The sequence below is a fragment of the Heloderma suspectum genome, chromosome 6 (assembly GCF_057233095.1).
Source record: "Heloderma suspectum isolate Gila_16-S chromosome 6, 16-S_ref, whole genome shotgun sequence".
In the NCBI taxonomy this organism is placed as follows: Eukaryota; Metazoa; Chordata; class Lepidosauria; order Squamata; family Helodermatidae; genus Heloderma; species Heloderma suspectum.
Genome location: NC_139463.1, coordinates 118,074,215 through 118,218,393, shown reverse-complemented (window position 1 = coordinate 118,218,393; position 144,179 = coordinate 118,074,215). Strand labels below are relative to the sequence as shown.

Here is a 144,179-nt window from a genome sequence, read left to right as displayed (position 1 = left end):
ACCAGTTATTTGAGCAAAGGGAGTACTGGATGCGGACTAACTTAGGACCTATCTAGTCATAGAAATAATGCATTTCGTGGTGGATATTTTACCTGCCAAGGCTGCAGATCTTGAAGTTCACCTTTTTTGCCACTCACCATTGTTCTGTGATCAGATCTAGATGAGTACAAGGCATGTAAAGCATGTGCTACCGCATAGACTGCATTATAGATACTGTAGCTGTGGCCAGTCATGCTCATTTCAAAAAAGGGCCCAGGAAGGTTCTCCAGCCTCTCATCCCCAGTGCACATTCCAGAGACCTTGTATGGCAACTTGGGGATTGAACATTTGAATGCTTGCACCCAGAACTCCTTCAGAAAATCATCTGCTTGTGTCCAATCTGGTTTTATGATCTGAAGAAATTTTTGGAACCCTCGAAGTTTGTTTGAGTGAACCATGAAGGAAATGGCACTTTGGAAAATTTGCAAATCTTCCTCCTGGCTTATATCTTCTAGTAAAAAATCTACATGAGCTGTGATAATCCATACTTTCCCAACAAATGTATTTTCTTTATGTCTAGGTATTCCTATATCATTCATAAAAAAACTCAAATACATAATGGTATAGGTGTCACCACTGATGATAAATATTTTGGATTTCCTAAAATTGAAAAAATGATACATACGATAGGCTATAGCATTCATTTCTTTTGGATAATGGATATGGTTTCGGGCTTGCATTCGTTCTGTGAAGTCTGTACAGATTCCATTCTGAGAAAGCAATGGCTGCATGGCCTTCAAGAAACATTCTCCATGATCATCATCCACCACAAAGAGCCCAATCCACGTCCATCCAAAATGCTTAAGCAGGCTAATAATTCCCATATACAGCTGGAACTCACTTGGGACCATGTGGTAAAGGGAAGGGGAATGCATCATCTCACTCTCCACTGGGGGAATTGAGCCATATGCAAGCTGAAAGTTTTTTTTTTTTTTTTTAAGGAAAACTGATTAAAAAATGTATTTGAACAGAATGCAAAGCATAATCAAAATGATACTTTATGTAGCAATCACATTGGGAGATACGATAGAATCACAACTCCACAATATTAGGAGATTATATATGTATGTATGTATGCATGCATATACGTATGTGTGTGTGTGTATATATATATATATATATATACACACTCACACACACACACACACACACACACATACAGTATATATATGCACACACACATACATATTCACACACACACACACACATATAATGGGATTACATACAATTTCATAACGTTTATATAACACTTGTCACACATAATGGCGCATACAAGCAATGCTGCCCAGAATGTTGGTGGTAGCAAGGTGCCAGTTGGAGGCCAATCGTCCTTTGGAGTTCTTTATCCTTTGAACGATGAATACATCAACAGCATTAGGTAATATTCTAAACACATTTTGGATTGGTTCATTCATTTGACAACATGTATTAACCACTTCTCACCCATAGTAGTTCAGAAAGTGGCTCACATTAATAAAACCCAATTTAGAGGCAATAACATGCCAGCAATGCTTTGACACAGCTCCTGGTTTTACCCTCCTGAATTATGCCGGCAGCAGATAGTGAGTTGTTCTTTGGAGTCTGAGCCCCTGCCCACCATGTGTCTCTGCTGCCACACGTACTACTCTTGCTGGTGAGGACAGATATTCTTCTGTCACACATGTTTCATAATTTGACTGATAATTAACAGCTATTTCAAGGAAGCGGTTAAGAAATTAATTTGAAAGAAAATGTGCCATCGCTGCAGAGATGGGTTAAGAGGACCGCCTGAGGGTTTCTGTGTAAAGTCATGCAACTTGATACTTTCCAAGGTAAACCCTGGTTTTTATTTTCAGTTTTAGCAAGTGTTACAGATTCATTTGCACAAAATGTGGAAGACTCTTCTCTGCTCCTTACCACATGCCTGCTTCCTTCAGTTAATGTTATTCATCAGGTAAGATTTTGCTTTTCTGTCTCCCATTTTCTTAACTTCAAAAATATTTCCAGGTAAATATTCTCAGAGGTAAGAAAAACAGTGTGTTACACAGAAGATGAGATGAAGTCCCAGAATGCCCATGCTTAGATCCTACCTGTGGTATCTTGTAGAGATTTAAGATTTGTGCCATTCGGAATGAAGTATCAGGGGAAAGGGCCCCGATGACAGCTATTACTTTTTTGTGGGCATCACACTCATAGTTGGGGACCAATCTATCAGATTTGAAAAGAAGATCCAGGGTGGTGTGATAGGTCATCTGCACATTATTGTAGCTATCATAGATGTGAAATCCAAGTGTGACATTCAATAAGATTTTGGGTTTCTCATTGATCTCTTTTACCGCAAAATTCAGTGCCAAGATGTGCTGGTAGAAATTTGTCACCACCCTGCAGATAATGATAGGCATTCTTTCATCAGAAAAAAATTACGACCCACAAAGGTGTTTTATCATAGGACTGCTTTGTTCTGCTCTGGTTCGTTTGCTAGCTGCGCAAATGTGTTTTTATTTATTACTACTGTCTCTGAAGTAATCTATCGCTCTCTTTTTAAAGCTCAAATGGGATATCTGACACATTTTCCTAACTTCTGCAGCTGGAGGCAAGTGCCACACTCTGCTTAATAGTAGTGCTGGCCCTGGCCAGAACCTGACCACTTTTATAGATCATGATCGATCATGATGCTGTTGGCAAACTAAGCCGCATCACAGTATTTTGGTGCAGTTGCAGAAATAATTTCCCCCTTTTGTTCTTTTTGAAAGTACTTCTGCATCATATGCCACCTATATATCTTTAGGACTGGCTGGGGATGATGGGAACTGCAATCTAACCACATTTGAACTGTCACTGGTCTTTTACCCATTCTTCGGTATCTATGCATCACACTCATGCAGCTGGATGGAAGGGTACATGAAAATGATGTCTGGTGCCTTCATGCTTACTTGTTCATGCCATGGCATCAAATTGTGCTGGTTAAGGGGGGAAAAATCAGTGTCAATAGTGAGTACATGTAAAATGGGAAAAATGCAGTGTGAAGAAATGCCCTGTATATTGCGTTGTTGTTCTGTAATGTTCAGGATACAGAAGGCAACCTGAAGGGGGAAAGGGGAGGAATTGTGCACACAATTTAAAAGAAAATAATGGGCAAACCTGGCAGTAAATGGGGGTTTCATCTAAAGCAAGTTTCACATGAAAGGCATAGTTACAGACAGCCTAAATGCCTTGTAGGAGCTCTATTTTTTTTAATCCTAAAAACCTGCATTCTATAAGTGTGTGTGTGTACTCATATGTTATAGAAGTGTGTCCCATTGATATCTGTTCTTTCCTGGTCAATGACACGTATTGTATTAAAAACAACAACATAGTACTCACCAAGACTGCTACAAAATTGACAGTCACATTCTTTTCAGTAACATTCATCATTTGGAGGAATGAGTTGGATCTGCAGTAAAATGTTGCAGTCTAGCCTAACATCCAAGCAGGAATTTTCCTATTCATGGTTCCAGCCAACTCAACAGTTTTACCCTCCTTCAGAATAATATAAACTGTAGGTATCACAGGTGGGATATTCCATTCTAACCCAGAGCTCCTGGTTTTCCATTTTTTGTTTTCTAGCTGATACAAGCACAGTTGCAATTGAGGTGTCCCCCCCCCCGCTTGTAATGTGTGTTTTAAAGAGTCTTTAAATGTATTTCTGCAATCCTTGACATTTTTGCAGGCATGGTATTACCCCCTGCTGTTTCTCAGTAGCCCAATTTTAGATATAATTCTTACTGATCTAATTGTTTTTCCCTATTGCTGGGAAAATATTTTCACAACTGCTATCACTTCCAGATGATTGTATGATGATGACCTCTACTTTCATCAGTATTTCCACACAATGTTTTTGGTTTCTATACTTTCTGCTCAGCATTCTTAATTCTATCAACCTTCCTTTCCCTCCCCACCCTCTCATTTTCTCTATTTTAAAGTCTTTCAGAAATTCTGGAAATGGTTACCAATCCTGTATATCTTGTCTTGCATCAAGTTATTGAACTATATGGAATTTGCACTTCTCTACACATGGTGAAAGGATAGAAAACACTGATATCCCAACACACACACACACAAACACACACACCCCTCCCTCCACAATGAGATCTCTCATTATGAGTGGACAAAGTCATGTTTTATCAGCAGGGCAGAATACAAAGAAGGGTAAAACAACACTGCTCCAGAATCTGTTTAGATGTGGAACAGAATATAAATTTTGTAAATAAATAAAATACAATAAATAAGCACTAAACATTGAAGATAAATATACCTGGATGGACAAGGTCTATGTTTCCTTCAGCATTCACCAGTACTTATAATACTTAGGGTTCTGGCCAAGTTCACATAATGCACAGAGGTGAAAAACAATTCCTTACATTCTAAAATGAGAGAACTCCTGGCAAGGATGCTCTTGGAATGAGAACTCTACAAAATAGGTAGTGAACAGAGAAATTATCCCACCAATAAGGAGGTCCCCTGACAGATATGACTCATGTGGAACAGGGATAGGATCTGATGCAAGACATTTCATTGCCTCTATTTCACACATCCCAAACTGAAGCATAAGCAATAAGAATAAGACTGGGAGACCACTGTTTCTGAAGCAAAGCTTCTTTCTAGATGCAGTCCCTCTCGTATCCATCGAGAGGGTCTGCCTGAGTTGAGGAGGCTACCTTGGCTAATGCCTGATTTTGCCTATCTGATTTGTATCTCGAGACATATTAGCCTTCTCTATAACAGAAGCAGGGTTACATAGAATGCACTGCTACTGAATTCTGGGTCTATCAGACCTGAAGAAACAAGTGTCAAAGGGACAGAGCCCCGAATGGCACAAGTGGAAAGGTTAAAGCAGCCAGTTTTCCTACTTCCTTCATGGTTGTTTTCTAGCCTTCTGAAAATCCACTGGATCTTTCTCAGGGAATAACAAATTACAGTGATTTGGATAATGACAGGGAGGGCAATTATTTCTTGGCTCCAAATAGCAACATTGAATGCAGACACTCTCCCCTCCCACTCCACTTTACAGGTGGACACAAGGTTCTTATTTTATTTTATTTTATTTTTTATTTCATTTTATTTACTTGGACTTCCAAAAGTTTTCACCTCTTAATGAGAAAAAACAACAAATGGGTTCCAGCTTTGTCTGGTAAGGAAATAGACAAAGCAATTTCTGGTCATGAGATGAAACAGAACATAAGAACATAAGAAGAGTCATGCTGGATGAAACCAAGGGTCCACCTAGCCCAGCATTCAGTTCACAGAACTGCACACAGAAAGCCCACAAGCAGGATATGAGTCACCGCTAGCTCAGATCCCATCAGGTTATACTTGAAGTTGGGATTTTTCTCCCAACATGCATCATTTCATTTTACATTTGCTACAGTGAAACACAGCCATTTAGATGCCCATTATCACAGTTGGAGATGTTCCTTTGGAGCTCCTCACAATCCCTTTTTATTTTAACCATGCTAAATAATGTGGTGCCATAGGCAAACCTGGGCACTTCACTATCCATTCCTAATTCCATATCATTTATGACCAAGTTGAAAAGCATTGGTCCCAATACAGATCCCCATGGGACCCCACTATTAACATCCCTTCATTGGGAGAATTTACCATTTATTCCAACTCTCTGCTTTCTGTTCTTTAACCAGTCACTCACTGATCCATAAGAGGACCTCTCCTCTTCTAATTGGGAGAATTTACCATTTATTCCAACTCTCTGCTTTCTGTTCTTTAACCAGTCACTGATCCATAACAGGACCTCTCCTCTTCTACCTTGACTGCTAAGTTTGTTCAGGTGTCAAAGTGAGGGAAGTTGGTTGAAAGCATTGTTAAAAATAATTTTTTAAGCATATAGAAGGATAAGCTCTGCTGATAAAGAATCAACATGGCTTCCATAAAGGTAAGTCCTTTATCAGTAATGTTTTAGAGTTCTTTGAGAGTGTGAATAAATATGTAGATGGGGTGATCCAGTAGACACTGTTTACTTGGACTTCCAAAAGTCTTTTGATAAAGTCCCTCACCAATGACTCCTGGGCAAACTTAGCAGTTGTAGAATAAGAAGAAGGTTCTCCTATGGGTCAGCCAGTATAACCTGAGGGGATCTGTGCTAGTGGTTACCAACCAAGAAAGAGATTGTGGGTTGTGCTGGACAGCTTGATGAAAATGTCAACCCAGTGTGTGGCTGCTGCTGCAAAAAAGGGGAACATCACGTTAGGCATAATTAGATAAGGAATGGAGAATAAAACTCCCAGTATCATACTATCCTTATCCAAACCTATAGTGCAACCACATTTAGAATTAGGTATGGATGGCCCCCCCCCAGCACTTGCTGAGCAACCCACACTCAACCAAGCACCCCACTTGCCCCCAGCTCAGCTTTGTATTTCCACATTTATCTTCTGAGATAACTAACAGGAAGTCTGATAATGAGCTGGATGTAGAAATACAAAGCTGAACTGGGGCAAGTGGGGTGCTGACATGTGTAGGAGTAAGTTGCATTGAACTCAGTAAGACTTAATTCTGAGTAGACACGCACAGAGTCGGTTCTCCTCCCTGCTCAGCTTTGTATTTCCACATCCAGTTCATTATCAGACTTCCTGTTAGTTATCTCAGAAGACCCTTGGGTGAATGGGAGGGTTTTTTTTCCAGGGAACAGCTGGATTGAGGGAGATTCCCACACACACACACACACACACACACACACACATAATGGAAGAATATAGTTCTTCATATCCCCTGGTATGTTTATTCCTCATTTTGTCCATTCCCTGAGCATGTGCAGAGTGTGGTTTTTATTCAAACAAAGAGAAGGTTGCTGATCTTTCCCTTCATGCTGCATTTGTACAAGTGTGACTGCTTCAGAAAGAACTTTCCATTATACTGTCTCTTTTTATTCATGAGTTTCATATAACAGAAGTATGGTGTAGTGGTGAGAGTCCAGCCCAAAGTCACCCAGTTAGGGGTGGACGAAAGTCCCTTACCTTTCACCGAAGCTTGTTCGCGGTGGGAGGGAAGGCGCTTCGCTGCTCCCCCCGCGAAGTTCAGGCCCGGGGGGGGGGAGGCTTCCCGCCTCGCCCCGGCTGAAATTCAGTCCGGGGGGGAGGCTTCCCACCTTGCCCCGGCCGAAATTCAGGACGGGGAGGGGGCTTCCCGCCTTGCCCGGCCGCGAACGCGAAAGTTAAAAAAAAAAAAAAGCCCCCTGATAGGCTATGTGACGATTAACGTAGCCTATCATGGCTAGATTTGCAAAGTCAGCTGTGATAGGTTACGTCAATCATCACGTAGCCTATCACGGGTGACTTTAAAAAAAAAGCACGTACGCTAATGGCGGCCCCCATAGGGAGCCGCCATTCGCGTTCCTTATTTGGTCGCTGTAGTCTATGTAAAGATTTACATAGACTACAGCGAAAATAAGGGCAACGCAAATAGCGTTGCCCTTATTTTCGCCGTAGTCTACGTAAATCTTTACGTAGACTACAGCGACCAAATAAGGAACGGGAATGGCGGCTCCCTATACTGGCTGCCATTATCCATACGCGCTTTTTTTTTTTTAAGTCACCTGTGATAGGCTACGTGACGATTGACGTAGCCTATCACGGCTGACTTTGCAAATCTAGCCGTAATAGGCTACATTAATCGTCACGTAGCCTATCAGGGGGCATTTTTTTTTTCTTTTATTGCAATGGCGGCGGCGGCAGCCGGTTGAAAGACCGGCTGTCGCTCCCGCCCCGCTCGAACACCCACCGAACCGCCGGCCGGACCAGCCACCGGGAGGGACATTTGGGGAAGGTAAGTCCCGTCCCAGGGGGGGGTGGGGGTGGGGGGGGTTCGGAGGATTTCTCCCCGAAACTTGTTTGGGGGGCCGAACACGTTGGCGCTCGGCCCCCCGAAGTTTCGGGGAGAAATTCTCCGCCATCCCTACACCCAGTGAAATAACTAACTGGAGGTTTGTTAATGAGCTGGATGTGGAAATACAAAGCTGAGCTGGGGGCAAGTGGGGTGCTGACATGTGTAAGAGTAAGTCACATTGAACTCGGTAAGACGTACTTCTGAGTAGACATGCACAGAGTTGGTTCTCCTCTCCATTTTAGCCTCACCATGTCACCAACAAGGCTGGATGTGGAAATAGAAAGCCTAGCAAGGGGAATAATACTCATGCAGGGCTCCAGACCAGCATGGTCATTTTAAAAGAATCTTTCTTTCTTTCTTTCTTTCTTTCTTTCTTTCTTTCTTTCTTTCTTTCTTTCAACAGCGCTGCTTTAAACAAAGAGTGCATTGCTCGGGCACACCTAGGACAGCCTTGTTTTAGGAAGACCTGATGAGGAGGAAGTGTTTTGGTTGAAAGTAATTACTGCACATCTCAGGGCAGGGGAAAAATATGTAAATATCTATGAGAAATATGAGCCTTTCTTATGGAAGTTATGTATAATTACGGCGGTCGGTACAGATTTATCTTTGTAATTTTTGGAGTGGAAAAAAAGATAATTCTGGGGGCTTGCGAATGATAGGGATGGACGGAAGTCCCTTACCTCATCCCGCAGCTTTTTTCGGGGTGGGGGGGAGGCGCTTCGTTTCTCCCCAAATGCCTTATTTTTGCTGTAGTCTACATAAATCTTTACGTAGACTACCCGTGCCCTAATAAGGAATGCATATGGCGGCGCCCATGGGCACCGCCATTTGCGTACGTGCTTTTTTTTCCCCCCAAAGTCACCCGTGATAGGCTACGTAATGATTTACGTAGCCTATCATGGCTGACTTTGAAAATCTAGCCGTGATAGGCTACGTAAATCTTTATGTAGCCTATCACGTGTTTTGTTTTGTTTTTAACTTTATGGGGAAATGGTGGTGGTGGCAGCCGGTCGGAAGACCAGCCGCCGCCCCCGCCCCTGCCGAAACGCCGCCAAAATGCTGCCAGGACCCGCCGCCAAGAGGGACATTCGACAGAGGTAAGTCCTGTCCCGGGGGGGGAGGGTGGCTGGGAATTTCTCCACCAATTTCGGGGGGCCGAATGCGTTGGCATTTGGCCTCCCGGAGATTCGTGGAGAAATTCTCCGCCATCCCTACGAATGACGGTAAAGAGCACTGTCTGCAAACTGCGGAAGTCAAGTAGCATGGAAGGTACACAATTCGTACATCCCTAGAATGCAAGCAGAAGCATCATCCCCCCAAAAAAATCATAAATTGTCAAAATCCACACAAAATTTGTATTTATTTCCTTACACAACTCTCCCAAACATGACCATTATACTGTATATATGTACACATACACACACACACACACACACACACACACACATATATATATATATATCTTCCTAATGTACATACTTTTGGTACCTAACTTTCTCTAATATACACAGTTGTACACAACTTGTCTTAATATCCACATTTTTTAATGTGATTTTTGAGCCAAGGAGATCATTGCAAAATTTGGAGAAGTGAGGAAAGAGAAGGATAACTGTGATGTGATACGCATATTCATCTAGTTAGTGCAGATCAGGTCTGTTCATTTAAAAAAGTGGACAGAACTAAATTCTTCAGCATGGGTCAGCCTGAGCACAAACTGTACTGGGGGAAAAAGAGGTGTGGAGATGTAGTAAGGAAAGAAAAATAAGATTAGGAACCACCCTCTTTCATTACAGAATGAAGAGCTGATTGGATGTTGCTACATCTTGTTGCTGCAAGGTCTCTGACAGTGGAAGAGTAAGAGACATGAGTAAGTGGAGAGAGATTCTCATTGGTATTGTTAGGAGGTTTTCATATCATATACTGTTTTAACATTGTATTCTTTTATGATCAGTCCATTTCCTTGTGAAATTTTGGTTGATAGTGGCTTTCCTCCTCTGTAGTGTTAGTGGGGTATATTAAGTTGGTCTGCCCACAGAGGTGTGTGGAACCCAATAGATTTTGATAAAGTGAAACAAATATTTTATCTGTTTTCCCCACCTAATGGAAGCAATGCTAAAGGGAGCAGGAATGGGAAGGTAAGTTCAGGTATCAAGTCTTAAAATAACATAAAGATACATATTTGATCTTCATTTGGTCACGTGAATGGCCATTGAAGACACCAGTCTGGGAGAAGAAGAGAAAAAGCTACTGTTGGTCCTACATGACCTGATGGAGTGGGTTGCTGCATGTCCTCTCCCTCAGACACAGTCAGGTGGAAAACGCTGCTGGGAAAAACTTATCTTGGGGAAGAGGAATGCAAAAGCAGTTAGCCTTAGGGATAGATAAATAAGACCATTTTAGTTTCTCTCAATTTCTCATTTGCCCCATCTTAATAAACAGCAATGTTGATAATTTATCTAATCTTAACTTTTGTCCCTAGGACTGCAATTTTTTTTAAAAAGCTTACAATGTTATTTGTGAACATTTACACTAATGCAGACTATGTATGTGTGTAAGGATAGATTTTGTACACAAATCTGCCAATTATACAATAATTTTGAAGAATATTTAAACCAATATACACATATTGGTGAGTTCATTCCTGTAATGTATGCATGTTTGTCTGTATTTTTTTTTGAGAAATCCCTTGCAAAATTGTGAGAAGTGTGATTTTCAATGGATTACCAACTTTCAATTCACATATTGGTTTAAAACAGGGAAATTGTATGAGTTGGGGGGTGTTGGCTCCTGCCACCTGCTCTTCCCCTTCATCTTCAGAGGAGTCCAAGTGGGGCATAATGGGAGGGGGGATGCAACATGAACAAATATCTCCCAAATACCTAGTTCTTCTAAGCAAGGCTAATGGAAAAGTTTTTGATGTCTCACCTCTCCCTCTACCCTCTAATGATAGACAGAAATGACATGAGAAAAGATGGGTTAGATTGGCGTATATGATATCTCCATGCTTTAGATGCTACAGAAGTAAAGCATTTAATTGGACAAGCCAATGATATAATTCTTTCTTGCTATTAACTGCCCCCTCTTGTTCAGTTCAGGTCTTAGCACAATAATGTAGCATTTGGGGGTAAAGATACAACCCAGTAAACCAGCACTGGAAGCTATGATAGAGAAGATCTCCACAGCTACCATGTATTTTCCCTTGGTGCTCAGGTAGGTTGGAACAAAAGACAACCAAACACTGCAAAACACCAGCATACTGAAGGTGATGAACTTGGCTTCATTAAAAGTGTCTGGCAGTTTCCTGGCTAAGAAAGCCAAAGTGAAGCTGATGATGGACAGAAAACCCATGTAGCCCAGGGCAAGGTAAAACATGGTGGACGAACCTGCATTGCATTGCACAATGATTTCTTCAGTTGCTGAGTGCATATCTATATCAGGGAATGGGGAAGAGGTTGCCAGCCACATGGCACAAATGCCAGCTTGAATGAGGGTGCAAAAAAGTATAATGGAGTTGGCCAGCCTTTTCCCCACCCATTTCCTCATGTGAGATCCTGGCTTGGTGGCCATGAAAGCTACAACCACTGTGATGGTTTTGGCCAACACACAAGACACAGCCACTGAGAAGATCAAACCAAACATTGGTTGTTGGACAAGGCAGGTCAGTTTCACAGGCTGGCCAAGGAATAACAAAGAAGAGAGAAAGCAGAGCAGGAGGGAGATAAGGAGTGTGTAGGTGAGGCCCCGGTTGTTGGCTTTGACTATGGCGGTATCTCTGTACTTAATAAATGTGTACAGCACAAAGACTGTGACCAGGGACAAAGAAACAGCCACTGAAGCTAAACATTTCCCTAAGGGTTCTCTATAGGACAGAAAGCTTAAGACTTTATGAATGCATTGATCCTTGTCCTTGTTTGGAAACTGATCTTCAAGACATTTGAAACAGTCATCCATATCTGAAAAAGAAAAGAACAGAAAGAAAGATGGGTGCTGAGAATACCATGTCTCATGTACACTGGAGCGAATTTCCACTACTAACTTATTCATTTGAGTCACTGCTTCTATGTAGTATTATCTTGTAGTTCCACATATAGGATCTTGACATGTAGGAAGGCATTTTGGTACATCAGAAGTATACTCCTAATTTTGTCTTCCATGCACAAAGAAAACAAATGCATCATGGGGGGGGGGGTTATTGGAGAATTCCACTTAAGGTGTTGGATGAATTTCGCTTAATATGGTCAATGGAAATGAATCCAATAAAAAGGAATAAAGATATTTTGATTCATTGACCAACTACGATAATTAGAGCCAATGAAGATCATAAGAGCACTAATTGTTTCCCAATCTATCTTCAATTAGAGGCTGATTCACATGTGAATGTACATCACCTGAGTTTTTGTCAGTTTGTAGGCATGGCGGAGAATTCCACCACGGATCTCAGTGAGGCCGAATGCCAGTGCATTTGACCCCCTGAAATCCGTGGTGGAACAAAGCCCCCCCCCACCCCCCCGCCCCACGAAATGGGCCTGGTCCACAGCTGCCATTCGCTTCGTCCATATAACCATGATAGGCTATGTAAATACTTACGTACCCTATCACAGCTAATGCAGGGACACCATTTGTGTCCCTGCAGAAGCCGTGATAGGCTACGTAAGTATTTACATAGCCTATCACGGCAAAACTAAGGGAATGCAAATGGCGGCTATGGCGGCTGCCATTTGCGTTCCCTTTTTTTTCCGCCGTGATAGGCTACGTAAATATTTACGTAGCCCATCACAGCGAAACAGAGGGGAGCAAATGGCGTAGTGGCTGCCATTTGCACCCCTCTGTTTTGCCGTAAGAGGCTACGTAAATATTTATGTAGCCTATCATGATGAAAAAAAAAGGGAACGCAAATGGCAGCTGCCGTAGCCGCCGCCATTTGCATTCACTGTTTTTGTTTCATGATAGGCTATGTAAATATTCACGTAGCCTATCACGGGCCAGGATAGGGACGCAAATGGCGTCCCCTACGCAGGATGCCATTTGCTTCCGCACCAGTCCGGCAGTGGCTGGAGGTCCCGCTGCGGGTTGGCCCTGCCAGCAGCTCCGCGGCCTGGCCGCAGAGCGGAGATAGCCGGGCAGGATTCCGGGAGGGGAGGAACAGATTGCCTCCCCCCTGTCGAGGATTCCAAGGGGAGGAACAGATCGCATCCCCCACCTGCGAAACCTGGCAAAGTCAGGTAAGTGGGGTTTCATACACCCCTATTAGTTTGTGAATTTCAGATCGATATTTGAATTGATCTTCATTGTATTAAAAGCACTGGAGTGCCCCTTTAGTTAAACTGAGTTAAAGTGAGTCATGTAGAAAATGTTCCATCATTATACATAGGGATGTACGAAACACTTACCTGGCTCCATGCCAGGGCATCCACAGTGGGGGGAGGTGCTCCGTCCCTCCCCCCAGAATCCTCCCTGGCTGGTTCCACTCCGTGGCGGGCTCCGCTCCGTGGCGGCTCCGTGGAGCCGCCGGCCAGGGCTGGCCACAGCCAGAGTTCTGGCCACGACTGGGCTGCTGCGGCCACAAATGGCGGCCGTCATAGCGGCCGCCATTTGCATCCTTGCAGGCAGCTGTGATAGGCTACATAAGTATTTAGGTAGCCTATCACGGCAAAGAGCAGGGATTGAAATGGTGGCCGCTACGCCATTTTCGTGGCTACCTTTACCATGATAGGCTACTTAAAAACTTACTTAGCCTATCACGGCAAAGAGCAGTGGCGCAAATGGCCTAGCGGCCGCCATTTCTATCCCTGATCTTTGCCGTGATAGGCTACGTAAATACTTATGTAGCCTATCACAGTTGCCTGCAAGGACTCAAGTGGTGGCTGCAGCAGCTCGGCAGTGGCTGGCCAGGAGACCAGCCAGAGTTGCCACTGCTGCCACATCCACCCCAGGTAAGCTCCATCCCAGGGGATTCCGCTGGGTGGTGGGGTGCAGGAGGCCGTTCCACCATGGATTCCAGGGGGCTGGATTCTAAAGAATCCAGCCTCACTGGAGTCCATGATGGAATTATCTGACATCCCTAATTATACATCTCCTAATTATACAACCTATAAAATGACACCTATAGAGCTCATAAATTGAACTATGGAATCCATCAGTAGCGAAGTCAGAGGAAACCATCTGGGGGGTCAGATTTGCCAGTACTTTGGAAGCTCACCAACTCCCCGGTTTCTGGCTCACCCTACTGCCAGCTGGCCCAACTCAATCTCTATTGAGTCAGGCCACCTCGTGGATTTCACATCCCCCCCTTGTTAAAATTGGCATCTTTTGTTTAAATTGCAGTCACAATATGCATAACGTATGTACATTTTGGCCATAATTCCAATACTTGGTGCTTAAATTTCACCTTCCATGCAATTTGCACAAGCTAAGCATATTAATGGACACAATCTGCACAAATTATGGCTGATATTTCTGTAAATTACTCAAGTGGCCACATCATGCATAAATGTTGATTTCAATGAGGAAGAAATTCCTCAGGAACTCTGGGAACCAAAGTTCCCAGAGTTCAGGAAAAGGCCCCTGGTTCTATTCACAGATGCCATCCAAGCTGGGAGCTGTGGGAAAATCCATTGAGCTCCAAAGGGGCAAGGTTTCCCCACAATGGACTTTCCCATCCATAAGTATTCTTTCTGAATTCCAACCTGGTTATCTTTTATGTTATCTCCATCCCCTTTTTCCTTTGTATGTACCTTGATTGAATGTTTGAGCTTCATTCCAATTAACCTTTGGACTAAATTGAGAGCCTTCCATTTGGTTCTAGCTACAGTTTAAAGTGTCAGGTCCAGGGCTTTGAAAAGAGGATCCTAGCTTGGCTTGGGCTCTTACTCTGGAAGCCTTCATGGTGTCCTGAGAGTCTCCTGGCTCAGGGTGAATCAGGTGTAAGGGTTGGTAGTAGCCTACTTTGTTGGATTGGTGTTCAATTTGAGCATTGTTTTGTCCCTGCCTACAGTGCTAAGATTAGGGATGTACGAAAGTCACTTACCTGTTTGCGGATTATGCTGATGCTGGGGGGGAGGTGCTCCATCCTCCCCCCCCCCGAATCCTGGCCAGCCAGCTCCACTCCGCAGTAATTCTGCGGAGCCACCGGCTGGCTCCGCCAGTGGCCGGACATCTAGCCGCTGGCTAGCAGGGATGCCGTTTGCCTCCCTGCAGTCAGCCATGATAGGCTACGTAAATGTTTACGTAGCCTATCACAGCTGATTAAAAACAAACAAACGCGTAGACGCAAAAAAACAAACCCGCGTAGACACTACGCTATTTGCATTCCCCTTATTTTTGCCGTAGTCTACGTAAATGTTTACGTAGACTAGACGTGCCAAAATAAGGAACGCAAATGGCGGCGCCCATGGGCGACACCATTTGTGTATGCGCGTGTTTTGCTTTTTCATCAGCCGTGATAGGGTACATAAAAATTTACGTAGCCTATCACGGTGTTTTTTAAAATTTAGCCGTGATAGGCTACGCAAATCTTTACCTAGCCTATCACTTTTTTTTAAAAAAAACTTGGAAATGGCGGCGGCGGCAGCCAGTCGGAAGACTGGCCGCCGCCACCGCCGCCGGAGCTGCCACCGCTAGGAAGATCCGCCCCAGGTAAGTCCCGTCCCGGGGGGGCGCAGGGGGGTGGCGGGCTCTTCTGCCACTGATTTCTGGGGGCCGAATGCCGCATTCGGCCTCCCCAAGATCCATGGCGGAACTTTCGTACATCCCTAGCTAAGATTTCGGGTAACTCACTTCCTCCCTTCACACTCCACATCTTATTTTGGACAGAAAGACCATGGAAAAGTATGGGTGCATGGAGGGTAAGTTGTAAGCAAGCACAATTTCTGACATTACAGAACAACATTATATACTGGGGACACTTGTTAAGGCATCAACCTAAGCTTCCAATTTCATGGCGTTTCTTTTTTTTGAATCACTGAATTTTACTGTGATTGAAATTAAGTCTTTCCCCATGTCTCCATCCAGTTCCAAAGGTTGATCAATATCTGACTCATTTGCCATGATCACATACAAATTTCAAGAGCTTCCACTCCCAAAATGGTACTACAGAATTAACCTTTTTTTTCTGGAATGTTTGGAACATCCGATCACCTACCGGTTTGGTTTGAAATCTTTCCTTCTGGACATGGATTACAGTCATAGCAGCAAAATTTCTCCCCTTCCTTCTTTCTCTTCTGATAACCAGGGTGGCAGGAGCCACTACAGACAGAATCTGGTGGGACCTATTTATAAAGATGAAGAATGTTTAGCATGAGAGAAGATAGATTTGGATTTTTTTATCTTCACCTGCCATACAAATAAGCATGTGATCACTTGGAATGGGAGTATGCAGAATGTGGTACATCCAAGCATGTGCCTTCTCGAACACTGCAGAATGCTTTTGTGGTCTGTTGTTTAGCAGAAAAATATCTGGGTGTGGAGAGAAGGAATGGTCTACTCAGCTGAGTGCATAATCTAGAGAATGGGAAACATGTGATGATCAAGCCAAGTGTCTCTGAATGGCTCCTCCAATTTCAGTTCAGCTTCTTTGTTTTCCTGAATCAAAACACTTGTCTTTTGTTTGTTTTTAAAATATGAAAAAGGTCTGCATTTGATTCAGAAATATGCACATTTTTAATAGCACCCCCCCAAAAAAAAAGTGATGATGCCAATTCAAAAGGAAATGAGTATTTGGACAAGTGTGCTGTTGGAGAAATGTGCACTTTCAAACATGAATCTAAGTTTCGGAAATTGTGAAAATTACCTGAGAATTACTCTCGTGCTTGTGTTCACATTCAGGGTTGGAAACATGACATGTTCACATAACTTACAAACAATAGCACAATTATTGTACAACCCTGGAATCATCCCCCAAAACACAGGTAGCCAAGTGATGGCCCACAATCCCACTGCAGACTACTAAGATTTGTCTCTCTCAATTGTTCTCAGCCATACTAAAGTTTAATCAAGGCATAGTAAATATTTAGTGTGTGTGTGTGTGTGTGTGTGTGAGTCTTAGAATACTGAGGCATTCATATGTTCAGGACTCTAATATTTCAGCTCTCTTCAGTTTTGAATGTGGAATAGGGGCATAGGTTCTTTCAAGAGCAGATTTGCTGAGGGTGTGCAATGGAATGGAACAAAGGCTGCAGCCTGAGCATGTAGTTCCTTTATTTCTCAAGGTGAAGCAGGCTTCCCCACAGAACAAAACATATTCGAGAATGAGGCTTCTCAACTCATGTTTCAGAAGTGTCCCAAAGTATGTCTCATTCAAATATCATCTTGCAGGAGATCATGAGCAAAGGGAGTGGGAGGAAGTAAGGTGAAGTGATGAAGAGGTCCGCCTTCTAATCCTAGGGGCACATTTTATTTCACCACTGCACTTTCAGGGAGGGATTGATAAGTACAGTGCCAAGAAAAGGGTTGTGAACCTCTTAAGATCGTCACATATTTCCAACCTAAAATGTTCTTAGATCTTAATCTAACCCCATAATCCTACATAAAAACAACAACAATAGGTAACAGGATTAAACAAATGACGTACAAACATGATGCTTTTTCAACATCTATTTATCCACAACTGATTCAATATTCAATATCCATGTGAGAGGGGGAAAAAAAAGAAAAGAATGAGAGCCTTTAGATTCAGTACATGGTGGCACCCCCTTGAGCACCAATGACTTCAAGTAAGCATTTCCTTTAACTGTTGATGAGTCTTTCACATCAGATTTGAGGCATTTTGGCCCATTCCTCCTTACAGAACTGCTTCAACTAAGTGATATTTGAGGGCGTCCTTACATGAACTGATATCTTCAGGTCCTGCCACAACATTTTGATGGGATTCATGTCCGGAATTTGACTAGGCCATTCCCAAACATGTAATTCCTTCTTCCTCAGTCATTCCTTTGTAGATCTCCTTGTATGTTTTGGATCATTATCTTGAAGCATGACCCACTTCTGGTTCAGCTTCAGCTCATGGATGGATGGACTGACATTCTCCTGTAGAATTTTCTGATACACTGAAGAATTCATGGTTGTGTCAGTGATGGAAATCCATCCATGTCATGAGGCAGCAAAGAAAGGCAAAACTATCGCACTCCCAACAGCTTGCTTGATGGTTGGGATGATGTTCTTCTGGTCGAACTCAGTGTTTGTTTTTCACCACACATAACATTTCTCATTGAGGCCAAGAATTTCTACCTTTGACTCATCTGTCCAGAGAACATTGCTTCAGAAGTCTTGGGGATCATCTATGTGAACTTTAGTGAACTTCAGATGAGCAGCAATGTTCTTTATAGAGAGCAGTGGTTAACTCCTGGCTATCCACCCATTGACACCATTCTTGTCCAGTCTTTTTTTCTGATTGTCGAGTCATTAATATTCACATTATCCAATGTGAGAGCACCCTGCAGATCTTGGATGTTCCTGTCGAATTCTTTTTGACTTCCAGGATGATATGCTGGTTTGTTCTTGGAGAACTTTTTTTTGGGGGGGGTAGGATGACCTCTCCTGACCTGGATAGAGTGGCTGCAGTCTTGAACTTTCTCCATTTGTAGACTGCCAGTGGATCTGTAGATTTGTAGATCTGACAGTGGATTGGTAGACCCCTGAATCCTTAGCAATGGTTTTGTAACCCTTTCTAGACTTATGAACAATAACTGCTTTTTGGAGGTCTTCAGTGGTGAGTTTTGATGAGGGATGTCCGGGAATTCTGCCATGGACTCCATTGAGGCTGGATTCTTTTAAATATTAGGGATGTCAGAGAATTCCACGGCAGATCTCGGTGAGGCTGAATGCCAGTGCATTCGGCCCCCCGAAATCCATCACAGAAAGGCCTGCCACCCCTCCACCCCCCGTGGATCCCCCAGGGGACGAGACTTACTGGGGCGGATGTTCTGGATGGCGGCGGCTCCAGTGGCAGCTTCGGCGGTGGCAGCAGCAGCGGCACCTAGTCTTCCGACCAGCTGCCACTGCCGCCATTTGCAGTCTGGTCTTTTTCTTTTTTCCCCCCCATAGACATGATAGGCTATGTAAAGACTTACGTATCCTATCACGTCTGGGTTTAAAAAAAAAAAAAGCATACGCAAATGGCGGCGGCTACGGCCACCGCCATTTGTGTTCCTTATTTTTCGCTGTCTTAGTCTATGTCAATATTTATGTAGACTAAGACGAAGAAAAAAAAAGGGGAACGCAAACAGCGCCCACTACGCTATTTGCCTTCCCCTTTCTTTTCTTCGTCTTAGTCTACATAAATATTGACATAGACTAAGACAGTGAAAAATGAGGAATGTAAATGGTGGCAGCCGTAGCCGCTGCCATTCGCGTGTGCATTTTTTTTTTTTATCCAGAGCCCTCCGCTGCTGGAAATCTGGCTGCGGACAGCCCTGGCCTGGGCCTGGCCTGCTGCTCCACAGAGCCGCCACAGAGCACAGCCAGCCATTGAGGATTCCAGGGGGGAGGACTGGATTGCCTCCCCCCCCATCAAGGATTCCAGGGGGAGGGACAGAATGCCTCCCCCCCACCATGAACAGAATCCACAAAAAGTCAAGTGACTTCCGTACATCCATATTAAATATGGCCTTCAGTGTCTGTGGCAGAATGGGTCCACCTGCCTCTTCCTCCTGGAGGACCTGCGTGGACCCGGATCCTCATTGCCAGCCAGCTCCATACAGAAAGCGGTATGGCCGCCATTGGCGTGCCGTATCGCTGAGCACTCACTGCAGGAAGGGATCCGGACACAAATGGCTAGGGATGGCAGAGAATTCTGCCACGGAATCCAGTGAGGCTGGATTCTTTAGAATCCACCCACCTGGAATCCGTGCTGGAATGGCCTCTTGCCCCTCCACCCCCCTGCGGAATCCCCCTGGGATAGAACTTACCTGGGGTGGATGCAGCGGATTTGGCGGCGGTGGTTCCAGCACAGCAGCTCTGGCAGCTCTAGAGGCTCCAGCGGCCGGTCTCCTGGCTGGCTGCAGCCAGGCTGCTGCTGCCGCCATTGGTGTCCTTGAAGCTGTGATAGGCTATGTAAGTATTTATTTAGCCTATCACAGCTAACCTCCCCCCAAAAAACCCAGCATACGGAAATGGCAGCGGCTACGGCTGCCGCCATTTGCGTTCCCTATTTTTCGTCATTGTACCGTACGTAAATATTTACGTAGGCTATTACAGCGAAAAAAAGGGGAACGCAAATAGCGTAGTGGGCGCTATTTTCGTTCCTTTTTTTTGCTGTTTTATAAATGTATAGAATAAATATACTTACGTATTTATTTAAATATTTACATAGGCTAGAATGGCAAAAAATAGGGAACGCAAATGACGGCCACCGTAGCTGCTGCCATTTCGTACGCTGTTTTGTTTTTTGGGAGGGGGTTTTGCCATGATAGGCTACGTAAATACTTACATAGCCTATCATGGCAGCCTGGCTGGATGCAAATGGTGGCCGCTATGGCAGCTGCCATTTGCATCTGCAGCAGCCCGTCCGTGGCCGGAAATCTGGCTGCGGACAGCCCTGGCCGGCTGCTCCACAGACCTGCCGCAGAGCGGAGCCAGCCAGGCAGGATTCCGGGGGGGGGAGGACCGGATCGCCTCCCCCCATCGAGGATTCCGGGGGGCAGGAAGGAGCCCCTCCCCCCACCATGAAAAATTCTGCGAAAAGTTAAGTGAGTTTCGTACATCCCTACAAATGGCATCTGCTACGACATTTGCGGCTGGAATAGGGATGTGCAAAAGTCACTTACCTTTTCAAAGGGGTGATTCGTGGTGGGGGGAAGGTGCTCTGCACCCCCCCCAAATCCTAACTTGGCTGGCTCCGCTCTGCAGCAACTGCGCAGAGCCACCGGCCGGGTGCATTTGCAGGTGTGCAGTGCCTGCGGACACAAATGGCGGCGGTTACAGCGGCTGCCACTTCTGTTCCTGTTTTTTTGCTGTGATAGGCTTAGGGATGGACGAAAGGGACTTATCTTGTCCCGCAGCTTGCTTCCCGGTGGGGGGAAGGCGCTTCGGTTCTCCCCTGAAGTTCAGGGGAGGGGGGGAGGCACCCCGCCTCGCCCAGCCGAAATTCAGGCTGGGGGGGAGGCGCCCCATCCCTCGCCAGAGAAATTCAGGCCGGGGAGGAGTGCCCCGTCTCCCCAGCCGCGAAAAAAAAAAGAAAAACACACACACACCCGTGATAGGCTACGTAACAATTTGCGTAGCCTATTACAGCTAGATTTCCAAAGTCAGCCGTGATAGGCTACGTAAATCGTCATGTAGCCTATCATGGGCGACTTTGGGGGGAAAAAAAAAGCGCATACGCAAATGGCGGCGCCGCATGGGCATCGCCATTTGCATTCCTTATTTTGGCATGTCTAGTCTACGTAGACTACGTAGACTACGGCGAAAATAAGGGCAACGCAAATAGCCCTAAAATAAATCTTTACGTAGACTACCCCTGTCCAAATAAGGAACGCAAATGGCGGTATTTACATACGCGCTTCCCCCCCCCAAAGTCACCTGTGATAGGCTACGTGACGATTTACGTAGCCTATCACGGCTGACTTTGGAAATCTTTTTTTACTGTACTTTTTTATTTTGTAATGGTGGTGGCGGCAGCCGGTCAGGAGACCGGCCGCCACCCCTGCCCCCGCCAAAACGCTGCTGAACCGCCGCCGGGACCCACCGCCGAGAGGGACATTCGCCGAAGGTAAGTCCCAACCCTGGGGGGGGGCGGGGGGCCAGCAGAGAATTTTCCCAACACTTTTGGGGGACCGAATGCGTTGGCACTCGGCCTCCCGAAGATTCGTGGAGAAATTCTCCGCCATCCCTGGATAGGCTACATAAATATTTACATAGCCTATCACAGCCTCCGCAGGGACGCAAATGTTGTCCCTGAGTTAGCTGTGATAGTAAATACTTACGTAGCCTATTACGGCAAAAATGGGAAAGCAAATGGCAAAACAGCGTGAACAGCACCAGGTAAGTGCTCCGTTTTGTGCCCCTTTCGCAGGGTGATGGGGCAGGGGGGCTTCGTTCTGCCACGGATTTTGGGGGGCCAAATGCATTGACATTCAGCATCACTGAGATCCGTGGTGGAATCCTCTGACATTCCTAGGCTGGAAAGCTCTTAGAATAAGCTAAATGCAGCAGTAAATGGCTGCATTTAGGTCAATCTGACATCTTTACGACCACAAATGGCGTCCACTACACCTTTTGCATCCTTGTTTTTTCACACGATAGGCTATGCATGTATATTTACATAGATATTTGTGTAGCCTATTGCATGAAAAAACAGAGATGCAAATGGTGTAGAAGATGCCATTTGCATCCGGTTCCCTTCCTGTAGTCAGTGCTCAGCAATAAGGCATGGCAATGCTGGCCGTATCGCTTGCTGTATGGAGCTGGCCAGCGGCTCCACGGAGTCAGCAGGCGAGGATTCAGGTGGGAGGAACAGATCACTTTCCCCCCATGGACCCCCCCTTACTGGCATGTAGTGGATTCGTACATCCCTACTTTTGATTCTGACAGGACATGTTTCCAGGGAACCATATGGTGAAGAACAATCTCACAACGTTTCTGATCCTTTTCTAGGGTGGGGCAACTCACCCATGAAGATCTACCTAATGACTTAAACACCTGATTATAATTATTCCCCTTAAATGAGCTCATGCAACCAGGTGTTAACTTACTTTTGCACATACCCTGACTCTAAAGTACTCAGTTTCCCTCACATTGCACTCAATGGGGGGGGGGCAGAAGTGAACAACTCAAGATGAACAACTGGATGTATCCTTCTGAGATTTTGCAAGGTCAGTTACTTAGGGAAATCTCTAGGGCATCTGTCATTTTAATAACAATAGTCTTCAAGAAAGATGGGTAAGTATGCACTTCCTATCTGGTTGATGCTCCAAATGCCAAGACTGCCTTTTCATAAAAACAGCTGTAGATATAATTCTGAAATTTCTCTGAAGGAGCAACCATGCCTGCTACTGTGTTACCATTCTTCCATTAGGGAAAAGAAATCAGCATATCAAAGGATGTAGCACCAAGTCCCTCGTATTTACATTTATTGACATTTGCCAGGCATAATCCCTTCCTAAGAGGCTATGTTGCATGCAGCTATCATTGCGTTTTTTTGACCAAGAGGGAAAAAAAGGAGTAGCTTTTTGGGGATTTCCAAACCTCATCTCAGGATCAGTCCTGACTCAAAGTGAACAGCCTCCAAATTGGTCAAAGCCCAATCAGGCCATTTTTCTGAAGTGCTGAATTGGGGGTCCAAAGAGAGGGCTTTGTGTAAACCTCTCCTATTTACCCATCACTGCTTCAGTTTAGGCAGAAAAAAAAAATTCTGCTTCTGACTTCCAGTTCACCCATCTTCATACTAGTGTGCCCACCATATATACAGCCCACACATGGTCACAGTCATAATGTCATTCCCCACCAAGAATATTCAATATCATAGAATCCACACCTGGTTAAAGCCCCTATGCCAAACAATCATGTCCTCATTAATGATGAATACTTTTCCTTCACGTGCATTGGGATCTATCCATCCAACTTTTACTTTAACCATGGACTTGTTTGGAAATGTAATTAAGTTCATTATATCAAATCCCCCTTCCATTTCCCAGTTATCATTCAAAGAAACACTTTCTCCAGCAGAGTTGTTAAATGAAATGCCTTTAAGAAATGGGTGGAGCTAGTTGAAAGAGAAAAAGACACGAGAGAATCAAACCATGTTCAAGTTTTCCCACTGAAATTTAGTCAAAAAGTTTTTGATTAATAGGGGAATGGGTCCAGATACATATAGTTAGTTAGTTCTCCTCTCAGTTCAGTGCACTGTACACCAACAACATTCGCAGGGTGTCTCATTGGCCCAAATATCAAGTATGCGCTCTCTTAGCCTATCCCATTTACAGCTGCATTTACGTTAAACTAACTGCTCTACGGCCGGAAGTGGCGTCCACTATGCCATTTGCGGCTGTATTCCTCACAGCGATACGGTAATGGCAGCCACCATTACTGTATCACCAGCAATACAGAGCTGGTGTGTGGCTCTGTGGAATCCCCCCGACATGGAGCTGCTTCAGAGGATTCCAGTAGGGAGGAGTGGATCGCCTCCCCCCCGTGGGGATTTCCCCATGGACTGGAAGGTAGGGAATCTGCCCATACCTACTTGTAACTGTAGGGATGGGTGGATCTCTTACCCCATTCCAGCTGGGGGGGTCCTCAGGTTGGGGGAGGCGATCTGTCCCTCCCCCCGGAATCTGTCCAGGCTGGCTCCACACCGCGTTGATCCTGTGGAGCTGGCCACCTGCTCCGCATCTCTGGCGAATGGCGATACAGCCGGCAGCCATTGCTGTGCTGTATCGCTGTGCTAAGTCTCCGGACACAAATGGCATAGTGGGTGATTATGGCTGCATTTAGGTTAATCTACCAGCTTTACAGCCTCAAATGGCATCCCCTATGCCATTTGCGTCCCTGTTTTTTCACGTGATAGGCTGCACAAATATTGTGGTTAATCTACTGCTTTATGGCAGTATCCACTACACCATTTGCATCCCTGTTCAGGCTATCATGTGAAAAAATAGGGAAGCAAATGGTGTAGTGGACACCATTTGTGGCTGTAAAGCTGGTAGATTAACCTAAATGCAGCCATTTACAGCTGCATTTAGGTTAATCAACCACCTTTACCGCCACAAAGGGTGCCCACTAGGGCATTTGCATCCAGAGACTTAGCACAGCAATACGGCATAGCAATGGCTGCCAGCCATATCACCAGTGATGCGGAGCAGGCAGCCAGCTCCACAGGATTGACGCACAGAGGGATCTGAGCCGGACAGATTCTGCGGGGAGGCGGAGGTGAGTGCTCCATTCTGCCACAGGCCCCAATGGGGCCAGATTCTTGGAATCCAGCCTCAATGGGGTCTGTGGCAGAATTCTCCCCCGTCCCTATGTAACTTTGCATTTGGTTTCTTTTTCCTAGGTGCAGAACTTGCATTGATCCCTATTAAATGTCATTCTTTTGTTTTCTGCCCAGCGCTCCAGCCTATCAAGATCACTTTGAATTTTGTTTCTATCTTCTAAGGTATTAGCTATCCTGCCCAATTTTGTGTCATCTACAAATTTGATCAGCATTCTCTGCACCTCCTCATCCAACTCACTATGAAAAATGTTGAAGAGCACTGGGCCCAGGACTGAGCCCTGCAGTACCTCACTTGTTACCTCTCCCACTTTTGAGATGATCCCATTGATCAGCACTCTTTGAGTCTGAGCCTGTAGCAACTGTGGATCCACCTGATCATTGTTTCATCTAGCCCCCTTTGAGCTAGTTCACTCATCAGGATATCATGGGGCACTTTGTCGAAAGCTTTGCTGACGTTGAGGTATATTATGTCTAGAGCATTCCCACAATTCACAAGGCAGGTGACCTGATCAAAAAATGAGATCAGATACATCTGGCAGGATTTGTTCTTGACAAATCCATGTTGGCTTTGAGTAATCACTGCATTGTTTTCAAGGTGCTTACGGATGGATTGCTTTATAATATGCCCCAGAATTTTCCCAAGGGCTGATGTTAGACTGACTAATCCGTAGTTCCCAGGTTCCTAGGCTTCTTCATAATACCTGTGATAGCTATGTAAATACTTACGCAGCCTATCACGGCTAATGCAGGGATGCCATTTGTGTCCCTGCGGAAGCCATGATAGGCTGCGTAAGTATTTACGTAGCCTATCACAGTGAAAAAAAGGGAAAGCAAATGGTGGTGGCTACGACTGCCGCCATTTGCGTTCCTTTTTTTTTGGCCGTGATAACCTACATAAATATTTATGTAGGCTATTACGGCAAAAGAGAGGGGCGCAAATGGTGTAGTGGCCACCATTTGTGTTCTCTCTTTTTTTTTTTTGCCATAATAGGCTACATAAATATTTACGTAACCTATCATGGCAAAAAAAAAAAAGGAACGCAAATGGCAGCCACTGTAGCCGCCGCCATTTGCGTCCGCTGTTTGTTTGTTTTTTGCCATGATAGGCTATGTAAATATTTATGTAGCCTATCACAGCAAAATACAGGGACACAAATGGCGGTGGCTACGGCCGCCGCCATTTGTGTCCCTGCAGGCTGCCCAGTGGCTGGATGTCCGGCTGTGGGCGGCCCTGGCTGGCGGCTCTGCGGAATCTTCGTGGAGCGGAGCCAGCTGGAGAGAATTTCGGGGGGAGGGATGGAGTGCCTCCACTGCACCACGAATGTCACCCTTTTAAAAGGTAAATGACTTTTGTACATGTCTAGATGCAACCCATCCCTTGCCAACAGTCCATCTTCCAGGCAGTATAGCCCGTGGTCCCAGAATCCAGATTTCTCATGCCAGCACCACCTTCATAGCCAGTCATTCACCCAGAGTATTTTTCTTTCCCTTTCTATTCCTCTTCTAACTACTGGAAGGATGGATGAGGAAACCATCTGGGCCCCAAAGTTCTTGAGTTTCCTTCCCAAAGCTTCTAAGTCTGATGTAATTTCTTCGTCGCTCCGCTTGGATCATTTGTTCCCACATGGATGAGAAGAAAGGGATACCTGTCAGTGGTCTTAATGAGTGCAGGCAACCATTCAGTCACATCTCTAATCCATTCTCCTGGAAGACAGCGTACCTGGTGAGTCCATGGGTCTTCGTGACATACTTGGGTTTCAATCCCACACAGCAAGGAGTCTCCCACGACTGCTACTCTTCTCTTCTTCTTGTTGTAGGCCTTGGTTTCATTGCCTCTGCTTGAATGACCTTCAGGCTCTTGCTTGCTGTCATGTAGGTTCCCCTGTAATTCTTCCCGTGCAGGCTGTCCTCCAGTCTCATCCCCAAGTATCTGGAAATGGTTCCATAGCTTCACTGCCTCCCCTGGTGCAGACTGGCTTGTAGTTCTTCTGCTCCTGTCACCCTTTCCCAAGGAGTATGCTGTACTTCATTTTTCCTCACCTCAGCATTTCCCTCTTATTCGTTCTCTTATTTCCTGGAGGGTCGCCACTCGCCACTCCATTCTTCATACTTTTTCTTCCAGCAGTGTGATAGACTTGTACTTGTTGCATGTGTAGGCCATGTTGTTCTCAAGCAAGAAAACAAACATGGCACAAACATTGCAGGTCACCACCACTGGAGTGTCTTTTCCTTCCATAGCATCTATTCCCTTTTTGTGTCTAGCTTTCTGATTGTTCTAGAGTAGCCTGTGCCTTTTCCTCAACTCACTGGAGGTTAAAAGCACTGGCCTACAGATTAGGGATGTCAGAGAATTCCGTCACAGATCTCGGGGAGGCCGAATGCCAGCGCATTCGGCCCCCTGAAATCGGTGGTGGAACGGTCTGACCCCCCCGCCCCCCTGGGACGGGACTTACCTTGGGCAGATCTTCCTGGTGGCGGCTGTGGCGGCCAGTCTTCCGACCGGCTTCCGCCGCCGCCATTTCCAGTTAAAAAAAAAAAAACGTGATAGGCTACAAAAAGATTTACGTAGCCTATCATGGCTAGATTTTTAAAAAACACCGTGATAGGCTACGTAAATGTTTATGTAGCCTATCACGGCTGATTTAAAAGAAAAAAAAATGCGCGTACGCAAATGGCGGCGCCCATGGTTGCCGCTATTTGCGTTCCTTATTTTGGCATGTCTTAGTCTACGTAAACATTTACGTAGACTAAGATGGCGAAAATAAGGGGAACGCAAATAGCATAGATGCTACGCTATTTGCGTTCCTCTTATTTTCGCCATCTTAGTCTACGTAAATGTTTACGTAGACGAAGACGTGCCAAAATAAGGAACGCAAATGGCGGTGCCCATGGGCGCCGCCATTTGCGTACGCGCGTGTTTTTTTTATATTTTCAATCAGTCGTGATAGGCGATGTAAACATTAACATAGCCTATCATGGCTGATTGCAGGGATGTGTGGAGGGACAGAGCAAAGGTAAGTGAGTTTTGTACATCCCTAGAATCAGGTGTGAGAGGACGTTCGGAGAACCTGGTGATCTCGAACATCACTCATTCACCCAGGCCTAGCTGACAGCCACAGGTTGAGAGCTCTTGGGCTCTCACTCTTCAGCTCATTCCAAAGGCTCACACTTAGGGTTATTGGAGGAATCTGTCTTGGGGCTGGAGCTCATGAGCTTTCATTAGCTCGCTTCCCAGGGCTTTGGCTCATGTTTGTAAAAGCTAGGGGTGTACGAAACCCCGCTCATCTGGCTCTGCTAGGGTCTGCAGGTGGGGAGAGGTGATCCATTCCTCCCTCCGGAATCCTCAATGGGGGGGAGGCAATCCATTCCTCCCTCCCGGAATCCTGCCTGGCTGGCTCCGCTCCGTGGCCAGTCTGCGGAGCCGACGGCCAGGCTAACCCGCAGTGGGGCCTGCAGCCACTGCTGGGCTGCTGCTGACACAAATGGCATCCTGCATAGGGGAGGCCATTTGCATCCCTACGCTAGCTCTTGATAGCTACGTAAATATTTATGTAGCCTGTCATGGCTAAAGAAGGGACACAAATGGCCTCCCCTATGCCATTATGCTGTCCCATAGGGGATGCTATTTGTGTCCCCTCTTTAGCCGTGATAGGCTACATAAATATATATGTAGCCTACAATGGGCCAGTGTAGGGACACAAATGGCGGCCGCTATGATGGCCGCCATTTGGGGCCGCAGCAGCCCGGCAGCGGCCAGAGCCACCACCATCGCCACTGCTTCATTCACCACCGGAGCCGTCGCCACCGCTGCCGCCTCATCTGCCACCAAGTAGTTCCATCCTGGGGGGATTCCACGGGGTGGTGTGGGGGAGTCCGTTCCACCATGGACTCCGAGGGGGGCAGATTCTAAAGAATCTAGCTTCACTGGAGTTCGTGGTGGAATTCTTCGCCATCCCTAGTGCAAGCTGGGCTAACTTGAGTCAGGCCAGTTCATGGATTTTTGGAGGGGGGGGGGCGTGCTCATGGAATTTCTGGACTTATTCTATTAATACCAATTTGTGCAAATTGACACTGCAATTTGTGTAATTTGTCCAATTTACAGCCATAATGTTAATTTATGCAAAGTGCAGCTGAAATTTATGCAAAACATGGCCAAAACGTACACAAATTACAGCTGGATTTTTCACAAATTATGCAAATTTTATGTGCAATTTGCACAAATTTTTATTGACTTTTTTTTAGGAAAAATTTCCTGGATTTTGAGAAAATCCCATGGCTTGGCTCATAAATACAAGCTGAGTCGGGGGCACATGGGAAATCTGGGAAGCTCAAAAAAGGCTGGATTTCACAGCAATGGACAGCCCTACTTTATATTACCGGGATGGGAGGGAGGTGAAGCAGCATGAATCAGAAGTCCCAGGTGAAATAAAGCCAAATCTTGTCACACAAACAGGGGACCTAATAAAACCAATTAGGCAAAGTAGGCATGACTGACTTAAGCCCCATTACTTTCACTGGGTCTACTCTACGCATGACTAGGGATGTCAGAGAATTCTGCCACAGATCTCGGTGAGGCCGAATGCCAGTGCATTCAGCCCCCCGAAATCTGTGGCAGAACAGCCTGCCCCCCCTGCCCCCCTGTGGATCCCACCCGGGACAAGACTTACATGGGGCGCATCTTCCGGGCAGCAGCGGCTCCAGTGGTGGCAGCGGCAGCTGTGGTGGCTGGTCTTCCGACTGGCTGCTGCTGCCGCCATTTGTCTTGTAAAAAACAAAAACAAAAAACGACGTGATAGGCTACATAAAGATTTATGTAGCCTATCATGGCTGAGTTAAAAAAAAAAAACGCATACGCAAATGGCTACGGCCGTCGCCATTTGCGTTCCTTATTTTTGGCCGTCTTAGTCTACGTAAATATTTACGTAGGCTATGACAGCAAAAAATAAAGGGAAACGCAAATAGCGTAGCGGGCACTATTTGCGTCCCTTTTTGATTCGCCGTTTTATCTTATGCAAAGATTTACATAGGCTAAAACGGTGAATCAAAAAGGGACACAAATAGCGCCCGCTACGCTATTTGCCTTCCCCTTTATTTTCGCCATCATAGTCTACATAAATATTTACGTAGACTAAGATGGCCAAAAATAAGGAACACAAATGGCGGTGGCTGTAGCCGCCGCCATTTGCGTACACGGGTTTTTTTTCCCCAGAGCCCTCCATGGCCAGAAATCCGGCTGCGGACGGCTCTGGCCTGGCTGGGCCTGGCTGGCTGTTACGCGGAGCTGCTGCGGAGCACAGCCGGATGTCAAGGATTCCGGGGGGAAGGACCGAATCACCTGCCCCCCGTTGAGGATTCCAGGGGGAGGGGTGGAACACCTCCCCCCCACCATGAACATAATCCGCGGAAAGGTAGGTGACTTTCGTACATCCCTAAAAATGACTAAGGATGGATTCTATCCATTGATTTATACAGTTCCATCTAGCAAGGTTTGCACTGGGAAGAGGAGGAGAAGGAGAAGCAGGAGGAGCAGAAGCAGGAGGAGAAGGAGAAGGAGCAGGAGCAGGAGAAGGAGCAGGAGCAGGAGCAGGAGCAGGAGCAGGAGCAGGAGCAGGAGAAGGAGAAGGAGCAGGAGCAGGAGCAGGAGCAGGAGCAGGAGCAGGAGCAGGAGACTTATGCACAAGTGAAAATGTACTGCATCTAGGTTTTCAATGTGCGAGGATATTCAATACTAATCTGTGTGACACCATAAACCACTTATTTGAGCAGAGAGAGTCAAAGATGCTGTCTTACTTGGCACTACTCTAGTCATAGAAATATTGCATTTCATGGTGGATATTTTACCTGCCAAGGCTGCAGATCTTGAAGTTCACCGTTTTTGCCACCCACCATTGTTCTGTGATCAGATCTAGATGAGTACAAGGCATGTAAAGCATGTGCCACAGCATAGGCAGCATTGTAGATACTGTAGCTGTGGCCAGTCATGCGCATCTCAAAAAAATGTCCAGGAAGGCTCTCTAGCTTCTCCTCCCCAGTGCATGCTCCAGAGACCTTGTATGGCAACTTGGGGATTGAACATTTGAATGCTTGCTCCCAGAACTCCTTCAGAAAATCATCTGCTTGTGTCCAAAGTGGGTTTATGATCTGAAGAAAGTTTTGGAACCCTCGAAGTTTGTTTGAGTGAACTGTGAAGGAAATGGCACTTTGGAAAATTTGCAAATCTTCCTCCTGGCTTATGTCTTCTAGTAAAACATCTACATGAGCTGCGATAATCCATACTTTCCCAACAAATGTATTTTCTTTATGTCTAGGTATTCCTATATCATTTATAAAAAAACTCAAATAGGTAATGGTATAAGTGTCAGCATTGATGATACATATTTTGGATTTCCTAAAAGTGAAAAAAAGATACATACGATAGGCTATGGCATTCAGTTCCTTTGGATAATGAATATGGTCTCGGGCTTGGATCCGTTCTGTGAAGTCTGTACAGATTCCATTCTGAGAAAGCAATGGCTGCATGACCTTCAAGAAACATTCTCCTTGATCATCATCCACCACAAAGAGCCCAATCCATGTCCATCCAAAATGCTTAAGCAGGCTAATAATTCCCATATACAGATGGAATTCATTTGGGACCATGTGGTAAAAGGAAGGGGACTGCATCATCTCACTCTCTACAGGGGGAATAGAGCCATATGCAAGCTGAAAGAACAAAAATAGGAAAACTACTAGAAAATGTATTTGAACGAAGTGCTAAGTTTTATAAATAATAAAAAATGTACTGTATATAGCATTCACATTGGGAGATATGATAGAATCACAAATAAACAATATCAGGCAATATGTAATTACATATCATTTCACATGTATGGAACACTTTTCACACATAATGGCATAATGTTGGTGTCAGCAATGGGCCAGAGCTTCTGGCCAATTGTCCTTCAGAGTTGTATATCCTTTGAACCATGAATACATTTTGAATACATCAACAGTATTAGGTAACACTCTAAACCTATGTTTGACTTGTTCATTCATTTACAACATTTTGGCAAGTGTAGAATCTATCTTCTCTCATGGTCAAACATTTACAACCATTCTGGCAAGTATTACAAATTCATCTGCACAACATGTGGGAAGAAGATTCCTCTCTGCTCCTTACCACATGACTGCTTCCTGCAGTTACTGTTATTCATCAGGTAAGATTTTGTGTTTCCTTCTCCCACTTTCTTAACTTAAAAAATATTCCCAGATAAATATTCTCAGAGGTAAGAAAAGGAGTTTGTTACACAGGAGATAAAACGAAGTCCCTGAATGCCCATGCTTAGATCCTACCTGTGGTATCTTGTAGGGATTTAAGATTTGTGCCATTTGGAATGAAGTATCAGGGGAAAGGGCCCCAATGACAGCTATCACTTTTTTATGAGCATCACATTTATAATTGGGGACCAATCTATGGGATTTGAAAAGGAGATCCAAGGTGGTGTGATAGGTCATCTGCACATTATTGTAGCTATCATAGATGTCAAATCCAAGTGTGACATTCAGTAGGATTTTGGGATTTTCATTGATATCTTTTACAGCAAAGGTCAGCGCCAAGATGTGCTGGTAGAAATTTGTCACCACCCTGCAGATCAAGATAAGCATTCTTTCATCAGAGATTTCTACATCTCACAGGGTTGTTTTATCATAGTACTGCTCTGTTCTGCTTTGGGTCTGATGGGCATCTGTGAGAATGTGTTTTCATTATCAGTGTCTGTGAAGTCATCTATAGCTGTCTTTTAACGGGGTTTGGGAGATTTCCCAAGATCTGCAGCTGGAGGCAAGCACCACCTTCAGGCTGGCCCTGGCCAGAACCCGACTATTTTTATAGATCATGGTTGATATGTTGTTGTTGGCAAACTAAAGCTGCGACACAGAATTTTGATGCTTCATTATCTATGCATCTAACTGATGCATCCAGAAGGAAGGGTACAATAAAAAGAAATGTGTCTGGTGCCCCCTTCCTTAGTTGTTCATGAAATCAAATTATACTGGTTGGGGGGAAAAGCTCAGTGCCAATAGTGAGAACACATCAAATGGGAATGATGCAGTATGAAGAAATGTCCTGTATATAACTGTTGTTGTTATGTAATGTTCAGGGTAAAGAAGGCAACCTGAAGTGGGAAAGGAGAGGAATTATGTGCACAATTTAAAACAAAACAATGGGTGAATCTGGCAATAAATGAGTATTTCATCCAAACTGAGTTTCAAGTAAAGGGTACAGTTACAACCTATTAAAAAAAAATCCTATCAATCTGTGTTCTATAAGTGTGTGTGTGTGTGTGTGTGTGTGTGTGTAGTGCTCACATGTTATAGAAGTGTGTCCCATTGATTTTTGTTCTTTGCTGGTCAGCAACATGTATTTTATTACGAAAACAACATACTACTCACCAAGACTGCTACAAAATTAACCATCACATTCTTTCCAGTAACATTCACCATTTGGAGGAACACGTGGGATCAGCAATAAAATGTTGCCATCTATCCTACTAACAGCTTTACCCTCTTTGGGAATACTATAAAATGTAAGAATTACAGATGGAGCATTCCATTCTAACCCCCAGCTCCTGGTTTTCCTTCTCCCCCTTTTCTAGCTGATACTTGATATTCCATGGCAAGCAAGCATGCACAATTGCAACTGAGATCCCCCACCCTACCCTTGTAATGTGTCTTTTAAAGATTCTTCATATTTCTGCAATCCCTGAAGTTTTTGGAAACATTGCATTACCACACTCCTGTTTCTAAGTGGCCCAGTTTTAGATCTAATGCTGCCAGCATCCATTACTTTTCCCTATTGCAGGGGAAACATTTTTATAAGTTCTACCACTCCCAGTTGGTTGTATGATCAATTTTCATCAGTATTTTCAGAAAATGTTTTTGGATTCGGAATTTTCTGCTGCATTTTCTGCAGTCTTATCTCTATCAACCTTCATTTCCCGTCCTCCGCCCTCTTATTTTCTCTATTTCAAAGTATTTGATAAATTATGGACATGGTTACCAATTCTGTATGTCTTTTCTTGCACCAAATTACTGAACTATATGGAATGTGCACTTCTCTATACATGGTTAAAGAATAGAAAACGTTGATATCCAACACAGAGAGACACAACCTCCACAATGACACCTCTCTTTATGGCTGGATGAAGTTACGTTTTATCAGCAGATAGAATACATAGAAGGGTAAAATAATACTGCTCCAGAATCTGTTTAGATGTGAAGCAGAATATAAATGATGTAAATAAATAAAATACAACAAGTAAGTGTGAAGCATTGAATAGAAATATGCCTGGATGGAGAAGGTCTATTTTTTCTTCAGCTTTCACCTGTATTTATAATACTTGGGGTTCTGGCCAAGTTCACGTAATGCACAGAGGTGAAAAACAATTCCTTACATTCTAAAATGAGAGAACTCCTGGCAAGGATGCTCTTGGAATGAGAACTCTGCAAAATAGGTAGTGAACAGAGAAATTATCCCACCAATAAGGAGGTCCCCTGACAGATATGACTCATGTGGAACAGGGATAGGATCTGATGCAAGACATTTCATTGCCTCTATTTCACACACCCCAAACTGAAGCATAAGGAATAAGAATAAGACTGGGAGACCACTGTTTCTGAAGCAAAGCTTCTCTCTAGATGCAGTCCCTCTCGCATCCATTGAGAGTATCTGCCTGACTTGAGAAGGCTACCTTAGCTAGTGCCTGATTTTGCCTATCTGCTTTGTGTCTCAAGACATATTAGCCTTCTCTATAGCAGAAGCAGGGTTACATAGAATGCACTGCTAATACACATATAATACACTGCGAATACACTGCTGAATTCTGGGCCTATCAGACCTGAAGAAACAAGTGTCAAAGGGACCAAGCCCTGAATGGCACAAGTGGAAAGGTTAAAGCAGCCAGTTTTCCTCCTTGCTTCATGGTTGTTTTCTAGCCTCTGAAAATCCACTGGATCTTTCTCAGGGAAGAACAAATTACAGTGATTTGGATAATGACAGGGAGGGTAATTATTTCTTGGCTTCAAATAGCAACAGTAATTGCAGTCACTCCCCCCCCCCCTTTGAAATGGGTTACAGCTTTGTCTGGTAAAGAAATAGACAACACAATTTCTGGTCATGAGATGAAACAGAACATAAGAACAAAAGAAGAGTCATGCTGGATGAAACCAAGGGTCCACCTAGCCAAGCATTCAGTTCACACAACTGCACACAGAAAGCCCACAAGCAGGATATGAGTCACCGCTAGCTCAGATCCCATGAGGTTATACATGAAGTTGGGCTGTTTTGCCCCAAAGTGCATCAGTTTACACTTTCGTACAGTGAACCACATTAGCCATTTAGATGCCCATTCTCCCAGGTTGGAGATATTCTTTTGGAGCTCCTGACAATCCCATTTTGTTTTAACCATGCTAAATAATGTGGTGCCAGGGCAAACCTGGGCTCTTCACTGCCCGTTCTGAATTCCAGATCATTTATGACCAAGTTGAAAAGCACTGGTACCAATACAGACACCCTTATTTGGATACGTGCCGGCCCTGTCCTTTGCTGCTGCAGCCTCCACTGCTGCCTTCTCCTCACCACTGCCATCTTCTCCTCCTCCTCCATGCACATGCTCCATGCTCTTTATGCAGTGAGTTCCCCTTCTGAAAATGGAAACTTCCAGGAACTTCCAGGAAGTTGCCATTTTAAAAATACAAACATTTTAAAAATGGCAGCTCCCTGCAATAAGAGCCGGCTAGTATCCAGGCCTCAGGAGCTGGTGGCAGCGATGATGGCGGCAGAGGAGGAGGAGAAGTGGCAGCAGTCTCAGTGGGGGCAAAGGAGGTGGCATCAGTGGCAGTGGCAGAGGAGAAGGTGGCAGTGGCCAAGAAGGTGTCAGTGGTGGCAGAGCCAGTGGCGGCAGTGATAGCAATGACAGTGGTGGAGGTGGCGGCGACAGAGGAGGTGGCGGTGGAGGTGGGGGGCTCAGGTAAAGACCTGGAGGCACTGGCGTGGCTGGGCTGGGGGTGCTGAAGTTCAGAAGCACACTGAGCACTTCAGAGAGCCCCCAATCTCCTTCAGGTTGCTTCGTGCCCCCTTCGCTTCACCTCGGAAGGAGCTCAAAGTGACCCGAAGCAGCCTGCTTTGACTTGCGCTTCGGGCTTCGGGCCTCAGGGCAAAGCACTGTGCAGCCCTACTGTTTACTGTATTTGTGCATATATCCCCCACGCCACCCCAGTTCGGTCTTGTACAGAAGAGCATTCTTATTGTGCAAGGCTCAACCAATGTTGGAAGAAATAGATTCCTTATCTCCCAACCCTTGGGTCATCTTAGGTGGTAACATTCATGTTTGTATTGGTTCTGATGCTCCAGATAATACTGTTTTGTTTTTGTTTTTTCTCAATTAAGACTGGAAAATGAACAAGAAATTTGGCGGAGAGCAGCAATTACGGATGGACGAAAGGGACTTACCTTGTCCCGCAGCTTGCTTCGCAGTGGGGGGGAGGCGCTTCGGTTCTCCCCCTGAAGTTCAGGCAAGCGGGCGAGGCACCCCACCTCGCCGGGCCGAAATTCAGGCCAGGGGGAGAGGCGCCCCATCCTTCACCGGCGAAATTCAGGCCGGGGAGGAGCGCCCCATCTCCCTGGCCGCGAAAAAAAAGTAAAACAAAAAAACAAAAAACACACACCTGTGATAGGCTATGTAACGATTTGCGTAGCCTATCATGGCTAGATTTCCAAAGTCAGCCATGATAGGCTACGTAAATCATCACGTAGCCTATCACGGGTGACTTTGGAAAAAAAACAAGCACGTTCCGCGTTTTTTGCCGTAGTCTACGTAAATCTTTACATAAATCTTTATGTAGACTAGACGTGCCAAAATAAGGAACACAAAATAAGGAATGCAAATGCTGGTGCCCATGGAGCGCTGCCATTTGCGTACGTGCTTTTTTTTTTTTTCCAAAGTCACCCGTGATAGGCTACGTGATGATTTATGTAGCCTATCATGGCTGACTTTGGAAATCTAGCTGTGATAGGCTACGTAAATCATCACGTAGCCTATCACGGGTGTGTGGGGGTTTTTTTTACTGTACTTTTTTATTTTGTATTTATTTATTTGTATTTATTTATTTATTTATTTGTCTTTATTTATTTTAACCACGAGGGCTACTTTATATTCATTTCCCCACTTCTCCTAAATCATTAGATGAAACAGAGTTCTTGATACTCAGTAATAGGAGCCTAAGTTGGAATGGACAAGTGCAGGAAAAAAATGACAAAGATTTTAGACTCCTTTGATTTTGCCACATTAAGGGAGAACATTAGGGATGGCGGAGAATTCTGCCATGGATTTCAGTGAGGCCGAATTCACTGGCATTCGGCCCCTGAAATCCGTGGCGGAACGGCCTGCCACGAAGGATGTACGAAAGTTCCGCCACGGATCTCAGGGAGGCCGAATGCCAGCGCATTAGGCCCGGCAAAATCGGTGGCTGAACGACCCGCCACCACCCCGCCCCCCCCAGGATGGGACTTACCTTGGGCGGATCTTCCTGTTGGCAGCGGCTTCGGCAGTGGTGCAGAGGCGGCGGCTGCAGCGGCCGGACTTCCGACCGGCTGTCGCCACTGCCATTTCCAGGTTAAAAAAAAAAACCTGATAGGCTACATAAAGATTTATGTAGCCTATCATGGCTAGATTTTAAAAAAACACCGTGATAGGCTACAGAAATGTTTACGTAGCCTATCATGGCTGACTTAAAAAACAACAACAATGCACGTACGCAAATGTTGGCGGCCATGGCTGCCACCATTTGAGTTCCTTATTTTGGCACGTCTTAGTCTACATAAACATTTACATAGACTAAGAAGGCAAAAATAAAGGGAATGCAAATAGTGTAGACGCTAAGCTATTTGCGTTCCCCTTATTTTCGCCGTCCTACTCTATGTAAATGTTTATGTAGACTAAGACGTGCCAAAATAAGGAACGCAAATGGCGACAGCCATGGCCGCCGCCATTTGTGTACGCGCTTTTTTTTTTTTTTAAGTCAGCTGTGATAGGCTACATAAACATTTACGTAGCCTATCACGGCTGACTGCAGGGACACAAATGGCGGTGGCTATGGCCACCGCCATTTGCGTCCCTGCTAGCCAGCGGCTGGATGTCCGGCTGCTGGCAGAGCCAGCCAGAGGCTGTGCAGAATCAGAAAGCCGGCCAGCCAGGATTCCGGGGGGGAGGAACGGAGTGCCTCACCCCCATCCAGGATTCCGGGGGGAGGGATGGAGCGCCTCCCCCCCACCATCAGCATAATCTGCGAAAGGTAAGTGATTTTCGTACATCCCTACCTGCCACCCCCCCCCCGCGGATCCCCCCTGGGACTATACTTACCTGGGGCATATGTTCTGGACGGCAGCAGCTCCAGCGGCGGCTTTGGCAGCGGCATCTGGTCTTACGACCGGCTTCCGGGGCTGCCATTTGCAGTCTGGCCTTTGCTGTGATAGGCTACATAAGTCTTTACATAGCCTATCATGTTTGGGTAAAAAAAAAATGGCATACACAAATGGCGGTGGCTATGGCGGCCACCATTTGTGTTCCTTATTTTTCGCCGTTTTAGTCTACATAAATATTTTAGGGATGTACGAAAGTTCCACTACGGATCTCGAGGAGGCCGAATGCCAGCGCATTTGGGCCCCCCAAATCAGTGGCGGAACGGCCCCCCGCCCCCCTTGGGATGGGACTTATCTTAGGCGGATCTTCCTGGCGGCGGCAGCATCTCCGGCAGCGGTTCAGTGGTGGTGACTGCGGCAGCCAGTCTTCTGAACGGCTGCCGCCACCACCATTTCCATGTAAAAAAGAAAACAAAAAACGTGGTAGGCTACATAAAGATTTACGTAGCCTATCACGGCTAGATTTTTTAAAAAAACACCATGATAGGCTATGTAAATGTTTACGTAGTCTATCACGGCTGATTAAAAAAAGAAAAATAACGCACGTACGCAAATGGCGGCACCCACAGGCGCCGCCATTTGCGTACGTGGGGTTTTTTGTTTTGTTTTTTAATCAGCCGTGATAGGCTACGTGAACATTTACGTAGCCTATCACGGCTGACTGCAGGGAGGCAAACGGCCTCCCTGCAGTCAGCAGTCAGGATGATTTGCATCCCTGGTAGCCTGCTGCCGGATGTCCAGGTGCTGGCGGACCCGGCCGGAGGCTCCGCAGAATCCCTGCGGAGCAGAGTCGGCCGGCCAGGATTCTGGGGGGAGGGACAGAATGCCTCCCCCCCAGCATCAGCATAATCCATGGAAAGGTAAGTACCTTCCGTACATCCCTAAAATATTTACATAGACTATTACGCCAGAAAAAAGGGGGAATGCAAATAGTGTAGTGGGCGCTATTTGTGTTCCTTTTTTATTTGCTGTTTTAGCCTACGTAAATATTTACATGGAATAAAATGGTGAAAAATAAGGAATGCAAATGGCAGCCACCGTAGCCGCTGCCATTTGCATACACTATTTTTTTTTTTACCCAGATGTGATAGGCTACGTAAAGACTTACGTAGTCCATCATGGCTACCTGGCTGGATGCAAAAGGCGGCCGCTACGGTTGCCGACATTTGTGTCTGCACCAGCCAGTCTGTGTCTGGAAATCCAGCTGAGGACGGCCCTGGCCTGGCCGGCTGCTCCGCGGAGCTGCTGTGGAGCAGAGCCATCCGTCAAGGATTCTGGGCAGGAAGACCGGATTGCCTCCCCCCCATCGAGGATTCCAGAGGGAGGGACGGAGTGCCTCCCCCCCCCATGAACAGAATCTGCAAAAAGGTAAGTGACTTCCGTACATCCCTAGAGAACATCTTATTAGAACCGGGCAACAATATTTGTGCTTTGGAGAGTTTAATCATACAAATACAAACTTTAATGACTACAGCTAGTATGATTAAAAAGAGAAGGTTTACGAGTCAGACATGGTTTTATGAGGACTGTCAGAAGAGCAAGGAAAGACTAGCAAAGGAAGTCAGGAAATGGAAGTTTGGGAGAGATGAGAAAAGCCTTGCCCCTCAAATACATATACCTCAACTACAGTATGATTATACAACCCTCCTTAAAGAAAAGAAACAAGGATATCATGAGTCACAGTGGAAAGAATTGGGGCTTGCAGCAATTCAAAAGGATTCTCAGAAATTTTGGCATTTTGCTAGGGATGACAGACAATTTCTCCATGAATCTCGGGGAGGCCGAATGCCAGCGCATTCGCCCCCTGAAATTGGTGGAGAAATTCTCTGACATCCCCCCGCCCCCCCCAGGATGGGACTTACCTTGTTCGAATGTCCCTAGTGGCGGCGGCTCCGACGGGGGTTCAGCAGCAGTTCGGCTGCGGCGGCTGCAGCGGCTCCAGCGGCCGGTCTTCCAACCAGCTGCCACCGCCGCCATTTCCAAGTAAAAACAAACAAAAAACAAACAAACGTGATAGGCTACATAAACATTTACGTAGACTATCACAGCTAGATTTAAAAAAAAATGTGATAGGCTACGTAAATGTTTACGTAGCCTATCAGGGCTGACTTAAAAAAAAAAAAGCATGTACGCAAATGGCAGCGCCCATGGGCGCTGCCATTTGCGTTCCTTATCATGGCACATGTAGTCTACGTAAACATTTACGTAGACTACGGTGAAAATAAGGGGAACGCAAATAGCGTAGATGCTACACTATTTGCGTTCCCCTTATTTTCGCCGTAGTCTACGTAAATGTTTACATAGACTACACGTCCCATAATAAGGGAAAACATTTGCATATGCACTTTTTTTTTTTAAAGTCAGCTGTGATAGGCTACGTAAACTTTTATGTAGCCTATCACGGCTGACTGCAGGGACGCAAACAGCGGCGGCTACGGCCGCCACCATTTGCGTCACGGCAGGAGAGGAGGTTTCGCAGCCGGAGGGAGGGGTTGCCTCCCCCCTGGCCAGAATTTCGGGGGGAGGGACGGGGCGCCTCCCCCCTGGCCAGAATTTCAGGGGGAGGGACAGAGCGCTTCCCCCCCACCGTGAAGCAATTTTTGGGATCAGGTAAGGGACTTTCGTCCATCCCTACATTTTGCTGCTCAAGATTAAAGTAAGATACATTACTCTCTAGAAGCATCGGTGCAAGGAAAGGACTGGGAGAAATATTTCACTGAAATATGTGGCCCCCAAACTGCACAAGTCCATCAAACTCAGTTTATTAGACCTCCTTGAATGGCCAGATGTCACTTTCATTCAGATCAAGGGGATTATTGTGAGACAATCGGTCAATAGAGCACCAGGGGAAGACATGATCACCATGTAGGGATGTATGAAAGTCACTTACCTTTTTGAAGGGCAACATTCGCAGTGGGGGGGAGGCGCTCTGTCCCTCCCCCCCCAATTCTCTCCAGCCAGCTCCACTTCACGGCGATTCTGCGGAGCCCCGGCCAGGGTCGCCTGTAGCCAGACATCCGGCCGCTGGGCAGCTTTCACAGGGATGCAAATGGCGGCTGCCGTAGGCGCCGACATTTGGGTCCCTGTATTTTGCCATGATAGGCTATGTAAATATCTTCATAGCCTATCACGGCAAAAAACAACAACAACAGCGAACGCAAATGGAGGTGGCTACGGTGGTGGCCATTTGCGTTCCCTTTTTTTTTTTTTGGCCGTGATAGGCTACGTAGATATTTACGTAGCCTATCACGCCTATAATGAAGAAGCGAATGGCGGCCGCAGACACAGCCACCATTCATAAAGCAGCACGAACAGCAGCAGGTAGGTATCCCATTTTGCACGCCTTTCATGGGGCGGGGGGGCTTCGTTCCACCACAGATTCAGGGGGGGGCGAATGCACTGGTATTCGGCCTCACTGAGATCCATGGTGGAATTCTCTGACATCCCTAACCCCATGGAACATTATAAGGTGAGGCCAGACTAATGGCTCCCTATTTTTGCGAAATCGTTTTCTCATATAAACCACACTGGCTGTGTACCAGAGCGGGACTGAGCTGAGCATCATTGCTCCTATACATAAAAAGGGAGATAAGAGAGATCCAGCTAATTATAGGCCAATTAGCCTTCTAGATGTTGCTTCCAAAGTGTATGCAGGATCTGCAGGAGAAGCTACCACCCAGGGAAGAGGGCCTCCTGCCTGCTGCTGCCACCGCCGCCACCACCACTGCCACCGCCACCACCACTACTGCTCTCCCTGTGGACTCCTGCCTGGCAGTATTAGTAAGGGGATATATTGTTTTGTTTTTTGTTTAATTGTAGGTGGGGGTGGGTTTTGGGGGGATTCTGTTGTGCTTTTAGGGGTGGGTAGCCTGCCTGATAGCTGGGAGTGAGGGGGCATGTGTCCACTTGACAGAGGCAGTGGGGGGAGCATTGAGGGCAGAATATACAGAGGCTGGTGGCAGGTAGGGATGGATGAAAGGGACTTACCTTGTCCCACAGCTTGCTTCGCGGTGGGGGGGAGGCGCTTCGCTTCTCCCCCCGAAGTTCAGGCAAGGGGGGGGAAGCGCCCTGCCTCGCCCGGCTGAAATTCAGGCCGGGGAGGAGTGCCCCGTCTCCCCGGCCATGAAAAAAAAGTACAGTAAAAAAAAACACACACACCCGTGATAGACTACATAAAGATTTACGTAGCCTATCTAGATTTCCAAAGTCAGCCATGATAGGCTACATAAATTATCACGTAGCCTATCATGGGAGACTTTGGGGGGGAAAAAAGCGCATACGCAAATGGCGGCACCCCATGGGCACTGCCATTTGCGTTCCTTATTTGGACAGGGGTAGTCTACGTAAAGATTTACGTAGACTACAGCGAAAATAAGGGAACGCTATCTGCGTTGCCCTTATTTTCGCCGTAGCCTAGGTAAATCTTTACGTAGACTAGACGTGCCAAACTAAGGAACGCAACTGGCGGCGCCCCATGGGCACCGCCATCTGCGTACGTGCTTTTTTTTTCCCCCAAAGTCAGCCGTGATAGGCTATGTGACGATTTACGTAGCCTATCACGGCTGACTTCGGGAATCTAGCCGTGATAGGCTACGTAAATCGTTACGTAGCCTATCACGGGTGTGTGTGTGTGTGTTTTTACTTTACTTTTTTATTTTGCAATGGCGGCGGCAGCAGCCAGTCAGAAGACTGGCCGCCGCCACCACCCCCGCCGAAACACCGCCGAAACGCTGCTGGGACCCGCCGCCGAGAGGGTCATTAGTATGTGGCAAGTCCCGTCCCGGGGGGGGGGGGCTGGCGGAGAATTTCTCCACCAATTTCGGGGGGCCGAATGCGTTGGCATTCAGCCTCCCAGAGATTCATGAAGAAATTCTCCGCCATCCCTAGCGGCAGGTGCTGGTAGAGCGCCAGGGGTAGGCCATGCCAGGTAAGGGGAACAAGGGGGAGAAGTGTAATATCTGTCCCCTGCTCCGGGCCTGTCCAGAGCCAAAGGATGGCTGGGGGAGGCGTGACCCCATCTTCTGGCCTTCGTTTGCTGCTCTGCAATGCCAGGTCTGTTACCCAGAAAACATCTCTCATCCATGACATGATCCTGGATGAGGGTGCAGACCTGCCATGTATTACGGAGACCTGGCTGGCTGAGGCTGCTGCTCCAACTCTGGTGGCCATGTGTCCAGCTGGATTTTTGTATGCACAGCAGCTGAGGGCTGGGGATTGGGGAAGGGGAGTGGCTGTTATCTACCAGGAGTCCTTGGTCTTCACCAGACCCCCTCTCCGGGAGACCAAGGTTGCTGATTGCATGTACTGGAGGTTGGGCCTGAAGGGCAGTCTGGGGATTCTGCTCATGTACTGTCCACCCTGCTGCATGACTGACTCCCTGGCTGAGGTGCTTGAGGTGGTCTCTGATGTGTGTGTACAGTCTTTTTGCTGTTATTAACTTATTGCTGTTGGGGGACTTCAATGTACATTCAGAGGCTGTCCACACAGGAGTACCTCTGAAGTTCATGGAGTCTATGGCTTCTTGTGAGCTGCATCCTATTCCAACTGGGCCCACCCATGTAGTTGGTTATGCACTAGACCTTGTGTTTATTTCTGGAGAAGCGGGGAATGATCTGGAAGTCGGGGGTATATCCACCACCCCCTTGACATGGTCAGATCACTATCTGATGATGTTGGACTTTTCGGTTCCACAACCCCTCTGCAGGGGTGGAGGACCCATTAAAATGGTCCGCCCCAGGCATCCTATGGATCTGGATGGGTGAACGTACTTGGGGATTCTCTGCAGGATGAAAACGGCCATTCGGTCAAGACCCTGGTTGGTTGGTGGGTGGGTGGGTGGGTGGGTGGAATGCTGCAATCATGGGGGCATTAGATCGGGTGGCTCCGAAACACCCTCTCCCCCTGAACAGGGCTCAGACTGCACCATGGTTCAATCCGCAGAGACAAGCACTGAAACAGGAGGTGAGACAGCTAGAGTGCTGGTGGCAGAAGTCTCAATCCAAAGACGATCAGAGACAGGCTAGAGCTATATCGTCAGCCTATCACATGGCAGTGAAAGCAGGAAAAAAGGAATATTATGCTGCCTCTATTGCATCTGCAAAGTGCTGTCCTAGGAGGCTGTTCCAAGTGGTCTGGAGCCTGGTCGGTCCAGTCACTCCGGAATCTTTGGAGCATTCTAAGGCCTCCTGTGAGGGCTTGGCAAGGCACTTTGCAGATAAAATTGATCAGATTAAGAGTGTTATTCCATGCACCGTGGATGCAGTTAGCAAGCAAGAGGCAGTCTGTGGCAAACCGGTTTTGTGGGATCAGTTCCAGCTTCTTCCTTCTGATGAAATGGACAAGTAGGGATGGCAGAGAATTCCGCCATGGATCTCGGTGAGGCCAAATGACAGTGCATTCGGCCCCCTGAAATCTGTGTCGGAATGGCCTGCCACCCCCCTGCCACCCCGCGGATCCCCCCTGGGATGAGACTTACCTGGGGCGGATCTTCCGGGCGGCGGCAGCTCCAGTGGCGGCTGCAGCAGTGGCGGCAGCGGCAGCTGGTCTTCCGATTGGCTGCCGCTACCGCCATTTCCAGTCATGGTAAAAAAAAAAAAAAAAGACGTGATAGGCTACGTAAAGATTTATGTAGCCTATCATGGCTGGGTGGGTTTAAAAAAAAAAAAAAGACGTGATAGGCTTAATAAATCTTTACATAGCCTATCATGGCTGGGTGGGTTTTTTTAAAAAAAACACCTACGTACGCAAATGGCGGCTATGGCCGCCGCCATTTGCATTCCTTCTTTTTGGCCATCTTAGTCTATGTAAATATTTATGTAGACTATGATGGCAAAAATAAAGGGGAACGCAAATAGCGTCAAAAAAGAACGCAAATAGTGCCCGCTAAGCTATTTGCATTCCCCTTTATTTTCTCCATCATAGTCTACATAAATATTTACGTAGATTAAGACGGCCAAAAAGAAGGAATGCAAATGGCGGTGGCCGTAGCTGCCATTTGCATACATGGTTGTTGTTGTTTTTACCCAGAGCCCTCCGCGCCCGGAAATCCGGCTGTGGACAGTTCTGGCCTGGCTGGGCCTGGCCGGCTGCTCCGCAGAGCTGCCATGGAGCACAGCCGGCCATTCGAGGATTCCGGGGGTGAGGAACAGAGCGCCTCCCCCCACACCATAAACATAATCTACGAACAGGTAAGTCACTTTCATACATCCCTACGGACAAGGTGCTTTCATCTGTAAGGCCAACCACCTGCTTACTTGATCCTTGCCCATCTTGGCTCATTATGAGCTGCAGAGAGAAGCTGGGTGTGGGGATCAGGGTGGTGGTGAATTCCTCTCTTGAGGAGGGAGTCATGCCATCAGCCCTCAAGGAGGCCATGATAAGACTGCTTTTAAAAAAGCCCTCCTTGGATCCCCAAGTTCTGAACAACTTTTGCCCAGTCTCAAATCTGCCATTTTTGGGCAAGGTGATTGAGCGGGTGATGGCGATGCAGTTGAAAGCACACTTGGAAGAAGTTGATTATCTAGATCCATTTCAGTCAGGCTTCAGCCCTGGGCATGGGTAGGGATGGACGAAAGTCCCTTACCTCGTCCCGCAGCTTGCTTCGTGGTGGTGGGGAGGCGCTTCGTTTCTCCCCCAAAAATTCTTGGCGGGTGGGGAGGCGCCCCGCCCCCCCTGCCAAAGTTCTGGGTGGGGGGGAGGCGCCCCATCCCTCCCCGCCAAAGTACTGGCTGGGGGGGAGCGCCCCATCTCCCCGACCGCGAAAGAAAACAGTAAAGTAAAACAAAAACAAAAACGTGATAGGCTGACTTTGAAAAAAAAAAAAAAAAGCACGTACGCAAATGGTGGCGCCCATGGGCGCCACCACTTGTGTTCCTCATTTGGGCACGGATAGCCTACATAAAGATTTACGTAGACTACAGCGAAAATAAGGGCAACGCTGCGTACGTTGCGTACGTGCTATTTGCGTACGCGCTTCTTCTTTTTTTTTTCAAAGTCAGCCGTGAGAGGCTACGTAAAGATTTACGTAGCCTATCACAGCTGACTTTGAAAATCTAGCCGTGATAGGCTACGTAAATCTTTACGTAGCCTATCATGTTTTGTTTTGTTTTTTACACTTTACTTGGAAATGGCGGTGGCGGCGGCAGCTGGTCAGAAGACCAGCTGCCACCGTCACCACCGCCAAACCGCCGCCAAACCGCCACCAGGACCCGCCGCCGCAAGGGACATTTGGCCACGGTAAGTCCCATCCCGGGGGGGGGCGGGGAGCCGTCGGAGAATTTCCCCACCAATTTTGGGGGCCGAATGCATCGGCATTCGGCTTCCCGGAGATTTGTGGAGAAATTCTCCGACATCCCTAGGCATGGGACAGAAATGGCCTTGGTCGCCTTGGTGGATGATATGAGGAGGGTGTTGGATAGGGGCGAATGCTCCTTTCTTGTTCTCCTTGACCTCTCAGCAGCTTTTGATACCGTTGACCACGGTATCCTCCTGGACTGCTGGGCATGGGAGACACCATATTATGGTGGTTCTGGTCCTTCCTCTCTGGCAGGTACCAGAGGGTAGTACTGGGAGAGGAGGTCTCGGACCTGTGGCCATTTGCTTGTGGGGTGCCACAGGGTTCCATCCTCTCCTTGATGCTATTTAACATCTATGTGAAGCTGCTGGGAGCTATCATTAATATGTGGATTACACACAGTTCTATCTCTCTTTTAAATCTTCACCAAGGTTGGCCATAGAATCCCTGTCCAAATATCTGGAGATGGTGAGTGGCTGGATGGGGAGGAATAAGCTGAACACTGACAAGACTGAGGTACTTTTGGTGGGAGACAAGAGGAGGTTGGGGGATGTTGACCTGGTGTTGAGGGGTACAGCTACCCTTGAAAGACCAGGTTTGCAGCTTGGGGGTCATTTTAGACTCCCAGCTGTCCATGGAGGCTCAGGTGTCAGCTGTGAGCCAGACAGCACTGTACCAACTACATCTGATACGGTGGCTGCACCCCTACCTTCCCTACCATTTTTTCCCATTGGTAGTACATGTCCTGGTCTCCTCTTGTCTAGACTACTGTAATGCCCTCTACATGAGGTTACCCTTGAAGATGGTTCAGAAGCTGCAGCTCGTTCAGAATGCTGCGGCTCGCCTGATTAAAGGCAGCCGCCGGTGTGATCACATCACTCCAGTCTTGAAGGAATTGCACCGGTTACCAGTTTTTTTCCGGGTCAAATTCAAGGTGTTGGGTTTGACCTTTAAAACCCTATATGGTTCCAGCCCAGCCTATCTTAAGGAGCACCTCCAGCAAGACCAAACAGGCCACTCAACAAGATCAGCTTCAGATGGCCTTCTCTCTGTCCCATCAGCCAGGACAACTAAGCTGGTGAGGATGAGGGAGAGGGCCTTCTCTGTGGTGGCCTCCACTCTGTGGAATTCCCTCCCTAGGGAACTCTGCCATGCCCCCTCTTTAATGAGCTTCCACCACACATTGAAAACTTGGTTGTTCAGGCAGGCATTTGAGGTGGACAAGGGAAATTTTAGAAAATGATGTTCTAATGTGGAATTTTATTGTTTTTAAACTGTTCGTATTATTGTACATCACCCAGAGTGCCCAGGTGACTGGCCAGATGGGTGACAAAGAAATTAAATAAATAAATGCCAGGTAGGGATGTTGGAGAATTCTGCCACAGACTCCAGTGAGGCTGGAGTCTTTAGAACCTGGGCACCCGGAGTCCATGACTATGCCATTTGCATCCCTGCCTTTTGCTGTGATAGGCTACATAAATACTTATGTAGCCTATCATGGCCTAATGCAAGGATGCAAATGGTGGCCGCTACGATGGCCGTCATTTGCAGCCTCAGCTGCCCGGCAGTGGCCAGAAGTCTGGCTGCGACTGGCCCTGGCCAGCGGCTCCGCAGCCTTGCCGTGGAGCCAAGCCAGCTGGAGAGGATTCCGGGGGGAGCGACAGATTGCCTTCCCCCCACCGCTGATGCCCCAGAACAGAACCAGGTAAGGGATTTGTACATCCCTAATTCCAGGTTCCTCCTTGAAAAGTCAGAAGAATGGGCAGACACACAAAAAATGATATCTGAGGTACAAGGTGGGCTTTCAAACAGGGATGTCTACAGCAGATCTGTGTTTTGTGATGGATTTTCTGTTGTGTAAATATGTTCATAACATGAAGCAAATGCTGTATGTTGTAGGGATGTCAGAGAATTCTGCGACGGATCTCAGTGAGGCAGAATGCCAGTGCAATCGGCCGCCCGAAATCTGTCATGGAACGAAGCCCCTGTCCCCCCATCCATGGAAGGCACGGGGGAAGAAGTCCCCACTGCACACACCCCACGAAAGGCGTGCGAAACACAGCACTTACCTGCTCCCATCCGCGCTGCTTTGCGAATGGCGGCCGTCCTGCAGCCGCCATTTGCTTCCTCCTCTTCAAGCCGTGATAGGCTACGTAAATACTTACGTAGCCTATCACGGCTAACACAGAGGCCGTGATAGGCTATGTAAGTATTTACGTAGCCTATCACGGCAGGGGGGGGGGAAACCCAAGTGTACATAAATGGCAGCGGCTACCGCCATTTGCATACGCTGGGTTTTTTTTCCCCCTGCAGTGATAGGCTACGTAAATATTTCTGTAGCCTATCATGGCTCAATACAGGGACGCAAATGGTGGCGGCTATGACAGCCACCATTTGCATCCCTGCAGGGCTGCCCAGCAGCCAGATGTCCGGCTGCGGGTGGCTGGAGCTGGCTGGTGGCTCCGCGGCTTGGCCACGGAGTGGAGCCGGCCAGGCAGGATTCCAGGGGGAGGCATGGAGTGCCTGGCCCTCCATCGAGGATTCCAGGAGGAGGGACGGAGTGCCTCCCCCTCACCGCGGATGCCCCTCAGCAGAGCAAGGTAAGGGAATCGTACATCCCTACTATGTTGCCTTCATTGATCTGACATCAGCATTAGATACAATTTCTAGACACAGTTTCTATGGCATAAATTGGAAATGACCAACATGGACGTCATTTACTATTTCTTATTAAAACATTGTATACCGATGCATCAGTGCAAGTTAAAGTTGATCTTGGCCATCTTACCCCCAAAATAAACATTTTGTTGTTGTTGTTGGAGTTAAACAGGGATGCATTTTGGCACCTTTTCTGTTTAACTTATACACAAATGACATGGTTAAGGAACTGGATGGTCTGCAGGTTGCCCGTTACGATTATTGATCAAATATGTTCACTACTAATGTATGCGGATAACCTAGTACTTGAATCTAGAACGCAGGTGGGATTAAGATGGCTTCTTGCAATGTTTGGCTCATACTGTAAGGTAAATGCTTTGTCCATAAATTACACTAAGACACAGGTTGTTGTGTTTGGAAAGCATCCTAAAAAACATGTCTGGTGTTTGGATGAATATATTATAAAAGAAGTGAAAATATTTATATGTGTGTTTGTGTGTGTGTAATCTCCCTCAATCCAGCTGTTCCCTGGAAACCCCCTCCCTCACCATTCACCCAAAGGTCTTTAGAGATAACTAACAGGAGGTTTGATAATGAGCTGGATGTTGGAATACAAAGCTGAGCTGGGGGCAAGTGGGGTGCTGACATGTGTACGAGTGAGTCACATTGAACTCAATAAGACTTACTTCTGAGTAGACATGCACAGAGTTGGTTCTCCTCTCTGCTCAGCTTTGTATTTCCACATCCAATTCATTATCAGACCTTCTTTTAGTTATCTCAGAAGACCCTTGGGTGAATGGGGGGGTCAGGGAACAGCTGGATTGAGGGAGATCCCCCCCCACACACACACATAATGGAAGAATATAGTTCTTCACATTCCCTGGTATGTTTATTCCTCATTTTGTCCATTCCCTGAGCATGTGCAGAGTGTGCTTTTTATTCAAACAAAGAGAAGGTTGCTGTAGGGATGTACGACAGTCCCTTACCTGAACCCGAAAGTTGAATCATGGTGGGGGGGAGGTGCTCCGTCCCTCCCCCCAAAATTCTGGCTGGGGAGGAGGCGCCCCGTTCCTCCTCCTGAAACTCTGGCCAGGGGGGGAGGCGCCCCGTCCCTCCCGCCGCAAATCCTGTCCTGCTCGGACGCAAATGGCGGCGGCAAATAGGCAAATGGCGGCGTTTGCATCCCTGCAGTCAGCCGTGATAGGCTATATAAATGTTTATGTAGTCTATCATGGCTGAGTGAAAAAACAACAACTCACGTATGCAAATGGCGGCGCCCATGGGTGCCACCATTTGCTTTCCTTATTGTGGCACGTGTAGTTTACATAAACATTTACGTAGACTATGGTGAAAATAAGAGGAAAGCAAATAGCGTTCCTCTTATTTCCACCATAGTCTATGCAAATGTTTACGTAGACTACACGTGCCAAAATAAAGAATGCAAATGGCGGTGCCCATGGGCACTGCCATTTGCATACGCGCGGTTTTGTTTTTGTTTTTTTTCACTCAGCCGTGATAGGCTACGTAAACATTTACGTAGCCTATCATGGTGTTTTTTAAAAATCTAGCCGTGATAGGCTACGTAAATCTTTACGTAGCCTATCACTTTTGTTTGTTTGTTTTAACTTGGAAATGGCGGCGGCAGCCGGTCGGAAGACCGGCCACCGCCGCCACCGCCGCCACCGAACTGCTGCCGAACCGCTGCCAGAGCTGCTGTCGCCAGGGACATTCGCACAAGGTAAGTCCTGTCCCGGGGAGGGGGCAGTGGGGCAGACAGTTTCTCCACCAATTTCGGGGGGTCAAATGTGCTGGCATTCGGCCTCCCCGAGATTCGTGGAGAAATTCTCTGACATCCCTAGGTTGCTGATCTTTCCCTTCATGCTGCATTCATACAAGTGAACTGTGACTGCTTCAGAAAGAACTTTCCATTATACTGTCTCTTTTTCTTCATGAATTTCATAACAGAAGTATGGTGTAGTGGGTAGAGTCCAGCCCAAAGTCACCCAGTCAGTAAGATAACTAACAGGTTTGCTAATGAGCTGGATGTGGAAATACAAAGCTGAGTTGGGGGCAAGTGAGGTGCTTACATGTGTAGGATTAAGTTGCATTGAACTCAGTAAGACTTACTTATGAGGAGACATGCACAGAGTTGGTTCTCCTCTCCATTTTAGCCTCACAACTAGGGGTGGACGAAAGTCACTTACCTGTCCTCGAAGGATGTTCGCGGTGGGGGGGAGGCGCTTCGCTGGTCCCCCCGCGAAGTTCAGGCCGGGGGGGGAGGCTTCCCGCCTCGCCCCGGCCGAAATTCAGGCCGGGGAGGATGCTTCCCGCCTCGCCCGGCCGCGAACGCGAAAGTTTAAAAAAGAAACAACGCCCCTTATAGGCTACGTGACGATTCACGTAGCCTATCACGGCTAGATCTGCAAAGTCAGCCGTGATAGGCTACGTCAATCGTCACGTAGCCTATCATGGGTGACTTTAAAAAAAAAAGAAAAGCGCGTACGCTAATGGCGGCCCCCATAGGGAGCCGCCATTCGCGTTCCTTATTTAGTCGCTGTAGTCTACGTAAATGTTTACGTAGACTACGGCGAAAATAAGGGCAACGCAAATAGCGTTGCCCTTATTTTCGCCGTAGTCTATGTAAATCTTTACGTAGACTACAGCGACCAAATAAGGAATGGGAATGGCGGCTCCCTATGGGGGCCGCCATTATCCGTACACACTTTTTTTTTTTTTTTTTTAAGTCACCCGTGATAGGCTACGTGACGATTGACGTAGCCTATCACGGCTGACTTTGCAAATCTAGCCGTGATAGGCTACGTTAATCATTACGTAGCCTATCAGGGGGCGTTTTTTTTCTTCTTTTATTGCAATGGCGGTGGCGGCAGCCTGTTGAAAGACTGGTTGCCACTCCCGTCCCGCTCGAACACCCGCCGAACCGCCGGCCGGACCCTCCGCCGGGAGGGACATTCGGCGAAGGTAAGTCCCGTCCTGGGGGGGGTGCGGGGGATGGGGGGGTGCGGAGGATTTCTCCCCAAAACTTGTTCGGGGGGCCGAACACGTTGGCGCTTGGCCCCCCGAAGTTTCGGGGAGAAATTCTCCGCCAACCCTACTCACAACGTCAACAACAATGCTGGATGTGGAAATAGAAAGCTTAGCAGGGAGCATAACACCTCGTGCAGGGCTCCAGACCTGCATGGTCATTTTAAAAAGTTTTTTCTTTCTTTCAAACAGCATTGCTTTAAACCAAGAGTGCATCGCTCAGGCAGAACTAGGGCAGCCTTGTTTTGAGAAGCCCCGAGGAGGAGGAAGTGTTTTGGCTGAAAGTAAATGGAGATGGAGGATTTCAGTTGAAACAGAACACCCACAAACAAGTAGGGATGGGGGAGAATTTCTCCCCGAAACTTCGGGGGGCCAAGCACCAACGCATTCGGTCCTCCGAAGGTTGTTCAGGGATAACTTCTCCGCCCCCCCGCCCCCCCCGGGATGAGACTTACCTTTCACGAATGTCCCTCCCTGCAGCAGGTCCCGGCGGCGGTTTGGCAGGTCTTCGTCAGGGGTGGGGGCAGCAGCTGGTCTTTCGACCGGCTGCCACCGCCACCATTACAAGCAAAGTAAAAAAAAAAAAAACGCCCCTGTGATAGGCTACATAATGATTAACGTAGCCTATCTTGGCTAGATTTGCAAAGTCAGCCGTGATAGGCTACATTAATCGTCACGTAGCCTATCACGAGTGACATTAAAAAAAAAAGCCCGTACGGCTAATGGCGGCCCCCATAGGGAGCCGCCATTCGCGTTCCTTATTTGGTCGCTGTAGTCTACGTAAAGATTTACGTAGACTACGGCGAAAATAAGGACAATGCAAATAGCGTTGCCCTTATTTTCGCCATAGTCTACGTAAATCTTTACGTAGACTACAGGGACCAAATAAGGAACGCGAATGGCGGCTCCCTATGGGGGCCGCCATTTGCGTACGTGCTTTTTTTTTTTTTCCAAAGTCACCCATGATAGGCTACATGACAATTAATGTAGCCTATCACGGCTGACTTTGCAGATCTAGCCATGATAGGCTGCATTAATCATTACGTAGCCTATCACAGGGTTGTTTTTTTTTTCTTTCGAAGTTCGCGGCCGGGGAGACGGGGCGCTTCTCCCTCGCCTGAATTTCGGCCGGGCAAGGAGGGAAGCCTCCTCCCCCGGCCTGAACTTCGGGGGTAGCAGCAAAGCGCCTCCCCCCCACCGCGAAGCAAGCTGCGGGTCCAGGTAAGTGACTTTCGTGCACCCCTCCAAACAAGGCAGTGAGCACAATTCATTAAAAAAAATTCTTACATATTTCTTATGTATTTATTATCGGAATATACTAACTTGCACTTTTATTTACGAAAATTTCGCCACTCTGTGCGGATGAGAAAAAGAAAGCCGCATGACTGCTGGCTCCACAGGACCTCGCGGTGCTGTTCTGCAGAGGATTCCATGGCATGGACTGAAGGGGATTCGATCCCATTTCAGTTCTTGGTGGAATTCTCTGTCATCCCTCAGTAAATGCAGCCATTTATGGCTGCATTTACCTTAAACTTCGTAGCCGGCCAGCAGCTCCATGGTATTGCCGTGGAGTGGAGCCTGCCAGCAAGGATTCCAGGGGGAGGGACAGATCGCCTCCCCCCAAGGGCAGATCCCCCAGTGGAGCAGCAGGTAGGGAATCTGCCTATCCCTAGATAATTCTCAACAGTTATGTCACATACACAAGACAACATTGGACATCATCAGTAGGGCTGGATGGACTCATCCGTGCCCAGCTTCATCAGCTGCTCGTCGAGCCACCATCATCACCCACCCCTTTTTGCGGTGCTGTGCAAGCTTCTCAGTGGCTCGGCAAGCAGATGATGAGGCTGCAGAGCTGTCTGCCATTGTTGTGAGCCACTGCCATTTTGTGCAAAATGGCGGCGGCTGAAGTCCCCCTAATGTAAATTCTTCACAACTTGAAAATTGTTGTGCCATATGAATGCTGCTGCTATCCAAATATGTTGAAAGGAGAGAGAGAGAGAGAGAGAGAGAGAGAGAGAAGGAACCCCCCCCAACACACCCATACACTCTTGCACACACCATAATGACATCTCTCATTATGGAAGGAGGAAGACATATATACTGTGTGTGTGTGTGTGTGTGTGTGTGTGTGTGTGTATACATATACAAAATCTAAAATACATACAATTGTTAACCATTGGAAATAAATGTGCCCAGAAGGAGAAGCTCTACATTATTTCAGCATTTTTCCTGTATATACAGAAGAAAAAAGAAAAAAGAAAAAAGAAAAAGAGAGAGAGAGAGAGAGAGAGAGAGAGAGAGAGAGAGAGAGAGGTGAATTCCTCACAGTTTAAAGTCAGAGAATGACTGCCAAGGAAGTTCCTTGAAAGAAAATTCCAGAAAAAGGGAAATGAACTGTGTAACCATAGCATCATAGAATTGTAGGGTTGGAAGGGGCCTACAAGGCCACCGAGTCCACCCCCCTGCTCAGTGCAGGAATCCAAGTCAGACAGATGGCTATCCAGCCTTATCTTGAACGCCTCCAGTGTGGGAGAGCCCACCACCTCCCTAGGTCATTGGTTCCACTGTCATCTTGCTCTAACAGTCAGGAAGTTTCTCCTGATGTTCAGCCAGGATCTGGCTCCCTGTAACTTGAGCCCATTATTCCGTGTCCTGCACTCTGGGATGATCGAGAAGAGATCCTGGCCTTCCTCTCTGTGACAACCTTTCAAGTACTTGAAGAGCGCTATCGTATCTCCCCTCAGTCTTCTCTTCTCAAGGCTAAACATGCCCAGTTCTTTCAGTCTCTTTCTCCATCAAACTGATAAGGAGGTCTCCTGACTGATATTTCTCATGTGGAACAGGAATAGGATCGGCCATGAGGCACGTCATTGAACGTACTTCATGCACCCAATGAAGTAGAAGAAGCAACAACAGTAATGATGCCAGCCCACTATTCTGGCAGCAAAACTTCTTTCTAGCTGGAAACACTCCTGCAGCCATCTGCAGTATCTGCCTGCCCTAAGGAGGCTACATTAGCTAGCACCTGGTTTTTCCAGTATAGTTCAGAAACAAAGACTTATTAGCTTCTCTGCAGCAGAAGCAGGGTTAAAAATGGATGCCATACAAAACCAACAGAGATAGACAATACTATCTCTAATGAAGAGAAGTCTGGCCTACAAGATCTAATGAAGTCTGGCCTACAAGATCTGAAGAAACAAGTGTCAGAGAGCAAAATGGCAGAGCCCTGCCTGCCTCTTGCACAAGTGGAGAAGTTCATGTAGTCAGTTTCCTACTTGCCTCATGGTTGTTTTCTAGCCTTCTCTAAATCCACAGGATCTTTCCCAGGAAAAACAAAACAAAACAAATTACACTGATTTGGATAATGACAGGGAAGAGAATGATTTCTTGGCCTCAAGCAGCAACATTTATCACATACAAGTTTCTTTTCTTTTCTTTTTTCTTTCTTTCCTCCAGATAGGATCACAAGTTTGTTGGCTTCTTAGTGGGACAGCAAGCAGATGGAAACCAGATTCTGAGGAAATATCAGCAGCCATTTCTGTCCATAAGATGAAGTCCTTCACTTAACTGAGGGGATAATGTAGTGCTCCATGATGAAATGAAGACCATAGCCCAGCCCAAATTCCATAAAGGAGTTGGGAGTCAAAATTTCTCAGTCATAACACCAATAAATGGTTGTGCCGTAAAACATTTAGAGACCAATATAGATCGAGAAGAAACAAGATCCCTGATTAAGTCTGCTATCCTGTCAAGGGACAACACAGACTATGCAGAGAGCCTGTTCACGGCTGACTTTGGAAATCTAGGCGTGATAGGCTACGTAAATCGTTACGTAGCCTATCACGTGTTTTGTTTTGTTTTACTTTATTTTGTAATGGTGGTGGCGGCAGCCGGTCAGAATACCAGCTGCCGCCCCTGCCCCCGCCGAACCGCCACCGAACCGCCGCCAGGACCCGCTGCTGAGAGGGACATTCAAGGGAGGTGTCCCATCCTGGGGGGGGGCGGGGGGTGGAGAATTTCACCGCCATTTTCGGGGGGCCGAATGCATTGGCATTCGGCCTCCCCAAGATTCGTGGAGAAATTCTCTGCCATCCCTATTTGATATTAGTTGGTGATTTTAATGCCCGGATTGGCCCAAACTGGAATGCAATAGAACCAGTCTCCTATTTTTCCCTGGATGACTTCCCACTGATAAAGGATAGACAGTCAAAGGATCACACAATTAACACCCAAGGGAAGCTGTTTATTCAAATGATCTTTCAATCTGGACTTCTCATTCTGAATGGCTCCCTGTCCGAGGATTTGACAGGGGAATTTACCTTTATCAACCATCTTGGGGCTAGTGTAACTGATTATATTGCAGTCCCTCCAGCTGTGTTTGGCCTGATTACGCTCTTTAGAGTAGATTCATAGCCATGTAGTGATCACCAAGCACTGATTGGCCAGTTAGAATGTGTTAAAAGTGCCTGGGCAAATCAAAAAAATAGGCTCCCAGTCCCAAGCACAAGGGTTGCAACATCGTAAATGGGCAAATGTGAATTTAAATGCTTTGGAATGCTTATGGCATTCTGAGAATGTACAACTCTTGCTGAATACCCTGTCCTCTTCCAAAGAGATGGAAGTAGTACTAGAATGTTATGCCCAGATTATAGCAGCAGTCGAACCTCTCTTATTTTGGAAAGGCCAATCAAAGAACCAGAGGCCAAAAGAGGGCAATCCATGGTTTGACATGGACTCTAGGAAACATGAGCATGAAATTAAAGGTCAACATAAATTCCTAAGAGACAGAGGTATAGTCCCTTTACCACAGTCCTATTTGGCACTGCGTGAATTATATAAAAATACAATTAAAGAAAAAAAGCAAGAGCATGCTAGGTTGCAATGGGTGGAACTAGCATCAGTACTCGAAAGAAATGATAGACCTAGATTTTGGCACCTTACTTCAGACTTAAGATACTCTGGGACTCCATCCATTGACTCTGTTATTATGACACATGAATGGGAACGACACTTCCATTCCCTCTTTTATGATGAGATGGCCTGTCTTCCCCCATTGCAGGAGGAAGACCCAGAATCACATAGTTGGCCCCCAGTCACCTGTGGGAAATAGCTATGCTGATATGGAAGTTGAAGCATGGAAAGGCCCCTGGAAGGACTGGCATTTCACCAGATTTCTTAATCGATTATCCTCATTGGTGGATCCCAATGTTAGCAACCTTATTTACACGTATTGATAGAACTGGGAAATTTCCCCAAGATTGAGCAGTGGCTATTGTAGTGCCTATTTATAAAAAGGGCAATCGGTCAGACCCTAAGAATTATTGCCCTATAAATCTACTGGATGTTATAAGTAAGTTGTATGCAAGACATCTTTTAGATAAGCTGGAAAATTGGGTGCTCAGGGAGAATCTCCTAGCTGAAGAACAAGCAGGCTTCCGATGTGGCAGATCTACATTAGACCATTGTTTTCTACTAAAATATTTGGCTGGGAAATATATATCTCCCCCTTATCATTCACTTTTTGCTGCATTTGTAGACCTTCGAGCAGCCTTTGACTCTATATCTCGACCCCGCTTTTGGCAGAAGCTTACACTTTTAAATGTGGATCATAAATTGCTCAGGAGAATACAGGGGCTGTATGAGAATTCTATCTTGCATGTGAGAGAGTCTTCAGGTGATTTTTCAGACCCCATTATTGTTAACAAAGGAGTGCGCCAAGGATGTTTGCTTGCACCTCTTTTATTCAATCTATACCTTAATGATATGGTTCCCTACTTATCTAATCCAGACTTCTTCCCACCTCTTTTAAAGGACAGGAATATTTCACTGTTATTATATGCAGATGACGCTGTTCTCCTGTCATACACCCAGGTGGGGATGTGTAGGCTTTTAAGAGCCCTAAGCTCATAATGTGTGGGAGAAGCCCTTCAGGTCAACTACGAAAAAACTAAAATCTTAGTCTTTGGCAAAAGGAGGAAAAATACAGATGGCAGCTGGATAACCACCTGCTTGATCAGGTCAACAAATATAAATACCTAGGAGAAGGGATGGGGGAGAATTTCTCCCCAAAACTTCGGGGGGCCGAGTGCCAACATGTTCGGCCCCCTGAAGTAGTTTCAGGGAGAAATTCTCTGCACCCCCCACACCCCGCACACCCCCGGGACGGGACTTACCTTTCCCGAATGTCCCTCCCGGCGGCGGGTCCCGGCGGCGGTTCATCAGGTCTTCGTCAGGGGCAGGGGCAGCAGCCGGTCTTTCGACCGGCTGCCGCTGCCGCCATTCCAATAAAAGTAAAAACAAACAAACGCCCCCGTCATAGGCTACGTGATGATTAACGTAGCCTATCACGGCTAGATTTGCAAAGTCAGCCGTGATAGGCTACGTAAATTGTCACGTAGCCTATCACGGGTGACTTTAAAAAAAAAAAAGCGCATTCTGCTAATGGCGGCCCCCATAGGGAGCCGCCATTCCTGTTCCTTATTTGGTCGCTGTAGTCTATGTAAAGATTACGTAGACTACAGTGACCAAATAAGGAAACCGAATGGCGGCTCCCTATGGGGGCCGCCATTTGCATACGCGCTTTTTTTTTAAAGTCACCCGTGATAGGCTACGTGATGATTAACGTAGCCTATCACAGCTGACTTTGCAGATCTAGCCGTGATAGGCTACATTAATCGTCACGTAGCCTATCATGGGGGCGTGTTTTTTTTTTAACTTGTAATTTCGCAGCCGGGCGAGGCGAGGCGCCTCCTCCCCGGCCTGAATTTCGGCCGGGCGAGGCGGAAAGCCTCCCCCCCGGCCTGAATTTCGGCCGGGTGAGGCGGGAAGCCTCCCCCCCGGCCTGAACTTCGGGGGGAGCAGCAAAGCGCCTCCCCCCCACCGCGAACAAGCTGTGAGACCAGGTAAGTGGCTTTCATGCACTCCTACCTAGGAGTGACATTTCAAAGTTCAGGATCTTGGTCGGAGCACTTGAAAGCAATAGCCCTGACAATTAATGCAACTAGTAATGCCATTCTTCGTTTTGCTGCTGGACCAGGTGGTAAGATGGTGGCCCCTTTAATAGAGCTATACAAGGGCAAATTACTTCCCCAAATATTTTATGGGGCACCTGCCTGGACCCATGCTAACATTGCTTCATTGGAGTCAGTGCAGCATAAATTTCTATCCAGAGTACTTGGGGTTCCCAGATCCACTTCTAAGGTCATTGACTGACTAGAAACAGCTTGTCACTCAGTGGGAATGCTTGTCCAAAAAGCTGCCACTTTCTTCTGGTTAAAGATAGTGTTCCAACTGGCCTCCCCCTTGGTCTTATTAGCATATGAAGCTATGGGAAGGGGCTCATGGGCAGACCAGATAACCACATCTATCTCTGAGTTGGGCTTTTCACAATCATATTTGCTTGCGAGGGGCTATGATAGAGCTAGGGATGAGATTTCAAAGAGGTTACAGGATGTTGATAGTCAAACAACAATGGCTGTTGCTGCTGAAAGTCGCTCTAACAAGATCTATAAAAGCATCATGACCTCTCCGGGGAATGCTCCCCCGTATTTGATTTCCATTACCTTACATGCATTGAGATGGCTCATGACTAGGTGTAGACTGAACTCACTCCAATTGATAGAGGTGAAGGCACGTTATAGGACCCATCATGGCATGAATGCAGATTGCCCAGCTGGTTGCCCCAAGGTAGAGGACATGGTACACTTTCTAGCAGAATGCCCATTGTATATCAATTTGAGGAAGCAATACCTTGAGAACCTATTAGCTGTGCTTGAGGATACTTCTGGTGCAAGCATAACTCAATTATTATTAGCTGGAACAGATCAGTATACATCATACAGGACTGCTAAGTTTGTCAGTCGAGCCCTGGAGAGGCTAAAGTCATTGACTGTTATAAAAAAACAAAATCTGTAAACATGGTAATAACATTCTGGCAGATATTGTTTTAGGATTTTAAAATGTTTTTAACTTGCTCTTGTTAGTAATTTTATTAATAATTTGTACTTCGGTCTCCCTTTTGGGTTGATGTGAGAATTCTATTTGTTTTGTGTGCGGATGGCCTGATTGGCTAAAAAGCAATAAACTGTATAAGTAAGTATTATTCTCTAGTTCTTATCTTAGTTGTATATTATACATTGAGTTCACAGACATTATCTCATTTCTCTCCTAATTTTAACAACAACAAAAGAGAATTAACCATCTCAAAGTTCAAAATCCACATACATAGATATCATTTTTCTCTATTTCTTGTACACATTCTATAAAAGGTTTCCAATCTAACAAATTTAGTTGTTGATCCTTCTTTAATTATAATAGTAAGTTTTGCCATCTCTGCCAGCTCCATCATTTTCATGATCCACTCACTCACACTTGGTATTGTTTCATTCTTCCACTTTTGTGCATACAATAACCTTGCAGCCATTGTCATGTAGAGAAAGAGGGTTCCCCCCTTCTTTTTTACATGTTTATCTGTTAGTCCCAATAAAAATGTTTCTGGCTTTAATTCTATAGTAGCCATTACTATTCTTTGAGCTAAAGAATTTATTCGTTTCCAGAATGTTTGAGCTTTTTTACAAATCCACCATAAATTATAAAATGTTCCCTCTTGATCTTCATACCCTACACTTTTCTTCACCATCTCTAATAGTAGCACTGAAATCCTATACATAAAGTCCAACATGGCTGTACAATTATACAAATAGCTTGAACTGAGAATTCTTACACAGAGATTTTGTCAGATGCAGAATCTAAGGTGAATATGGTGACCCAAAGCCATATTACAGTTGTTATTGTGTACATGAAGGCTTTAACATTATGTAAATATCTGAAATTCTAAGTCTCCCTAGCCCCCTAAAGGATAAGACAATGAAAGGTAAGAATAAAAACTAATTTGAAAATGAATGAATTAAGATAAGAACTATTACAGACCAGTTGTCTCCATGAAGAAGAAATGCATCTGCTATTTTTAAAGAAACAACATTACTGTAAACTTTTACTGTGATTCATGGCACTGGCTCTAGCACTCATATCTCCCTCTTTATACCAGCTAGCTAACGCATCTAAGCAGTTTCAACCAGTTCTTGTTAACATCAACAACATGTGCACAACACAATTAAAGAGAAAGTATACTATTCCCATGAATAGGAATGGAAAATTCTGTTTGTTTTTGTTTCTCCTGCATTTGATTTTTTAAAAATTAATTTCACGTTTCTATCCCAAATATAGAGAAATTGGCAATTTTATGTAAATTCTTATACATCACTGAAGTAAAGCATTTTTTTTTTCTTTTTACCCCCTCACCACCAGGTAATAGATGAAATACAGAAGGGAAAAGGAATGGGGAAGTCAGAAGAAGAAACAAGGAAATCCAGGCACAAAGTCTTAAAGTGACATCAAGCAACAATGACACACAATTCATCTTGTGCTGGCCAGGTGGAATGGCCACTGAAGAGACTGCTCTGGGGGAGAAGGAGCCAACATTATAACTGGTTAGGGATGTCAGAGAATTCCGCGATGGATCTCGGTGAGGCCAAATGCCAGTGAATTTGGCCCCCCGAAATCCATCGTGGAACAGCCTGCCCCCCCGCCCCCCATGGATTCCCCCCAGGAAGATACTTACCTGGGGCGGATGTTTCGGATGGCGGCGGCTCCAGCGGCAGCTTCGGCAGTGGCGGCGGCGGCTGGTCTTCCAACCGGCTGCCACCGCTGCCATTTGCAGCCTGTTCCCCCCCCCCATAGATGTGATAGGCTAGGTAAAGACTTACATATCCTATCATGTCTGGGTAAAAAAAAAAAAAAACGCGTACGCAAATGGCGGTGGCTATGGCCGCCACCATTTGCGTTCCTTATTTTTCACCGTCTTAGTCTATGTAAATATTTATGTAGACTAAGACGAAGACAAGAAAGGGGAACGCAAATAGTGCCCAGTATGCTATTTGCGTTCCCCTTTCTTTTCTTCATCTTAGTCTACGTAAATATTGACGTAGACTAAGATGGCGAAAAATAAGGAACGCCATTTGCGTAAACATTTTTTTGTTTTGTTTCGTTACCCAGAGCCCTCCACGGCCAGAAATCCAGCTGCGGGCGGCCCTGGCCTGGGCCTGGCCGGCTGTTCTGCAGAGCCGCTGCAGAGCACAGCCGGCCATCAAGGATTCCGGGGGGGAGGACTGGATCGCCTCCCCCCGTCGAGGATTCTGGGGGGAGGGACGGAACGCCTCCCCCCCACCATGAACAGAATCAGCGAAAAGGTAAGTGACTTTCGTACATCCCTATAACTGGTACCAGCTGACCTGCTGAAGTGGCTTTCTACCTGTCCTCTCCCTCAGAAACAGCCAGGTAGAAGTGCCTGCTGATAGCACTGGATCTGGGGGAGGAGCAGTGAAACAGCAATTGGTCTGAGCCAGGCCAATAGAAAGGTCTTGCTGTCTTAAATCCCCCTCTCATGATAGACAGAGATGACATTTGAACAGAATTACTTAAATTGACATATCTGATATTTCTTAAGACTAGCTCCACGGCCCCCATGCATTAGATGACACAGGAATAAAACGTTTCATTGGACACACCAGTTCTTTACTATTGTCTCTTTATTAACCGATGCTTATTGTTCAGGTCAGTTTTTAGCAAAATAATGTAGCATTTTGGGGGAAAAGCTATAACCCAGTAACCCAGCATTTGGGGATAAGATAGAGAAGATCTCCGTAGCAACATTGCATTTTCCCTTTGTGCTCTGGTAACTTGGAAGAAATGACAAGCAAATGCTGCAAAAAAACCCAGCATGCTGAAGCAGATAAACTTGGCTTCAATAAAGGTGTCTGGCTAGGAAAGCCACAGTAAAGGAGATGATGCCCAGAAGTCCTATGTACCCATGTACTTTCCCCTAATAACTTGATATTGGTATGCATTTTTAATTTGAGGAATCCTTTGCAATATTCAAAGAGGTGTGCATTTTGGAGGATGAGTGAGTTTTGGTTTGTGTATTAGTGCAAAAACGTAAAATTTCAAAATGCCTGTTTGGGTGCATTTGTCCTAATACATGCACTTTTGTACAGAATATTGCCTAATATACCCATTTCTGCAAGCAATTTTCCAAATATAATACATTTCTGAAGATTGATTTCCCTAGTATACACATTTTTTTAGTGTACTTTCCCCTAACATATTTATTTTGGTTTGCATTTTTTGATTGTGGAAATGCATTGCTATATTCAGTGCCCATTTTGAGTGAGTTTTGGTTTGCATATTGGTCCAAAAGTGTGAAATTAGATAAATGGCATTAAAATGTGGAATGAATGTCTTCCCCATCCCTAGCTGGTCAAAGCAAAGATAATGAAAAAGGTCTTAATTCCTCAGCTCTGCCTCTGTTTATAGACAAAGAGGAAATGTGAATAGGATGGGTTGCACTGGTACCTCTGGTATTTTGTAGGAGTAGGCCCACCTTCCCCATGCATGAGATTCTGGAAAAATAGCATGTGTAATTGAACTGGTGGATATTTTGATTGTGTGGCGCAAACCATCTGGGGGTGATATGGGCTGCAAAAAAGGACTGGAGACCTACATGTGACCCACAGGCTATATGTTACCCATCCCTGCTTTGATTGTTTCTCTTTATTAACATTCCCTTCTTGTTCAGCTCAGGCATTAGCACAATAATGTAGCATTTGGGGAAAAAGATACAACCCAGCAATCCAGCGCTTGAGCTTAAGATAGAGAAGATCTCCACAGCTACCATGTATTTCCCCTTGGTGCTAAGGTAGGTTGGAATAAAAGACAACCAAATGCTACAAAAAATCAGCATACTGAAGGAGATGAACTTGGCTTCATTAAAGGAGTCTGGCAACTTTCTGGCTAGGAAAGCCACAGTAAAGCAGATGATGGCCAGAAGCCCCATGTAGCCCAAGACAAGATAAAACATGATGACAGACCCTGCATTACACTGCACAATGATTTCCTCCATCACTGAGTGCATATCTATATCAGGGAATGGGGAAGAGGTTGCCAGCCATATGCTACAAATGCCAGCTTGAATGAGGGAGCAAGGAAGTACAAGGGAAGTGGCCAGTCTTTTTCCCACCCATTTCCTCATGTTGGACCCTGGCTTAGTAGCCATGAAAGCTACAACCACTGTGATGGTTTTGGCCAGCACACAAGAAATGGCCACTGAGAAGATCAAACCAAACATTGGTTGTTGGAGAAGGCAGGTCAGGTTCCCAGGCTTGCCAAGGAATAACAAAGCAGAGAGGAAGCAGAGCAGGAGAGAGATAAGGAGAGTGTAGGTGATGCCCCGGTTGTTGGCTTTGACTATGGGGGTATTTCTGTGCTTAATAAAAGTTTGTAGCACCAAGGCTGTGATCACGGAAAAAGAAATAGAAAATGAAGCCAAAGTTTTCCCTAACGGTTCTTCATAGGACAGAAAGTGTACAAATTTAGGGCTGCACCCATCTTGATTCTTGTTTGGATACTCGTCTTGTGGGCATTCAAAGCAGTCATCCATGTCTGAAAAAAAGGAAGTGGTCAACACAATGCAGTGTCATATATGAACCGGCTTGTGGTATTAGTGTGTACTGATCAGAAAATGTTTGAAGTTTGTTCCTCCATGCAGTGCTTCTCCAAGGTGAAGATGCTTCGCTGGGATTTTTCAGAGAACTTCTCTGCTGTCCTAATATTAGGGATGTACGAAAGTTCTGCCATGGATCTCGGGGAGGCCAAATGCCAGTGCATTTGGCCCCCCGAAATAGGTGGCAGAACGGCCCGCCACCCCCCGGCCACCCCCCTGGGATGGGACTTACCTTGGGCGGATCTTCGTGGTGGCGGCAGCTCCGGTGGCGGCTCTGGCGGCAGCTTGGCACCGGCGGATGTGGCGGCCGGTCTTCTGACTGGCTGCCACCGCCACCATTTCCAGGTTAAAAAAAAAAAAATGTGATAGGCTACGTAAAGATTTACGTAGCCTATCACGGCTAGATTTTAAAAAAACACCATGATAGGCTATGTAAATGTTTACGTAGCCTATCATGGCTGACGTAAAAAAACAAACAAATGTGCGTATGCAAATGGTGGTGGCCCTGGCCACCGCCATTTGTATTCCTTATTTTGGCACGTCTTAGTCTATGTAAACATTTACGTAGACTAAGACGGCGAAAATAAGGGGAACACAAATAGCGTAGATGCTATGCTATTTGCGTTCCCCTTATTTTCGCTGTCTTAGTCTACATAAATGTTTATGTAGACTAAGATGTGCCAAAATTAGGAACACAAATGGCGGCGGCCATGGCCGCCGCCATTTGCATACGCGTGTTTTTGTTTTGTTTTTTTAAATCAGCCGTGATAGGCTACATAAACATTTATGTAGCCTATTACGGCTGACTGCAGGGACACAAACAGCAGCAGCTACGGCCGCCGCCATTTGCCTCCCTGCTAGCCAGAGGCCGGATGTCTGGCTGCTGGCGGAGCCGGCTGGCGGCTCCGCAGAATCACTGCGGAGCACAGCTGGTCGGCCAGGATTCCGGGGGGGAGGAACAGAGCGCCTCCCCCCTGGCGAGGATTCCAGGGGGAGGGACGGAATGCCTCCCCCCCACCATCAACATAATCCGCGAACAGGTAAGTGACTTTCGTATATCCCTACCCAATATATTGGCTGTTAGGGATGTGCAAACTCCCCCGCAACCTGTTTCTCTGCTACTTGCCAGGCTCCCACCATTTGCCCAACTCTGGCAGGTGCCTGGGCCAAATCACCAGACGTTCCATAGGTGCCTGGAGAGAGCTCGCAGTTTCCCATGCCTGGTTATTTTGCAGAAATGTTTCCTTCTCCCTGAATGGGCCTCTTCAGGGAAAGGGAAACATTTCCATAAAATGACCTGGCTGGCCAATTAAGCGACAGCCATTTGGCACAATTGTTTCCTTCTCCCTGAAGGGGGGCCTTGCACAAAATGACTGGCACTCAGTTGGCTGAGGTAACTGCGGAAGCACTGGTCCCATCTCCTCCTCCCGTCCCTGCTACCGCAGCAGTGGCAGGGACAGGCCCAGGTCGTTTTATGGAAATGTCTGAAGGAGATACATAAAATGACTGGGGCCTGTCCCCTCTGCCACTGCCGCTGTCACAGTAGCAGGGATGGAAGGAGGAGAGGGAAAGCACTTCCATTCTTCTCCTGCCATCCCTGTTACCACTGCAGTGGTGGCAGCGGGGGCAGGCCAGTTGTTTGATATAAGTTTCAGACACGTAAACCAGCCAGGTCCTCTCCCTGTTGCCACCATGGTGCTTCCCCTCTCCTCCTCTCATCCATGCTACCGCTGCATCTGCAGTGGGGACAGGCAGTTTGCAAGGGAGCTAGAGGCTGCAAACTTGCATGCACTAAGCATGAACTGTCAGTCCCCATGGAAGGGATCCTGCCAGCCAAATTTCAGACAGTTTAAACCAGTAGTTTTTGTGCTAGGCACAAGTAAAATGTGCTGTTCTCAGAAACTAGGGATGGACGAAAGTCTCTTACCTGATCCCGCAGCTTGCTTCGTGGTGGGGGGGAGGCCCTCCGTCCCTCCCCCTGAAATTCTGGCCAGGGAGGAGGCGCCCCGTCCCTCCAGCCGCGAAACCTCTTCTCCTGCTGGGACGCAAATGGCGGCGGCCATAGCTGCCACCGTTTGCGTACCTGCAGTCAGCCGTGATAGGCTATGTAAATGTTTATGTAGCCTATCACGGCTGACTTCGGGGGGGGAAAAAAAGCGCGTACGCAAATGGTGGCACCCATAGGCGCCGCCATTTGCGTTCCTTATTTGGGCACGTGTAGTCTACGTAAACATTTACGCCGTAGTCTACGTAAATGTTTACATAAATGTTTACTACACGTGCCCACTTTTTTTTTTTTCAAAGTCAGCCGTGATAGGCTACATAAACATTTACGAAGCCTATCACCGTGATTTTTGAAAATCTAGCCGTGATAGGCTACGTAAAGCTTTACATAGCCTATCACGTTTGTTGTTGTTGTTGTTTTTTACTTGGAAATGACAGCAGCGGCAGCCAGTCGGAAGACCAGCCGCCGCAGCCACCGCCACCAAACTGCCACCACACTGCCGCCAGGAGCCACGCCGCCAGGGACATTCACACAAGGTAAGTCCCATCCCGGGGGGGCGGGGGGCGGACCGTTTCTCCACCAATTTCGGGGGGCCGAATGCGTTGGCATTCAGCCTCCTGGAGATTCGTGGAGAAATTCTCCGACATCCCTATGACAGAAACTCAAACCAAACTCAGAAGGGAAATTAGGTGTTGAAGTGGAAGAGGTCACTATCCCTAATTTCTGCTGTAAGTTTCTTTGAAGGGCAAACAACCCTTTCCCCCCAGTACTTTCCTATTCAGAATCACAGTCAGTGACTTCAGGGTCTCAGTTGTCTTGTCTGACAGAGGCAGCAAGACACAGCAAGCATCCCTTTCAGGAGGGCACATCAAGTCAAACTATGGAAACCTCCACCTGGTTGTTCAACACCACCATCTCACCATACATGCTCTGCACCTGTGCAGAGCCTCGATTTGGGAAGCTTCTATAGCTGAGGAAGTCTGGGTGTGAACCCCTCCCCAGCATCCCAGTGCTCATGTCCCTAGTGGGTTCTCAGTTATTCCTTCAGTTATCGACCGCTATTGAATGTGCCTTGTAGGGAAAGCTTTCTTGTCATTTCACTGTTTCAAAGCATTTTTTGACAACAAGTGGAGGTCTTCTTCATTCTTTCTTCTTTCTTACTATAGCGTATATCTCTCTGTCTCATATTTTAGTTTCTTTAATTTTTTCACAACTTTCTCAACCACCCCACACACATATGTCCTGCAGGGCAGCTTTTTTGTAAGTGCACCTGCTGCAGGGCAAAGTTGCCTCCCTCAGACGGGCACCCTCTCTCTGCCTGTTCTGTCTTGGTGAAGGGCACATCGTTGAGGCTTGTTCTCACTGTACAGCCTTCTTGAAGCAAGTGAGAAGAAACAGGTCTAATCGGCTGAAAACCACACTTTAGAAACGGGCACTGGAATCTGTCAAGGAGCCTAAAGATATGGCAAATCCACCAATCTCACCCTCACACAATCTGCTTGCCATGCAGGAGCCTTCCCCAGTGTTGGGGTCATCATCACCTCAGCATCATACTTCCCCGAGTACACAAGATCCCCCCACTCCAGGCTGACCTTTCATGCTTAGATTGCCAAAAAGACTACCCAAAAGGTGAGATTCTCTAAGCAGGCCAGTCTGTCTTCTTCACACTCAAAAAAGAAGAAGAGAGAAACTTCTAAAGAGTCTCATGACCCCAATCATGATCAAGCATTGGGCCCCTCTGGTTCCTGTGAGTCTGCTTGAGCACCTTGTGACTGAAATCAGTCCATACAGTCTCTGTTGACATGAGATGAAGAGCCAACCATAGCACTCACTTCAGTGCAGACCCCTCAGGATTGACAGTGACTGTCTATACCAGCTGCATCTCCCACTGCTCCACCAATCCCTTCCACTCTTATGCAGTCACCTGTATCAACAGTCTTGCCAGCTGCTCCACCTATGTTATTTCCATCCATTCAGACAGTGCAGATAATGCAAGGGGGGAACCCATTCCGATAACATCTACATTGGAGGGTGAGATCCGGGATCTATCTCCAACAGAACCAATCATTTGATCACCTTGTCATGCTGGTTTAGAAGGCCATGTTACAGGCCATGAACAAGTCGTGTGCCTCCACTGCTAGAGGTCATACCCCCAGTTCTGGCTACTGTAATGAGCCATGCAGCCCGTATCACTAGGGATGTAGTGAGTGCTTGGCATGGGGGTGGAGTCGGACAGACTACCCCCTGCTCAGCCCCCCCAGACCTGGTATGACAAGCCACCATAACTTTCTGGACCCTTTCTGCATAGTGCAGTTCATGAGCAGGTCTAGTGGCTGCCTGCTTCCTCCTCGAGCCACCATGTTGAGTAAAAATGGTGGTTCAGGTATTTCTCTAAATCTAATGTTAACACAGTAGATTTATGGAAATACCCAAGTTGATTGTGACTCAAAGGATCTGTAACTGGATCTGTAACCCTACATTACCATGCCTGGTTGAGGTTACCCAGTCTTCCACAGGAAGTGAGAAACCATATCGAAGACTTACCCTTTGATGGGCAAAGGCTTGTTCAACACAAAAACTGACAATGTGCTTGACTCAGTACAGAAGGCTCATACCACAGTGCATTGCATGACTTTTATGTCGCAGCAACTTCCCAGGCAACAGCCTAGTTTCAGTCATCTGCCACTCGGTATCAACCTCATAAGCAAGCTACAGCTAGGGATGTACGAAACTCACTTACCTTTTCATGGAATCTTTCGCACTGGGGGGAGAGGCACTCTGTCCCTCTCCCTGGAATCCTCGATGTGGGGGAGGCGATCCAGTCCTCCCCACCGGAATCCTCGATGGCCGGTGGTTCCAGCGGCGGTGGCGGTGGCGGCTGCTCTCCTGGCCGGCCACAGCCAGGCTGCTGCCGCCACCATTGCCATCCTGGCTTGCAGCCGTGATAAGGTATGTAAGAATTTATGTAGTCTATCACAGCTGGGTAAAAAAAAAAAAAACCCCAGCGTACGCAAATGGTGGCAGCTATGGCGGCCGCCATTTGCGTTCCCTACTTTTTGCCGATTTATCTTATGTAAATATTTACGTAAGATAAATCGGTGAAAAATAGGGAACACAAATGGCGGCCGTTGTAGCCACCGCCATTTGCATATGCTGGGTTTTTGTTTTTTTGTTTTTACCCACCCATGATAGGCTACGTAAATTCTTACATACCCTATCATGGCTGCAAGCCAGGACAGCAATGGCGGTGGCAGCAGCCCGGCTGCGGCCGGCCAGGAGACCAGCCACCGGAGCCGCTGCCCCCAAATCCGCCGCATCCGCCCCAGGTAAGTACCGTCCAGGGGGGATTCCGGGCGGGGGCAGGAGGCCATTCCACCACGGATTCTGGGGGGCCAGATTCTAAAGAATCTGGCCTCAATGGAATCCGTGGCAGAATTCTCTGCCATCCCTCGCTATAGCACAACATCATCAAAAATGGTCACAGGCAGCAGGTCAGTCGGGGAAATATTCAAACTGCTTCCAGAATGGAAAGGCGATGCAGAGTAGTAAACTAATTAGTAATTATTATTTCTCTTCACTGATTATGCTAGTTTGGAATTATAGGAAAGTATTTTAAGTTCTTAACCTTTATTTTTAACATGCCATAAAGTATTGCATTTTTTTTCTTTTACTGCACATTGACTTGATACCAAAAAGGAAATTTAAAAAAAAATTGATGTAAATCATGAAATAAATGTGTAAGAAGACAGCACTAGCAGAACTCTGCTTGCATTAATTTCTGTAGAGAAGTGATCTCAAGCAGAGAGATTACTTGAATTACTTGCTGTAGCATTGCCTAACTTTACAGGATGAGGCTGTACACACTCCCCCAGAGAGAATATAAAAAGCTTATCTTCAGCGCACTCTCTTGAAGCCATGCCAGACCATGAAGTTATGGAACTGAGGAACCCAGATCTCTTCCAAAGGAGTTAGTGAGATTCCAGTTGCTATAGACACTGGTTATGAATCTAATTATCTTGGTTGGACTCATTGACTAACTAAGGTAGTGAGCACTATGCAGGCTTCTCGATGTCCTAATCCTAGCCTCAATTAAAGGGTGATTCTCATGTGAATGTATATCCCTTGATTTCTTGTCACTTTGTGACTTGCAGGTTAATTTCTGAATTGACCCCACTGAAAATTATTGTGTTTGAAACTAACTCTTCCCCACATTTCCCATCAGGTTCCAAAGACTGAATAATTATCGTGAACTAGATAGAATATCCCACCTTGTTTGGAAGTGTGTTATAATTGTCAAGAATCAAGATACAGATCACCTACCAAGGAATTGCATGCACGCTTTTGGGAGGTCGTGCTTCAAAAATGGTATTATGGTATTAATTAATGGTATTATGGTATTATTAAAATGGTATTATGGTCACATCACCTTCCACAAGGGTGGAGAACCTCTTTTAGCCGAATAACCAAAGTCAATTTGGGAGACACTCTTGCAGGCTGCCTTCCAGTGCTATGTGGGGTCAAAGGCAAAAGGCGTCAGGCCAAAAGTAAAAAGAAAAAGAAAAGATAGGGCCAAAAATACCCCCCCCCCAAAAAAAAGAGGGGGTGAAGCCAGAATATTGAAGCTTAAAGCTCTCACTGCTAATAACTGAACCTTAGGAGAGCAATCTAAATCTTTTAGAATGGGGTAAAAACTGCAGAAGCAGCAGGAAACAACCAACTGATTGGTGGTTCATGGAAAGGTTGTGGGACCAAAGGAAGGGGATGTGACCATCTGGAGAACCCTGGATTGTGACTGAATTTATCTGAGCCCTGGACATGAGTTTTCTACCCCTACCAGTTTTGTTTGAAATCTTCCCTTCTGGACATGGGTTACAATCATAGCAGCAAAACTTCTCCCCTTCCTTCTTCCTCTTCACATAACCGGGGCAGCAGGATTCACTACAGACAGAAACTGGCAAGACCTGTCCATAAAGATGAAGCGTGCTTAGACTGAGATAAAGTAGAAAGGATTTTTTTTGTTAATGTTCAGCTGATATGGAGAAAACAAGCACAAGAGAACACTTGATGTGTAAGCATGCAGAACAGAGTGCATTCAATGACCTGTCAGGACTTTCCTAAACTTAAAATATTTGCACTGGGGTGGCTTAGCATCAAGTTTTGTTTATTTATGCTTCAATTCAAAATACTCATTTCATTTCTTATGTAAGTCAATACTTCTCTCAGACACTTCCCTACAAAATATGCATACGTTATATAGGAATGGGGAGATCACTTGCCTAAAGATGTCAGAGAATTCTGCCACGGATCTCAGTGAGGCCTAATGCCAGTGCATTCGGCCCCCCAAACTCCGTGGCGAGACGGCCTGCCACCCCCCACGGATCCCCCCCGGGACGAGACTTACTTGCGGCGGATGTTCCGGACGGTGGCGGCTCCAGCGGTGGCTCCAGCGGCGGCTGGTCTTCCGACCGGCTGCCGCTGCCGCCGCCATTTACAATCTTTTTTTTCCCCCATTTGTGATAGGCTATGTTAAGACTTATGTAGCCTATCTCGTCTGGGTATATAAAAAAAAGGCGCACGCAAATGGCGGCGGCTACGGCCACCACCATTTGCGCTCCCTATTTTTGGTTGCCTTAGTCTTAGGGATGTGCGAAAGTCACTTACCTTTTCGCAGGGGTGCTTCGCGGTGGGGGGGAGGCACTTCGCTTCTCCCCCCGAAGTTCAGGCGGGGGGGGAGGCGTCCTGCCTCGCCCGGCTGAAATTCAGCCCAGGGGGGGAGGCGCCCCGCCTCACCCAGCCGAAATTCAGGCCGGGCAGAAGCGCCCCGTCTCCCCGGCCACGAAACAAAAAGTGTAAAAAAACCAACCAAACAAACCGTGATAGGCTACATAATGATTAACGTAGCCTATCACGGCTAGATTTCCAAAGTCAGCCATTATAGGCTACGCAAATCATTACGTAGCCTATCACGGGTGACTTTGAAAAAAAAAAAGCACGTATGCAAATGGCAGCGCCCTATGGGCGCCGCCATTTGTGTTCCTTATTTGGTCCCAGTAGTCTACGTAAAGATTTACGTAGACTACGCCGGGACCCGCCGCCGGGAGGGACATTCGCCAAAGGTAAGTCCCATCCCAGGGGGGGCGGGGGGCGGACAATTTCACCGCCGATTTCAGGGGGCCGAATGCGTTGGCGCATTCGTTGGAGCAACGAATGCGTTGGCCCTCGGCCCCCCAAAGATTTGGGGAGAAATTCTCCGCCATCCCTACTTAGTCTGCATAAATATTTACGTAGACTAAGATGGCGAAACTAAGGGGGAATGCAAATAGTTTTGCATTTCCTGGTTAAATACAGGGACACAAACGGCGGCGGCTATGGCCGCTACCATTTGCGTCCCTGCTAGCTAGTGGCCAGATGTCCGGCTGCTCGTGGAGCCGGCCGGCAGCTCCACGGAATCCCCACGGAGTGGAGCTGGCTGGCCAGGATTCTAGGGGGAGCTGCAGACTGCCTCCCCCCCATGGCCAGGATTCCGGGGGGAGGGACGGAGCGCCTCCCCCCCCAGCAGAACCTGGTGGAACCAGGTCAGGGGAGTTTCGTACATCCCTACACTTATCCTGTTCTGGCTGGGGGGGGGCTCCATGGGGGGGGAGGTGAGCCGTCCCTCCTCCCAGAATCCATCCAGGCTGGCTCCTCTCCACGGTGATCCTGCAGAGCCGGCCGCCGGCTCCACAGTGCTGGTGATACGGCCGGCCACCATTGCTGTGCCGTATCGCTGCACTAAGTCCGGACACAAATGGCATCCACTGTGCCATTTGCGTCCCTGTTTTTTCACGTGATAGGCTATGCAACTATCTACGTAAATATACTTTGCATAGCCTATTGTGTGAAAACAGGGATGCAAATGGCATAGTGGTCATGTGATAAAGGCTCCATGAAGGAAATGTTGGAGACAGGGTCACAGTAGCTCTGGGTGATGGGAGAGGGAAGCACCGCTTCCTCATCTGTTGCCGCACTGCCACTGCCCAGAGCTCCTGCAGTGCTCAGCAGAGAGAGTAGCAGTTGCTCTGGATGGCGGTGATAGTGGGAGAGGCCATCTCACATCGCCACCACTGCCGAGAGCAACTGCACCCCTCTCTGCTGGTGCTTGGCAGAGTGGGATGCAGTTGCTCTCAGAGGCGACAGTGACAGCACTTGCTGGGCCCCCATGAACCACCAGCCAGCTCGCATCCTAGCACAAGCCGGGTCCCTACACATGAACAAGAGAAAAGGAGATACAGAAAGAAAAAGTACCTACAGGCTGGGGAGCGGGGGAGTACACTATGAACTCTAACAGAAGAGAAAAGAGGGGTTGGTATTTTTTGTATTTCTTTTTAGAGATATAAGAGTTGAAAAATGGGAAGGGAAGAAATACAGGAATTGACAAGTGTGTGTGTGGGGGTGAGCCAAAAGACGTAATACTAGGCAAGTACCTACTACCTACAACCTAAAGGCTGTGGGGGAGGGAGTACACTATAAAGCCTAACAGAAAAGTTGTTGTTTTGTATTGAAGGGTGGGGGATGGGGAGCCAAAGAACAAAGCAAGGAAACTAAAGTACATTTTAAGTGTCATTTGGTATGTGTTTTTTAAATAAAGGATCTAGTAGAAAATAAAGAAAGGGAAGACTAATAGGAATAGTTGAATTGAGAAGGTCTAGGTGGGAAGGCAGAAGATTGACAAGTGAAGCTGTAATAGAACAGACACACTACACAGATCTAGCCAGTCAACTCTCTCTCTCTAACCAACTGTCTAACCAACTCTCTATCACAGTGAAATGAAAGCAGACTGATCTATTATGTACAGCTCGTCCCCCCACCCCGCCTCCTCCACCAGTATCACTGATTGGCAACTGCTGGGTTAAGTTCAGCCCTAATCTGGCAACTCGAGTTGCCATTTGCCAAAGCAAAGGGCTGGATGCACCCAATCTTGTCTGAATTCAGCAGCTAAGTAGGGTCAGCCCTGGTTAGTACTTGGATGGGAGACCACCTGGGAATCAGGCTTCCTGCAATGAGCAGCGGTTGGACTCGATGGTCTTGTAGGCCCCTTCCAACCCTATGATGCTATGATTCTATGATTCTAAGGCTCACCATCCCCCCCCTTCCTCCTCTCCCCTTCTCCACTCTAATTTCCTCCTCGCCCCCTCCTTGTTCTTTCACAAGTTGATACATTTTAGAGAAAGGATGTCTGGGCTTAAGAATGGCTTCAGAGTAGCTCTGAATCTCTGAGATGCACTGAGGCGTTTGGAGGGTGACCCACTTTGCTTCAGATTGCCTAGGTGCTGGTCTGACCCACTTCAGAGCTCAGTGATCCCCCCCAAAACACCCCAATTCACTTCAGTATTCAGTATTTGGACTGAATTTAGACAGCAAACAATATGTCTGCTTCTGTCTCCCAGTTCACCCATCTTCATAATGTTATTGCCCACCAAGAATATTCAATACCACTGAATCCACACCTGGTTAAAGCCACTATGCCAAATAACCATGTCCTCATTAATGATGAATACTTTTCCTTCAAGAGCATTGGGATTTACACATCCAACTTTCACTTTAAGGAAGGACTTGTTTGGAAATAGAACCATGTTCATTATATCAAATCCACCTTCCCTTTCCCTGTTATCATTCAAAGACACTCTTTCTCCAGCAGAGTTGTTAAATGAAATGCCTTGAAGAAATGGATGGAGCTAGTTGAAAGAGAAAAAAAGAAAGAAGAGAATCAAACAATACTGAATTCTTTAAAATGAAAATTAATCATAAACATTTTCTTGCAAATCTGGGCTCTGGACCAGCCATAGTCATACTTAGAGTAGAACCATATGTATCAATGTGACAAGTTAGGAATTTCTAATTGAAGTCCTATTATTTTCACTTGGTCTACTCCTACCATGACTAAGTCTACATCTTGACCATTTTTATGCATTTTCATCTAACAAAGCTTCAGCATGGGAAAAAAAAAATGTGTGTGTGTGTGTTTTCAGCAACAGTCTTATTGGCATTTATGGTTTCCTGTTTTCCAGGCTGCAAGGACAGAGATACATGTACCTGTAAGTATTTGTAAATACACAATGGGTCATTTGTTCCCTAGTTATTCAGGGAAGAGTAAGACGGATGTTCTCTAATTTCCTGCTACTATATCCCTTGAAGTAATGCTGCTTCATAATGGAGATATTACCTGCCAAGGCTGAAGATCTTGAGGTTCACCTTTTCTGCCACCCACCCTTGCTCTGCGATTGGAGCTAGATGAGTACAAGGCATGCAATCCATGTGTCACAGCATAGGCAGCATTATAAATACTGTAGCTGTGGCCAGTCATGCGCATCTCAAAAAAATGTCCAGGAAGGCTCTCCAGCTTCTCCTCCCCAGTACATGATCCAGAGACCTTGTACAGGGCCGTGGGATCTGGAACTGAACAGTCAAATGCTTGCTCCCAGAACTCCATGAGAAAATCATCTGCTTGTGTCCAATTGGGATTTAAGATCTGAAGGAATTTCTGGAACTCTAGAAGTTCATCTGAGTGAATTGTGAATGAAATGGCACCTTGGAACACTTGCAAATCTGAATCCCGGTTAAAGCTTGCTAGTGTGAAATCCATCTGGGCTGTTATAATCCACACCTTTCCAACAAATACATTTTCTTCATGGCCAGGAGTGCCTATAGCATTTGTATAAAAATTCAGAAACATCAGGGTATAAGTGTTACCATAGATGACAAATATTCTGGATTTTCTAAAATTTATAAGTCGATATATATGATGTGCTGTACCAATAATTTCATTTGGGGTATGGATCTGGTCTTGGCCTGGTATTCGTTCTGTGAAGTCTGAACAGATTCTGTTCTGGGAAAGCAATGGCTCCAAGGCCTGCAAGAAAAGTTCTCCCTGGTCATCATCCACCACAAAAAGCCCAATCCACGTCCATCCAAAATGCTTAAACAAGCTGATAATCCCTCTATACTGATGGACTTCATTTGGGACCATGCGGTAAAAGGTAGCATGCTCCATCAACTCACTCTCCACTGGGGCAAAGGATCCATATGTGAGCTGAAAGATTTTTTCAAGAACTTATTATGAATTATATTTAAGCAAAATGCTAACTTCAATATCCTATTAAAGATATTATTCACGTAAAACACGCCTTAGGAGTTAAGTTAGAATCACAAATCCACCCAGGAAGCGCAAACAAAAAATGGGTATAACTTGAACATGACCTGGCGGGATTTTATGAACTTTATGATACAGTACATAGAGGTAAATCAGACACCACAGTCACCCAGTCATTTATGAAAGAAGTATTTGGTTAACACAAACTTGGTTAACACAAGTATCTGCTGACAAGAGATATGAGATCAGACTAGGGATGTATGAAAGTCACTTACCTTTTCCTCACGGTGGGGAGGAGGCTCTCCGCACCTCCCCCAAAAATCCTAACCTTACTGCAATGCGTTACTGCAATGCGTTATACGTGGGGCTGCCTTTGAAAATGGTCCGGAAACTTCAGCTGGTCCAAAATAGGGCAGCAAGATTGTTAACAGGGACTGGCCTGCGAGCTCATATTACGCCAGTACTTTTCCAGCTGCACTGGCTGCCGGTCCATTTCCGGGCCCGATTCAAAGTGCTGGTGTTAACATTCAAAGCCCTTAACGGCTTGGGGCCAGGTTACCTGAAGGATCGCCTCCTCCCATATGTGTCTGCCCGGACCTTAAGATCATCCTCAGCGGCCCTTCTCCGTGAGCCCCTGCCAAAGGAAGTGAGGCGGGTGGCTACTAGGAGGAGGGCTTTTTCTGTTGTGGCACCCCGGCTCTGGAATGAGCTCCCTAGTGAGGTTCGCCTGGCGCCTACATTGTACTCCTTTCGGCGCCAGGTGAAGACCTTTTTATTTTCCCAGGCATTTTAGCTTTCTAAATTTTTATCTTTGTTGTTTTAAATCTGTATTTTAAACTCCTGTACTGCTGCTAGGTTTTATTGTGGTTGTATTGTTATATTGTGGTTTTAATGTTCTATATATTTTAAATTGTTTTATTGTGTGTTGTTTGGTTTTAGTTTTTGTGAACCGCCCAGAGAGCTTCGGCTATTGGGCGGTATATAAATAAATAAATAAATAAATAAATAACCTGGCTGGCTCTGCTCTGTGGCAACTCCATGGAGCCGCCAGCCAGGTGCATTCGCAGGTGCCGTATGGAGCCTGTGGACGCAAATGGCAGTGGCTATGGAGGCTGCCATTTGCATTCCTGTTTTTGGCCATGATAGGCTACGTAAATATTTACATAGCCTATCACGGCAAAAAAAACAACAACCCAGGGACACAAATGGCAGCGGCTATGGTGGCTGCCATTTGTGTTCCCTTTTTTTTGCCATGATAGGCTACATAAATGTTTACATAGCCTATCACGGCCTCCGCAGGGATCCCTGCATTAACCATGATAGGCTATGTAAGTATTTACATAGCCCATCATGGCAAAACTAGGGAAGCGAATGGCGGCCGCAGATGTGGCCGCCATTCACAAAGCAGTGCGAACGGCACCAGATAAGTGTCCCGTTTCATGTGCCTTTTGCGGGGGGGTGGGCTTCGTTCTGCCATGGATTTGGGGGGGGCAAATGCACTGGCATTCGGCCTCCCCAAGATCCATGGCGGAATTTTCTGACATCCCTAGATCAGACAAGCAACATAAGTGAATGTAATTGTGTTCAAGATGTATGAATGTTCTTATTGAAATCTCATTTTGTTTAATGCATTATTAAGTTATTTAATCTACTGGTGTTTTTTTAAAAACAACAACAACAACTCTGTTTTGTGTTCATGTGTATTTCTCTTTCTCTCTCTCTTGCTCTCTGTCACCAATTTATTCACAATATTAGGCAATCCTTGTACCCCACTTTCAACAAATAATAGGTTACAGTGTGCCTCACAATAACAAATCCAGATTTAGTAGCAGTACATGTTCTGGAATGCAAACCATGGCTTGATGAAGCTCCTGGTTCTACCACCCTAGAAGACACAGGCTGCAAATGTCTAGTAAGGTAAATTATGTAAATTGCTATGAAAGCTCTTGCATAATTATCTGTGAGTTTTTCTGCATGATGAAAAAAAATAATTTGCATCCATCTGTGAGTGGATGATGGGACCAAAGGGACCAAAGGCACATGACAATCCACTAAACACAGATGTTGTTCAGTTGTTCAGTCGTGTCCGACTCTTCGTGACCCCATGGACCAGAGCACGCCAGGCCTTCCTGTCCTGTGCTCTCTCCCGGAGTGTGCTCAAGTTCATATTCATTGCATCAGTGATGCTATCTAGCCATCTCATCCTCTGCCGTCCCCTTCTCCTTTTGCCTTCAATCTTTCCCAGCATCAGCGCCTTTTCCAGAGAGTTTTCTCTTCGCATTAGGTGGCCAAAATATTTGAGCTTCAGCTTCAGTATCTGTCCTTCCAATGAGCACTCAGGGTTGATTTCCTTTAGGATGGATTGATTTGACCTCCTTGCAGTCTAGGGCACTCGTAAGAGTCTTCTCCAGAACCACAGTTCGAAAGCATCAATTCTTCGGCGCTTAGCCTTCCTTATAGTCCAGCTCTCACAGCCATACGTTACTACTGGGAAAACCATAGCTTTGCTTATAGGAACCTTTGTCGGAAAGGTGATGTCTTTGCTTCTTACTATGCTGTCTAGGTCTGCCATAGCTTTCCTCCCAAGGAGCAAGCATTTTTTAATTTCATGGCTACAGTCACCGTTTGCAGTGATCTTGGAGCCCAAGAAAATAAAATCTGTCACTGCTTCCATTTCTTCCCCTTCTATATGCCAGGAAGTGATGGGGCCAGATGCCATGATCTTAGTTTTTTTTACGGATGTCAGAGAATTCCGCCATGAATCTTGATGAGGCCAAATTCCAGGGCATTCAGCCCCCCGACCTCTGTGGCGGAACGGCCTGACACCCCCTGTACCCCCGTGGATCCCCCCCAGGACGAAACTTACCTGGGGTGGATGTTCCGGGTGGCAGCGGCTGTGGTGGCTGGTCTTCTGATCGGCTGCCACCGCCGCCATTTGCAGTCTTGTCTTTTTTTTTTTTTTTTTACAGAGAAGTGATAGGCTATGTAAGTTTTTACGTAGCCTATCATGTCTCTGTAAAGAAAAAAAAAGCAAAGAAAAATAAGGAATGCGAATGGCGGCGGCTGTAGCCGCCAGCATTTGCGTATGCATTTTTTTTTTTTTACCCAGACGTGATAGGCTACGTAAGTTTTTAAAAAACATCTGGGTAAAAACATCTGGGGAAAAAAGGTGTACGCAAATGCCGGCGGCTACAGCGGCGGCGGCGGCAGCGGCTGGTCTCCTGGCTGGTCGCAGCCGGGCTGCTGCGGCTGCCATTGCTGTCCTTGCAGCTGTGATAGGCTACGTGAGAACTTATGTAGCCTATCACGGCTAACCCCGCCCCCCTAAAAAGCCCCTCGTATGCAAATGGTGGCGGCTACGGCGGCCACCATTTGTGTTCCCTATTTTTCACCGTTCTAGCCTACGTAAATATTTAAGTAGGCTATTACAGCGAAAAAAAGGGAACTGCAAATAGCGTAGTGGGTGCTATTTGTGTTTCTTTTTTTTTGCCGTAAAAGTCTAAGTAAATATTTACGTAGGATAAAATGGCGGGAAAAAAAAGAATGCAAATAGTGCCCACTACGCTATTTGCAGTTCCCTTTTTTCCCTGCCGTAATTGCCTAAGTAAACATTTATGTAGGCTAGAATGGAGAAAAATAGGGAACGCAAATGGTGGCGTCCGTAGCCGCCGCCATTTGCGTACACAGGGTTTTGGGGGGGCATGCCATGATGGGCTATGTAAATACTTACATAACCTATCATAGCAGCCTGGAAGGATGCAAATGGCGGTTGCTATTGCGGCCGCCATTTGCTTCCGCAGCAGCCCCTCCGCAGCCGGAAGTCCGGCTGCGCATGGCCCTGGCCGGCTGCTCTGCGGCGCTGCTGCGGAGCAGAGCCAGCTGGGCAGGATTCCAGGGTGGAGAACCTGATAGCCTCCCCCCCTTCAGGATTCCAGGGGGAGGGACGGAGCGCCTCCCCCCCAGCAGATGCCCTGACCGGAACCAGGTAAGGGATTCGTACATCCCTAGATTCATTCAACCCAGCGTTTCTCATGACGTACTCTGCATATAAATTAAAGAATCACAGATCTACCCACAATATTAGGCAATGTTTATACACTACATTCCACCAATACTAATTCACAGTGTGGCTCACAATAATAAAACCAGATTTAGTAGCAATAAGAGTTCCAGAACGCAAACTGTGGCTTGATGCAACTCCTGGTTATGCCAGCCTGGATGGCAGAGGTAGCAAATGATCAGTGCTTGATGACGCAACATTTTCCTTTGAACTCCTGTCTCCTGCCCATCTGGTATTCCTATTGTCACAAGTATGATTGCCCTGCATCAATGTTGTTTTTCTTCTCAGATACCTATGTTCCCCAATTTATATGATGATTAACAACTGGGCTTCTTTAAAGTAGTGTTCCATTTGAAAGAAAACTTGCCATCGTTGTAGACATGGGTTGGGAGTTGTGCCTGGGGTGTATATAATGTAAGGGATAATTGCTAAGGTAATGCTTGATTTCAATGTGAAGCTTTTGGCAGCGTTGAGGATTATTGTGCATGAAATTTGGGAACATGGTCGTGCAGTTTCCAAGACATAAATCTGATAAAAGTACCCCACTGTACTCTGCTTCCTTTTTCATATGATTTTTATAACCACTCCTCAATGAGGGAGGAGGCCTTCTCAGCAGCAGCCACCTTCTATGGAACCAGCTCTCCCAAGAGGTCCACCTGGGACCAACATTGTTATCTTTTCGGCACCAGGTAAAGACCTAGCTGTTTTCCCCATGCATCTGGCAGCACATGATGAGTTTAACAGGCCTTTAGTTAGGTTAGATGTGTCTTTAGTTATGACTGACAGTTCTAAGAAGTTTTTAGTTATACGTAGGGATGTCAGAGAATTTCTCCATGAATCTCAGGGAGGCCGAATGCCAGCGCATTTGGCCCCCCGAAATTGGTGGAGAAACGGTCTGCCACACCCCCCCGCCACCCCTGGGATGGGACTTACCTTGTGCGAATGTCCCTGGCGGCAGCAGCTCTGGCAGTGGTCAGAAGACCGGCCGCTGCTGCCGCCGCTATTTCCAAGTTAAAAAAAAAAAAAAGTGATAGGCTACATAAAGATTTACGTAGCCTATCATGGCTAGATATGCGTTGCCCTTATTTTCGCCGTAGTCTACGTAAATCTTTACGTAGACTACAGGGACCAAATAAGGAACGCAAATGGCGGCTCCCTATGGGGGCCGCCATTTGCGTACGCACTTTTTTTTTTTCAGCGTCACCCGTGATAGGCTATGGGATGATTAACGTAGCCTATCACGGCTGACTTTGCAAATCTAGCCATGATAGGCTACGTTAATCGTCACATAGCGTATCACAGGGGCGTTTTGTTTTGTTTTTTCTTTTGAAGTTCGCAGCCGGGGAGACGGGGCGCTTCTCCCCGGCCTGAATTTCGGCCGGGCGAGGCAGAAAGCCTCCCCCCCAGCCTGAATTTCAGCCGGGCAAGGCAGGAAGCCTCCCCCCCCAGCCTGAACTTTGGGGGGAGCAGCGAAGCGCCTCCACCCCACCGCGAAGCAAGCTGCGAGACCAGGTAAGTGACTTTCGTACATCCCTAATTTATACGTTGATGGTGTTTATTATCCATGTACTTTTATGTAAATGGCTTTTAAACTTTTTATTTTGTATTTTAATGTTTTAACTTCTGTAAACCACCCAGAGAGCTTTGGCTATGGGGCTGTATAGAAATGTTACAAATAAATTAATAAATAAATAAATTTGGTGTTACTCCTTAAACATCAAATAAAACTTTGTTTTTCACTTTTGCAAGTTCAGTGAAATTCCAAGGACCCCTGTCCAGAGATCCTACCTGTGGAATCTTGTAGAGGCTTAAGATGTGTGCCATGCAGGATGAGATATCAGGAGAGAGTGCCCCAATAACAGCTATTGTTTTTTTGTGGCAACCACATTCATAGTTGGGGACACATCTACGGGATTTGAAGAGAAGATCCAGGGTGGTACGATAGGTCATCTGTGCATCATTGTAGCTGTCATAGATGTGGAATCCAAGTGTGATGTTCCTTAAGATCTTTGGATTCATGTTGATCTCGTTTACAGCAAATGTCAAGGACAAGACATGCTGGTAGAACTTTGTCATCACACTTGGAAATATAAAATGAAAATAAAGGAAAACACATTTACCTTGGAGAATACTACAATAGACAAAGTCATTTTTATCATAGTATTGCTCTGTTCATCTCTGTCTTAGTAGCCTGGCCTTTGGAAATGTTGTAGTAGTAGAAGTAGTAGTAGTAGTAGTAGTAGTACTGTTGTTACTAGTGGCTCTGAAGAAATATATAGAAATATATAGATCCCTTCCATCACCCAAATTAGATTTCTGATGCCTTATCCCAGGACCTCACTGTATTTGCCTGCATCCCAGTGCCTGCCGCCTGAAGCAGCTGCTACACGCTGTGTGTAATGGACTATGCACAGAAATACACATGGATTTTCACTTGAAAACAAACACAAAACAAACACAAAACCCCACAAAGCTCATGATCTGATACAGACTTCAGTAAGAGCATGCTTCGAGATGGAATCTGGAGAACTTCAACGAGTTTGAGTTCTGCTGATTCATACATCCCTATTTGTGAGTGCCCAGGGACACCCATTCCAGAACGTGCCACCCATTGCTTGTCTTATCAAGCAATACTGGCGAAGGTGAGCTGTTGGTGTGGTTAACAAACCACCCACAGCCCACAATGCTAAAAAAGTCCAAGGGTTATGGATTATTATTATTATTATTATTATTATTATTATTAACTGCACCAACAACCCACCCTCATCAGGTTCACATGACACAACTAGCTATGAGGGGGAGGGGGTTGGTTTCCAGAACAGGTGCTGGCAGACCATAGTGGCTTATTGAAGCCATTGTGGGTCAATTTGATCATGCAGACCAGGTCACTCTGTCATTTCCTTGTAAATCAGTTTAGGTGAAACTCAGACATTCCCAGATTCACTAACTGTTACCTTGTCAGTTGTGTGCAGAAATTCACACCTATCTCTCACCTGGTTAACTTTAGCACCCTGTCTCCTCCGGAATGATACTGTGCCTTGTCCCTTCTCCCTCTTCCCTGCAGTTTTCCCTTCCCACAGCAGTTTTTTTCTCTGCTTTACAGCCTTCTTTAATCTATTCTCTTGTGCCCTGTATTAAGGGCAAGTCGGATGAATCACATTCAGTCAGTATAACCAGAAATTTGAGGCAACAGGTTCCATAAAAATGATACTGAGAAAAAGGCTCAACAGGCCAGCCTGAAGCAAGGCTTTCAAAGAGAGATCTGCATGAGGTTGGTATGTATAAATTTTGAGGCAGAATGGGTAAGAAATGACTTATTTATAGGAGTTTAATTTTTGATGACTGACCTCCAGCAGTTTGACAGGCATTGTCTGTTCCCTCCTGCCCCCATAGACATACAAAGGTTTCACTTTTTTAGCTACATTTATCACATCATTACATTTAACACTACATTTAGTGTGTTTTGGAAAACAGCTAGTCATCTTAGGTAAGGGAGAAGGTGTAGGGTGTGCTGCGCCCCCAAAACCTATAAGGTATTTATAGGTTTTGTAGCCTTGGATGACAGCTAATATATATAAAAGAAAACATACCAGCAAATAATTAATCAATAGAGGGATTTTGGGTTTTTTTGTTTTTAAAGAAGCAGCAGCAGCAGAGGATATCTGGAAAATTTTCAGATAAATTGTGAACTCCCTTTGACAGTTTTTTTGTATCAGTTTTTTTGGACTCTTTAACAGATAGACTTTATGTGAATTCTTACCCTTCTAAATAGCATCTGAATCTAAATAGCATTCCTTGTGTCTTAATCATATTTCATATTTTCTGTTTCCATATTAGTATGGCTTGGCTCCAAATTCCATTTTGCTACGGCATTTTTTATCTTATTTGCATTATGTTCCCATAATCATTCTTTTCACTAAAGGCCTGCCTTTTATGTTCTTGCCTGCCTTATATATTCTTAGTATTAATACTGATTTTCCCTTTAATAAATGTGATACAATTGCATGGTTAAAGGAAACCTGGGAACATATGCCATACCCATCATTTTTATGCGGCCTTGTGCAATGTGACATGTGTTTGATACAAATATACTGAAACATCTCTCTAGATGGTATTGGATTCCAAACCTCAGAAATCCCAGCCAGCCAGCCCAGTTGTTAGAAATCATGGAAGTTGTAGCCCAACAATAACTGCAGAGCTCTAGTTTCCCCAGCCCTGCCCTAAAGGTGTGCAGATAGTTAATGAAGTAGATATAATTTCAAGAGGAGAATATCAGAGCGGTAATGATTTCTGGAACTGCATCAAAACTAGTGATGTACAGATTGTGTAAAATCCATTCCATCTGTGTTTCATGGATTGTCAGGCACCTTTTGTTCCATCATCTGCCCAGTGCCCACAGATGAATGTGAATTTTTTTTTTTCATCATGCGGGAAAATACAGAAATATTTATGCAAGTATTTACATAATTTACCTCAGTATGTATCATTTAGTGTATTGTCCCGCATTCTATTCAACATTTCCTCAGCAGAAACATATGTATTTTTCTACAGATTTATTTTCTACAGTAAATTTCAGGAAAGTAAATAAAATCATTGGAAAGTCTACGGACTCCGCACGGCCTGAGGGGGGTGCTCCACTGTAGACTCTGCAGGTCGGATTCTTAGAAATCTGAGCTCATTTTAATGGAATTTCTCCAGCATCCCTAATCAAAACTCTGTGGCACATCTTAGGTTTTTGACTGCAGCACAGTGGTAAACATGCAGCAACTTGGTCAGGTCCTGTTCAGGGACAAGCTCAGTAATATGGATTTTTACCACAGATGGTGTCTGAGTTCGTGTTCAGTCTGGAAGGTATGAACTGGGTACAATCCTGATCAAAAAATGATCTGAAGTGAGTTTCTCATACATCCCTACCTGCAAACCACCATGGTTCAATTTGAGCATGCGACCCGGGCCAGTAAGTAATGTATTCTAAATCCTAAGTGCATTGTGAGAGCTTTATTTCAAATCCACATAAGTATATGTCCAATACTGATGATCTATCTATCTATCTATCTATCTATCTATCTATCTATCTATCTATCTATCTATCTATCTATCTATCATCTATCTATCTATCATCTATCTATCTATCATCTATCTATCTATCTATCTATCTATCTATCTATCTATCTATCAGGGTTGGATGGGAGACCAGAGAGCCCCAAAGCAGTTCTGATTCTGAGGAAGAGTTAGAAACCATGGGAGAGGAACCCACATGCATTTCAGAGGAGCAGCCAGGGGGAGAGCCCCTCCTGGTACACATTCCTGAGAGTGATGGTGAACCTGGCAGGGAGAGGGCAGAGCAACAGCAGTTTCTGGATGCTAAGCACCGGTGCACCCTCAAGCATGAGATGGCGGGCGCTGAGAGGCGGCGCTCAGCCCACTTGGCGTGACGGCAGCAGCGGCGCCCCAATGCCCCACGGGAAAGGGGAGGACTCTCTGCTCCTAGTTCATAAGTACAGCGGTTTCCCGCTTTCCCCTCCAAATGGAGATCAACTGATTTCTAAGGTTAGAACCCCTGAGTAGGCAGCTCTCTGAAGTCTCACTTGTAGGATCAAGCAATTGTTGATGCTTGATGCTAATGATTCTTAGCATCTGTAAGCGTCATTAGGTTGAATGGGAATAAAGCCTTAGAAAAGAGCCCTATTGTCTGCAGCAGGGGTGACCTCCTGACACTGTCTGTCTGTCTGTCTGTCTATCTATCTATCTATCTATCTATCTATCTATCTATCTATCTATCTATCTAATCAAATCCAAAAAATACATATCAGCAGTGCTGCATGTGCTGTAAAAAAAAGTTTGCCCCATTGAATTCCATTGTTTTTAAATTTTATTTTTAATGAACATACAAATAGTTGGCAAAACTGCTACTATCACATTATGTTACAGTAACATCATGTGTGAACAAGTAGGTTATGCAGTGAAATGTTGCAGTGTATCATCACCTCCTATCAGGAGTGCCCCTGTTCAGAGTTCAAGCCAGGACATTAAAAGCTGTAAGGGTGCAATCCTACTGAGATAGATGGTCCTCTGAAGTTGGAGATGACCACCTATCCATTGCAGGATGGCTGAAGCACAGAGGAGAGGATTCCTTCCATGATCTGACTGACCTGTAGTTTTCCTTTGATGCCCAATTTCATCAAAGTGATTTTGGGCATCTAAGCACGGCTCTGGGGAGGGGACCGGAATGGGGCTGGAGAACACATAGGAAGCTTTCTGTGGTCTGCTCCCCTCTCTGCCCCGGGAACACCCACTTTTTGCTCTGTCCGTGCTTTATGTTATAAACATGGACAGGCACAGAGGGGCAGGTAGCATGGTTCTCTCTGCCCCAGCTATGAGGGGGAGGAGGGGGGAGCACTGTTTCCTGGCTATGAGCTCATAGTGCTGTCTACGAGCTCAGAGCTGGGTAGAGATGCCAGAGAAATCCACCACAGACCCCAATTTGGCTGGATTCAAAGGAATCCAGTCTCTGGAGTGCGCAGCGGAATGGGGCACTCACCTCTGCCCCTCCCCCGGAACCCGCGTTGAAGCGGGCTCCTCTCCACGGCCAGCTCCATATAGCCAGCGATACAGCCACCATTGCCATGCCATATTGCTGAGGAGGAAGGAATCTGGATGCAAATGGCGTCCACTTTGCCATTTGAGTCCGTAGTCTTTCCTGCGATAGGCTAGCCTATCGCGTGAAAAACCACAGACACAAATGGCGTAGTGGATGCCGTTTGCGGACTTAAAGCCTTTAGTTTAAGCTAAATGTAGCCATTTACAGCTGCATTTAGGTTAATCTAATGGCTTTACAGCCGCAAATAGCGTAGTGGATTTTGCATCCATTTGCATCCAGATTCCTTCCTCCTCAGCGATACGGCACGGCAATGGCTGCCATATTGCTGGCTATACGGAGCCGGCTGGCAGCTCTGCAGAATTGCCACAGAGAGGAGCTGGCCCATGAGGATTCCGGGGGGAGGAATAGATCGCCTTCTCCCTCCTGCGAACCCCTCCCTGGGGCGGACGGTAGGGGTTTCATACATCCCTAGAGCTGGGAAATCGAAAAATCCTATCCCCCTCAGATGCTGTCCAGAGGACATAGGACTGATCTCTAAGAAACTCAAGCAGGGAATTACATTCTATCCCTTCCCACTACAACCATGCTTGGTTTTCCATTTTCTTTCTTTCTTTTCCAGATGATACTCAACATTATTTTGCAAGTTAGCTTTCAGAGTTCTTTTTTTGGTGGTGGAGGGGATTTTTTTTCCCCTCCCTAGATTTTTTTTTTTTAACTTCTGTAAACCATAGGGTTCTTCCAGGCATGCTATTATGTCCTTCCTATTTCTCAGTGGCACCATTTTAGCTTCATTGCTACACAAAATCTGCTTCTGGTAAATATTAAAAGAAGTTATTCTTCATACTACCATATCCAGGCCATTTTCTAGAACTGGCATCCACCTTGATCAAAAATTTCAGAAAATGCTTTCAGTTTCTATTTTTCAGTTTCTGTCTACCTACCTACCTACCTACCTAATTCTACATATAGCATTTATGTTCACCAGCCTGAACATTATACAGCTTGTTTTTTCCCTAGTTAATTCTTTCTAATTTCAATATGTTTTGGAACTTCTGCAGAAGGTGAATTTTCCTGTATCTTTTCTTAACACTTTAGAAATTATCTCAATGCTGCACTTATCCAAATATGAGGTAAGAAAAGAAAACATTAATCCTCATCTCACCACACCCAGTCACACTCACACACACCAATGGAAGCTCTCATTACAGGATGAGACACTCAAGTCTAAGCAGGGAAAAATACATACAAGTGCAACTAATGGACATGAAGGTGCCCAGAGGACAGGGTCTATGTTCCCCCAGCAGTTCTTGTATTCACAGTATAAAAACACAAAGAAAATAGAATTCCTTACAGTTTGAAGTCAGAGAATGATTGCCAAGGAAGTTCCTTGAAAGAAAATTCCGGAAAATGGGAAGTGATCTGAGAAACCATCCCACCAATAAGGAGGTCCCCTGACTTGTATGACCCATGTGGAACAGGGATAGGATCAGTTGAGAGGCATTTCATGGCATCTTCTTCACAAACCCATTGAAGCAGCAGAAGTAACAACAGCAACACTATCAGCCCACTATTCTGGCAGCAAAGATGACGTCTAAATGCAAACTGTCTTGCAACCATCTACAGCAGCTGCTGGACTGTGGAGGCTACCTTGGCTGGCTCCTGATTTTGCCAATATGATTCATGAAGGGAGAGATTTGTCTTCTCTGTAGTAGGAGCAGGGTTAGAAAGGGGTACCTTAGAAAGCCAACAGAGACAGTCAATAGACTGATGAAGTCTGGCCCATTGACCTGAAGAAACTAGTGTTAGAGATCAAAGTGACAGAGCCCTGCCTGTCTCTTGTCCTGCAAGGCACAAGTGGAGAGGTTCATGTAAACATTTTTCTACTGCATTCATGGTTGTTTCCTAGCATTCTGAAAATCTACTGGGTCTTTCTCAGGGGAGAAGAAAAATAGAAAATTACATTGATATAGATAATAATAGAGGAAATAATTACATCTTGGCTCTGGGTAGCAATATTGATTGCAAACTTCTTTTTTTCAAATCCGAAGAGAAGTTTGTTGTTGTTTCTTCCTAGGACAACATGCAGATAGGGATGGCGGAGAATTTCTCCACGAATCTTCGGGAGGCCAAGCGCCGATGCATTCGGCCCCCCGAAAGTGTTGGGGAAATTCTCCGCCGGCCCCCCACCCCCCCCGGGATGGGACTTACCTTCAGCGAATGTCCCTCCTGGCGGCGGGTCCTGGCGGCGGTTCGGCGGTGGTTCGGCGGCGGTTCGGCGGGGGCGGGGGCGGCGGCCAGTCTCCCGACCGGCTGCCGCCACCACCATTACAAAATAAAAAAGTAAACACACACACACACGCCCGTGATAGGCTACGTGATGATTTACGTAGCCTATCACGGCTAGATTTACAAAGTCAGCCATGATAGGCTACGTAAATCGTCACGTAGCCTATCACGGGTGACTTTGGGGAAAAAAAAAAGCGCATACGCAAATGGCGGCGGCCCATGGGCGCCGCCAGTTGCGTTCCTTATTTTGGCACATCTAGTCTACGTAAAGATTTACGTAGACTACGGCGAAAATAAGGGCAACGCAAATAGCGTTCCCTCTTTTTCGCCGTAGTCTATGTAAATGTTTACGTAGACTAGACGTGCCAAAATAAGGAATGCAAATGGCGGCGCCCATGGGCCGCTGCCATTTGCGTATGCGCTTTTTTTTTCCCAAAGTCACCCGTGATAGGCTATGTGACGATTAACGTAGCCTATCACGGCTGACTTTGGAAATCTAGCCTTGATAGGCTACGTTAATCGTTACGTAGCCTATCATGGGTTTTTTTTTCCCTTCACTTTTTCTTTCGTAGCCGGGGAGACGGGGCGCTTCTCCCCGGCCTGAATTTCGGCTGGGCGAGGCAGGGCGCCTCCCTCCCTCACCTGAACTTTTGGGGGAGAAGCGAAGCTCCTCCCCCCCACCGCGAATCACCCCTGTGAAAAGGTAAGTGACTTTCGTACATCCCTACATGCAGATGGGTTTGAATTGTGAGGAAATATATGCAACTATTTCTGGTCATAAGATAAATTCCACAGCCTAATAGGGCATGATGAAGTTCTCCATGCAGAATCAGAGGGGCCCCAATTCAAAAAGAGAAGCGAATTGGGAGTCAAAATGTCTCAGACTGATAATAAATGGTTGTACCTAAGAACATTTAGTCATGGAACATAAGAGGAAATAAGATCCATGATATGGTTTGCTACCCTCTCAAGGTCCAATGTAGTCTATGCAGAGTCCATGCTTTTGGGTGCATAAGCATCAATGCATGTGACCCAAAAGTGTTTGCCCTAAAAACATTCATGGCTGCTCATATACTAGGGATGTTGTGGGCACACGACTGGGTTCGGGAATTCATCAGGCTCCCCCTGCCTGTGACCCCCGGACTGCGCCCGCCAAGACACTGTCCTTGCTCACCCCCCACTCACACCCACTCATGCCTGCTCACACTCTCCAGGACTCAATACGATCCTGTTCAGTGAGCGCCCACCATTTTCTCGCTTTTGATTGCTACGTAAAACAGGAAGTGTAAAAAATGTGCATATTTAAATATGCGCAGTTTGGAGCTGGGAAAGCTAAATAAGCACAATATTAGGGGGATTATACCTCTAATATTGCGCTTATTTAGCTTTCCCAGCTCCAAACTGCACATATTTAAATATGCGCATGTTTTTAACTTCCTGTTTTACATAGCAATCAAAGGCGCAAAAATGGCGGGCGCTCACTGAACAGGGTCGTGGTGAGCATAGGGAACTCACCAAGCTCGTGGGCGGCCTGTGCGCAGGTCCAGGGATGTGCAAGCGGAGGCACCACTTTGGTGAGCGCCCAGAGAAACCGAGCTAGAGTGAGTTCTTACATCCCTATCATATACACACCACCACCTCTGCAGCCACCACTTCACCTTCCCCTGCCCAGGAGAGCCTTTTGAACATAAATGGGGCAGGAGAAGTGAGACATAGGAGTGGCAGAAGAGGCTTCATCTTCTTGGTGTAGAATCTTGACCTGCTGATTATCACATTGGGGCTCCAAATGCCATCATCCCAGGTGGGACACTGACAATATTTGCATGAGTTTGCACCAACGGAGGCCTTCCTTTAGTGGAAATTGAGGAAAATAGCATCCATTTCCTTCTGGGGGTGGTGGTAGATGTAGTCCCAGTGCACTTCTCAGTAGAAAAGTACCCCCCCCAAGTAAGATGTTAGTTTTCTTTCTTCTGCTGCGTCAGCTGCCACCTCCTCATTTTACTGCCCTAGCAAGTGTGATTAGTCCTTCTGGGGATGGGAAGATGGAATTTAGAGATACAAAGATGTGGAAGGTGCTTGAGGTATAGGTTCAGTGTGATTTGATTTCTGATACATCCCTAGGAGGGATGTATCAGAAATTCATTTAAGTTCATTTTTGATCAGGAGTGAAAACTTGCTTTGGCTATCTATCCTTTGCAATAACTTTCAACATCCCTAATCTTGAAGGCCCTGCTCCTGTGCTTAATTCCAACCTGAAACACAAATGAAATCTAGAACACTGTTTTCCTCCATATATATGCAACTCTGTCAGATGGCTACACACCCCACAAATGGGTTACAGTCCTGCCAGTTGTCTTTGGTAGATGGCTAGGGCTGTGGACCTGGTCCCTCACAAGCATCCTCTCCAGGACTAAGAAGTGAGAGTGATGAAACAAGCAGGGTGGTTACTAGGAGACAGATGGTGCTAGTCATATAGTGAGTTGATATTTTCATGTAAGCATATTATCATGTCAAGCTTGTGGTAGTGAAGGCAATGAGGACAATATCTCTCTCTGTATAGCCTCCTTAGGTATCCATCCAGTTGAACTTTTTCAAGTGGTTAAGTGTTTATTACATATTTACCCTGGAAATTCATCCATCTGTCAATCTGTCTGTTCAACCATCAATCCATCCATTAGGGATCGATGAATATGAATATGTAAATTTCTCTCATCTTCACTTGTCTAGTCTTAAGCTCAGTTCATTGAACACCACACTCTCAGCCCAACCTACCTCACAGGGTTGTTGTTGTGAGGATAAAATGGAGAGGAGGAGGATAATGTAAGCCGCCTTGGGTTCCTTGCAAGAGGAAAAAGGTGGGATATAAATGCAATAATAAACCTTTGATTATTTGTTCCAATCTTAAGTGCAGTTTATACTGTATTTTGAGAATTTTTTTAAATTTCAGCTTTATATTAAAATATGTATGGTTTTTGTGTGTGCACTTCTCCAATTACAAGCACTGGATGTTTGAACATTACATTCCTTAGTATTTACATTTTGTGTGTACTTCCCCCTAATAAATTCGTATTGGTATGAATTTTTAATTTGAGAAATTTGTTGCAATATTCAGAGATATGCCCTACCCAACGCCAGCTTGTCTGGCTGAAAGAGGGGGGGCATTGAGGGCGGGTGGGGTGACAAGACGTAGGGGCCTCTGATTGGTGCATTCCAGTGGCACCACCATGCAAGGAGGGGCAGGCTGAGTTGCTTTAAACTCAGCCCTCCTCCCACTCTCAGTTCTCTGGCTCGACGCAGCTAGAGAGAACTACAGGTTCACCAAGAGACAACGAAGGACACCTGCCTGCTGGAGACCGGCTTCGTCGCCTTCCCAGCCACATGAACTCGGCGTGCAATCTGCGCGCCCAAAGCCTCGCTGACGTTGAGGCCTAACTAGTGCTGAGTAGAGGGGAACTAGTACTTCGTGGCGGGGCGTGCGTGCTCCTGCAGGGCTCCATCGTGGCCGCTGCCTCCCCTGCTGGCAGAGGCGCCGGTGTTGGTGATGGAGCACGTTTGGGCGCTGTGCCTACGGGCCTTGGTGGTTGAGGCTGCGGCGCATCCACACACCCCTTTCCTCGGCTGGCGCTTGCCGCCCCGGTCGGAGCACCTGCGGCCGTGCCGGTGCGCGTCTGGGAGCGGCGCCGTCGTTCCTCTCCTGCAGGGGCGTAGGCGCTCGCGGAGGCTGAGCGCCCGCCCCTCCCTCTCACCGGTTGCGACATGCCCGTGCCACCGCGGCCCCTGGGTTGCCGGCCCTCACGGCTGGGCGCATGTGTGTGGGCGCCGCCCTCCGTCAACTGGCGCCTGCCCTCAGCGAGCACGCCAGCAGCTGTGCCCGCGCATGCCCGGGTGCCGTACTGTCATTCCCTCCCCTGCAGGGGCACCGGCGCTCGCGGAGGCCGAGCACCCACCCTCCCTCTCCCCAGCTACGGCATGCCTGCACCGCCGTGGCCCCAGGGTTGCAGGCCCTCGCGGCGGGGCGCTTGTGTGTGAGCACCGCCCCCCCAGCATCAGCATAATCCCCGAACAGGTAAGTGACTTTCGTACATCCCTAGATGATAGATAGACAGGCAGGCAGGCAGGCAGGCAATTAGCATAATCTGTTGCTTGGCTTTAATTAATTAAGGGCAAAATCCTATCCAGATAGGCCGCCACCTCTGAACTCAGAGCCGACCTCCTATCCAAAGCAGGGCAGGAGAAGCACAGAGGGTTTGTTCCCTCTGTGTTTCTCCTGCCCTACATTTTTGGCTAGGCAGCCGATGGTGGCTATCTTGCTCCAAGAGGACAGAGCTGGGAAACAGGCTGCTGTATGTCACATGGGATGTGTCGTACAGGCATTTCCGCCCTCTCTGCCCCAGAACTCCCCCAGCTATGCCCCTTTTGGGCTGCTCTGCTCCATGCTCCTCTTGTGAATGTAGAGGATGGAGCTGTTCCATGCTGCCTCCAAGGCAGCACAGAAAAGGGGGGAGGTCGGTTCTTCTGGAGTTTTCTATGGGGCAGTGATTTTTCTTTTTTTAAATTTGTGTGGGTGCTGCCATATTTTGGACAGCATTCAGGCTATGTACTACGTATTCATCTTCATAAAACTAGAGAACTGAGTACTGAGTGCTAAATATAAAATTTCTGAAAATAAAATTGCGATTTAAACAGAATATGTTTCTAGCCCTTATGGGTGCAAACGTAGTATTGAACATGTGTAGGCACGAAAGTCACTTACCTGTCGTCGAAGGCCGTTCGCGGTGGAGGGGAGGCGCTTCGCTGGTCCCCCTGCAAAGTTCAGGCCGGGGGGGAGGCTTCCCGCCTCGCCCGGCCGAAATTCAGGCCGGGGAGGAGGCGCCTTGCCTCGCCCGGCGGCGAACTCGAAAGTAAAAAAAAAAAAAAAAACGCCCCCTGATAGGCTACGTGACGATTCACGTAGCCTATCACGGCTAGATCTGCAAAGTCAGCCGCGATAGGCTACGTGAATCGTCACGTAGCCTATCACGGGTGACTTAAAAAAAAGCGCGTACTCGAATGGCGGCCCCCATAGGGAGCCGCCATTCGCGTTCCTTATTTAGTCGCTGTAGTCTACGTAAATGTTTACGTAGACTACGGCAAAAATAAGGGCAACGCAAATAGCATTGCCCTTATTTTCGGCGTAGTCTTCATAAACATTTATGTAGACTACAGCGACCAAATAAGGAACGGGAATGGCAGCTCCCTATGGGGGCCGCCATTATCCATACACTCTTTTTTTTTTTTTCAAAGTCACCCGTGATAGGCTACGTGACGATTCACGTAATCACGGCTGACTTTGCAAATCTAGCCGTGATAGGCTACGTGAATCGTCACGTAGCCTATCAGGGGGCGTTTTTTTTTTTTCTTTAATTGTAATGGCGGCGGCGGCAGCTGGTCGAAAGACCGGCTGCCGCTCCCGCCTCGCTCGAACACCCGCCGAACCGCCGGCCGGACCAGCCACCGGGAGGGACATTCGGTGAAGGTAAGTCCCGTCCCGGGGGGGGGGTGCGGGGGGGTGCGGAGAATTTCTCCCCGAAACTTGTTAGGGGGGCCGAACACGTTGGTGCTCAGCCCCCCGAAGTTTCGGGGAGAAATTCTCCGCCATCCCTAAGGCACCGTGCCTAATGTTGTTTATATGCAGCCCTGGCTCAGAGATTCTCTGTTGAACAAAGAAGCTGGAGTTCTCATAGTTAATTGTTGTTAGTTAGATCCAGAAGTTACATAGTTGTGGGGGCACTGATTGCTTCAAATACATCTCTAATAAATGTTTTTAAGATGGGGACTTTAGCAAGACTTGGGAAGATTTTGTCTTGGGCAGATTTAGCTTTCCTCCACCTTGCCTTTGCAGATCCATTATACTACACATTGCAGTTCCCTGATTTGGGGAAATAATGTCTTACTGTAAGATGGTTGAAATAACAATATGTGTAGCATCACATAGTGGTGGTTAAGGAAATGGACAAGCTGAACAAGGGCTTTGTTTCCAGCTGGGGTACACAAACCTGCATGCATGCCTGATGACTGGTTTTCAAGAAGGGGAGTTCTTGTGCAGTTTCTGAGATGGTTTCCATCACTGTATGTGCCTTGCACGGTAGTACATGGCTGTGTCTTCAGGCTTTAGACCACTCAGTTGAAGGAAGACCTGTTTTTTTGAGGTGTCTCTTGTGACAGTGATCTGATTTCAGAGAGCACTATTATAGTAACTGGTTCCACTGAGTGTAATATGCCCAGCCTGCTCCAGTCTCTTTCCTGGGGGCTGGTGGACCCAGTCCATATAGCTGCTTCCTACTGAAATTCCAGAGACTGTACAGGTTGGTTGTAGAGGATCGCCTGGCCTCTTGACACCACCGCCAGATTCCGTAATGGTAGCCTGGGATGAAATGTCTGTATCAGAAAATAAAATGGGAAGATTAAAACAAACAAACAAAAGATGAAGAAAATAACATGAGGATATTGGATTGAAAATCACTGGATTGTCTACATAAGGAGGTAAAGAGATGTTTTTCTTACATGCAGGGAAGATGAGTAAGAACCATATCAAGATCTTCAATTCCATGACTGGAATGATTGCCAATGAATTACAGGGGCTGAAAGGAATCTGATTTCTACAAGGGTCTGTGAATTTTCTAACCCTGACCTTCCCTCCCCTCTAAAGAAGGCTGCACCACAAAGTCATTTGTATGATGCTTTTGGTACCGCTAACATAAGAGAGAACTACAGGCTCAGACTGGATGATATGAAGAACGAGTTGCTCCCATTAAGAGCTACAGTCCCAAATCTCCTCCTTGCATCTGGCTGGAAATATCTAATGAGTGCAGGTGTGTAATGTGAGGTCATCTGACTTGGAGACTCACTGTCATATACAAGCTGGGGGGGTAGAATATGAATATATATATATATATATATATATATATATATATATACACACACACACACACACACATACACCCCCCCCTCTCTCTCTCTCTCTCTCTCTCTCTCTATATATATATATATATATATATATATATACTTTGTTTATCGCTCCCATGTGTTTGTTTGTTTTAAAGTAGATGCTAAACTGCTAAGAGCTGTAATCTAAATATTGTTTTATTGAATACCTGCTTTTATATGAAGGAGCGTATCAGACCCCTGTGAACCCACAGGTATAGATGATGTTGGGACAATTACTAAGGTGATCCTGCCTGTCAGAGAAAAGCATTTTTCTGATCTTGGTTCCTGGGGGTTTCCTTTCAACAACTTCTACATTCCTGAGCCTGATAAAACATTGCCCAGTTTGTACAGTACATAAAGGAAGAATCAAACGTTTCAGTCCAATATTTAGTCAGTTCAAAATCCATATGTAAATAACCTTTCTCAGTTCTGCAGCTCCTGCAAAAGGAACCCCTCTCCTCCTTGCAACCACTATCAGGACCATCTCAATGAACTGAAGATATAAATCTCAGAGTCCTGCTGAGACACAACTATTTCAAATGGATGCTTTGGGATATCCTTCCCCAACCTGGTGCCCTCCAGCTGGCTGAGGGCTTCTAGGAGTTGTAGTCTAAAATATCTGGAAGGCACCAGGTTGGGGAAGAATGTTATAGAATGACCCAGAAGGTGTTGCAGCATCACTTGGTGCCCATTGTATGGTCTGAAATATGTAAAAGTTAAGAGCTTTGCTATGAGAAGTGCATTGGTATGAGTCCATCAGCTGCAGCTGTCCATGCTCCTGAGGTTTTGTGCTGGAGAAAACACACCGTGTAGCCCATGTCCACAGTGATAAATACTCAGACATTAAAGCACAGCTGGTAGAAAAGCTGAGGAGGAAGTGGTGTCTGAGCATTGTCTTCCCCCAGGACTTTGTTATTCTCTCAAAGGATATGATTAGAATGCACAGATGTCAGGGCCAGTCAGTGAATTTTTAGTGATTTACAGACATAAAAAAAAGTGTTTGACTGCATGCGTAAGTTTGAAAAATGTACAAGAAAAAAATGCGTACTTTGTGAAAAGATGCACACAAATGCACGTTAATCAATAGGAGAAGAATATGTACATTTCAAAGATGGGCTCACTTGATACGTACATTTGGAGAAATATGAGTGAAAACACGGATGGGTTTTCATGTGAAAAGAAAAGGGGGGAAAGTTCACAATCTGATACTGATGCGAGTAAGAATGAGTTTTGAGATGGAATTCAGAGGATTTTGGTGAGCTCGAGTTTTGCTGATTCACATATCCCTTCGTCTGAGAGAAAAACTGATCTAAATTTTGGGGGATTCATCTAAACACCTCCCACATTCCCAAGTCTGATAAAACACTGTGCTTTTTTTTTTTTTTACATTAAAGTGGAATGCAAACTTTTCACTCCAATATTTAGTTAGCTCAAAATCAGCATGTAAATACCCTTCCTCATTTCTGCAGCTCCTGCAAAATGGACCCCTCTCCTCCTTTCAACAACCATCAGAAACAGCTCAATGAACTGAAGATGTAAATCTCGGAGTCCTTCTGAGACAGGACTATATAATATAGATGCTTTAGAACAGTCGTCCCCAACCTGGTGCCCTCTAGCTGGCCAGGAGTTTCTGAGTGCTCTATTCCAAAACATCTGGAGGGCACCAGGATGTGGAGGGATGGTTTAGAAAGTCCAGAATCTGTCGCATCATCATTTGGTTCTCACCCTATAGTCCTAAATCTGCAAATGTTATGAGATTTGCTATGAAGCGCATTGGAGTGAGACCATGAGCTGCAGCTCTCCGTGTTCCTGAGATTTTGAATGGGGAAAACATACTGTGTGGCCCATGTCCACAGTGATGGATGCTCAACAGAGAAGCACAGCTGGTAGAAGAATGGAGGAGGAAGTGGTGTCTGAGCATTAGTTTCCTCTAGGACTCCGTTGTTCTCTCAAGGGATACTGTCACTCTCAAAGACTTGCTGCAAAAGGACTATTTAATTTGGATGCTTCAGAATGCCCTTCCCAAACCTGATGCCTTCCAGCTGGCTGGGGGATTCTGGGAGCTGTAATACAAAACACCTTGAGGGCACCAGATTGGGGAAGGCTAGTTAGGAAGATACAGAAGCTATTGCAGCATCACTTGGTGCCCACTGTGTTTTTTTCGAAATGAGCAAAAGTTAAGAGATTTGCTATGACGTGCATTGGAGTGAGACCATCAGCTGCAGCTCTCCATGCATCAGAGATTTTGAACTGGAGTAAACACAGTGTGTAGCCCATGTCTGCAGTGATGAATTATTGTTGTTGTTCAGTCGTTAAGTCATGTCCGACTCTTCGTGACCCCATGGACCATAGCACGCCAGGCCTTCCTGCCCTCCGCTCTCTCCCAGAGTGTGCTGAAGTTCATATTCATTACATCGGTGATGCTATCTAGCCATCTCATCCTCTGCCATACCCTTATCCTTTTGCCTTCAATCTTTCCCAGCATCAGGGTCTTTTCCATGGAGTTTCTTTTTGCATTAGGTGGCCAAAATACTTGAGCTTCAGCTTCAATATCTGTCCTTCCAATGAGCAGTCAGGGTTGATTTCCTTTAGGATGGATTGATTTGACCTCCTTGCAGTCCAGGGGACTCGTAAGAGTCTTCTCCAGCACCACAGTTCGAAAGCATCAATTCTTTGGCACTCAGCCTTCCTTATACTCCAGCTCTCACAGCCATACATTGCTACTGGGTAAACCATAGCTTTGATGATACGAACCTTTGTTGGCAAGGTGATGTCTCTGCTTCTTACTATGCTGTCTAGGTGTGCCATAGCTTTCATCCCAAGGAGCAAGCATCTTTTAATTTCATGGCTACAGTAACCGTCTGCGGTGATCTTGGAGCCCAAGAAAGTAAAATCTGTCACTGATTCCATTTCTTCCCTTTCTATATGCTAGGAAGTGATAGGGCCAGATGCCATGATCTGAGCTGTTTTAATGTTGAGTTTCAAACCAGCTTTTAAACTCTCCACTTTCACCCTGAACTAAGGATGGACGGAAGTCCCTTACCTGGTCCCACAGCTGTTTTCGGTGGGGGGGGGGAGGCGCTCCGTTTCTCCCCCCAAAATTCTTGGCAGGTGGGGAGGCACCCCACCCCACCCCTCCCCGCCGAGATTCTAGCCAGGGGGGAGCGCCCCGTCTCCCCGGCCGTGAAAGAAAAAAGTAAAATATATTAAAAAAAAAAACGTGATAGGCTACGGAAAGATTTACGTAGCCTATCACGGCTAGATTTTCAAAGTCAGCCGTGATAGGCTACGTAAATCTTTACGTAGCCTATCATGGCTGACTTTGAAAAAAAAAAAAAAAAGCACGTACGCAAATGGCGGCGCCCATGGGTGCCGCCATTTGCGTTCCTTATTTGTGCACGGGTAGTCTACGTAAAAATTTATTAGAGTACAGCGAAAATAAGGGCAACGTTGCCCTTATTTTCACCGTAGTCTATGTAAATCTTTACGTAGACTACCCGTGCCCAAATAAGGAATGCAAATGGCGGCACCCATGGGCGTCGTGATTTGCATACGTGCTTTTTTTTTTCAAAGTCAGCCATGATAGGCTATGTAAAGATTTATGTAGCCAATCACAGCTGACTTTGAAAATCTAGCCGTAATAGGCTACGTAAATCTTTTTTTTTTTATACTTTACTTGGAAATGGCGGCAGTGGCAGCCGGTCAGAAGACCGGCCGCCGCTGCCGTCACCACTGAACTGCCGCCGAACCGCTGCCAGGACCCGCCGCCGAGAGGGACATTTGCGCGAGGTAAGTCCCATCCCTGGGGGGGGCGGGGGGGTGTCGGAGAATTTCCCCACCAATTTCGGGGGCCGAATGCATTGGCATTCGGCCTCCCGAGAATTCGTGGAAAAATTCTCCGACATCCCTACCCTCAACAAGAGGCTCTTTAGATCCTCTCCACTTTCTGCCATTTGGGTGGTATCTAGGGGTGTCAGAGAATTTCTCTCCGAAACTTCGGGGGTCTGAGTGCCAATGTATTAGGCCCCCCGAAGTAGTTTAAGGGAGAAATTCTCCCCATCCCCGCGCCCCCCGACCCACCCCCGGGATGGGACTAACCTTTCCCGAATGTCACTCCCGGTGGCGGGTCGCAGCGGCGGTTCGGCAGGGCTTCGACAGGGGCGGGGGCGGCAGCCGGTCTTTTGACCGGCTGCCGCCGCTGCCATTCCAAGAAAAGTTAAAAAAAAAAAACACCCCCGTGATAGGCTAAGTGACGATTAACATAGCCTATCACGGCTGACTTTGCAAATCTAGCCGTGATAGGCTACGTTAATCGTTATGTAGCCTATCACGGGGCGTTTTTTTTTTTTTTTACTTTTCTGTTGAAGTTCACGGCCGGGGAGACGGGGCGCTTCTCCCCGGCCTCAATTTCGGCCGGGGGCAAGGTGGGAAGCCTCCCCCCCAGCCTGAATTTCAGCCCGGTGAGGTGGAAGACACCCCCCACTCGCATGAACTTCGGGGGGAGAAGCGAAGTGCCTCCCCCCACCGCGAAAAAAGCTGCGGGACGAGGTAAGTCCCTTTCGTGCATCCTTAGTGGTATCGTCTGTGTATCGGAGGTTGTTGATAATTCTCCTGGCAATCTTAATTCTGACCGGTGATTCATCCCACCTGGCATTTCTCATGATGTACTCTGCATATAAATTAATTAAGCAGGGCGACAATATACTACCTTGTCGTACTCCTTTCCCAAGTTTGAACCAATCGGTTGTTCCATGTCCGGTTCTTACTGTTGCTTCTTGACCCTCATACAGGTTTCTCAGGAGACAGGTAAGGTGGTCTGGTACTCCCATCTCTTTAAGAATTTGCCAGAGTTTGTTGTGATCCACACAAACAAAGGCTTTAGCGTAGTCAATGAAGCAGAAACAGATGTTTTTCTGGAATTCTCTTGCTTTCTCCATGATCCTTTCCCAGTCCTGTGGCCACTGCTGAGTGTTCCAAATGTGTTGGCGTATTGCGTGCAGCACTTTAACAGCATCATCTTTTAGGACCTTAAATAGCTCAGCTGGAATACTGTCATCTCCACTAGCTTTGTTGTTAGGAATGCTTCCTAAGGCCCACTTGACTTCACTCTTGAGGATGTCTGGCTCAAGTTCAGTGACCGCACGATCATGGCTATCAGGGACATTCAGATCTTTCCTGTATAGTTCTTCTGTGTATTCTTGCCACGTCCTCTGAATCTCGTCTGCTTCTGTTAGGCCCCTGCCTTCTTTGTCCTTTATCATGCCCGTCTTTGCACAAAACGTTCCCTTGAGATCTCCGTTTTTCTTGAAGAGATCTCTAGTTTCTCCCATTCTATTGTTTTCCTTGATTTCTTTGCATTGTTCATTTAAGAAGGCCTGCTTCTCTCTCCTTGCTATTCTCTGGAACTCTGCATTCAATTGGATATATCTTTCCCTTTCTCCCTTGCTTTTCCCTTCCCTTCTTTCCTCAGCTACTTGTAAAGCCTCATCAGACAGCCACTTGGCTTTCTTGCATTTCTTTTTCTTTGGGATGGATTGAGTTGCTGCCTCCTGAACAATGTTATGGACCTCCGTCCATAGTTCCTCGGGCACTCTGTCTATTATGTCTAATCCCTGAAATCTATTCCTCGCCTCCACTGTATATTCATAAGGGATTTGATTTAGGTCATATGTGAATGGTTTAGTGGTTTTCCCAACGTTCTTCAATTTCAGCCGAAACTTTGCAATAAGAAGCTCATGATCTGAACCACAGTCAGCTCCAGGCCTTGTTTTTACTAGGGGTGCACGAAAGTCACTTACCTGGTCTCACAGCTTTTCGCGGTGGGGGGGAGGCACTTCGCTGCTCCTCCCGCGGAGTTCAGGCCGGCGGGGGAGGCTTCCTGCCTCGCCCGGCTGAAATTCAGGCCGGGGTGGAGGCTTCCTGCCTCGCCCGGCCGAAATTCAGGCCGGGGAGGAGGCGCCTCGACTCGCCCGGCCGCGAAATTAAAAGTTAAAAAAAAAAACCGTGATAGGCTACGTGACGATTAAGGTAGCCTATCACGGCTAGATCTGCAAAGTCAGCCGTGATAGGCTACGTAAATCGTCACGTAGCCTATCACGGGTGACTTTAAAAAAAAAAAAGTGCGTACGCAAATGGCGGCCCCCATAGGGAGCCGCCATTCGCGTTCCTTATTTGGTCGCTGTAGTCTACGTAAATCTTTTTACGTAGACTACGGCGAAAATAACGGCAACGCAAATAGCCGTAGTCTACATAATCTACGTACCTATGGGGGCCGCCATTATCCGTACACGCTTTTTTTTTTCTTTAATTCACCCGTGATAGGCTACGTGACGATTTACGTAGCCTATCATGGCTGACTTTGCAGATCTAGCTGTTTTTTTTTCTTTTATTGGAATGGCGGCGGCGGCAGCCAGTCGAAAGACCAGCTGGTGCTCCTGCCCCGGACGAAGACCCGACGAATCGCCGGCCGGACCCGCCGCTGGGAGGGACATTCGCCAAAGGTAAGTCCCTTCACGGGGGGGGGGTGCGGGGGCAGGGGGGTGCCAAGAATTTCTCCCCGAAACTTGTTCGGGGGGCCGAACAAGTTGGCGCTCAGCCCCCCGAAGTTTCGGGGAGAAATTCGCCGCCATCCCTAGTTTTTACTGACTGTATAGAGCTTCTCCATCTTTGGCTGCAAAGCACATAATCAATCTGATTTCAATATTGACCATGATGTGATGTCCATGTGTAGAGTCGCCTCTTGTGCTGTTGGAAAAGAATGTTTGCTATGATCAGCGTGTTCTCTTGGCTAAACTCTATTAGCCTCTGTCCTGCTTCATTTTGTACAACGCTATTTGCGTTGCCCTTATTTTCGCCGTAGTCTACGTAAACATTTACGTAGACTACAGCGACTAAATAAGGAACGTGAATGCTGGCTCCCTATGGGGGCCGCCATTAGCGTACGCAATTTTTTTTTTTTTTAAGTCACCCGTGATAGGCTATGTGACGATTAACGTAGCCTATCATGGCTGACTTTGCAGATCTAGCCGTGATAGGCTACGTTAATCATGACGTAGCCTATCACGGGGGTGTTTTTTTGTTTTTTTTTTAAAAATGGCGTTCGCGGCCAGGCGAGGTGGGAAGCCTCCTCCCCGGCCTGAATTTCGGCCGGGGCGAGGCGGGAAGCCTCCCCCCCTGGCCTGAACTTCGCGGGGGGAGCCGCGAAGCACCTCCCCCCCACTGCGAACAAGCTTCGACGAAAGGTAAGTGCCTTTTGTCCACCCCTACTAATTGTGCCTTGAGAATTTCCTTTTTGAAAAGCTCCCACCCATCTTGGACTCCTTTTCTCATTAGAGTCACTTGCCATGGGACCTTACTGATCATTGTTCTGAGTTTAGTAAAATCAGCTTTCCTAAAATCCAGGGTACACATTTGACTACACTTGGCTTTTGCTTCCCTTAGAACCAAGAACTCAAGTACAACATGGTGGCTCTCCCCCAGACTTCCTGTAACTGCTACTTCATCCACTAAGTCATCCCTGTTGGTTAGGATCAAGTCAAGGATAGCTGACCCTCTAGTTCCTTCCTCTACTTTCTGTACGAGGAAGTTATCTGCCACACAAGTCAGGAATTTCCTGGAGGGGCCATGTTTTGCAGAATTTGTCTCCCAACAAATATCGGGGAAATTGAAGTCCTTCATTACTACTACATCATGCTTCCTTAAAACATTGGCTATTTGCTTTTCAAAAATGTCGTCCTCGTCTTCTTCTTGATTAGGTGGCCAGTAATAGACTCCGAACACCAGGTTCCTTTTATTCTTTGCTCCATTTATTTTGATCCAGATGTTTTCGATGGGGCTACCAAGCTCCTCCTCCTGTATTTCTGTGCAGAGATATGTATTTTGCACATACAGTGCAACCCCACCTCCCTTTCTGTTCCTCCTGCTCTTTTTGAACAAGTTATATCCTTCAATTGTTGCGTTCCAGTCATGAGAGTCATCCCACCAAGTCTCAGTTATACCTGTCAAGTCATAATTTCCCTCTTGTATTAAGAGTTCAAGTTAGTTCTGTTTGTTTCCCTTACTCTGGGCATTAGTATATACTAGACATTGAAGACCATGTGCTTCATAGTCTGGCTTTCTTCCTACATGTGTCTGAAGTAGGGGTGGACGAAAGTCACTTACCTGTCCTTGAAGGACATTTGCGGTGGGGGGAGGCACTTCGCTGGTCCCCCCGCAAAGTTCAGGCCGGGGGGGGAGGCTTCCCGCCTCGCCCCAGCCAAAATTCAGGCTGGGGAGGAGGCTTCCCGCCTCGCCTGGCCGCGAACGCGAAAGTTAAAAAAAAAAAAAAATGCCCCCTTATTTATTTATTTATTTATTTATTTCTATACCGCCCAATAGCCGAAGCTCTCTGGGCAGTTCACAAAAACTAAAACCAAACAACACACAATAAAACAATTTAAAATATATAGAACATTAAAACCATAATATAACAATACAACCACAATAAAACCTAGCAGGAGTACAGGAGTTTAAAATACAGATTTAAAACAGCAAAGATAAAAATTTAGAAAGCTAAAATGCCTGGGAAAATAAAAAGGTCTTCACCTGGCACCGAAAGGAGTACAATGTAGGCGCCAGGCGACCCTCACTAGGGAGCTCATTCCAGAGCCGGGGTGCCGCAACAGAAAAAGCCCTCCTCCTAGTAGCCACCCGCCTCACTTCCTTTGGCAGGGGCTCACGGAGAAGGGCTGCTGCTGATGATCTTAAGGTCCGGGCAGGCACATATGGGAGGAGGCGATCCTTCAGGTAACCTGGCCCCAAGCCGTTAAGGGCTTTGAATGTTAACACCAGCACTTTGAATCGGGCCCGGAAATGGACTGGCAGCCAGTGCAGCTGGAAAAGTACTGGCGTAATATGAGCTCGCAGGCCAGTCCCTGTTAACAATCTTGCTGCCCTATTTTGGACCAGCTGAAGTTTCCGGACCGTTTTCAAAGGCAGCACGTATAACGCATTGCAGTAATCCAGACGAGAAGTTATCAGAGCATGGATAACTGTAGCTAGGCTATCTCTGTCCAGATAAGGGCGTAGTGGGTATACGAGCCTAAGCTGATAAAAAGTGCTCCGTGCCACTGAGTTCATCTGTGCCTCAAGTGACAGTTCTGGATCCAAGAGCACCCCCAAACTACGAACCTGATCCTTTAGGGGGAGTGCAACCCCCTCCAGAACAGGTTGATTATCACCTAGCCGGGCAGACGAACCACCCACTAACAGCACCTCCGTCTTGTCTGGATTGAGTTTCAGTTTATTGGCCCTCATCCAGTCCATTACCGTGCCCAGGCACTGGTTCAGAACAGCCACTGCCTCACCTGGTTTTGATGAGAAAGAGAGGTAGAGCTGGGTGTCATCCGCATATTGATGGCACCTCAGCCCACACCTCCCGATAACCTCCCCCAGCGGTTTCATGTAGATGTTAAACAGCATGGGGGATAGAATAGAGCCCTGTGGAACCCCATGGCACAATTGCTATGGCACAGAGCAATAATCCCCCAGCACCACCTTCTGGAATCGGCCATCCAAGTAGGAGCGGAACCACTGTAGTGAAGTGCCTCCAACTCCCAACCCAGACAACCTATCCAGAAGGATACCATGGTCAATGGTATCGAAAGCCGCTGAGAGGTCCAGGAGAATCAACAGGGTCGCACTCCCCCTGTCCCTCTCCCGGCAGAGGTCATCCCACAGGGCGACCAAGGCAGTTTCCATTCCAAAACCAGGCCTGAAGCCCGATTGAAATGGATCTAGATAATCCGTTTCATTCAAGAGTGCCTGGAGCTGTCCTACAACCACCCGCTCAAGCACCTTGCCCAGGAAGGGGATGTTGGCCTATAATTGTTAACATCCTCTGGGTCCAGGTTAGGCTTTTTCAGGAGTGGTCTTTTTCAGGAGTAGCCCCCTGATAGGCTACATGACGATTCACGTAGCCTATCACGGCTAGATCTGCAAAGTCAGCCGTGATAGGCTACGTTAATCGTCACATAGCCTATCACAGGTGACTTTAAAAAAAAAAAAGTGTGTACGGATAATGGTGGCCCCCATAGGGAGCCGCCATTCGCGTTCCTTATTTGGTCGCTGTAGTCTACGTAAATGTTTACGTAGACTACGGCAAAAATAAGGGCAACGCAAATAGCGTTGCCCTTATTTTCGCCGTAGTCTACGTAAATGTTTACGTAGACTACAGCGACCATATAAGGAAGGGGAATGGCGGCTCCCTATGGGGGCCGCCATTATCCGTACACACTTTTTTTTTTTTTTTAAGTCACCCGTGATAGACTACGTGACGATTGACGTAGCCTATCACGGCTGACTTTGCAAATCTAGCCATGATAGGCTACGTGAATCGTCACGTAGCCTATCAGGGGGTGTTTTTTTTTTTCTTTCATTGCAATGGCGGCGGCGGCAGCCGGTCGAAAGACCGGCTGCCGCTCCCGCCTCGCTCGAACACCGCCGAAACGCCGGCCGGACCAGCCACCGGGAGGGACATTCGGTGAAGGTAAGTCCCGTCCCGGGGGGGGTGCGGGGGGCAAGGGGGGTGCGGAGGATTTCTCCCCGAAACTTGTTCGGGGGGCCGAACACGTTGGCGCTCGGCCCCCTGAAGTTTCGGGGAGAAATTCTCCGCCAACCCTAGTCTGAAGACGATTATTCGGTGCTATTAGAGCTGTTCTCTCCTTTGCGGTGCATGAGCCTTCATCCATTGTTACCCCCAACTTTACATCTCCCTTCCCCGTAGGATTCAGTTTAAAGCCCTCCTCATGAAGTTCTTCATGCTGTGGCCAAACACATTCTTCCCAGCCTTTGTGAGGTGCCACCCACCCCTTCCCAACAGCCCATCTTCCAGGAAGTATAGCCCGTGGTCCCAGAATCCAAATCTCTCATGTTGGCACCACCTTCATAGTCAGTCGTTCATCTGGAGTATTTTTCTTTCCCTTTCTATCCCTCTTCTAACTACTGGAAGTATGGATGAGAAAACTATCTGGGCCCCAAAGTTCTTGAGTTTCCTTCCCTCATTGTTGTTGTCATTGATGTTGTTGTTGCTGTTGTTGTTGTTTATCTGTTGAGAGGTGCATTCCCTTATGGGTAATCTGTCAGGGATTGCATGTTGGTGGTTCACATCTTGATGGTGGGTGATGCCAAATGGTTGTCAGGGCTTGAGCCAAAAGTGGGATAGTGGCCCTTTTCTCTTCCTGACACCCACTTTTCTTTCTCTCCCTCATCCTGCCCAAGCAGCAGCCTGATAGGGAAGGGAGAGTGGTCTCAACTGATCACATCCAAAGGACTTTTGAAATTAGGCTACAGGCTAATTTAGCTCTAGGTCACAGGGTCACAGGGTGCCCACTTCTTACCTAATCTCCCCCCCTTTGTATCTATAGGGCAGGAAACAACTTTGAAAGGCAACTTTGGGGTGAATTCCAAGAGCCACTCTTGTCTCCCTTCCACAGGGAGTTTATTTTCTTCTTTACCTCCCCACAAGTTTCCATCCCCTCCACCCTGAGGAAGAATGGGGAACTGCTAGAGAGATTACCAGTCTCACTAATCCTGACCATCCTCTATCTGTATGTATGTATGTATGTATGTATGTATGTATGTATGTATTTCATTTTATTTCATTTCTATGCTGCCCAATAGATGTTCACAAAAATCACAAACCAGAAATGCAAGATAGGCGAAAGGCAATATGGAATATTTAACATATAAAAATTTAAACAATAAAACAGTTACAAGAAGATACTGGACCTGATAAAAACAACTGACATAAATGCCCCATCATATGCTGTCAAATGCCTGGGACAGGAGGACACCTGGTGCAGGAAAGATAACAGTGTTGGCACCAGGCGATTCTCAGTGAGGAGAGCATTCCATCATTCCAGGGCTACCACTGAGAAGGCCCTCTCCCTTGTTGCACATTCCAAACTTCCCTCGGAGCTGACACTTGGAGGATGGCCTCAGAATTTGATCATAGTGTCAACGTAGGTTCATGTCAGGGGAGGCACCCCATCCAGTATTGCAGTCCTGACCCATGTAAGGTTTTATAGGTTAAAACCAGCACCTTGAATCGTGTTTGGAAACTTCACACACACACATACACACACACACGCACACACTGGGCCAGAAATGGTGTTATATGTTCAGACCTTCTGGCCCCTGTTATTATCTGGCTGCCACATTTTGGACAAGTTGCAGCTTTTCAACAGTCTAGAGCACATTGCAGTAATCCTACAAAGAGCACATTTCAGTATATTTAACAGCTACCTAACCCATGGTAATAAGATGAATGTAATTGTCCCACTTTTTATCTTCAGAGTGGAGAATGTATCACTTGCTGAATTTCCAGGAGAGTCAATCCACACATAACATTTTTAGTGGGGTTTCTCTTTTTTTAGCTGATGCTTCATTCATGAATTGGTGAACAAAAGCAAACCAGATTCTCATACAGTTTTATTGGTCAGAGAACACAGATGCAGGTCCCTAACAAGAATGGACTTGGGTGCAAGATTGGGGGAGGGGTTGCTACATAAAGGTCAGTGAGGAACTCGGGTCGAGATTCCCCCCCCCCCATTGCTACCCCATTCACAGGTTGGGGGGAAAAAAGAGTTAAGATTCTTTGTGTGTTAGTGGTAGTTGTGTGTGTGTGTGTACAAAAGGAAGAAAGACTAACAACAGAGTATTCAAAAATATATATTTAAGCTAAACATTTCGGCTTCCACCCTCATCAGTAGCTGTGCTGTTACATTAGGGGTGCACAAAAGTCCCTTACCTGTCCTCAAAGCTTTTCGCGGTGGGGGGGAGGCGCTTCGCTGCTCCCCCCGCGAAATTCAGGCCGGGGGAGAGGCTTCCCGCCTCACCCGGCTGCGAACTAAAAAGTTTAAAAAAAAAAACGCCCCCGTGATAGGCTATGTGACGATTAACGTAGCCTATCACGGCTAGATCTGCAAAGTCAGCCGTGATAGGCTACGTAAATTGTCACGTAGCAGAGAATTTCTCCCCGAAACTTGTTCGGGGAGCCGAACACGTTGGCGCTCGGCCCCCCGAAGTTTCGGGGAAAAATTCTCCGCCAACCCTATGGGGCAGCCATTCGTGGGGCAGTGGACAGCTGACAAAGGTAGGCTCCGTCCCAGGGTCACGGCGTGGTGGTGGGGATTGCTCTGTTCCGCCACAGCCCCGGGGGGGGGCAGATTCTAAAGAATCCGGCCTCACTGGAGTCCATGGTGGAATTCTCTAACATCCCTAGTTCTGGACTGAACACAGACTCAGAGGCAACACCCCCACTGTGTTTGACAGCATTCATAAATTTGAAAAATGTGCATGAAAAAATGAGTACTTTTGAAACATGCAGACAAATCCAGCTTAATCAATTGGAGAAGAATACATACATTTCAATGATGCAGACAATCGATACATACATTTACAAACATATGTACAATCACACATGGATTTCTATGTGAAAAGGAAAGAAAAAAGACATTGTCACAATCTGATAGGAACTCGAGTCAGAACAAGCTTTGAGACTGAATTCAAAGGATTTTGGTGAGCTTGAGTTTTGCTGATTCACATCTCTCCACCTATCAGAGAAAAGTACTTATCTGATCTAGATTCCTGGGGATTTCCTCTCAACACCTCCTATATTCCTGAGCCTGAAAACAACAACACTACACATTGTGTTCGTTAAAGTGGAAGTCAAACTTTTCAGTCCATTGTTTAATTAGCTCAAGATCAGCAGGGAAATAACCTTCCTCAGTTCTGCATTTCCTGCAAAATGAACCCCTTTCCTCTGTTCAACAACCATCAGCCCCAGCTGTTATTCTCAGAGTCCTGTTGAGACAGGACTATTCAACACAGATCCTTTAGAACAGCTTTCCCAAACTTGATATCCTCCAGCTGGCTGTGAGGCTGTGAGAACTGCTGTCCAAAACATCTTGAAGGCAACAGGTTGGGGAAGGCTGTTTCAGAAAGTTCCAGAAGCTGTTGTAGCATCTCATTGTATGGTCATAATTCTGCAAAAATTAAGAGCTTTGCTATGAAGTGCATTGAGTGAGACCATCAGCTGCAGCTGTCCATGCTCCTGAGATTTTGTACTGGAGAAAATACCCTGTGTAGCCCATGTCCCCAGTGATGAATGCTCAGACAGAAAAGCACAGCTGGTAGAAGAACAGAGAAGGATGTGGTGTCTGAGCATTGTCTTCCCTCAGGACACCATTATTCATCCAAGGGATATAGTTGGGATACATAGATGTCAGGGCTGATGCAGAATCCTGAACAACATGGAAGAGCAGTCTACTTTTGGTATCATGATGTTATATCATTAGGGATATATGGCAAAAGAGTTTAGGGACATGGGAACAGGCATGAGTGAGTCCATTGGTCCATCTAGCTCAGTATTGTCAACGTCGACTTGCAGCAGCTCTCCAAGATTTCAAGCAGGAGTTTTTCCAGCCCTGACTGGAGATGCTGGGGATCGAATCTGTGTCCTACTGCATGCCAAGGATGTGCTCTGCCAATGAGCTATGGCCCTTTCCAAGCCTTTCTCAGTTTTAGGGATGTCAGAGAATTCGCCACAGATCTCGGTGAGGCTGAATGCCAGTGCATTTGGCCCCCCGAACTCCGTGGCGGAACGGCCTGCCCCCCGCCCCCCCTGCAGATCCCCCCCAGGACGAGACTCACCTCGGGCGGATCTTCCGGGTGGCGGCAGCTCCGGCTGCAGCTCCGGTGGCAGCTTCGGCAGCAGCGGCCGGTCTTCCGACCGGCTGCTGCCGCCGCCATTTCCAGGCTTGTGTAAAAAAAAAAAAAAAAAAGATGTGATAGGCTACATAAATCTTTACGTAGCCTATCACGTCTTTTTGTTTTTTTCATGGCTAGGTTTAAAAAAACCCTATCATGGCTAGGTTTAAAAAAAAAGAAAAAAAGGACGTAAAGATTTACGTAGGCTAAAATGGTGAATTAAAAAGGGACACAAATAGCGCCTGCTACACTATTTGTGTTCCCCTTTATTTTCGCCATCATAGTCTACGTAAATATTTACATAGATTAAGATGGGCAAAAAGAAGGAATGCAAATGGCAGTGGCCGTAGCCGCCGCCATTTGCGTACGCGTTTTTGTTTTTTTTTTACCCAGAGCCCTCCGCAGCCGGAAATCCGGCTGTGGACGGCTCTGGCCTGACTGGGCCGGGCCTGGCTGGCTGCTCTGTGGAGCTGCCACGGAGCACAGCCGGCTGTTCGAGGATTCCAGGGGGAGGAACGGAGCGCCTCCCACCCCGGCCAGGATTCCGGGGGGAGGGATGGAATGCCTCACCCCCACCATCAACATAATCCGCGGAAGGTAAGTCACTTCCGTACATCCCTACTCAGATTCAAACCCAGGGGACTCAGAAGACCAGACTCCAAAACAGATGCAAGCCTTCCAATCTATCTATGGCTACTTCCAGTATCAGAGACAGGATGCCTATGTATAAGGGATGTACGAAAGTTCCGCCAGGGATCTCGGGGAGGCCAAATGCCAGTGCATTCGGCCCCCCAAAATCGGTGGTGGAACGCCCCCCACCCGGGATGAGACTTACCTAGGGCGGATCTTCCTGGCGGTGGCGGCGGTTCCGGCGGCAGCTCCGGTGGCGGTGCGGCGGCAGCGACCGGTCTTCCAACTGGCTGCCGCCGCCGCCACTTCCAGTTTGAAAACAACAACAACAACAACAACGTGATAGGCTACATAAAGATTTACGTAGCCTATCATGGCTAGATTTTAAAAAAACACCATGATAGGCTACATAAATGTTTACGTAGGCTATCACGGCTGACTTTAAAAAAAAAACAAAAAACGTGCATACACAAAATTTGTGTACACGTGTTGTTGTTGTTTTTTTAATCAGCCGTGATAGGCTACGTAAACATTTACATAGTCTATCACGGCTGACTGCAGGGACGCAAACGGCGGCGGCTACGGCTGCCGCCATTTGCATCCCTGCTAGCCAGTGGCCAGATGTCCGGCTGCTTGCGGAGCCAGCTGGCAGCTCCACAGAATCGCTGCAGAGCACAGCTGGCCGGCCAGGATTCCGGGGGGGAGGGACGGAATGCCTCCCCCCCACCATCAACATAATCTTCGGAAAGGTAAGTGACTTTCGTACATCCCTACTATTTATACCAGTTGTTGGGGAACACATCTAGGAGAATGCTATTTCACTCATATCCTACTTGTGCATTTCTCAAAGGTATCCAATCCATTTGGCCATTGTGAGAACAGAATGCTGGATGAGATGGGGCTTTGGTCTGATCTAGTATGGCTCTTCTTACAATCTTCAATTCTTAACTTCTGAACGTCTTCTCCTGAGTGCTAAAAATGCAAGGGAAGTGAAGCACAGGAAACTAAGCTGAGGAGTTTGATTGAAGAAGTTCCACAGTGATTTTCTCAGCCCCACACAAACAAATGGAACTACTTCACTGCATCTGAGTGCATGGGGCAGAACACCACACATGGACAAAATGGGGGAAGGGATAGGGAGTCTGAACCCCTCCTCAAAGCCCCTCACCACCTAATTTTACCCCACCATGTTTCTCTCCCTCCCAAAGCCCCCAGAAAACTGAATGTGTGGGGATGGGAAGCCTTTTTTTTTCTGTTGTGAGGTGCATTCCCTTATGTGTAATCTGTCAGCAATCACATGTTGGTGGTCAGTGTGGCTAAAGCCAATAGTTGCCAAAGCCTGGGCCAAAAGTGGGTGGGTAACTCTTTTCTCTTTCTTCTTCTTCCTGCCCAATCAGCAGGCTGACAAGGAAAGGAGAGAGAGTTCTTGCCAGAGGTCCCAATTGATCACGTGCAAAGGGCTTTTGACAGTAGGCCGATGGCCACATGAAATTAGGCCAAGAGCCATGCATAACTCTAGGGCTGCAGGTTGCCCACTTCTGACCCAATGCCCCCCCTTTGTGCCTGTGGGGCATGAAACAGCTAATGAAGGACAATGCTGGGGGTGAATTTGAAGAGCTACTCTTGTCAGTCATCCACAGGGAGTTTCTTTTGTTCTGTATGTCATCCCTGATTTAATCTCCACAAGTCCCCCCCTCCCCGCTTGAGGAAGAATGGGGAACTGCTGGGGAGATTAGCAACCTTACAAAACTACCTTATCCTCCATCTTTATGTATTTATTAATTTGTTTCATTTATTTCTATACAGCCCAAGAGAAGAAGGTTTCTGGGCAGTTTACAAAAATTACAGACCACAAATACAAGATAATAGAATCATTGTATAGAATCTTTAACATACAAAATTTTAAACAATGGAACAGCTAAAACAGTTGCAGTAAGATACCGGACCTGATAAAAGCGACTGACATGAAAGTCTCCATCATATGCTGTCAAATGCTTGGAGTAGAGGACAGTCTTAACAGGATGATGGAAAGATGACAGTATTGACGCCAAGCAGATCTCCGTGAGTAGGGATGGATGACCGCCTCCCCCCCGGCTATTGGTGGGCACCCATGGATGGGTCCAGGTGAGTCCAGGGAACAATTGGGAGGGCGCAAGTGGGAGTGAGTGAGGCCAGAGGCTCAGCATATGTGCCATCCCTATCGCTGAGCAGAGCATTCCATAATCATGGGCCACCATTTATAAGGCCCTCTCCCTCATTGCCATGTTCCGAGCCTGCCTCGGAGGAGGCTTTCTGAGGAAGACCTCAAATGTTGATCATAGTATCTGGAAAGTAGGGATGTCAGAGAATTCCGCCATGGACTCCAGTGAGGCCAGATTCTTTAGAATAGAATATTTTTCCCCCCAGAATCCGTGGCGGAATGGCCTCCTGCCCCCCTCTGCCCTGCAGAACGCCCCCAGGACGGAGTTTACCTGGGGCAGCTCTGGTGGCTCCGGCGGTAGCTCCGGCGGCAGCTCCGGCGGTGGCTCCGGTGGCGGCTCCGGTGGTGGCTCCAGCGGCAGTGGTGGCTCCTCTGGTCTCCTGGCTGGCCACTGCCGGGCTGCTGTGGTCGCAAATGGCAGCCATCGTAGAGGCCGCCATTTGCGTCCTTGCATGCAGCCGTGATAGGCTACGTAAGTATTTACATAAGTATTTACGTAGCCTATCACGACAAAGAGCAGGGACGCAAATGGCGGCCGCTATGCCATTTGCACCCCTGCTCTTTGCTGTGATAGGCTATGTAAGTATTTACATAGCCTATCACAGTAAAGGAAGCCACCCTACCCATATGCCTCCATCTTCTCCGTGAACACCAGCTCAAAACAAACAAAGAAACACACAAACACACTTTAACAGCAAAACCAACGAAGAATCTTTTGACACCTTAAAAACTAACACCTTTATTCTGGCTTAAGCTTTTGTATACTTCATCAGATGTACAGAGTGTTATGAGGAATTTCAGGTTTATTTACAGTACATATAGTGTGTATGTGTGTGTGTGTGTGTGTGTGTGTGTGTGTCCAGGGGGAGGTGGGGGGAGAGAAAGAGAGAGAGAACTGTAAACAGCAAGGTGCCACAAAACCCATGTAGACTAACACACTTAACCCCCGATGTTTATTAATGGCAAAACCCTATACATGTCTTCTCCAGGGTGGCAAGCAGAATTCTTTCCCATCAATGATTACGTGATTCTGTTAACTGTAGCTGGCGGGGATTGAACCTGGGTCCTTTTTCATGCAAAGGATGTCTTCTTCCATTGACCTATGGTGCTACCCAGCTCTCGATCAGTCCCCTAATTATCTTCCCTGAATGCAAGAAAAAAACAAAACGTCACTTTTGGGAGCCAGTGTAGTGTAGTGGTTGGGGTGTTCTACTGGGACGTGGGAGATCTGGGTTCTATTCTCTACTTGGTGAAAAAGGTCACTAGGTGACTCAGACATTCATTGATTCTCAGCCTTTCTCACCTCACAAGACTAAAATGGAGAGGAGGAGGACCACGTAAGCTGCCTTGGTTGCTCTCAAGAGGAAAAAAAAAGTGGGATATATATGCACTAATAAATACATATATTTTCATCACAATGGTTTCCTTTTAATTTTCTTGTGTCTCTTAGTAGCAGCATGAGAAAAGCTACGAAGAATGCACGATGCTGATCTTGCATCTTCTCCCAACCTCTGGAACACTGGGATCTCTTGTACACCAGTTCAGACTATTTGTCCGCCTGTCCACTTTGGCAGTGGCTCTCCAGGGTGGCGAGCAGAATCCTTTCCCATCAACTGCTACCTGTTCCTGTTAACTGCAGCTGGTGGGGACTGAATCTTGGTCCTTCTGCATGCAAAGGATGTCCTCTACGACTCACCTATGGTGCCTCCCAGTAATGTGAAGTCAAAGCAGATGCATCGTATTTCGTCATCCAGCACACAGTTTCCCTGCCCATGAACTTGATAGCCAATTAAATGAAACAACAAATAGGGAACTAACAAATAGACGTGAAATATTGTTATTGGTGTTGTTACTAATAATTATGATCTCACCTAGCTCGCCAGGTTGTGAGGATAAGAGAAGGCAAAGCACTATGAACACTATCTGGAACACCTTGGAAGGAGGGAGGGATATTTGAAATTGCAACCACTAATGTTCTGTTGTTGTTAGTAGAATGTTTTGTTCTCCCACTGCTGTGGGAGAAAATGGTGAAACCCCATCGGCCTTCCATGTGACTGCAGTCACATGGGGACTCCACATGCCTGCTTTTCCTAGAAAAAAAATTACTCAAGCTTTTTTTTTCTTTTTTCTTTTGTTTAAGGCACACTGAGGGTAAGATTCCACATGACTGCTTTACCTTGAAAAAGGAAGTGGCCAGAATTAATCAAACTATATAGCAAGTGTGCTTAACTTAACATCAAGCTTGACCCTTCACTTCTCCATTAAGAGAACCTAGACACCTAAATCCTGTGGTAGAATCAGATTTTCCACTCTCTTAATTGTAGTTTGTGCACTGGAGTTATTTTTTTACATTGCCAGTGATATTGGAAAATGGTCACCAATTCCTGGAAATTCTTCCCTGAGCATATAGAAAACTAGGTGGTTGTGGTTGTTGTTTTAAATGACCCCTAACTGGATTCCCACCACTGAGTGCACCTCGTACAGCAATACATGGCCATGTCTTCTTGCTGTAGGTGGCTCATTTGAAGATAGGTGTTGGTTTTGACCTTTAAAACCCTATATGGTTCTGGCTCAGCCTATCTCAAGGAGCGCCTCCAGCAACACCAGACAGGCCTCTTAACAAGATCAGCCTCGGATGGCCTTCTCTCTGTCCCATCAGCCAGGACAGGTAGGCTGGTGAGGATGAGGGAGAGGGCCTTCTCTGTGGTGGCCCCCACTCTGTGGAACTGCCTCCCTAGGGAACTTTGCCATGCCCCCTCTTTCATGAGCTTCCACCACGCACTGAAAACTTGGTTATTCAGGCAGGCATTTGGGGTGGGATAGGGTATTTTTAAATAATGTTTCAATGGATACTTTTATTGCTTTAAATTGTACCATTGTACATCACCCAGTGTGGCTGGGTGACCGGCCAGATGGGCAATTAAGAAAATAAATAAATAAATAAATAAAAGATAGGCATTGAAGCTGCCATTTGAGGGCTGTGTTTCCACTGGTGTGGTGCAGAAATGTGCATGCATGACTGATGGCTAGTTTGCTGAAAGGGATGTTTTTGTACTGCTCCTGAGAGAAGTTTTTCCTCAGTGTGTTTCTTGCACAGTAATACATGCCTGTGTCTTTGAGCTTCAGGGCAGTCAATTGTAGGAACAACTGGTTTTTTGACGTGTCTCGGGTGATGCTGATCCGACTTTGGAGAGCGCTGTTATAGTAATTGCTTCCACTGGGTGTGATACGTCCAGCCCACTCCAGTCCCTCTTCCAGGGGCCAACGTACCCAGTCCATGTACTCATTTGCAACTGAAAATCCAGACACTGTACAAGTCAGTTGTAGAGTTTCTCCTGGCCTCTTGAGACCATCACCAGATTCCTTAATGGTAATTTGAGATGAAGTGTCTGTATCATGAAAAAAAGAACACACACACACACACACACGAGACAATTAGGAAAAAGAAAAGAAAGGAAAATGAGAAAATTTCAGAGAATTACAAAGTGGATCATTGAACTGTCTTCATAAGGGACAAATAGGTGTGTGTGTGTTTTTCTCACATGCAGGGAAGATCATTAGGAAACATATCAAGAATATCAGTTCCATAACTTGAATAGCTGCCAACAACTCTCTGGACTTGAAGAGGAACTGATTTCTACCAGGGTGCTTCAGTTCTGTATCCATCGTATGTACCTTTCCCTTTAAAGAAGGCTGCTCCACAACATCATTTGCATGATGCTTTGGATGCCACTAACATAAGAGACAATCAGTGCCTCAAACTGTGGATGTTCTTAAACATAAGGAAGAGACCTTGGCTTGTACAGCTGTATGCTAGTACAGTATTTTGTCATTAATGGGGAATACATGGCCACCAATGTGTTGCCATTTGCAGCATAGTGATCTACTACACTATGAACGGCATGAGACATCCTGCAATCGTGATTGAGGAAATAGGGTGAGAAATGACTTTCTTTCCAGCTCTTGCACACGCACACGCATGCACACGCACACTTGGATAATGCCTGCTTGAGAATAAAACTAGTTTTTGTACTGCCTTTGCAAAGGGTTTCTTGCTGTGTATCTTGCAAGAATAAACAATAATAAATGGTGGTGTCTTCAAGCCTTAGGCCACTCAGTTGTAGGAACACATGGGTTGCTGTTCTTGTTCTTGTTGTTCTTGTTGTTTTAGCTGTCTCTTGTGATGGTATGCAATGTTTTAGGCATTGGATCCACCAGCAGACCATGTCATAAGTCTGTCCTTTGAGATGGTGATTTGATTTTTGAGAGCATTGTTAAAGTAAAGGTTTCCATCACTCCCAATAGCTCCAGTCCACTACCGCTTTCTTGGGAGTTGTTGGACCCAGTGCACTCTGCAGCTTGTGAGAGAAAATCCATACATGGTACCAGTCAGTCACATAGTCTCTCCTACCTTCTTCACACCACTATTAGGCTCTGTAAGGGTAATCTCTGAGGAAATGTCTGCATTCATGGAAAAATAACACAGTAGATCTACCATGTCACTGACGTCTACATAAGGGGAGAAAGTGGAGGGGGGGGTTCCCCCTTAAATGCAGGGAGGTGAATTAGGAGAGTAATCAAGAAACTCATTTTGATGGCTTTACTGCAGGAATGCATAACCTCAGACCTGGGGGCCAAATCCAACATTCTGGGAAGCAGCAAATCTGGCCTTCCATGGTTCCCCACAAGGCTCTGAAGTGGGATTGAATCCTATCAAGGACCTCAAATATGGTATCATCTACATGCGGCTTCTAATTAATTATGGCTACATCAGAATGCCACTTGTATGACATCATCACTACTCAATTAGGAGATGAGCAGAGGGCTGTTTCAAAAGTGAGCTTTTCACCATAGTTCACACTTCTGAGTGCTGATTTCAGGAGTTTAACACATCAAAACACAGAGACATAGACATACATAGATACACTTATATACATATTAACATGCAAGTCTAAAGACCCATTTTGAGAGGGTGTTTTTATATGCAAGTTGATGTGAAAGTGAAATGGAAAAGAATTACTAGTAAAAACATGCAGAAGGGCCATGAACTCGAAGTAGACTTCTCCATTCCTAAACAGAAGGTCATTTTTAAGGTTTACATTATTCAACATTAAACATAGCTTCACCACAGAAAAAGCCATTGCCAGACACCTGCTTCCTGTGGCAAAAATAGATTCCCTTCCCTAAGTTCTCTTCAAGTTGTGGTTTTTATGACTAAGTCATTATCTTTAATTGCCCAGTATCATGGAACATGAGCGCCACCACAAGCAAATTATTTCCTGTGCTTGCAATATAAAGACTGTGTATCAACTCAGACTGCCTTTCTATCATTGAGTTTCCCTGGGACAGTAATATACATGGCTGTGTCCTCCACTTTCAAGCCATTCCTTTGCAGAGAGAAGCTGGAGCTGGAAATTCATTCTACATTTGGTTAGGGATGTCAGAGAATTCTGCCACGGATCTCAGTGAGGCTGAATGCCAGTGCATTCCGCCCCTGAAATCCATGGTGGAATGAAGCCCCCACCCCACCACCTCACAAAAGGCACGCGGAACGGAGCACTTACCTGCTGCCGTCTGCGCTGACTTGCGAATAGGGATGTACGAAACCCCTACCTGGCTCCGTGCCAGGCAATCTGCGGTGGGGGAGAGGAGCTCCGCCCCTCCCCCCCAGAATCCTCAACGAGGGGGGAGGTGCTCCGTCTCTCCCCCCGGAATCCTCCCAGCCTGCTCTGCTCCGTGGCCAAGCCATGGATCCACTGGCCGGCTCCGGCTGCCCATAGCCAGACAACCGGCCACTGGGCAGCCCTGCAGGGATGCAAATGGCGGCTGTCGTAGCCGACGCCATTTGCGTCCCTGTAGTGAGCCGTGATAGGCTATGTAAATATTTACATAGCCTATCACGGCAGGGGGAAAACCCCCAGCATACGCAAATGGCGGTAGCTGCCACCATTTGCATACGCTGGGGTATTTTCCCCATGCCGTGATAGGCTACGTAAGTATTTACGTAGCCTATCATGGCACGGGGGGAAAAAAAGCTATTATGGCAAAAAAAGGGGGAACTCAAATAGCATAGTGGGCGCTATTTCCATTCCTATTTCCGTTCTACGTAAATATTTACGTAGGATAAAACAGAGAAAAAAAGGAACGCAAATAGCGGTGGCCATAGCCGCTGCCATTTGCGTACGCTGTTGTCATTTTTTTGCTTGCAGGCTGCCCAGCGGCTGGATGTCTGGCTGCGGGCAGCCCTGGCCGGTGGCTCCATGGAATCTCCATGGAGCGGAGCTGGCCGGGTTAAGATTTTGGGGGGAGGTGTGGAGCGCCTCCCCCCCACCACGAATCACCCCGTCAAAAAGGTAAGTGACTTTCGTACATCCCTACATTTGGTGAAAATGAACTGAAGTTGAATAGATATTCCCAATCTTCCTGAATTTCACATGACGCAAGGGTGATATAAACTCCAAAAGCATTTGTATGTCACCTTTCCACCCCAGTATGGGCCCACAGAATAGTTCACAATGAAACAATTATAATAAAATTAGGGATGTCAGAGAATTCTGCCACGGATCTCAGTGAGGCCAAATGCACTGGCATTCACCCCCCCCAAGTCCATGGTGGAATGAAGCCCCCTGCCCCACCACCCCACGAAAGGCTTGTGAAATGGAGCACTTAGCTGGTGCCATTCCTACTGCTTTGTGAATGGCTGCCACATCTGCAGCCACCATTCGCTTCACCATTTTTGCTGTGATAGGCTACGTAAATATTTACGTAGCCTATCACGGCAAAAAAACAAACAGCGAACGCAAATGGCGGCGGCTACAGCCGCCGCCATTTGCATTCCCTTTTTATTTTGCCATTTTAGCCTATGTAAATATTTACGTAGGCTATTATGGCAAAAAAAAAAGGGAATGCAAATGGCGTAGTGGCCACCGCCATTTGCGTTCCCTTAGTTAAGCCGTGATAGGCTACATAAATACTTATGTAGCCTATCACAGTTTCCGCAGGGACACAAATGGTGTCCCTGTGTTAGCCATGATAGGCTACGTAAGTATTTTAGCCTATCATGGCTATATGGAAGAAGTGAATGGCGGCCCCAGACTCGGCCGCCATTCGCAGGTCAGCGCAGATGGCAGCAGGTAGGTGCTCCGTTTCTGGCCCATTTCGTGGGGTGGGGGGGTGTTTGGGCTTCGTTCCGCCATGGATTTTGGGGGGGCTGAGTGCAGTGGCATTTGACCTCACCAAGATCTATGGCAGAATTCTCTGACATCCCTACTATCACAGCTAATGCAGGGATGCTATTTGTGTCCCTGTGGAGGCCATGATAGGCTACGTAAATATTTACGTAGCCTATCACAGCAAAAAAAAACAGGGGCACAAATGGTGTAGCAGCCACCACTTGTGCCCCTGTCTTTTGCTGTGATAGGCTATGTAAATATTTACGTAGCCTATCACGGCAAAAAAACAGGAACGCAAATGGCAGCTGCCGTAGCCACCACCATTTGCATCCACAGCCTCCACTCACCTGTGAATGCACCCGGCTGGCAGCTCCACGAAGTTGCCGGGAAGTGGAGCCAGCTGGGTTAGGATTTTGGGGGGAGGTGTGCAGCATCCTTCGGAAAGGTAAGTGACTTTCACACATCCCTAAATAAAATCAATTGTATACAATAAAACACAAAGCAGCAGGGTTTAATAATCAATAACCCTGCTTAGCTTCCTAGATCAGACAAAATCAGGGACATCCAGCCCTTTGCTCCAATGGCTGTATCCTTGGGCTTCAGACCACTCAGTTGCAGGAACACCTGGCTTTTTGAGGTGTCTCTTGTGATGGTGAGCTGATTTTGGAGAGCACTGTTATAGGCAGTGCTTCTACTGCTCCAGATCACTCCAATCCAGTCCAGTCCCTTTCCTGGGGCTTGATGGATCCAGTACACTCCATAGCTTGTGAGAGAAAATTCAGAAACTGTACATGCCAATCGTAGACTCTCTCCTGGCCTCTTCACACCACCACCAGACTCTGTAAGGGTAATCTGGGGTGAGACGTCTGTATTCATGGTAGGGGTGGACGAAAGTCACTTACCTTTTCTCGCAGCTTGTTCGCGGTGGGGGGGAGCGCTTCGCTGCTCCCCCCGTGAAGTTCAGGCCGGGGGGGGAGGGTTCCCGCCTCGCCCGGCTGAAATTCAGGCCGGGGAGGAGGCTTCCCGCCTCGCCCGGCCGCGAACACGAAAGTAAAAAAAAAACACAAAAAACATCCCCTGATAGGCTACGTGACGATTCACGTAGCCTATCATGGCTAGATCTGCAAAGTCAGCCATGATAGGCTACGTGAATCGTCACGTAGCCTATCACGGATGACTTTAAAAAAAAAAAAAAAGCGCGTACGCGAATGGCGGCCCCCATAGGGAGCCGCCATTCGCGTTCCTTATTTAGTTGCTGTAGTCTACGTAAATGTTTACGTAGACTACGGCGAAAATAAGGGCAACGCCTTATTATTAATAAGGGGGCGGAGGATTTCTCCCCGAAACTTGTTCGGGGGGCCAAACACGTTGGCGCTCGGCCCCCCCGAAGTTTCGGGGAGAAATTCTCCGCCATCCCTAATTCATGGGAAAAAACATAGATAGATGAAAATATACCATGAGAAAATACAGAGGAAATTATTGGATTGTCTTCACAAAGGAAAACCTTTAGTTTTTCCTACATGCAGGGAAGATCATTGGGAAACTTATCAAGAATGTCAATGCAATGACTTTAATGGATGCAAATATCCCAGGAGATCAAATGGAGCTGAATTATGTCAAAGACCTCAAATTCTGTCTCCTCTATATGTGACTTCTTCTTCTATTTAATTAAGTCCACAGCCAAAAGTCATTTGCATGATGCTATCAGCACAGTACAAGAGATGAGCAGAGGCACAAACTAACTTGTGAAGTGTCCATAAAAAGCAGGAACCACACATCTGCACCTGCTGTCTACCTGGCAATTTCCAATGCAAGTAGGGATGTCAGAGATTTTTGCCACGAATCTTGGGGAGGCCGAATGCCAGCGCATTCAGCCCCCCGAAATCAGTGGCAAAACTGCCCCCCCCGCCCCCCCGGGACAGGACTTACCTTGGGCGAATCTTCCTGGCGGCAGCGGCTCCGGCGGCGGTTCGGTGGCAGTTCAGCGGCTGCGGCGGCTGAGGCGGCCGGTCTTCTGACCGGCTGCCGCTGCCGTCATTTCCAAAAAAAAAAAGTGATAGGCTACGTAAAGATTTACGTAGCCTATCATGGCTAGATTTTTTAAAAATACCATGATAGGCTACGTAAATGTTTACGTAGCCTATCACGGCTGATTTAAAAGAAAAAAAATGCGCATATGCAAATGGCGGCACCCATGGGCGCCGCCATTTATGTTCTTTACTTTGACATGTCTTAGTCTATGTAAACATTTACGTAGACTAAGACGGCGAAAATAAGGGGGACGCAAATAGCATAGACGCTACGCTATTTGCATCCCCCTTATTTTCACCGCCTTAGTCTACGTAAATGTTTACGTAGACTAAGACGTGTCAAAATAAGGAACGCAAATGGCGGCGCCCATGGGCGCCACCATTTGCATATGCACGTTTTGTTTTGTTCTTTAAATCAGCCATGATAGGCTATGTAAACATTTACGTAGCCTATCATGGCTGACTGCAGTGACGCAAACGGCGGTGGCTACAGCCGTCGCCATTTGCAGACCCGGCCGGCCAGGATTCAGGGGGGGAGGGACGGAGCGCCTCCCCCTCAGCCAGAATTTTTTGGGGGAGGGACGGAGCACCTCCCCCCACCATGAAGCACCCCCTTCGAAAAGGTAAGTGATTTTCGTACATCCCTAAATGCAAGCCCATGTATGGTGTGCAGGTATTGCAATCAAATGTTTTCTTGGCTGTTGCAGGCTGCAGCCAATGAATTGTAGCAATTTAACAATTAAAAACAAATTTCCATATCAGGGTGTAGTATGATGACAGAGCCTATAGAATAACATTGGTTCAATCTTTCAATGAAATCAGAATTGAAAAGATGAGAGTGTGTTGATTTCCTGGAAGGTCGAGAGTTTTGTTAATTTCATTTATCGATAAGAACTTACCAAAATCCACAAACTCCACAAACAGAAAGGAAAGATCTTGAGATTTACAAAACTCAGATGCGGGAGAAAGTGCTGCTGACAGATGTGTCCATCCAGGCAGGAAGCTTTCACTGCTTATTAGCTCTGAAAAGTCCTGTTTTGAATCCTTGGGTATTCAGCATTGCCTGAGGTACTGAATTATTGTTGTTTCCTCCTCTTTTTCCATCCTGCTTCTCACCATTTAACTGTACATGGCAGGCAGGTCAAACATTCATTCATTCATTAGTTAAAGCATTTGTATCCTGCCCTATATCATTAAGATCTCAGGGTGGCGTACAGATAAAATAAATTTAAACAGTATAGAACAATATAGAATTTAGACACCTAAAAACATTTTAAACCATTCAACAAGCTAAGAGCAATTAAAATCTAAATCAATAAAACAGTTAAAAATTTGTGATATTTTGTTTCCACAAAAGCAATCACATTTGCACACATGTTCAGGGTTGTGAGTGGTGCATGTTTGTCTGATTTTTGAAAATTGTATAAAATAAACTAAATTCTCATATATCCCAATTATTTTGTGGTTGAAGTCTAGAGAATCAGGTTTGATGAACCACTGGTAGAGATATGCAAATCAGGAAAACCTGAGCTCGCTAAAGTCCTCTGAATTCCATCTCAAAGCTTCTTCTTACTCGAGTTCATATCAGAATGTGATTATTATTTTTTGGCATGAAAACCTTCAGGTATTTTTGTGCATATATCTTCAAATGTATGCATGTTGTGAAAATTTTTGAAATGTGCACATTCTTCTTGCATCAATTAATGTGTGTGTGTGCATTTCTCAAAAGTATGCATTTTGCTTGCACGTTTTTTAAAAGCACCCATTCTGTTGAACACAATTTTTGTTTCCTCTGCAAATCACATTGGAAGCTAGAAATCTACGGACCCTACCAAAGGTTGAATCCAAGCCCATGTTCCCTCTGGAACCTGTGAAATGAGTAAATCCTGACCAAAAACAAATAGAAATAAATTTCTCATAAATCCCTCAAACTTATTTTTTCCCATCTGTGGCACAGAAACCCATGAATGACTAGTGCAGCTCCTGAAATTCTGTCTCCTCTACAAGTGACGTCTCTGTAGTGATAGTGAATGCCACAGCAGAAGGGTATTCGCATCTCGGTTTCAGTGCTACTAATAGAAGAGATGAGCAGAGGCATATCACTAACTTAAGGTAGCATGAATACCTCCAACATCCGCCAGGGCTCATCTAATCAAATCTGGCATGTGAATATGCCATCATCACTATCAGATGCCACCTTTATTCTTGCAAAGAGCACCCCACGAAGTCTAGCACTTCTGAAACCTTTGAAGGGCTATTTAATTCTGAACTATTTTGATTGTTATTCTACTGGTTCGACTGTTCACTCACTCACAACTGTCATTGACCCAGTGTACAGACTCAAGACCCTTCCAATCATAACCTGGTTCCATTGACTCATGGGCATATTAGTTCTGCTGGAAGAGTGACCCTTGGTAGATGACTCTTGAAGTGTTCCAGTGGTACAACAAAAACAAAGCAGCCATGGAAAAGGAGTCACCACATTTCATTAAGAACTATATAGTTCTGGGCCAAACTGTAAGCACCCTGCCTTTTAACATCCATTTTGCAGCCAGGAAAAACATGTTGGAGATTTGAGGAGGCAGAAGACTAGAGGCAAAAAGGTAAGCAATTCTGTGGGGGAATTACCAGTGATGGTGGTACTCCTCTGGGCTGCCAGATGGTCCCATTTTAAGTTCCCAGAGGTCTCCTGGAAATACCACTATGGTGTCACAAAGTACCTCTCCAAGGGGATTTCTGGAATATGAACATGGCAGCTTCAATGCAAAATCCTGATCTAATTTGGGATGGATGCATGACACCAGCATAACATCACATGTGAAATATAATTGCTAGTGTTATTACCAATCATGGGGGCTCCATGTGGTTGCTGTACCTTGAAAAAAGCACTAATCTAGTGTTGTTTTTGTTGTTTTTGAGGCACACTTGAGGTAAGGATTTGTATGACTGTGTTACCTTGAAAAAGGAAGTGACCAGAATTAACCAAGCTATATAAAAAGTGTGCTTAACTTAATATATACAGTAGTTTGACCCTTGGCTTCTCCATTAAGAAGAGAGTTATGAGACACCTACTGTATGTCTTGTGGTAAAATGAGATTTTACACCCTGTTTTCTCTGTTAATTGTAGTTTGTAAAAGTAAATTACTTTGCTATACTGTCAGTGTTATAGAAAATGGCCACCAATTACTGGAAATCCTTCTCTGAGATGTAGAAAGTTAGAGTTTTTGTTTGTTTGTTTTGTTTTTTGGCATGACCCAGAACTGGATTCCCAGTACTGGCTGCATCCGGAACAATAATAGAAAACTCAGACACTGTACAAGGCAGTTATAGACTTTCTCCTGGACTATTGATACCACCATGAGTTTCCTTGATGGTAATCTGAGATGAAGTGTTTGTAAAGGAAAAAAAAAAAGTGTGTGTGCTTGTGTGTACATATAGATATAGATACAGATATGGAAGAAAAGAAAAAAAGAGAGAGAGAATACCAGAAAATTCCAGAATGAATTATTAGATCATCTTCATAAGGTATGAATTGGGGTTTTTCTCACATGCAGGAAGATCGTCAGGAAACATATCAAGAATCAGTTCCATAATTTGAATAGTTGCCAGCAACTCTCAGGACCTGAAGGGGAACTGATTTCTGCTAGCATGCTTGAATTATGTATCCATGATATCTACCTCTCCCTTTAAAGAAGGCCACACCACAAAGTCATTTGCATGATGCTTTGGATGCCACCAACATAAGAGAGAGTCACTGCCTCAAACTGTGGATATTCTGAACCATAGAGAAGAGAGCTAGGCATGTAGAGCTGTATGGCAGTATGCCAGTTCTCATTAATGGTGAATCCATGGCTACCAGTGGAAGTGGTAGTCAGTGTGTTGCCATTTGCAGAATGGCCACAAGGTGCAATACTGATCTCCTTCACTACACATGGGATGAGACATCCATCATTTGTGACTGAGGAAAAAAGGTGAAAAATACCTTCTTTCCAGCTCCAGCTCCAGCACACACACAAACACACACAACTGATTGTCTGTACTGCAAGAAAAGTAATTTTTGTACTGTTGCTGCAAATGGTTTCTCACTGTGTATTTTGCACAATATTACACCACTGTGTCTTCAGGTTGTACAGACCACTCAGTTGCAGGAACACCTGGTTTTTTGAGGTGTCTTGGTTATCCAATTTTAGAGAGTTATTGGATCCACCAGGCCAGATCCAGTCCACTCCAATCTCTTTTGTTTGTCTGTTCTTTGGGAGGGTAATTTGAATTTTGAGAGCATTAGTAAAACTTTCCACCATTCCCAATAGTTCCAGTCCACTCCAGGGTTGACAGACCCAGTGCAGTCCATCGTTTATTAGAGAAAATCCATACATGGTACTGCTTAGTTGTAGAGTCTCTCCTCCCCTCTTCACACATTTATGAGACCCTCGGTTCCATGGCTTTACTGCAGGAATGCAAAACCTCAGACGTGGGGGCCAAATCCATATATCTGGGGTGGGACAAATGTGGCCTTCTATGGTTCCCCACAAGGCCACACTGCAGGACCTGCAGTCAGACTGAATCATAACAAGAATGTCAAATACTGTATCATCTACATCCACCTTCTAATCAATTATGGCTACATCGGAATGCCATCTGTTTGATGCCATCACTGCCACCATTTTAGAAGATGAGCAGAGGGCTGTTTCAGGAGTGAGTTCTTCACCACAGTTCATACTTTTCTGAGTGCTGAGTTCAGCAGTTTAACCCATCAAAACACACACACACACACACACACACACACTTACATACATATTGACGTGCAACTCCATATAACCATCTTGAAAGGTCTATATATCTATCTATCTGCATGTTAATGTGAAAGTGACATGGACAAGAATTATTAGTAAAAACATGCAGAAGGGGGGCAGACATGAAACAGAGTTCTCCATTCCTAAACAGAAGGTCATATTAAAGTTTACATTATTCAGCCTTGAAATATAGTTCCACCATTGAAAAAGGCATCACCAGACACCTGCTTCCTGTGGCAAAAATAGATTCCCTTCCCTAATTTCTCTTCGAGTTGTGGTTTCTACTATGACTAAGTCATATCTTTAATTGCCCAGTAGTATGGAACATGAGCGCCGCCACACGGAAATTCTTTCCTGTGCGAGGAACGTAAAAATTGTATATCAACTCAGACGGCCTTTCTATCACTGTGTTTCCCTTGGACAGTCATAGATGGCTGTGTCCTGCACTTTCAAGCCATTCCTTTGCAGAGAGAAGCTGGAGCTAGAAAGGGATTCTACATGTGGCGAAAATGAACTGAAGTTGAACATATATTCCCAATCTTCCTGAATTCCACATGACATGAGGCCAGGGTGATACAAACATATGACTTGGATGCTCTGAGATCATGCCATGACATTGAATAGGGTAAATTTAAGAGGGGCATCCAAAATCCAAAGGAGGGGTGAGGCAGGCCCTCCTCTTCTACCCCAATTCCTGAGTTTGCCCCTGCCCCTTCTGATTTCTGACCTAGTCAATGTTAGAGCAAGAGGGGGAAATTCATAGGCTGGGAAGTTGGCTGTTCTTCCGTGGCCCGCATTGTTTTCACAAACAGAATTGGGGATCTTGCTCATCTCAGCTCTTTTATAACAAGTCCCCGAAGTTCTTTTCTGAGATTCACTGAAGACTGGGCTGGTTGGATCAGTGGACTGAGACATAGCTATTGACTGCAGCCACACACTAACACAAACAGCATTGAAGTCTGGATTAATTTTATTTATCTCAAAAATCAATTGTATACAACAAAAAACAGAGCAGCAGGATGTAATAATCAAAGCACAAATGGAGGAGGAGAGAAGAATCAAACCTTCAAAATACCAAACAGTTTTTGGAGGATAGTTTTTGTGCAGCCTCTGAGCATTTTCTCCAGTGTGGATATCACAAAGTGATATATGGCTGTGTCTTTAGGCTGTTCAGTTCTTGGAAGCAGTATGCTCTTGAAAGCTGCACGCAAAAAATCAGACCAGAATGCCAAATCAGTATGAAGTATGATGACAGAGCCAATCAAATGACATTAGCTGTATCTTTTAATAGAACCACAATTAAAAGGACAGAGCGTGATGCTTTTTGACTACACACTTCATACATTTCTGTCATTGAAGGTTTGGGGTATCTATCCCACTAGCAGCTAAACACTTTTAACATTCTTCAGAGGAAGAAGAAACAGAATTTGCTGTAAGGAGAAGCAAATGGAATGTGGCGATGATGAAGGAAAGTGAAGTTGTTGTTGTTGTTTTAAAAAATAATCTAGAACTGTGCTGAAATACCTAGGGATGTACGAAAGTCACTTACCTTTTTGAAAGGTGACATTCGTGGGGGGCGGAGCTCCGTCCCTCCCCCCAAAATTCTCTCTAGCCTGCTCCGCTCCGCGGAGATCCTGCAGAGCCGCCGGCCGGGGCCACCTGCAGCCAGATATCCAGCCGCTGGGCAGCCTGCAGGGATGCAAATGCCGGCTGCCATAGCCACCGCCATTTGCATCCCTGTATTTTGCCGTGATAGGCAAATATTTACATAGCCTATCACGGCAAAAACAAAAAACAAAAAACAGCAAACACAAATGGCGGCTACAACAGCCGCCATTTGCATTCCCTTTTTTTTTTTTGCCATGATAGGTTACATAAATATTTACGTAGCCTGTTACAACAGGAAAAAAAAGGGAACGCAAATGGCGGCCACCATAGCTGCTTCCATTTGCGTTCCCTTTTTTTTTTTTTTTGCTGTGATAGGCTACCTAAATACTTACTCAGCCTATCACGGCTTCCGCAGGGATGCAAATGGCGTCCCTGCGTTAGCCGTGATAGGCTATGTAAGTATTTACGTAGCCTATCACGTCTATAGTAATGAAGCGAATGGCGGCCCGAGCCGCGGCCACCATTCGCAAGTCAGCGCGAACGGCAGCAGGTAGGTGTCCCATTTCACATGCCTTTCACGGGGGGGGGGGCTTCGTTCCACCACAGATTTCAGGGGGCCGAATGCACTGGCATTCAGCCTCACTGAGATATGTGGCGGAATTCTCTGACATCCCTAGAAATACCACCACTATGTGAGCAGAGGAAGAAACTAGTTGCCATGTAGTATGTGTGGCTACTACAGAAAGAAGCAGTCCCTCATCTTGTTCACTTCTCATGGAAGCAGACCACTGATGTGCTGCTGTGACAATCAGATGTTTCCTTGGCTCTTCCTAGGGATGGCGGAGAATTTCTCCCCGAAACTTTGGGGGACCGAGCGCCAATGTGTTCAGCCCCCCGAACAAGTTTCGGGGAGAAATCCTCCGAACCCCCCCGCCCCCCCCGGGACGGGACTTACCTTCACCGAATGTCCCTCCCGGTGGCGGGTCTGGCTGGCGGTTCGGCGGGTGTTTGAGCGGGGCGGGAGCGGCAGCCGGTCTTTCGACCGGCTGCCGCCGCCACCATTGCAATAAAAGGAAAAAAAAAAACGCCCCCTGATAGGCTACGTGACGATTCACGTAGCCTATCACGGCTAGATCTGCAAAGTCAGCTGTGATAGGCTACATCAATCATCACGTAGCCTATCACGGGTGACTTAAAAAAAAAAAAAAGCGCGTACGGATAATGGCGGCCCCCATAGGGAGCCGCCATTCACGTTCCTTACTTGGTCGCTGTAGTCTACGTAAATGTTTACGTAGACTACGGCGAAAATAAGGGCAACGCTATTTGCGTTGCCCTTATTTTCGCCGTAGTCTACATAAACATTTACGTAGACTACAGCGACTAAATAAGGAACGTGAATGGCGGCTCCCTATGGGGGCCGCCATTAGCGTACGCGCTTTTTTTTTTTTTTTAAAGTCACCCGTGATAGGCTACGTGACGATTGATGTAGCCTATCACAGCTGACTTTGCAGATCTAGCCGTGATAGGCTACGTGAATCGTCACGTAGCCTATCAGGGGGCGTGTTTTTTTTAGAAAAAAAACTTTCGCGTTCGCTGCCAGGCGAGGCGGGAAGCCTCCTCCCCGACCTGAATTTTGGCCGGGGCGAGGCGGGAAGCCTCCCCCCCCGGCCTGAACTTCGCGGGGGGAGCAGCGAAGTGCCTCCCCCCCACCGCGAACGTCCTTCGAGGACAGGTAAGGGACTTTCATCCACCCCTAGCTCTTCCAAACAGCAGCCGATGACATGTAGCTCTTCCAGACACCACACCAAATTCTATCTACAAATGAACTTGTGATCCCAGTGGCTCTACCTTTCCATGAAACCACAGCTGGAATGGTCCCAGGGCCTTGATTTATGCTATTCAATTTATAAGCTTTTGCCATTGGGTGTTTTGCCAGTCGGTGGGTGTTTTTCACCAACTGGCATCTTGAACCTTATCTCTTCAACTGCTCCAGTGGTATAGGAGAAGCAAAAAGAAAACAGAAGAAGGGAAGGAAGGAAGGAAGGAAGGAAGGAAGGAAAGGAAAGGAAAGGAAAGGAAAGGAAAGGAAAGGAAAGGAAAGGAAAGGAAAGGAAAGGAAAGGAAAGGAGCCATGAAGGAGTTTCCCCATTTTATTAATCACAATATTCTTGGGGGCTCGCCTGAAACACTATAGGCAGTGCTTCGAACACATCAGATCACTCCAGTGCACTGAGTCCCTTTCCTGGGGCTTGACAAATCCAGCCCACTCCGTAGCTTGTGCCAGAAAATCCAGAAACTTTACGAGACAATTGTAGAGTCTCCCCTGGCCTCTTATGGTCCAATGGTATCATGGAACAAGAGCACCACCATTGGCAAGTTCTTTCCTACGTTTGCTCAGCCAAAGGTTTTTGACATGAGCCCAGACTGGCTTCCTCTCTGTGTGCTTCCCTGGCACAGCAATAAATGGCTTTGTCCTCCACTTTTGAGTGTGGACTTGATTGCAAAATTGGGGGAGTGGGGAAGGTTGCTAAATGCTAATCAGTGATGAGGTAGGGTGGAGATGCCTTGGAATTGCCACCCCATTCATAGGTAGCAAAAAAGAGGTAGATCCTGGAATAATATTGTGGGACAGTGATTCCCTCCCCCCTTCCCCCTCTTTTTAAAATAATGAGTTGCTTGGGCCATATTTTGCTATGTAGTATATGTTTATGTTCATACCAGTAGAAACCTGGATACTGAGTGCAAAACTTACAATTCTGAAAAGAAAAGATGTGATACAGCAGAATACATTTCTAGGCATAGTGGGTGCAAATGTAGCCTTGAACATGTGTGGGCATTGTGCCCAGTGTTGTATATATGCTGGTCTGGCACAGAGATTCACTACTGAACAAAAGAGCTGGACGTCTATGACTCAGTTGTTGTTGGATCTATAAGTTACGTAGCTGTGGGGGCAGTGAATGCTTCTACACTTCTGTACCAGATCACTGATGAATAAAACCTGGATGTTAGTAACACCTGGAAAAATCGTGTCTTGCAAAGGTTTAGTGTCCTTCCACCTTGCATTTGGAGGGTGGTTTTAGCACATTTTGAAGTTCCCTTCATTGGGCAAATATTTTTGCAGTTAAAGTTTTTTTAAAACAGGATGAAAATGAACTTGTTGCCATTTGTTGTCAATAAAACAGTTACTGACTAATGCACGTTTTTCAGGAAGTGACGTTTTTCTGCTGTCTTTCAGAAGGGTTTCCTCAATGTATGTCTTGCAGAGTAATACATGGCTGTGTCCTTGGGCTTCAAGCTACTGAGTTGCAGGAACACCTGGCTTTTTGAGGTATCTCTTGTGATGGTAAGCCAAATGTGGAGAGTGCTATTATAGGCATTGCCTCCATCAGTCCTGATAAGTCCAAGCCACATCGGTCCCTTTACTGGTGCTTGATGGACCCAGTCCACTCCATAGCTTGTGAGAGAGTATCCAGACACCATGCATGTCAATTCTAAAATATCTCCTGGCCTCCTCATACCACCACCAGACTCAATAAGGCTAATATGGGGTGAGACATCTGCATTCATGGAGAAAGAACATGATAGATGAAAATGTACCATGAGAAAAAACAGAGAAAACTATTGGATTGTCTTCAGAAAGGGAAACCTTTTGTTGCTCTCACATGAAGGGAAGGTCATTAGGAAACTAATCAAGAATATCAATGCCAGGACTTCAATGGATGCAAATATACCCAGGAGATCAAGGGGAGAGGAATTATGTCAAAGACCTCAACTTCTGTATCCTCTATATGTGACTTCTTCTTCTATTTAATTAAGTCCACAGCCAAAAGTCATTTGCATGATGCTATCAGCACTACTAATACAAGAGATGAGCAGAGGCACAACCTAACTTGTGAAGTGTTCATAAAAAGCAGGAACCACACATCTGCACCTGCTGTCTACCTGGCAGCTTTGAATGTGTGCCCATATATGGTGTGCTGGCATCACAATCAAAGGTTTTCTTGGCTGTTGCAAACAGCAACCAATGAATTGTAGCAATTTAACAATTAAAAACAAATTTCCATTTCAGGGTGAAGTATGATGATAGAGCCTATGGAATAACATTAGCTCAATCCTTCAATGAAATCACAGTTGAAAAGGGCAGAATGTGTTGATTTCCTAGATGGCTGAGAACTTTGTTCATTTCGGTTTTGGATAAGAACTTACCAAAATCCACAAACATCTCCATAAACAGGAAAGAAAGATCTTGAGATTTACTAGGGATGGGTGGATTCCCTACCTGCTGGTCTGTGGGGAATCCGCCCATGGGGGGGGGAGGTGATCTGTTCCTCCCCACGGAATCCTCTTCGGCAGACTCCACTCCATGGCGATTCCATGGAGCCGCTGCTCGGCTCCGAAGCGCCAGCGATATGGTCGCCCTGCCCTATCGCTGGCTGAAGGGGAATGACTGCAGATGCAAATGGCATCCAGGGTGCCGACTTCAGCCATAAAGGTCTTAGTTTTAGGTAACTGCAGCCATTTACGGCTGCATTTACATTCAACTAAGACCTTTATGGCTGCCAATGGCATCCTGGATGCCATTTGCATCCTCACTCATTCCCCTTCAGCCAGCAATACAGCATGGTGACTGTATCCCTGACAATCCGGAGCCAGGGGTTCCAGCCGGAGAGGATTCCATGGAGAGGTGGAAGTAAGTGTTCCATTCCACCATGGGCTCCGGGGGGCTGGATTCTTTAGAATCCATCCTCACTGGGGTCCGTGGCGGAATTCTCCGCCATCCCTAAGATTTACACAACTCAAATGGGGGAGAAAGTGATACTGACAGATGCGTCCATCCAGGCAGAGAGTGTTCACTGCTTATTAGGTCTTAAAAGTCCTGTTTTGAATCCTTGGGTATTCAGCATTGACTGGGGTACTGAATTATTGTTGTTTCCTCCTCTTTTTCCATCATGCTTCTCACCATTCAACTGTACATGGCAGGCAGGTCAAACATGGTCCATGCTGTGAATAACTGTATCTATTGCATTTTTTCAGTTCAGATGGGTGGATATTTTGTGCCATTTGCTTTTTGAAGAACTGATGAAAATACACTTTTCGTTGTTGTTGTTGTTGTTGTTATTGTTGTTGTTTGTTTGTTTAATAAGCAAGACAGAAAGAACTTCAGATTTTTTAAAAAAATAGTTGTCAATTGTGGGAAAGTGAAACTGACAGCTTTGTTTATCCATAGTTGATTTATGACTTTACCATTCATGCCCTTTTGCCATTGAGTGTTCAGCACATCTGACCTACTGGCAATTACATGGTGCTGACCCATTAATTCAAGGGGGTGTACTTCTGAGTGAACCTTCATAGGACTTTGCTGTAACGCGGTGTTGATTGAATTACAGTGCAATCCTATGCGAGTTTACTCAGACCAGTTGTGTTCACTGAGGCTTACTCTTCAGTGTGTTTAGGATTGCAGCCTTAGAGTTTAATTGCAGGAGTTAATCATTCCACATGTGAGAATGCACATGTGATTTTTTAAATTAAATGCATGAAATTAATTCAGAGCGGCTAGGTCTGTTGATGGCTGTTAAACAGGCTTGACTGTATTCTGCACAAAACAAAATTCAGCATCCTGAGATTCTCAGCTGAGAAAAACACAAGCCGCTATCCCTTGTAGCCATGAAAATAAGCTTGACGGTGGTTGGGCAATGCCTGTTGACATCTCAGAAGACGGGGAGCAGGGTGCTGAATAGACTTTACTCCAGGAACTTGCTTGCCCCTGTAACAAACAGCAGCAAGATAAACATTGCAATAGTCCTAATTCCAGGGAGATTTGGCCACATTTGACCAGGTCAGAACCATGGATGAACTTGGGCACATTAATGAATAAACAATAACTTGTATCCCACTCTTAGCCCTTGGAAAACTAACCCATACTAAATACTCACCTGTGGAGCATATCACCAGCACATCTCTTTCTCACTTCTCTCACAGCCACCCCCACAGCCCCAACTGTATTCCCCGCCAGCCAAGACCTCTCCACCGCTGCCACGGTCAGCTTGGGCTGTTTGATCTCCGCTTACTTTCCTGAACCAGCTGATGTGAAACTGCATTTCAGAAGCTCCTACGTTAGTCTCCCGACCTTCCCTGCGGTAACTGACCCATTCACCAGCCCCTACAACACCAGCGGCCAGCACACCGCCCCAACCACCATCTGGGTATCTGCGAGTTTCTGGTGCAGTGACCAATATTCAGCTCCCAGCTCCACAGTCAACGCCGTTATCCCACGTGAGTCTGGCAGGGTCTTTCTTGCCTCTTTTCATCCTCCTTCAGTGGGTGACAGATCTGTCGGGTGAGGAAGGAAGACATGGAAAGTTGAATATGTGAATGGAGACATGGGGAAGAATTACAAAACGTTTCGTGCTGCTGTCTGATTTTGTAGCCCCGGTTGCACATTAAGAATTGAGAGGACACAAAAAGTAGATCCTTCTCCCAACGTGGCTTACAATGGACAAGGAAAGTCCAGTAGCACCATTTTAGACCTGAGTAGCAACAGCCAAAACTCCACATAGCCCCTTTCGGAATGCATTCAGAATAAAACTGCATTTTAAGAGGATTTGTTGAGGTCCCCCTTCATTTTTCTTCTAGCAATGTTACCAACATTGCATTCTCTACACACGGCAACTTTCTTAAATAAGCATTTATCTATTTTGAAGCGAAGGAATGGATGCCTTTGGCATGCATGATCTCGTTTTAATTGTTAATAACAGTCTCGGGTATGATAACCAGCAAGATGACCAGAGATCTGGGTGTTCTTTGGGCCTAATAGCAGGAAGAACTGTGCTCTTTTGTGCTGGGGCGGGCCAAGTTAAGCTTGACAGTTTTTGAAAAGAAATGGATTTTGTGTGCAGTGGTTCAGAAGAGAAAATGGTATAACCTTGATCAACACAGAGATAATAAGGGTGCTCCATACCTCTGGAGCAGGGTGGCAAAGGCAGGTGAAAAGGCAATAGAAGAACCATCAGGAGCCAACAGCAGATGAATCAGAGGCCAATCACCTTCGTAGGGATGTACGAAAGTCACTTACCTTTAACAAAATTTGATTCGCGGTGGGGGGGAGGCACTCCGTCCCTCCCCCCGAAATACTGGCCGGGGGGAGGTGCTCCGTCCCTCCCCCCGAAATTCTGGCCAGGGGGGGAGGCGCTCCATCCCTTCCCCCTGAAATTCTGGCCGGGGGGTGGGAGGCGCTCCGTCCCTCCACCCCCAAATCCTGGCCGGCCGGGTTGCAAATGGAGGTGGCTGTAGCCGCCGCCGTTTGCGTCCCTGCAGTCAGCCGTGATAGGCTACATAAATGTTTATGTAGCCTATCACAGCTGAGTAAAAAAAAAAAACCACATGTACGCAAATGGCGGCGCCCATGGGCGCCACCATTTGCGTTCCTTATTTTGGCATGTCTAGTCTACGTAAACATTTACGTAGACTACGGCGAAAATAAGGGGAACGCAAATAGCGAGCCATCCAATCTAATGCCCCGTGATTGCGGCATTCCAGCCACCCACCAGGGTCTCGACAGAGTAGCTGTTGGCCTACTCCAGAGAATCCTCAAGCACGTTCAGGAATCCATTCGGATCCATAAGATGCCTGGGGTGGACCATTTTAACAGGTCCTCCACCCCTGCGGAGGGGTTGTGGAACCGAGAAGTCTAACGTCACCAGATAGTGATCTGACCATGAAAAGGGGGGGGGATATGCCCCCGACTCCCAGATCACTCCCTGCTTCTCCAGAAACAAACTCAAGGTCTAGTGTATGACCGGCTACATGGGTGAGCCCAGTTGGAATAGGGTGCACCTCCCAGGAAGACATGGTCTCCATGAATTCCTGAGGTGCCCCTGTGAGGACAGCCTCTGAATGTACATTGAAGTCTCCCAACACCAATAAGTTAGGGGACTGCACACGCACATCAGAGACCACCTCAAGCACCTTGGCCAGGGAGTCAGTCATGCAGTGGGGTGGATGGTACACGAGCAGAATCTCCAGACTGCCATTCAGGCCCAACCTCCAATTCATGCACTCAGCAACCTTGGTCTCCCGGAGAGGGGGTCTGGTGAAGACCAAGGACTCTTGGTAGATAACAGCCACTCCCACTCCCTGTTCCCCAGCCCTCAGCTGCTGTGCATACAAAAATCCAGCTGGACACATGGCCGCAAGAGTTGGAGCAGCGGCCTCGGCCAGCCAGGTCTCCATAATACATGCCAGGTCTGCACCTTCATCCTGGATCATGTCATGGATGAGGGATGTTTTCTGGGTAACAGACCTGGCATTGCAGAGCAGCAGAGCAGTAGGAGTGCACGAAAGCCACTTACCTGGTCTCGCAGCTTTTCGCGGTGGGGGGGAGGCGCTTCGCTGCTCTCCCTCCAAAGTTCAGGCCGGGGGGAGGAGGCTTCCCGCCTCGCCCGGCCGAAATTCAGGCCAGGGGGGAGGCTTCCTGCCTTGCCCGGCCGAAATTCAGGCCGGGGAGGAGGCGCCTCGCCTCACCCGGCCGCGAAATAAAAAGTAAAAAAAAAAAAACGCCCCCGTGATAGGCTACGTTAATCGTCACGTAGCCTATCACGGCTAGATCTGCAACATCAGCCGTGATAGGCTACGTAAATCGTCACGTAGCCTATCACGGGTGACTTAAAAAAAAAAAAAAGTGTGTACGCAAATGGTGGCCCCCATAGGGAGCTGCCATTCGCGTTCCTTATTTGGTCGCTGTAGTCTACGTAAATCTTTACGTAGACTACGGCGACCAAATAAGGGCAACGCAAATAGCCCTATGGGGGCCGCCATTAGCCGTACGTGCTTTTTTTTTTTTTAAGTCACCCGTGATAGGCTACGTGACGATTTACGTAGCCTATCATGGCTGACTTTGCAAATCTAGCTGTGATAGGCTACGTTAATCGTCATGTAGCCTATCACGGGGGCGTGTTTGTTTGTTTTTTACTTTTATTGGAATGGCGGCGGCGGCAGCCGGTCAAAAGACTGGCTGCCGCCCCCGCCCCTGACGAAGACCCGACGAACCGCCGCCGGGACCCGCCGCCAGGAGGAACATTCGGGAAAGGTAAGTCCCGTCCCGGGGGGTGTGCGGGGGGCGGGGGGGGTGCGGAGAATTTCTCTCCGAAACTTCTTCAGGGGGCCGAACATGTTGGCGCTCGGCCCCCCGAAGTTTTGGGGAGAAATTCTCCACCATCCCTACAGAGCAGCCACATCTCCCCCAGCCATCCTTTGTCACTGGACAGGCCCTGAACAGGGGACAGATACTACACATCTCCCTTGTTCCCCTTACCTGGCATGTTCTGCCCCTAACAGTCCGCCAGTGCCTGCTGCCCAGTTTCTGTATATTCTGGCCCCAACACTCCCCCCACTGCTTCCATCAGGTGGACACATGCCCCCTCACTCCCAACTATCAGGCAGGCAACCCACCCCTAAAAACACAACAGAATCCCCCCCAAAAAATCCCACCCCCCACCAACAATGAAAATCAAAAAATCCTCCCCTTTAAAAATGCTGCCAGACAGGAGTCCATGGTGGCAGGTGGCAGGTGGCAGGTGGCAGGTGGCAGGTGGCAGGTGGCAGGTGGCAGGTGGCAGGTGGCAGGTGGCAGGTGGCAGGTGGCAGGTGGCAGGTGGCAGGTGGCAGGTGGCAGGTGGCAGGTGGCAGGTGGCAGGTTCTCCTGCAGGCTCTGACTCTCCCAGGCCACCTCAGCCAGCCAGCTTATATGGCCCCTCCAGGAAGGGGCAGGTGGAAGCAGTCAGCAAGCTGGCTCGGTACCTGGGGGCCTGATCCTGCAGGGACTGCTGGTCTGCAGGGCAGAAGTCCACAGGGAAGGACTGGCCTTGGAGGCAGCAGCAGGCACAGCCACAGCAGGCACAGCAACAACAGGCATGCCTCTTTCCCAGGTGGTGGCAGCTTCTCCTGCAGGCCCTGGCTCAAGTAGCAACAGAGCTGCATCCATCGACAGCCCATTGGGTTGCCATGTTTGCTCACAATGGATGCCTTCCTTGGAATGACACCATATCATGATGTAACATTAGGGATGGGCAGATTCCCTACCTGATGGTCTGTGGGGAATCTGCTCACAGTGGGGAGGCGATCCATTCCTCCCGCAGAATCCCCTTCGGCCAGCTCCACTCCATGGCGATTCTATGGAGCCACACTGTCCTGCTCTGAAGTGCCAGCGTTACGGCCGCCATGCCGTATCGCTGGCAGAAGGGGATTGACTGTGGACGCAAATATTTATGTAGCCTATTGCATAGGGATGTCGGAGAATTTCTCCACGAATCTCCAGGAGGCCGAATGCCAATGCATTCGGCCCCCCGAAATTGGTGGAGGAATGGTTCGCCACCCCCCCGCCACACCCCTGGGATGGGACTTACCTCTGTCGAATGTCCCTCGCAGCGGCAGGTCCCGGCGGCGGTGCGGCGGCGGTGCAGCGGCCGGTCTTCTGACCGGCCGCCGCCACCGCTATTTCCATGTAAAGTAAAACAAAAACAAAAACACGTGATAGGCTATGTAAAGATTTACGTAGCCTGTCACAGCTAGATTTTCCAAGTCAGCCTTGATAGGCTATGTAAATCTTTATGTAGCCTATCACGGCTGACTTTGGGGGGGGGGGAAGCGCGTATGCAAATGGTGGCGCCCATGGGTGCCACCATTTGCGTTCCTTATTTGGGCACGGGTAGTCTACGTAAAGATTTATGTAGCCTATCACGGCTGACTTTCAAAATCTAGCCATGATAGGCTACGTAAACCTTTACGTAGCCTATCACGTTTTTTTTTTTACTTTATTTTTTTCTTTCGCAGCCGGGGAGACGAGGCGCTCCCCCCCGGCCAGAATTTCAGTGGGGTGGGGTGCCTCCCCACCCGCCAAGAATTTCGGGGGGAGAAATGGAGCACCTCCCCCCCCCCGAAAAAAGCTGCGGGACCAGGAAAGGGACTTTCGTCCATCCCTACTATTGCGTGAATGGAAAGCAGGGACGCAAATAGTGTCCAGGACGTCATTTGCAGCTGTAAAGGTCTTAGTTTAAGCTAAATGCAGCCATTTACATCCGGGATGCCATTTGTGTCTTCAGTCATTCCCCTTCAGCCAGCGATATGGCATGGCAGCCCTATCGCTGGCAATCCAGAGCCGGAGAATCCGACCGAAGAGGATTCCACGAGGAGGTGGAGGTAAGTGTTCCCTTCCACCACGGAAACTGGGGGGGCAGATTCTTTAGACTCAGGCCTCGTTGGAGTCTGTGGCGGAATTCTTTGCCATCCCTATGTAACATCATTCCAGAGACATTGTTGGGAGAAAAAAAATATGGCAATGCCATGACACTTCCCACAAAGACCCTAACCCCCCACGTTATTAAGAATTGTTGCAACCTCCCCCAAAAAGAATTTGCCAGGATGGCCACTCCAAAGTCACTGCCTGAGAGTGGGACAGAAGATTTGATTGTCCATTCTAGCTAGGGATGCTGGAGAAATTCAAGACAGACTAAATGCGCTCAGATTTCTAAGAATCTGACCTGTGGATTCCGCTGCAGAGCGACCCCTTCAGGCCGTGTGGAGTCCGTGGACTTTCTGATGATTTCTTTTAACCTTCCTGAAATGTACGCATATAAATACATAGGAAAATACGTAGGGTTCTGCTGAGGAAAAGTTGAATGGAATGGGGAACAATACACTAAATGTTATGTACTAAGGTAAATTATGTAAATACATAAATAATTAATGTAATTATTCATGTATTTTTCTGCACGGCAAAAAAATATTCACATCCGTCTGTAAGAGGACAACAGAACAAAAGACACCTGACAATCTGTGAAACACAGACAGAGTGGATTTTACACAGTCCATACATCCCTAATTCTAGCCACAATTCTAACCGAGTGACATCATTTTTTCATCTCTCCCAATGCTGTCCAATCTGAGTCCTTGTGGCTTCTTCACCATCTTCTGGGCTTATAGATTGCATTAGGCATGTTCATGATGGATGGGTATAGGGGTGTACGAAACCTGCTTACCCGTCCGCTGAAGGGGTCTGCGGGGCAGGGAGGCGATCCGTCCCTCCCCCTGGAATCCTTCCTGGCTGGCTCCACTCCGCGGCGAGTCCGCAAAGCTGCCGGCCGGGCCTGTCCACAGCCGGACTTCCGGCTGCTGCCATGCAAATGCCGCCTGGCGTGGCAGACACCATTTGCGTCCCTGCCCTTGGCCGTAATAGGCTACGTAAAGATTTACATAGCCTATCATGGCCAAGGGCAGGGACGCAAAAGGCATCTGCTATGCCGGATACTATTTGTGTCTGCAGCCCAGCTGCGGAATGAAGACGGACCTAGACCGGCCGCCACCAGGTAGGGTCCGTCCCTTTGTGGGGTGGCAGAGGGGAGCAGTCTGTTCCACCGCAGACTCCAGGGAGCTGGATTCTAAAGAATCTGGCTTCATTGGAGTCCATGGCAGATTTCTCCGCCATCCCTAGATGGGTATATCAACAAGTCTTATCCGAAACAGTGACTCAGAACTTCCATATTCGGAGGCATAATACCTCTTAATGCCATTTGATTCAGGACACACAGCAAGTTCTAGTTCTTCTTCTTCTTCTTCTTCTTCTTCTTCTTCTTCTTCTCCTCCTCCTCCTCCTCCATCATCATCATCATCATCATTTCATTTCATTTCTATACCACCCCATAGCTGAAGCCCTCTAGGTGGTTTTCAACCATTCATAAAAAAGTACACCAGCATTACAAAATACAACATAATAAAAACAGGCTAAAATTTTAAGACAGAAAAATTAGAACACAGTCAACAGCTAAAAGCAGTTTAAGTAAAGGACATAGGGTAGGGTTTTAGTCCTCGTGCTGTTCTTGTGGGCCTACCATTGGCCACTGTTGGAAACAGAATGCTGGACTAGATGGACCCCCATTGTAGTGAAGCTGGGCTTGTCTTATGTTAAGGTCCCAGACAGGTGGTTTTCCCAGGCCAGGATACCAGGCCTTTTTCACTCTAACTTCCGAGGACTGAGCCTGGGACTTCATACATGTTACGTATCACATTTTATGAAAGAAGGAAGGAAGGAAGGAAGGAAGGAAGGAAGCAATTCAGTACAGTTCATAAAGCACTCAGGCCAGATTAATGGGCTTCTCAGACCCTCTTCTATGCTGCCCCAAAGGCAGGACTAGATCTAATGGGTGTAAATTACTGGAGGGTAGATTCTGATTGAACATTACGATGAACTTTTTGATGGCAACAGCAGTTCAACCATGGAACTAATTTCCTAGAGGGGTGGTGGGTCTCCCTAGCTGTAGGTCTTCCAAACAGTCATTAAAGTGCCATCCTTAAATGACACTGGGAACTGCAGCTTAGCGACACAAGTGAGAAGTCCCTTCCCCATCACAGAACTACCCAGATCATGACAGTCAAACAGACTTACAAATGGTTTAGATTTGTAGTGAAGATGTGAAATATAGATTTCAATTTACCCAGGACCACTCAGTTGATCAGGCTTAGAGGTTTGGGATCTCATGAGGTGGAGAAGAACACACACACAACTAATGTAAATGAAAGAAAAGGCGATTTATTGAAATAAAAGAAGCAAATGAAAATCAGAACCTCCTAAGAGAATTGCATGCTCTCTGAGGCTTAAGAGGTTCAATGCCTCCTAGGTACAAACTTAATTACAAAGAAATCTCAAAGAGTTTCAGGGTCTCTGAGGCTTAAGAGGTTGTGCGCCTCTTAGGTAAGAGCTTCACACAAAACAATCCTCAATAAGCCACACCCTTCTTGGTCAAAACTTAGTTACCCAAATGTGGTGCATCAAATGACTAAATATACAATTAGTCCCTGTTTGTTGCTCAGCTCCAGATTGGTCTATCCTGAAACTAGCCCACTGAGGCAACGGTCGGTGATACAGTGTCAGCCAAGCCGAAGCCGAAGCCTGCTGTCTTCTATCCCAAACCCAAACAGTAAGTATGGCAGAACAAGATAACTGCACCTGATCTAAGCCCCGGACAGAAACATCCTTTCCCTGAATTCTACCCAACACATACTCACCACATGCTATCAAGTACTTGGGCAGAGCACTTAATACGTGTCCCATGGATTGAGGGTACTGTTGGTAT

At 46.6% G+C, this 144,179-nt stretch overlaps 2 protein-coding genes, 2 long non-coding RNA genes and 1 gene segment (V, D, J or C); 3 read left to right on the top strand and 2 right to left on the bottom strand.

The window, feature by feature from the left end:
• Nucleotides 1–10,926: 10,926 nt before the first annotated feature.
• Nucleotides 10,927–23,497, bottom strand: LOC146342823 (vomeronasal type-2 receptor 26-like). The gene is made up of 3 exons (XM_084808014.1): nt 23,366–23,497; nt 16,037–16,163; nt 10,927–11,849 (listed from the first exon to the last, which is right to left on the bottom strand). The coding sequence occupies exons 1-3, from the start codon at nt 23,495–23,497 to the stop codon at nt 10,927–10,929; spliced, it is 1,182 nt and encodes a 393-aa protein (XP_084664140.1).
• A 40,353-nt stretch (nt 23,498–63,850) lies between these two features.
• LOC146342822 (vomeronasal type-2 receptor 26-like) lies at nt 63,851–83,098 on the bottom strand. The gene is made up of 4 exons (XM_084808013.1): nt 82,811–83,098; nt 75,320–75,547; nt 71,668–71,794; nt 63,851–64,767 (listed from the first exon to the last, which is right to left on the bottom strand). Exons 1-4 carry the CDS (start codon nt 83,096–83,098, stop codon nt 63,851–63,853), a joined length of 1,560 nt encoding a protein of 519 aa, XP_084664139.1.
• Nucleotides 83,099–102,996: 19,898 nt separating this feature from the next.
• Nucleotides 102,997–117,426, top strand: LOC146342821 (uncharacterized). Its single transcript, XR_014784149.1, has 3 exons — nt 102,997–103,375; nt 114,060–114,377; nt 115,904–117,426. It is a non-coding gene; the product is annotated as an uncharacterized LOC146342821 (long non-coding RNA).
• Nucleotides 117,427–134,676: 17,250 nt separating this feature from the next.
• Nucleotides 134,677–136,867, top strand: LOC146342820 (immunoglobulin heavy constant gamma 2B-like). The segment is given in 3 exon segments: nt 134,677–134,746; nt 136,036–136,329; nt 136,812–136,867. Coding segments are annotated over 3 exon segments (420 nt in total).
• Nucleotides 136,868–139,022: 2,155 nt separating this feature from the next.
• LOC146342819 (uncharacterized) overlaps nt 139,023–144,179 on the top strand; it is a 13,505-nt gene continuing 8,348 nt past the window's right edge. The window contains exons 1-2 of the long non-coding RNA XR_014784148.1: nt 139,023–139,141; nt 143,917–144,023. This is a non-coding gene — a long non-coding RNA (uncharacterized LOC146342819). The remainder of the gene's footprint in view (nt 139,142–143,916; nt 144,024–144,179) is intronic.

Excerpts from the sequence above, each read along its gene's own strand:
- LOC146342823 (XM_084808014.1), bottom strand. The coding sequence starts at position 23,497 with ATGAACTTAATTACATTTCCAAACAAGTCCATGGTTAAAGTAAAAGTT. Across the intron at positions 16,164-23,365 it reads GGCATAGGGGCTTTAACCAG|GTCCCACCAGATTCTGTCTG; the intron begins GTGTGGATTCTA and ends CTTTATAAATAG. Across the intron at positions 11,850-16,036 it reads AAAGATTTCAAACCAAACCG|ATATGGATGACTGTTTCAAA; the intron begins GTAGGTGATCGG and ends TTTCTTTTTCAG.
- LOC146342822 (XM_084808013.1), bottom strand. The coding sequence starts at position 83,098 with ATGACAAAGTTCTACCAGCATGTCTTGTCCTTGACATTTGCTGTAAAC. Across the intron at positions 75,548-82,810 it reads GCCTCTACAAGATTCCACAG|CTCCATCCATTTCTTCAAGG; the intron begins GTAGGATCTCTG and ends TCTTTCAACTAG. Across the intron at positions 71,795-75,319 it reads GGCATAGTGGCTTTAACCAG|GTCTTGCCAGTTTCTGTCTG; the intron begins GTGTGGATTCAG and ends CTTTATGGACAG.